We start from the raw sequence: 115,997 nt of genomic DNA on the forward strand, positions 1-115,997 counted from the left end.
ATTGCTTTTCCCTTAGTCGGGAGCAGCGCTGGGCTGTCTAAATCACAGACTAACAGGATCCCACAGTTGTTTATGTTTTTAAACCTATTTTGCACAGAGAGGCATTTTTTGAAAAATGTATTGATAGCAATGTTGAATAATATTACACAGGAAAAAAACAACTACACGTAAAATAATCACACCGTGATGCATTAACTGCCTGTGTATATGTAAGCGTGTAAAAACTGCAGATAGTCAGATTAACAGTAGCTATATTTGCCATTCTACAATTCATCTCATGTAAACAATAACGTGGCGCACAGCGTGACGTGATAAAGGCACATACCTTTGACATTGCCTGACCAACTCTGCATTCCTCATCCACACAAACGCAAAAAAGGAGTTTTAAAAAAATCTCAGTTTTCGGTGATTTGAAACACCGTTTACGTGTGGATGAAACAGCTGCGTTTTCAAAAAATACCCGAGTAGGTGTGGACATAGCGTAAAAGAGTTAGTAGTTTATTTTCTTACTACCTGTAGTTTTATTATTGCAGATTACTTGTATTTGCTTAATTGTTTACTAAAGTTTGGGAACCACTGCTGTAGAGGATGAAGACTAAGATTTCTTGCTCGCAGAAGAGTATAATAATGAATTAAAAGTAAGCATTGACGGAGCATCCATAGAAGAGTGAACTACATTATGCATTATGCTGTTGTATTTGTTGATTCATTTATCGATAAGCAGCATTTAAGCGGATGTTTGCTATAGATTTATTTAATTATTTATATCAGTGAAGTGAATTGTTAACGCAGAAAAAGTAGAAACTCTCTCTCTTATTCTCTCTGTCTCGCTATGTGTGTGTGTGTGTGTGTGTGTGCATTTAATTTCTATATTTCGGAGCTTTTATTTTTCTCTGCGTGATTTTAAAAAAAAAAAAAAAAAAGAAAGGAAAGAAAAAAATTTCCTCTGCGCGATGTTCGACTGACTTCCTGTCATGTCACTTCCTCGAGGTTAGTACAGTCGTCGCTTAGCGGTCCTGCTGAGGAGCGGTGAGTACGCGTTAGTGTCCCTGTTTGCACACCAGTTAGTTATTCAAATCTTGCTTTATACACTCATAAGACTTGTGTTATGATTTTTTTGTTTGTTTGTTTGTAGTGTAAACTGTTTCTGTCGAGTACAGCACTTTATTGTAACATGCTAAAATTAAACTGCATGCATGCTGTCTGCTGTTCTTCTTCATCCTTTAGGTCTCCAAGTACAGTCGCAGTCATGTGTGAAGCTTTATTGAAGCTTTATTTAAACGGGTACGTGAGCTCACTCTTTGTTTTTAAGTGGTGTATATTTTATTTTTTAATTCGTAACTCCTTCGGTACACACACATATATAATATATAATGGCCACTGATGATAGGTTTCCCTGAGGTAGAATAAAATAAAATAAAAATAAATTGTGTCTATGTGATGACAATAAGTTGTCACTATATATGTTTCTCTATATTTCTGTGCGTTTAGGAAGCTTAGTTAGATTTTCTGTGATGGTTCACATTTTGTCCACAGGTTTAAGCAATAACTTACTAAGTTCATCCTTTTTACTTTTAGGTTGCTGTTCCCATACCAGTTGGGAAGTAAAAGAAGAAGGAAAGTACCAGAAACTAAAGCGACACAAGCTGTGCCAACAGGGTAAGATGTTACTTTCACTTTTTAAACCTACTCTTGATATTTGCAGTCTTTGCTCCTTTGCTAATTAAATCTGTGTCATCTTATAGAATCTGTGACATAAGGTAGTCCTAATATGGTTATGTATGTCATTGTTAATAGAGTGATCACTGTTCTTAAAGGTGTTTTCAATTTAAAAATAATAGGCAATCAAAACTGAAAGCACTTAGTGCACTTGGTGCTTTCAGTTTCATCCAACTGGAAATTCCCTGGATGTTGTTTAAACGGCTCATGATAGCTCACACAACACTGTGAGCATGCAGTCGCTTCAGAACCCTTCGTCCTTTTACACATTTTGTAGCAGCTTTGTGTAACAATGAAAACTGACATTTTCTAACATGAGTCAACATTATTCAGCCCGCGATCATAAATGAATACATGTTCGTACATGCACATTCCAGTGCAGAATGCAAGCTCCATAAAGGCGTGGCCGAATGAGTTTGGTGTGGCCTTAAACTCAGCCCCATCATACAGCTTTAACATGAACTAGAAGAGCGATTGTGAGAAAGAAATGTAATGGCTCATAAGTACTTTAAATACATCTTTAATACCTTTTAACGTTTTTATTGTATCGAGTCTGGAAAAGACATGGTTCTTGTGACAGGTGATAATGGCAGATGCGATTTGAAATCCATATACTAGACTAAACTAAACTAACTAAACTAAACATAAGACTAAACCAGACAGTATTCGTAGTGTCAGATTTTCTTTCCGTAGAACCCAAATGAGCGCTCCAGGACCGGAGCAGGTGGAGAAGCGATACGATCCACTAGATTCTACCCTAAAGTTCGTCAACAGGCCAGATGATCTGAATCCACTGTGTAAGATTTTTTTTTCTTTTTCACCACCATGTTGCCCCACAAAAACTGCTACAAACATTTTTTTCTGACAGTCATTACCACACATTATAAAATTTCTCCTATTCCTTTTTTAAATTTTTCATGAGCCATGGAGTTTATTATATTTTGGTGCAATCCAGTATATGTAGTGTAACTGATACATCTGTTATTGTCCACTTCTTCCTCAGGTGATGACTCTCTCAGAGCAGAGATGTCCTGTGGCCACGCTGTCACTCCTGAATCTCTAACACGATGGTGTCGTACCCTGCTGGATCAGGTGTGTCATGTCTTTGTAGCAGATAGTGTATGTGATGGGGTGGAGCCGAACCGGAATACGTATTCGGAAAGGAACAAATATCGTGTTTTTTATGAATACTTATTTCGAACAAATACTTTAAAAAATATTTGTATTCGGGAACAAGAAAAACTTTATATTAAAAAGCTGAGTTTCCTTATGAGACTGCAGTGCATGACCGGATGAGTGAGTGACGTGTGAAAGGTGACTGACACAGGCTGCTCCACACAGCAACAGAGAAGACTCAGCTGAGCGATAAAAGACTGAACTGCATCACTATTTTTGTTGAATAGAATTTTTGTACCCTCGGCTGTTGACAGAGTAACGTTAAAGTTCGGTTTGAAAGGTTAAAACAATGCTTGTGTAGTTGTGTTGAATTGTATGCACTTGTGGGAGTTGGTACATTTAAGTTACTCGTCTTTGGCAGACAGAAAGATGTAGGCTATAGGCCAGTTAACCTTAGCAGAGCTTCCCGTTGTCCTTATTAACGTAGCTGAAACTCCCCACATGGATTTGGTCAACTAAATAGAAAAGAGTGTGGCTGCTGCTGAGCCATCTCTTGGTCCTCCACCAGCCAAAAAACTTGTTCCAGTTCTGTGTGGAAGCATTTTACATTCAGTGCTGCAGATGAAACCAAAGTGATATGTAATGTGTGCAAAAGTCAAATCAGCAGAGGCAGAGATATCAAACATCTGTCAACATCTGCTATGCATAATCACATGCACTTAAAGCATCTTATTCCTGGTACTGTCTGCCAATCCCCACACAAGCACCAATTCATCATCACAGCCATGTTCTGTCCCTGCAAGTCAGTTTCACTGTCTGTTCACCACCACCCGTCCAAGGTGGTGGGGGTTCATGATGTTCACAGTGGTATTTTACTAGTTGTTGGTTTTAACCATGAATGAGGCAATGGATGTTATTTTCTTTTCAATGAGGTTCCTTGTTACATGTTCATTGCTGGATTTATGGAAAACCATCAACTAATATTGCACATCCATAATTATTATAATGGATATAATTAAAGAATAATTACACTCTAACATTAATTAGAAGTGTAATGCAAAAAACTGGATTTTTACACCTATTTGAATTTTACTCAAATACAAATACAGATACAAATACCGGTCTGTTATTATAGTTATTATATAATTCCATCTAAAATTTAGTCTTTGGAGTTTTTGGTAAAATCATTTCAGATTGATTTTAACAGCTTTGTGTTTGTAGCAAAAAGAGGTAAAATTATTGAACTTATAAAATACACTGATTTTGTTTAAGTTATCACATGATTGGGTGCCAATAGGTAATCTGCAGAAATGTTTTGGTTTACTGTTTATATTTGTAGCTAAACATGTTGCGGATTTAACAACTATATAAAAACGTAAAAGAACGAAGGTATAAAGATGCATTAAAAATAAAAGTAGAAGTTTTAAAAACAACAAATTCTAATTAATTATCCATCCATCCATCTTCTTACACTTTATCCGGGGGAAGGGTCGCGGGGGCAGCAGCCTAAGCAGAGAAGCCCAGACCTCCTTCTCCCCAGCCACCTCCTCTAGCTTATCCGGGGGAACACCAAGGCGTTCCCAAGCTAGCCGAGAGATATAATCTCTCCAGCGTGTCCTGGGTCTGTCCCGGGCCCCGGACATGCCCAGAACACCTCACCCAGGAGGCGCTCAAATTAATTAAATTAACTTTTTTTTTTTAAATTGTAATTTTTTAAAAGGGCAATTACAAATTCAGATGTCCGGCTTTAGTGGAGGGAACCAAGCAGTGTAATAAAGAGTGGTCGTACCAGGAGGTGCGCAGACTGGCTGATCTGACTGTGGAGGAAATGCAGCACTTTGAAGAGAACATGGCCCGTCTGGCTCTTGCAGACCACTGTGAGGTTCAGGAAGTAAGTGACCCAGTTATTTATGTTTTAATTTGTTTTTCCTTTTTAATGTTTACAGCTTCTTGATTTCAGTGAAATCCAGTGGACTCAATATTTTTTTAATATTGTGGTTGGGTTTCTCTTAAAAATGTCCCTTCATTTATTTTCACATCAGTGTCCACAGTGCAAAACAAGTGTGGAGAGGATGGATCTGTCTAACCTGTGTGTAAAGTGTGTCGTATGCACAGCTGTTCAAAAGAAGAAATTCTACTTCTGCTGGCAGTGTCTGAAACCATGGAAGGGTTCAGGCCCTCGATCTGACCGCTGCGACAACGACGGCTGTGAGAACAAGGACCTGCAACTTCTGCAGACATGTAAAACCATTGATCTGCCTGACGTAAAGGGCGTCACCAGCTGCCCCGCCATCAGACTCTGTCCTACATGTGGCCTGAGGGTGGAGCATAACAGAAAACACTGCAAAAATATCAAATGTCCTCGCTGCAAAATGGAGTTCTGTTTTGTCTGCCTGAAACTAAAGCGTGAATGTTCCAGTTCACCATATGAAATCTGCCCCAGTGGGGTCGCGCCAAGGCAGACCTCCATCCCTGTGTGGAGGAAAACATGAAAACAAGAATGAAGTGTATGTGTAACTCGGGTTCTTTCGTCTTTTGGTTTCTCTGTCTTCCTTTTTCATTATTGGGCTCTACTGGGCTAGCTTTGGATGAGCTTGCTTAAAAAAGAAAGTTCTAGAGGTCAACTTGTCTTTGAATACAGTTTTTAACCATCAATATTTTTGGTAACCTTTCTTTAACTGAGACAAAAGATGGATTTTCTTGATACTGTGGGGTCTGCAGATATCTGACATTTTCATGGTGATTAAAGTTGCTGTAAGACCAAGAGTCTGACAGACACCATCTCAACATGTGATTGTCACTGCTGCTTCTTCTGATGCCTCATGATATCTGATACTTCTTTTGCTTTAAGGTGTTTACGGTGTCCACAGGAAATGGAATCTCATTACTATACAAATCCTGTAAATCTCACCACTGGCAGCCTCAGATTCTTTGGCATAAAAACATCTAAAGTGCACTTCTACAGTTATCCTTTGTAATGTTCACATTTGAAACATACAGTTTCTGACATTGCATAAAATAAATCTATTACACTAAATGTCTGTGTCTTATGGTTCTTATGGTTGTCTTAAGATTGTTGGGGTAATGTCTGTTTTTTGGTGTTATTATACGGTCTTTACCTTGCAATATAAAGCTTCTTGAAGACAGTTGTTGTGATTTGGCGCTATATAAATAAAACTGGGTTGAACTGAATCTGAATAAATATTAAGATATAAGATGTGCAATAAATATTTTTTTAAAGGTTGGTGATGTGTAGCCTGCTGTAGTCAGGAACCTCCAGGTTAGTGCAACAGCTGATGCCAGCTATTGTTGGGAACAGAAATACTGAGAACAGAACAGTTTGGGAAGAGAAAGAAAGCTGCTGAGTTTGCACCTGTAGAATAGGAAACTGACAGAAATGCGCAACATTTTTAACAATTAACATTTCCGACACGCCTTGAACCCATCACTGATCCGGCAGAAGTGAAAGAGAAAGCGATAGTCGGAGTGTTTTTAACTGCACGGGAGATTGAGATAGCCTAATGCTCCTATAGCGAATGAACTATTTTATTAACAAATATCTGAAGAAATGTCTTAAAACTGTGTTGAAGGCAGGCCTGCATCTTTGGCTTACTTTGATTTCTTTTCAAAATAATCGCGTTTGTTTCTGCCTCCAACAACAATTTCTTTGTAGATCGTCACAGGGGCAGAAAATGCGTTTATTTGGTCGACATGGTTTCAAGTTCATCTCTACCTCTGTGGGTAAGATTTGTAGTGAATTTCGAAGTCCCGAAATTTATTTATTTTTGGTTAATTGTTCTTCTGTGTGTTCTCTATATAAAGTTTTTCCTACGCTCTTCAGACGTCTTTAAATTCAGCCTGGAAACGCTGTTGAAAGAGGAACTGTCCTTTACTCAGAGCATCTTCAATTGAGCTGCTTTATTATTAAGAGTTTACTGACATATGATGAGAATTTATACACCTTGCGCCATTTGTAAGGACGTGCCTTTCTTAACCTGCTAGGTACCTGACAAGGAATGTCAATGTCAATTTGTAAATGTCAGTGTTTTCTATAGCACATTTACAAGCAACAGCAAAGTTAACCAAAATGCATTACAAGTTCATTAATGAACAATAGAAACTAAATACAGTAAAACGAAAAGTGAGAAGACGCAAATACATTATGTAGTGACAACATAAACAACATTTAAAAAAATCTGATGGTACTTAAGCGGAACTCGAATGAAAAGCCAGGGTTAAAAAATGAGTTTCAAGATTTAATTAATTCTATTATTTAAAAATTATTCTTGGTATTAAAGGTTAGCAAATGTAGATCAAATCATTGACTTCAATGGATTGTAGAAAAGACGCAAAAGGGAACGAGCTATTTTCTGACGACCTTCTGCTTGTGTTGGCAGTTTATGGTGCACACTCATGTTCTTATTCTGCAATTTACAGAAGCTAATAATAAATACCATGGGCTGGTAAACCAAGGTGCGACATGTTACCTGAACAGTGTGCTGCAGGTGCTGTTTATGACCGAAGACTTCAGAGAAGCTGTGAAAAGATTTATTATTGTCACATATGTACATTTAATGGGGTCTATGGTTCATTTTTATTACTTATGGGGACTTTGTCTTTGTTTAGGTCCTCCAAACAAAATGTTGGCATTGGGCTTCTTGGTGCCCTTACAGACTTGTTTGATAATTTACAGAAACATACAGCAAACACACACAAAATAATAACCCAGCTGGGCATCAGCAGAGGTACAGTATGATAACACACAGACAACAAAACCTTTGAATAATGTTTTTGATGTTTCATGTTTTTGAGAAACTTGATTAGTTTACACAACATTTTGAGGGTTTATGATTGGCATTTGTTGTGAATAATTATGGGGTTATATATATTTTTTAAATTAATGAATATGTTTGTTAAAGACATGCACATATATTTCTTCACCCAGTGTATGAACAGCGAGATGCTGCTGAATGCATCGAGAAGATTTTAACAATGACCAGTCCCGAGGCATCACAGGTCTTTGTCAATATCAAATGGAATCATTTGGTTTGAAAATAATACTTAATAATATGTTTTTGTTCATTTATGTTTTCAGATCTTCCACGGTCTGTTAGCAAACCAAATCACCTGCTCTAAAGGTCATAAAGAGACTGACAGGGATGCACCATTTTGGCATCTTCCTCTGTCATTGGTGGATTTTTACAATCAAGACTACAGTGTAGTAAGTACATAAACTTCTCAGCATGTTTCTGTTTTCAGGACTCACAGCTGCAACAAGTTCACATAATATTGCCAGTAACACAGTGTCATTCTATCATTTTCCTTAATGAACACTTTTGTTTGATTGGGAACTATGTGGACACATAAAAATCAGATGATGCCTTAGATCCTGCTTGTGTCAAAACATATTAATTAATATTATTTCTGAAAATGTTTCTTTTTTTAAAATATATTTCTTATTACTTTCAATGCATTACAAAACAAACATAACACAGTTGACTTACAGTCTCATGAGTCATGTAAATATCCTAAGTCAGAAAATGCAACAAATGTATCTTTTAGTGCGAAATGATAAGAAAAGGTAAACCTACTCCAATGTTTTGTAGAAAAACAAAATTGAGTTTTTGATGTGATTTTTGTTTGTTTTGTGGAAAATCAGTTAGCGAGTGGTGGCTGAAGGTTTTAATGGCTATCATCCAAACTTGATGACCATGGCAAAATACTAGCAACCAAAGGAATTGCAAGGAGTTTTTTAGTGCAGCATCTTTGTGACCAGTTTCACCCAGTGACTGCCAGCAACCACTCGCTAACTGGGAATACACACTTTCCAACACTTATCAAGTATGTGAGCCTGTGTTACTGAGGTCTTAGAGAGTTCATGTCTGAATTCTACAAAAAAATGTTGAAGCTTAACCAAGATTAGGTGAAATTTTACATACCGGATCTAAATCACACTGAGGTAAACTGCCAATGAAATTGTAGACCTTTCAGTTTGTCTTCAGATCTGTCCAGTACCTTTTTTTCTTTTTCTGACACATCTAATCAACTCTACAGTCCAAGTCCTGAGTTCACTGATATGTGTTCATGGATGTTGGAATTTTGGTTTGTTTTTACTGTTTATATCTCTCTTCAAAAGACAATATTATGTCTTTTAAAGAGGTGATGAATTATTAATGTTAACATGCCCTTCTTGAGAAAATCTTTGTGAACACTGAGCTCTTTGGCACATCTATATCAAAGCTGCTTCTGAATTAGTTTTCATTTTTCAGGTAGACGGCATCGAGGAGTTTTTCAGACCTACATGTCTAAATGGAGAACACCAGATGTACTGTGACCGCTGCGGTCACAAAGTTGATGCTACTATTGTAAATAAGAACATTTTTTGTGATTTCTGAACATTGATATTGATTTAATAAAATTATAACAAAATGACACACATTAATAACCCATATTTTTCACTCAGACAGATGTGATAAAACATCACCCAGATGTTTTGATTCTGCTGCTGAAGAGGTTTGAGTTCAACTACAGTTACATGTCCTACTTCAAAACCAGCTGTTTTGTGGAGGTTCCCTACAGCCTGCAAATACCAGGGGTATTTACAAAGTGTACTTTAATATTTGATCAAAATCATCTTCATTTTTCTTTCTCACTTTGTTATTTTTTGTCCTCTGGGATCAGAATGAGGTGTACGAACTGTATGCAGTTGTGGATCATTTTGGTGGTCTGAGAGGTGGCCATTACAGCGCAACAATCAAAACCCAGGATGAAGACAGATGGTATAAGTTTGATGATACCCAGGTCACACCGGTAAGGCTGATCACGTTTTCTTCAGTGTAATTGAACCACATTCAGAAATTACTGTATTGTATGTTTATGTATAAACATAAAAGAAAAATTCATCATGTTATATTTGTTTTTTTTCCTTCATAGCTTGATTACCAACCATTCCAGGAGAAGTAGGTTTTTGTCTTTCTTCTTGTCCTTGCTATAGATTAATTTGCAAATATATCAATATTTAAAGTTTATTTAAACACAAATATGATATAGATGACTGTACGTATGGAGTATGTTACACCAAACTCTAATCACAAGTGCAGATTGTATTTTTCAAAATTGTTTTAAGGTTTTTTTTAAGTTGTGTTTTGTCTTTTTTTCTATTTCTTCTTCTAGATCCCAGAGTGCATATCTTTTATTTTACAGAAAGGCAAAAAGCAAGAGTCATAATTGTTACCATAGGCATATGTTTCTTTATATTTTTTTATTTTATTTTATTATGTATTTTATTATTCGTGCTGTAGATAGTTAAAACAGGCAGGTTTTCCACCTGCAATCAGTGACAAATATGACCAGTGAGAAGACGCTTATGACAAAGCAAAGTCAGTTATCACACTGCAGAGTGATAATACACACAAAAATGATGGACATGTATAATTACAGTGATAATTAGTGTTGGATCTGAACTCTGCTGTTAATGAGATTACCCAGTAAATGAAGGTTTTTCAGGACACTTGGGGGGAAAATGGACACAAAGAAATTGTCCGGCATCATGAAAATTCAGGAGTGAAGTTAGTGACAGAGATGCAGCTGTGATAATCTAATAGACAGGTTGAGATTAGCGACGGAGAAGACAAACATGCAACAACTAAGGATGAACATCAAAAACAAGCGAATTAAATGTCAGGATTTGCTTGCATGCTGTGATCATTGCCCTGTTGCATACCTGTTGGACAGACGACCTCTTTCTTGTGTGTGTGTTTTATATTTAAAATAAATTCCACAATTTTAAATCTAATTAATTTTTTTAATTATTTCAAATTGATCTGAGGTGTGGGCGCATTACTTCCTCAGCCAATCAGGTGGCCTAAACTTTTGAAGTAATACTATTTTAAATGCAGTATTGAGAGATGATTTGAAAATAATGAAGGAAACATTAACAAATAAACTGTTTAAATGAAGTAAGCAAAAGTGTGGAAAAAGGGCAAAGCACAAGAGAAATAATGAGTGAAACTGTTATTTTACAGGACTGGGAAATGAAATTCTGCTCCCTTCTTTCTCATTTTTTTAAACTGATGCTTCAGCTTTTTTTTATTATAATATTATTTTTGGTTTGAAGAGCAAGAGAATCGATCAGGTTTAATTACACAGATGTTTGTTATAAGTTAAAATGATTTTTTTAATTGCTTGATTCTTTAACAGAAACCCCTGGGCGAACACTCCTTCTACAATTTCTTCTTGGACCAACTGTAACGCACATAATTTCCTTAGTGATTAATAAAGTATTCTGATTATGATTCTGATAGTTTCAGGATACATGATCTGCCATTATCCAATGACACATCTGCTTACCTGTATCTTTTGCTCGTTTCTCCTCCTCTTCTTTTCCCTTTTTTTCTACACTGAGCACCTGAACTTTTTTTGTCCATCTTGCATTGGTTTTAATTTTGGACTTTTGGATCACCACGAGCCCGTTCTCAACATGTTGACGATTTGTCATAAAATGTTACGCTTTGGGAGTGAGAACGTGTTGTTATTAGATGCTGCTCCAGCCAGCCAGAGAGTCCCCTGCCGCCCCGCCCGGTGCTTATTCCATCCCCAAAATGCGCTGGCTGATGTCGGGGCAACATGAGTACGGGCAGCTTTTTTTTTTTTTTTTTTTTGCCGGCGCTGGCAATCCGTGTCACAGCTTGTTCATGACATGTTTGAGGACACTGAGATAGTAGTGATGTGTGTGATAGGAGTGACAGATAGGTTTGAATGTGAGGATGGGATCAAATCAGGGATCAGCTCTGACCACCTTCTTGTGATAGTGATGGTGTAAAGGTTGTTGATGGATGACTCCACTTTGGATTCAAATAAGGCAGCATGCTGCAAAATACTGGATTAGCTTAAAAGAAAAAAAAAACATTTTTGATGACATAAAAGTCTAAAAACCTGACTTTTGTGATTTGTCTTGCAATTCCAGTATGGAGGTCTCAAAATGCACATGCTAAAGAAAAAAAGATTTCACTCTTGGGGACCTCATATATAAAGAATATGTGCAAATTTTTCAGATGAGCCACAACAGGAGTCATTTGACAGGAGTCACTGAGGCTATTCCCAGGAATCCGGTTGGTATACATAAAAAATCTTCTCAGTGTACATGATTTTAGGCAATGTACAATTTTGCTAGCTAGATTAGGAAGAGGAAATGATGGCAGGCAAGCTTTGGTATCTTTTGGGGACAGCTGGTTTTTAGTTTATGCCATGTTGTCAGTCAGTTCACAGTTAATTGGTGGATAAAAGTCAGTGGATAAAAATCGTGTTCATGTGGCATCAGCTCTCACAGGGATTCTGGGGAATCAGAAAGCAGATGCGTTAGCAGGGAAATCTACCAGTAAAGAAAAAACTGGCAAAGACAGAGTAGTGCAGTACATGTGACAGGGGGCGGTAATGCAATGGAGACGGATGCCAGCTGCTTTTAAATCCCAAAGAAGAAGAAGAAGTTGGAAGGAAACGCGGCTGTCCAGCTCTGCGATCACGACCTCATCACCACATCTACTCAGCATGGACTTCTCAATCCGTGCAGCCAACCTGGACGACTGCAAGGACATCGCGCGCATGATCATGGTGAGCGGAAACGTGCGCGCGCAGTCCAGCTGTGTGTGTAAGACATTTAGTGACATGCATCGACCGTCAGGCTGACATCCATCAACCTCTCTGCTGCTGCTGTCATTATTACATGGTTCAGATGCAATGTGCTCGCTTTGCTCTTTAGTTTCAGTGCAAACAGGCTAATAAATGTTAGAGAGCTCGTTATGAACGATGAGCTCATGCTTTGTTTGTTTTTCTCCAGGAGCTGGCAGAATATGAGAAAGTGTCAGACCACGTGAAAGTCACCCAGAAAGGTACTGTATGTAGTCAAGTTCTCTGCCTTGACTTTCAGGGTATTTTTTTTATAATATTTATAAAACGATTAAATCCAAGGTGATATTTTTGGAGGTGCACAGTTTATTCTTTATGTCTGTGAAGGTTCTCAGTCATCCAGGTCATTGTAGTCAGAGGTCTGGGCATTCCTGCAGCGAGGAATGCCCAGACCTCTACATTGGAGAGACCAAACAGCCACTTCACAAGCGCATGGCACAACACAGAAGAGCCACCTCCACAGGACAAGACTCAGCAGTCCATCTGCATCTTAAGGATAAAGGACACTCTTTCGAGGATGCCAATGTTCACATTTTGGACAGAGAGGACAGATGGTTCGAAAGAGGAGTGAAAGAAGCCATCTATGTCCACTGTGAGCGACCATCTTTGAACAGAGGCGGGGGTTTACGACACCAACTCTCTGCCATCTATAATCCAGTTTTGAGATCCCTTCCCAGACGCCTTAACGCCCACTCACACCCTGGGCCATCTGATCTCAGGAATTTGCATGATAAGGTGGGGCCAGGTTTCACAATGAACTCACCCGAAACTCTGGTTGATTGGAGCCCACACCCAGTTTCACACCTTGGCTCAGGCGATTAGAGGATCATCAGGGGTCCTTTGTCCCTCTGTGGGGGGGGGGGGGGGGACTCTCCACCATTTGACCTTAGAACTGAAGAAGCTTCTCGGATGAGAGGTGAAACGTCTTCAAGTAACTTAAAGAAGTCCAGACGCTTTTCTTTGCAAGCTCCTTTGACAGTTTATTCTTGACTTTGGGAAAATGAGATCTTATAAAATCTCGTCAGTGAAACACAGAAACTAAATTTTAATGTCTGCAGCTGTAAAATAAGCTGAGCTAAGACACGTACACATTCAACTGACATTTTTTTAAATGCAGATGCAGCTGCTTCAGTCCATGACTGGCAGTGCTTGATGAAAGATAAAAGACGAAAGTGTTGCTAATCAGAAACTTTCCAGATTGTGTTGAATGGTTGATCAAATTCTGGTGGCACATTTCTGCATTCATAATTTCTTCATTTTGACAGGATATCCAACACCACACTGGCTGAAAGGCAGCTCTGAAACATGACAGAGCCTATACCGTGTTTTACAGATGGCTGTAGACACTTGTACCTCTCTGCTGACCTCCTCTATAGTCATGTGCATCTTGTAGCAATGTGGGCTTCGACCACAGCTGGAGTTTCTGCCAGGAGCTGAAGTGGGAATGCACGTCCAGATAAAACACACTTCTAACCAAAAAGTATCTGGATCAAATATAGTTTGGTGTTTATGGTAAATGGACTGGTTCTTATATAACGCTTTTATACTCTTATGAGCACTCAAAGCGCTTTGTACAAATTGTGCAATCACCCATACACACAAGCACATTTTTATTTAGTGCTTTCTAACTAACATTCACACACATGCATACTCCGATGGATGCATCGGAGAGCAATTTGGGGTTAGTGTCTTGCCCAAGGATTTTTGGCATGCAGACTAGGGAAAGTCAGGGATCGAACCATCAACCTTCCAATGAGTACATGACCTGTTCTACCGCCTGAGCAACAGCTACCCCAAATTTAGTTGTTTAGTTATATTTGTGTAAGCTAAGTAGATTTTATCACACTATAATAAAGTATTTGTCTGTGAGCCATTTGTTTCTACCACCAGGTAACAGCTTTTCCCAGGAAGCTTCATTCTAAAATTAGGAACTATGGACCTTTGAGGAAAAACCATTGCACTGTATTTTCCAACAAAAGGTCAAGAACTGGTTTTAAAGCTCTCTCTTAGCTAAGATTACATTTTGATAAAAAGCCTCAAACTGTTAAATGCAAACTGAATTTCCCCTTGTGAAAACACCGTGTAACAGTATCTATAATTTCTTTTCAGACTTGGAGCAGGATGGCTTTTCCAAGAACCCGTTCTTTCACGGGATCATCGCTGAGGTGCCAGAACAGCACAAAACCAAAGAAGGTGATCATGTTACGCCCAGTTTTCTCACACACTGTTGCGATCTACTGTCTAACAGCTGTAACAAACTTAGAACTGATGGTTGAGTGTTTAAAAAAACATATGAACCCATATGTGACAAAACCCTTAAAGTAAGTGAAAATAACCGACAGAGTGGGCGAGCAGGAGAAACAAAAGAACAGGGCAGATTTTTAACAAAAGGTTAAAAATGTGAGGTTTTATTTATAAAGTTTGCTGCACATTAACTGTAAGCTGCACCAAAATTTGTATCATTTTTTTCACTGATGTAAAGGAAATGATACATATTTATGTGTTTACAGTGTAAAGTAAAGCATTATGCTGTTAATAATCACTCTGATAAATGTTCAGAGTCATTCACTCAGTTGGAAGGAACGGCAAAACAAATATACAAATTTTATGAATACAGACACTGTTTAGCTCCTCCAAATGTCGACTGTTTTTACCAGTAGATATTTTTCTTCTTTCAGGGCACACAAAGATCGGCTATGCACTTTATTTCTATGCTTACAGCTCCTGGTCAGGCAGAGCCATTTATATGGAGGACCTGTATGTGATGCCTGAGTTCAGAGGTACAGTACAGCCTCTGAGAAGATGTCTCATCATCACTGTGTCCTTATATTTGCAGGAAATCTCAAGTAATGCACATGATCTGTCTTTCAGGGAAAGGTGTCGGTAAAGCACTAATGAGCAAGGTGGCACAGGTGAGTGAAACATGTGACTAATGGAGAAGGTAAACCTTGAAGCTTTTTTTATTTTCAATATTTGCATGAAAACATACTAGCCAGTGTCCCAGAGGCAGCATCTCAGCTCAGCAGTCATTTCTGTCTTCCTTCTTGTTTTTGCTCTCCTGTAGCTGGCTCTGGCTGCTGGTTGCCACCAGTTCAACTTCACCGTCCTGAACTGGAACAAACCATCTATGGACTTTTACCTCAGCCAGGGCTGCTTTGATGTTACTGCTACCATGGGCTACCACTGCATGCGCTGCGAGGGGGAGGCGCTGAAGCACCTGGCTCAACTTTAACCCATCCGTTATGACCTTGTGACCCTTGCAGCCATGAGGTCAGCCTGCGCACTGCAGGAATGGAGCACCACTCAGTGGCCTCTTTGCAAAACCTAAGAACTTGAAGCGCCTACCTCAGCGTTACAAGGATAACTGTTACATAGGCTGTCTGAAGGTCTGTGCATATAAGCTAAGAGTGTAGCACGCCTTTTTAAATGAATATAGTTCAGATATGTGTTTATTTTATAAAGGGCATTAAATTGGTTTTCTAATTTAGTTGCAGTTGTATTTTTGCAGCTACATGTAATTTACAAGCAGTGGATGTTCCAGTGTGTAACGTCATAAAATAAAGCGAATTGTATACATTTCTCCTGAGGGTGTTTTTTGTATTAAGTTACCAATAAGACACATAATTCAGATACTGTCTTCCACATTTAGCAGCTGTCAGAAATAAAAAAGAAATGAAGTACAGTTACTTCACTACTCCTTTACTTCTCACTAGTTTTTACTTTTATGCTTTGCATTGTAACACAAAATCTCAACTTTCCACTCTATAGTTTCAAAACAAGCTGTCAAAATGTTCAGATTACAGTTGCCATTTCAAGTCAAACAACTGCCAAGGCTGCTTAATCCTCTACAAAATGCTTAGTTTAGATGAGTTAGTGAAACAACTTGATCAGCTGTCTTATTCTGTCTACAACATTCATCCTCTTTACTGCACAAGTGTGTGACGATTAATATCCCTGCATCTGTCCATTGCCAATAAGGAGAGATCACTTAAACATTATTTATTAAGACAGAGAAATTAATGTATGATGACCCATCATGGCAGACAGAATCTCAGCGGTGATAGGATTTAGGACAGGACCCCTTTGAGTCTACATGGTGGTGGTGATGAAGATGGAGAGTGAGGCTTGGCTCTAACTGAGGTGTCTGTGAGGTGGTTTGTGAGGAAAGTACCAAGGTGGAAAGCAGAATGTACATTAGCGATAAAACAACGCAATTAGGTTTTCAAAACATAAATATATATACCGAAAATATGGAAACAAGCAGAGGTTCGAAGGGTTATAAAGACAGTAAAAATCTTTATTGGAGAAAATACTGTGAATTACTGGGTAAAAATACACCATTAGACAGGGTTCAGTGTACAATTAAACCTAAGTCTGGTAATTCAAAAGATTATTACTTCCCAGCAATAATGGATAATGATAAAAATTAGATAAATAAATCTGAATTATTAGCAAAATCATTTGTAAAGGTGGATAGTACAGACAACTTTTATGACAAAGAAAAAAGAGGATGGGAAACAACATTACAGAGAAATATCAAAATACTTCATGATTAAGAAAATAATGAAGATGTAATTCATATAAATTTTTCTTTTTTGAATTAAACAAGGCATTAAAGAAATCTGGGAAAAAACATCCATGGTACAGATCAAATCAGTTATTGCATGCTTAAATAATCTGAGTGATGCAAGTTAGGAAATATTGATAGAGTCTATTACAAGATGTGGGAAGAAGGAGAACTACCAAAGAAATGGAAAGAATAATTAACAAATGTGCAACAGGTTATTGTGATTATTGCACAGAAATGGAGCACATATTCATATATGTGCTATATTCTTATAGAACAAGAATAATTTAACGATAAGGAAATTATTTCTCAATGTTTATAGTTTTTGTTATTTTTAAACTTGTGAAAGAATATAATAGCGGTACTGTAGTTTCTGATCCATACGCCACTCTAGAAGGTGGCGGTAATACACCTAAAAGTTTAATTAAAAAAAAAAAAACAGAAGAAGAAGAAGCGCGTCAAATTTTGTACACAGGGCCACTCGAACGACAGTTTCCATTATTGGAAACGTAAAGTACAAGGTCTGAAAGAAGCGTCGCGAAAATGCCGCTCACGATTACGGTCAGAACGGAAAAGGGATTGAGATTTGAGCTTGAAGTGGAGTGCGATGATACTGTTGAGAGTTTAAAGCTTCGAATAAAGGAGAAAGACGGAACTCCCCCCGGTAGGCCTGAAATCGCTACTAATACACTGCATGATTGTGATTAAAACGGTCATTCAACAGTTACAGATTACTGCCTTACACATAGAAAAACTGCTATCCACCCACTCCTTCAGGTGTTACATGATATTTTTTTTTATGCAAAAGCGCCCTGCTTTCACACAGTCTGCTCTAATCAGTTTGCACGGTTCAGTGGTTCAGTAGGTTTACGTTGTGCGTTTAGTTGCAAGCTCAGCAATCTACCCCAGTGTTGAAGAAGGACAGGTCGTTGAGATATATTTATATTTCGGATTTTCCTGTATTAAAATAAATAACCTGTTATGAATTTCTTGTTCTTTACAGCACGCAGGTCTATACAGGCGTATTTATATATTTCAGGAATTACATATGCAAGTTGTTATGAACAAACTTCATATTCTTGATCATTCTTGAGCTGAGATATGATACTTAAGTCACATCCATTATATATAACTTTGAATATAATTATCAACAGACCCCACAATATTGTCATTTAACATGTGGCAGTGCTTTAAGGATCATTTGCAGGTTTTTTAGGTGAAATCAGTAGAGACTAAAGTCATTACATTTTCTCTTTCCTTATAAATCCTCAGTATTCATCAGATATCCTGAGCTGAATCAACTCAGGATATCTGATAGAAAAAAAGAGATCTTCCAGGAATGGTGATGGAGTTTTCCAGAGATCTGATTGGTCACCGGGCAGTGATTTCATACCTGCTGATCTAACCATTCACAGCAAGACCCTAGCATGGTAACCATGGTTACCATGGCAATCCGAGAAGCGACTGAGCTTTATAGCATAGAAAGTTACGTGGATAAGATGAAATCCTGCTTCGTAGTACAGGCCTCTGGGCGAACACCAAATACACAGGTCACATAATTGCAAGTAGATGTTTTTTGTTTGGTTTTTTTGATGTTTTTTTACAAATTGTAAATGAAAAAGTATTTTCAGTTTTTAGAAATTATTAGCCTTTCTTGACTTTTGGTGCCTGATTTTAACTTTTAGTTTATGTCTGTTTCAGATCAACAGAGAATTATTTTTCAAGGCAGGGAGCTGACGGATGGTCACTGTCTCAGTGACTATAATATCCAACACAGGTCCATTGTAAATGTAACTCTAAGACTGAGAGGAGGATGGCTACCTGAGAAAGGTGATAAAACCCGGAGCAGGGAAGAGCTGTCTAACTTTTAAGTAATTTTAACAACACAGCAGAACAACATCTCAGTGACACCAAGGCCCAGGTTGCTCAAGCGCCACTGAGGAGTAATTTTAGCATGACAAGGAATCCTCAACCAAAAGCACAGAAGAAGTCCTCCAATGAGTCTGTGAGGAAACATCTGCTCAGTGGTGACGGGAGAAAAGTTTTTAAGACGGAGACCTGAGAGAATGTGTTGTACTCATCCCCCTGCACTGAAGATGACAACACAAAATCCAATTTCTACAGTTTTTGTTTTGATACTATATTATGAATTGTAGTTCCTATAAATAAGCAGTTACCATGCTACTTTTAGACCAGTTCAGCTAGGCGGATAGCACACAGTGTGATGAGCCAGTGACACTTTCAGCATTGGCAGCAGTAAAACTTTAAACTCGTTAAATTCTTGAAACAAGTTCATCCTCCTCACCACGTAAAGAACTGTTTAATTTGCACTCTGATGGTAAATAAAGTAGATGGGTTAAGTCCTTTGGCTACATAAAGTTACAAAAATTGAAAAAAAAATATTTTGCACCTCTAGTCAGGAGATGTCAGCACTTGTTATCATGGTAGAGTGGCTCAATGTTTGGTGGTCAAAGTCCATGTCCATGAAACAAACCCGTTTCACTAAAATCACTGTTAGACTAAAATTTTATTTTATTTTTTCATATAATGATGCTTCTTTATCTAAACTTGTGTGTCAAACTTTGGTTGTTTGTTTTTAAAAAAAGAGGGATCTTTGACTGGTTATTATTTTGACTTTCAAAGCAGAGATAAAAATTCCCACCGTACTGCTGTGTACTGTGTATTTGTATTAACTGATATAACAGGTTATTTGCTTGACCAGTTTCTCTGAATTATAATGACCTCTGGATCACCTGGAACTGTGACAGCGGTCACTACCTTTGGTCTCCAGTTCCTTAGACTGAAAGGAGTTAATAACAAGCTGGACTTTGGGCTGCCAGTCTTGACTGGACTGTCGAATTTTGGATGGATACCAAAGAATCAGCGAAATTTCAAACATTTGTTTGTGGATGAGTTCAACAGATGTGTATTAAGCTAACAAAAACAAGGCAACACATCAGATGAATATTGACCAGCACACGTCAGTGAATTTATTCTGTTTGACTTATATGTGAAGCTACATTTCCTCCTGGATCTTTTGATTTGTTTTTGTATTCAACATATGTCTAACATTTCAAATAAACTTCTTTCTCTTCTGGAGTCAGAGAGGAAACAAATTATATTCATATCAGTAATAAAAAACACTGAAGCCTGGTTAATATAACTCTTCATCACGACCACTTTAGCTTCTGGGATTACAGTTATCTTACTATGGCACATTATTTAGCACTTTATAGTTTGTTTTTTTCAACAGATGCAGAGTGGGACATTCACTCAACAGTTTGTTCTAACGAACCTGCAAATTTACCCTTTTTATTATTTTCAAAAGTCTTCGATCATATGTAAAATGGAAATAAAAAGAAAATGCAGTGTTGAAAAAAATCGATGAAAATATGTAATGTTTAGAAGCTTAATTAGATTTATTAGCTAAAAAACTTTTCAGAAAGAAAACCAGAGGGAAATATAATATTTGATTTTCTGAAAAATTGAGATTGTACAGCTGAATGAACTGACCTTATTTGTGTTCCAGGTTTACTCTCAGCAGTGAGATATTCTTTATTAGGTTCAGTATTTATTCATTTTCCATAACATGACGCCCAAAGTGAATGCCCTTTGTTAAAATATCCCTTTATATTTCTGATCTGCTCTTCCATTCTTTCAGAGTCAGTTTAAAATTCACTCAGGGACACTGCTGAGAGTAGTATGGAAGTAGGTTATATAAAGTGTTCTGATGATGCATTTGCTTTATCAGTCATGACACACTTCTCTCTGTCTGGTCCTGTATTTGCGTGGTGTTGGATCGATATCAGATTTTTCAGTGGCACACACTCCAGCCTACATGAGTGTGTCCAGCTGCAGAGCAGGAGGAGCAGGGTAAAGTGGTTCCAGGACATGTCTGCTGTTTGTTGAAACTGAAGTAACACACTGGACTCAGAGGAGCAAAGCAAACTGAAGTATCAATAATTTCGAGCTTGTCTACTTCTCACAGTCTGTCCTCTAACAGCCTGGAACAAAACCTCATCAAATCCACTTGACATGGCTTTCTCCCTCCGCACGGCAAACCTGGACGACTGCAAAGACATCGCACGGATGATCATGGTGAGCACACATGTGGACGCTCATGCAGTCCAGCTGTGTGTGCGATTCATGCAATTTTTCAAAACCACAATGTTGCTGTTATCATTAGATTAGTGAGATATTATCGGATGAACTGTGCTCGCGGTGCTCTACAGTTTCAGTGCAAACAGGTTAATAAACTTTTTACTGTCAGCTGAGGAACAGTGATGTTAGCATGTCCTGATAAATGATGGCAGCTGATGCTATTTATGATTTTCTCCAGGAACTGGCAGAGTATGAAAACCTGGCAGAGCATGTGAAAGTGACCCAGAAAGGTAGTGTTTGTAGTGATGTCTCAGGTTTTTGCCTTAACTGTAAATGTATTATTTTATACTCTTCATAAACATATTAAATCCAAGGTGATATCCCAAAAGAGGTTCAGAGCCAAGTTACTGTAGTTTTTTTGGTTTTTTAAATTTTATATACAGTATTTCTTTCAATTTTGACTTTTTGTTTTTAGTTCAGTTTAGTTTCCGGGGTGGAGTTTCATATTTCACTTTAGTTTTTACTTTTTGAAAATGTTTAGTTTTTGTTGGTTATTTATTATTTTCAGTCTTAGTTTTATTATTTTTCCAATTGTATCGAGAACATATGCCAAAGGCCAGATGTAGGATAATAATTACAGCAAAGTAGGAAAATAATTATAATAAAAAGACAGCATCATTTTAAGAGCAGTTTGCTCTCGTTCTCATAGACACCCAGAGACTCAAGAAACACTGACATCAAAGCTACATCAGGCTAGTACCAAAGAAGCATATAATAAAACTAAGAACATTACTTCTCTCCTTTTTGAAAATAGTTCATGTATTCTGAACCAACCACATTCCCACTTTTCATCGTCTGCATAGCTGCCCTCGCTTCCTCTTTACACTTATTTCACCACCTGTCCTCCTCTCTCTCATTTTCTTCATTCATCATTTCCTCAAACTGTTCCTTCCATCTTCCCAACACCCATCCTTCTCTTTCAACACTTTCTTGCAATTCTTCATTCCACCACTAAGTGTCATTGGCCTCTTTCTTCTGTTCAAAACACCCGTTTACAAACACTCCGTAATGTGTGACCTTAAAATTAGGGTAAAAAAAAAAAACTTTATTTGTCTATGGTAGCTGGGATAGGCTCCATCCAAGGATAAGTGAAAGAGAATAGATGGATGGATGTTTATGTCTGTAATTTCATTTCAGACTTGGAGCAAGATGGCTTTTCCAATAACCCGTTGTTTCATGGGATCATCGCTGAGGTGCCAGAACAGCACAAAACCAAAGAAGGTGATCATGTTACACTCAGTTTTTACACACTGTTTTCACTACACTGATACTAACTATGCCTGTAGGTCAGAGTGAGCACAAAGTCTTTGTTGCTTGTCGGGGAAAGACAATAAGAAACATAGGAAACAGTCACCTTTCTCTTGTTTTTTTATGCTCATGTTCTTGCAAGCAAATTTATTATTCTGTAAACCTTAATAAACCATTATAAAACCTAAACAGGGTACAAAAGTGTTGTAACCCTCCTTTTTAGTTTTTTGCAAGTAAGTTTTATTGCCAAAGTACTTTCTATTGTACATCAGTCTACCTACATAAACACTTCTTATTTGCTTACTTACTCTCTGCTGCCCAGCTGTGCTTTTTCCTCCCATGACACAGGTGTTTTTCCACACAGTCACTGCTGTCCACTATCTGCTGACTTCAAATATCAGAGTCTATACTGAGATGTAGCTACTTATGTCCTGGACCTCATTAATGTCGTGCTCCGCTCTCATCAGCTGCTAGAAAAACTCAATAAATCCACGAACTGTCCAGAACCAATCAGCAGAGAAGTTAGCAGCTAAATTGTTCTGGACTCAGAATCATCAGATTCATCAAGTCACTAGCAGGGGCGGATCTAGAGGGATGGCATGTGCCAGCCTGAAAATGATCTCTTTCCACCCTTAGTGCCACGCTGGTTTTGCATATGACAGTGTTGTTTATTAAAATAAGACAGCATTAACACTTTGAGCCAGGCTACAGTTAACAATGAATATAACTTCTAAAACTGAATATATTGCATAGTGTCCCTGGGCACCAGCAACATGACTCCTGATGTTCTGCTGCCTCCAAGAAACCAAAACCAAAAAAGTAATAGTGGTTAAAATGACCTAACCAGCCTCACCACTGGGAAATGTGAGGTTTTATTTATAAAGTTTGCTGCACATTAACTGTGAGCAGCACCACAAATCGTATAATTTTTTCACTGATGTAAAGGAATGTGTTTACAGTGTAAAGTAAAGCATTATGCCATTAATAATCATTGTGCTAAATATTCAGAGTCATTAACTCAGTGGGAAGGAACGACAAAACAAATATGTTAACTGTAAGCTAGCTCAGACTGATATTTTTCCTCTTTCAGGGCACACAAAGATTGGCTATGCACTTTACTTCTATTCCTACAGCTCCTGGTCAGGCAGAGCCATTTATATGGAGGACCTGTATGTGATGCCTGAGTTCAGAGGTACAGTACAGCCTCTGAGAAGATGTCTCATCATCACTGTATTTGCAGAAAATCTCAAGTAATGCACATGATCTGCCTTTCAGGGACAGGCGTTGGCAAAGCACTAATAAACAAGGCGGCACAGGTGAGTGAAATATGTGTATAATGGAGAAGATAAACCTAAAGAAGATAAACCTTGATAGGAATATCCTGTTTTCAGTATTTGTGAGCAAAAAGTACTAAACAGTGTCTCAGAGGTAGCAGAAAAAAGAACCCTCCATGCTGTATCTCAACTCAGCAGTCATTTCTTCTTGTTTTTGCTCTCCTGTAGCTGGCTCTGGCTGCTGGTTGCCACCAGCTCAACTTCACCGTCCTGGACTGGAACAAACCATCTATGGACTTTTACCTCAGCCAGGGCTGCTTCGATATCACTGCTTCCATGGGCTACCACTGCATGCGCTGCGAGGGGGAGGCGCTGGAGCACCTGGCTCAACTTTAACCCATCCATCATGACCTTGTGACCTTTGTAGCCATAAGGTCAGCCCACGCACTGCAAGGATGGAGCAACACTCAGTGGCTCATTTCCAAAATCGGACAACATGAAGGCCCTACGACTACACAGGCTTTCTGAAGGTCTGTGCACATAGGCTTATTGTGAAACATACATTTAAAAATGTAAACATAGTTATGATATGATAGATATGTCTGTATACACAAAAATGACATAAAATTAGTTTTCCAATTTATTTACAGTTACATTTTGGCTCTCAGGCAGAGGATGTTCCAGTCCTGAGAGGATTTTTACATTAAAGTGTATAACTAGAATAAAGCTAATTATATAAATTTCTCCTGATCATTTTTTTGTGTTATGATACAAATAAGACACATAATTCAGACAGTATCTTCCAATATTTAGTGGCTGTGAGTGGTGGTAAGTAATCAAGTAGAAATATTTTATTATTGTACCTAAGTAGAATTTTCAGGTGTCTGTACTTGATTATTTTTCTGACAATATTTTACTTTCACTCTAAATATTGTAATACAAATATCTCTATTTTCTACTCTCTATATATTCAAAACAGGCTCGCTGCCTTTTGTTTAACACATTTAGAGGAGTTATTTAATGTCATTGAAAACCTTCCAGACATCAACTCAATGTGAACCTGAATGGTATGAACAACTCAACACAGTCCTGTTTCTGTGTCCATCATCCGTAGTTATTGCACATGATGAGATAAAAGAAATAATCATTAAATAATCAAGTGTTTGCGCACATACAGTGGGGCAAAAAAGTATTTAGTCAGCCACCGATTGTGCAAGTTCCCCCACTTAAAATGATGACAGAGGTCAGTAATTTGCACCAGAGGTACACTTCAACTGTGAGAGACAGAATGTGAAAAAAAAATCCATGAATTCACATGGTAGGATTTGTAAAGAATTTATTGGTAAATCAGGGTGGAAAATAAGTATTTGGTCACCTCAAACAAGGAAAATCTCTGGCTCTCACAGACCTGTAACGTCTTCTGTAAGAAGCTTTTCTGTCCCCCACTCGTTACCTGTATGAATGGCACCAGTTTGAACTCATCATCTGTACAAAAGACACCTGTCCACAGCCTCAAACAGTCAGACTCCAAACTCCGCCATGGCCAAGACCAAAGAGCTTTCGAAGGACACCAGGAAAAGTATTGTAGACCTGTCTTTTTGTGTGTGTGTGTGTGTGTGTGTGTGTGTGTGTGTGTGTGTGTGTGTGTGTGTGTGTGTCAGAGTCAGACCTCCTGCTGACCAAAGGGTCATAAACCCAGGAAGCTTACATCAAATGAAACAGAACTTTCAGATAGGATGTATCTACAATAAAACCTCCCCCAGCACAGAGTGGTTGGAGAGGTGGTCAAAGCCAAAGGAATGGCTTTGATCCTACTGCTTGAACTAAGACTGTACAAATTTAAGAAACACAATGGCAACATTCAACAATTAGACTTAACAGTTTAGGTGCCAGATATTCTTTCCTTGTTTGGACCGAATGTTGCAGGAGCTAGCAGACAGATTTTCAGGGGCAGGACAGAAAATAATGGAGGGCATTCAGGCATGCAATCTATCCTCCCCAACATTCCTTTCCGAAAATGCCTTAAAACCTATTGTGGCACACTACCATGTGATGATAAAGCCTGAAAAACTTGAGAGCGTATTAATGTATCTTTCCTGACTTCAAATGGGCTAAACCATTCATGGCAGACAGAATCCGAGGGGGACAAACTGAGCAAATTTCACTATGCCTGGTGCACGGGGAAAAATTATCAATATGCTTTTTGTGACCTTTCTGTTTGGTGGTGTGCTGTGTGATTTTTTTTTTCTAATGTGAAATATGTGCCGTGGCTCCAAAAGGTTGGAAACATTGTGCTTATTTATAGAAAATACAATTCATAATAAAGCATCAGAACAAAAACTGTAGAGATGGGATTTTGTGTTCTCATCTTCAGTGCTGGGTGACAACACACTCTCTCAGTTCTCTGCCTTCAAAAACTTTTCTCCCATCACCACTGAGCAGAAGTTTGGAGGACTTTTTCTGTGCTGGCTTTGGTTTAGGATTTCTTGTTACACTAAAATCAATACACCTGGCATAAAGAGTAGGGAAAAGTTATATCTGGTGTTTGCCCAGTACTACGAAGCAGGATTTCATCTTATCCACATAATTTCAGTACTATGAAGGTCACTTCTTAGATTGCTATGATAACCATGATTACCATGCCATGGTTATGCTGTGAATGGTTAGATCAGCAGGTATGAAATCACTGTCTACTAATCAATCAGATCTCTGGAAAACTGCATTACCATTCCTGGAAGATCCCTCAGACTGCTGTACACGGGCATTAGGGGAGTGGTAAAATTCTATTTTTACATTTATTCGTTACTGTCAGACTGTTCAACACCACTACAAGGTTCTTTTAAATTTAATGAGAAGCATTAGATTTTCACTTACACATTCTGCATTTTTATCTTTCCTGACTTCAAATGGGCTAAACCTTATAAAGACATTAGGTCTTTTCCAGGCTTACAGACCAAAGCACTTACAGCACATACTTTTAATACTATATTATGCTGCAGTGCTTTTCCTCTTATAGACATTCCTGTGTTGCTTTCAGTCTTTCTGTATTGTGTGTTCAACCTTTTTATTAATCAAAATTAAAATTCAAAGGACAATCCAGAAACATTGAGGCTGGGATACTTTTCCGTTTCTACAGGAAGACTTAATGGAATCATTTCGCAGACTCTTTGCTGTAAAATGATTCAGCGCGCAGTTTGTGCAATTTGTCAACTGAATGTCACCCACACCAGCTCATGGCTTATTAAACACACACAGAAAACACAATAGACTGCTTAGTGAAAAAGCACAGGCACACATTTGCTAATTAGTAATTAAGTGTCAAAGTACAGTAGAGGTCCAAACTGTTTTTAAACCAAGGTGTAAAAATGTGTTTAATATAAAAATCTGTTTAATGAAGCCACATGCATCAATTCTATTTAAATGAACATCTCCCTTCATGACAACTGTATGTGATTTCGTTTTCTAACTCACTAGTTTAAAGTTCAGGGGTGCAGTGACTTTGACCAACAGGAGGGGGATACCTGTATCTGCTAGTATCTGCCTTTTGGAGAATTTATCAGACAAATTACATGTCTTGCTTTATAGGTAATTGCGATTTTATTTATTTTTTTATACATTTTTTATGATTTGGCATGCAAGTATGGCTAGTATGGCTATTTTATTTGATATTCTGAGATGATTTAGCTCAGGATATCAAATCAACACTAATGATTTATTAGGAAAAGGAAAAAGGAATAACTTTAGTATCTATTGATTTTACTTAGAATTTGCAAATGATCCCTAAAGCACTGCAACCTGTTATATAATAATAATGGATTGGATTTATATAGCGCTTTTCAATGCCACTATTCATTGGTAAATGGCCTGCATTTGTATAGCGCTTTTCTAGTCATTAAGGACCCCAAAGCGCTTTACACTACATTCAGTCATTCACCCATTTGCGATAGCAAGCTACAGTGTAGCCACAGCTGCCCTGGGGCGCACTGACAGAGGCGAGGCTGCCGGACACCGGCGCCACCGGGTCCTCTGACCACCACCAGTAGGCAAACATGGGGTTAGTATCTTGGCCAAGGATATTTGGCATGCAGCCTGGGATCGAACCACCGACCTTCAGATTAGTGGCTGACCTGCTCTGCCACCTGAGCTACAGCCCCCATTCGCTCTCACATTCACACACTGGTGGAGGCAAGCTGCCCTGCGGCAGACTGACAGAAGCGAGGCTGCCATATTGCGCCATCGGCCCCTCTGGTAGGGTAAAGTGTCTTGCCCAAGGACACAACAACCAGGACAGAGAGCCCAGGGATCGAAGCGGCGACCTTCCGGTTACAGATGCGCTTCCCAACCCCCTGAGCCACGGTCGCTGAGAATATTATGGGGCCTGTTGATAAAAATTTAATAGATTTCCTTTCATCAAATTATATTCCAAGTCATATATAAGTCATATATATATATCCAAGAAGGTATTGGAACCGGAGAATGAACGTTTTGCGGTGCTGAAAGTGCTTGCATTTGATGCGGTACTTGGATTGTTTTGCCACGAGTTCCCGGCATGCAATGCGCGAAAGTCACGTGGTCTGTCAATCTCTATTAGATTTCTTCTTCGTCTTCTTCTGTTTTACTGGCAGTTGGCGACCCATTTAATTAGAGCAGGTAGCTGTACTGTCCTCTAGTGGAAGAGAATGTAATTGTTCTGCCCATTACTCAAGCTGGTTGCTTAGAGTAGACAGCACACAGTGTGAAGAGCCAGTGACACTTTCTGCTTTGGAAGCAGTAAAACTTTAAACTCTTTGAACTCTCAAAACAAGTTCATGCTCCTCACCACATGAACAACGGTTTAATTTGCAGTGTAGTGATTTTAAAAAAAAAGATGAGTTGTTGGGTTACTAAAAGTTAGAAAAAACCTTTTTGTTTGTTTTTTGTGTTTTGTTTTTATTTAGCACCTGTAGTTAGGAGATGTCAGCACTTGTTATCATGGTAGGGTGGCTCACTGTTTGGTGGATAAAGCCCATCTTCATGAAACAAATCCCTCACTGTTAGACTAAGATTGTATTTTAATTTTTTTCATATGATGATACTACTTTACCTAAACTTGAGTGTCAAATGTTTTGTTTTAGTGTTCAACATAAATCTAACATTTCAAATACTCTTTATAGATAGATCAATCAGGTTTAATCATTCGTTTTCTGTAGTATGAACCCCCAAGTGAATGCCTTTTGTTAAAAGATCCTTTAACAATTCTGATCTGCTCTTCTATTCTTTCAAGTTCAGTTTAAAATTCACTCAAGGACACTGCTGAGAGTAGTATGGAAGTAGGTTGGAGTCTATCCCAGTTGCCATGGGGCGCAAAGCAGGTACGCCACAGACACAAGCATTCACATCTGCATCCAATTTTAGAATCACCATTTAACCTAACTAACTAAATGTCTTTAGACTGTGGGAGGATACCTGGAGATAACCCACACAGTATTAAATCAGTGGTTTGTAGAACCACCTTTACCAGCAATAACTTTAAGTAAGTTTACTCTATGACTCTATTGCGCCCACTCTTCTTTACGACGGTGCTTCAGTTCATTGTGGTTTGCGGACATAAGTGCCTTGAGGCACTTGTTGTGATTTGGCGCTATATGAATAAAATTGAATTGAATTGACATTGTTTATGCACAGCACTTAAGTAAGATTGAGGTCTTTACTTTGCCTGGGCCATTGCAACACAACACGCTTTTCAAGCTACTCTGCTATAAACTCACTAATTGCAAATTGTGGAACCAGGACTGAGAATAAAATCATGAAAAGAAAATGAGCAAACAACAAAACACACACACACACACACACACACACACACACAAAATAACATTAACTCATATGGTTTCAAAATGATGTTTTCAAAAGGAAGTTTTTCATATGTATTTATTATTTTTAGCTACACACCCCAAAATTCAGTATTTAACGAATAAGGCCATTTTAGGAAAAGTCAGAAAATGAAACGATGGGATTTTGTTTAAACGGAGTTGCAGAATGTTTGGATTGCCAAGTGGGTCAAAATCACTCGGTGTTCTTTCATGATTAACAATGGAGAACAAAAACATTCAGTAAGAGCAAACTAAAGTATCCAATATTTGGATTAATCCGCCCACCCACAATGTCCAACCAAGATAAAGAGCTCACCTACTTCTTAAGTAGTCCGTCCTCTAACAGACTGGAGCAAAACCTCATTGCATCCACTTGACATGGACTTCTCCATCCGCACGGCAAACCTGGATGACTGCAAGGACATCATGCGGATGATCATGGTGAGCTGACACATCCTCACTCATGCAGCCCAGCTGTGTGTGTGATCAGAGGTGGGTAGTGATGAGTTAGCTACACTCAAGTAAGTTTTGGAAAAAAAAAAACTTTTAAAAGTACTTTTATTGCACCATACTTTTTACTTGAGTACATTTGTGAAGAAGAAACATTACTTTTACTCCACTATATTTGGCAATATTTGACTCATTACTTTTCTTTTACACATTAGATCAGTCTTTTCCAAACTGTGGTACGCGGGCTCTCTCTGGTAGTACGTGGGTGTAAACATACACGGCAGACCCAGTGGCATTTTGATGCTTTTTATTAAAGCTTTGACGGTTGCTGTCCACAATACTCACAGAGCTGCAGCTCTCCCGCTGCCCGCTCAACATAACACCAACAACCCAACCACAGGACCCAGTACAATATTTAATTCGGCGGGGCGTGATTGCGGATGCCGTGCAGGTGCGTCCGCCTCCTCTGCACGGCACCGCAGGCCACGCCCCGCCACAGTGGGGAATCTACAAATTTTTTTGAGATTAAATAATATACCATTGTGGAGGTTGTTAAAATCCCCCAATTCTTTTGATCTTTGGGCTGAAGGAAGGACAATACTCGGTGTATAAATGCTCAATCAACAATTATTTTATTCCATACAATTCAACACTTTATGAGCATACACCATCCGGATGGGGAGACATGCATGAAGAGGGTCACAGCAAATCTCAAAATGGTGGAGGGTTACTCAAACTCTTATAGCCTCTGGTGGCCCCCACCTAGTCGTAAAAACCTAAACATCCACATTCTTTCTCTCTTACAGCGCCTAAGTGACGGCCTTGGCTCCCTGTTTTATCTTCTCCTTATGAGATGGGGCAGAAAACCTCTCCGGTATGCTCTGTTCTCTTCTAATCAGACAAATAAGGCCATAACTCTCTGTATTTCTTATAACTCAGCAGTATAATGCATCATAAAACAATATCATTCATTCACAATAAATCAGCAGTCTAATGTAATACAAATCAGTTTAATAAATCTAATAGTTATCACCTCTTCAGGAGAATAATGCAAACTAAAACTACATAATAGTCTCACAATCTTTAATTAGGGGTGTAACGTGGCATAAGATAATATAATAATCTCACAAGGTATACAACGACAACACGTGAGTTCCTGAGGCTCTTCTGGGAGCCAGAGTCAACCAGAAAACGTCTCCCCGAGCGTGAGTCCTCTATGAAGAGCAGCCTTTCCTTATTGCCAGCGGTCACGGATAGGGTTGCCAACCGTCCCTTTAAAAACGGAATCGTCCCGTATTGAGCTAATAAGGGACGCACTTTGTCCCGTAATACAGTGAGAATCAAAAGTAGTCTATAAATGTTAATGGAATTAACGCTTTGTTTGAAAACATAATTCCCAGCCCCTCTCCTGCTTTGTGACCAATGAACTGACAGCACACTTATGACAATTCGAGTATGACAATTCAGATTTGTTTCCAACAGGGAAACAAATGCCGACACTGCGGTGCAAGTCTCAGACGACAGTACACCTAAAGCTGGGCAGACACTGCGATTTTTTTCAGTCACATTATTCAGCTCCTGCTCAAACTGCACGATTGACTCGCAGGGGTTAGAAGTTGGTAGGTCACGATGCAGGGTCTCACACTATACCACCCGATGCTCTGATGCGACCTGAGTGCTCACACTGTGCCTCCTTAAAATGAAGGTTATAACAGAAATTCTGTCACTCGCTCGCTCGCTCTCTCTCCCTCTCTGTCTTTCACTCACACAGACACACCACCACCATCAACTTTGCTAAATTGCTAATGAAAAACACTGGTCAGGCAGCTGTTGTAGCGGTAGACTACTGTTCCCATAAGGCTGTGTGTGGGGGGAGCTTCCGGGTTACGAGTAAAGTTGGAACACATCACCCGAACACGCTGCGTCCAGTGTCATCATTTATACGTGGTGTCAGAAGTGCGAACGGCGGTCTCCACAGTTTTTTTTTCTTCTTCTTTTTCGAGTACAGTACTGTGCAGTTAACTGCGACAGAAGTTTTCGCATCGGTAACCCGAACAAGACCGGCATGCAGGTGAAGCGTGGCCGAGGCTGTGACCGGCGCTAGCAACAGGGCGCGTGCGCGCGCGCGGTCGAGCACGAGCTTCACATGTCGGAAGGAGGAGACGAGGTCGGCGCACCGGAAAGCTTGGATTCTGAACGCGAGGAAGCCAGGGATCCACACGTCACGATGGCGACCACGGTACAAATAACACCCCCAGAAACATTTGACTTTTCTCATCCTGCCGAATGGCCAAAGTGGATCAGAAGGTTCGAAAGATTTCGCATTGCAACTGCTCTTGATAACAAATCAGACGAGTATCAAGTTAATGCACTCCTGTACGCTATGGGAGACGCTGCTGATGATGTTTTGGCAGTTTTACCACTGTGCGATGCAGATAAAAAGAAATATGCAACTGTCAAAGAGGCATTTGACAAACATTACGTAGGAAAACATAACGTAATTTTTGAAAGAGCACAGTTTAACTCCAGACGGCAACAGGAAGGGGAAAGTACAGAGTCGTTCATCACTGCTGTGCACAAACTTGCAGAAAATTGTGCATTTGGAGCACTCAAAGACGAACTCATAAGGGACAGAATTGTAGTTGGCATAAAAGACAAAAGACTGTCCGAGCTGCTGCAAATGGACTCAGAGTTGACTCTTGCTAAAGCCATTGAGAAAGTTAGGCAGAGCGAAACGGTAAAGAAACAACAATCAATACTTCACAGCAGCGCAGCAGTGGAGAAAACACTGAACATGGACACAATACGGACAAATACAACACGCGGGAAAACGCAGACGTGGCAAAAGAAAGAACAAAAGCCAATCAAGCAAAGCGGAAAGGAATGTGGCCGCTGTGGTCGCAAGAACAAACACTCATGGAAAGAATGTCCAGCCAAAGAGGTACAGTGTCGAAAATGTCAGAAAAAAGGGCACTTTGATGCGGTCTGTCGCAGTAGTGAAGCTACAGCGCTACGCGAAGTGACAGAAAATCCGAAAGATGCAGACAGCGAGGATTGTGTGTTCTTGAGTGAAGTAGAGACTGGGAGGTCACAGCCCTGGGTGCAAAAGGTCAAGTTAAATGAGGAAAATGTATATTTTAAACTTGACACAGGGGCGGATGTTACATCTATTCCAGAGGGTTTGTAAAGTCCAGACAGGGATGGTAAGCTGCAGAGACCCAGAAAGAAGTTACTAGGGCCGGGCAGTAACCCACTCAATGTTAAAGGCTGCTTCGAGGCACAGCTAGCAGTGAAAGGGCGCAGTGTTTCTCAAGACGTCTACCTTGTGTCAGGTCTAGTACAGCCACTGCTAAGCAGGCCAGCGTGTGAGGCTCTGGGTCTTGTGTACAGAGTAAGCACAGTAACGGAATCGGTGACAAATTTCAGGGCAGCATACCCAGACGTTTTTAAAGGTTTAGGCGTGCTGAGGGAGCCTTATCACATTGAGATAGAGCAAGGAGCTGTACCAATAGCCTTATCTGCCCCACGACGTGTTCCTCTTCCCCTCAGAGATGCAGTGAGAAATGAGCTGCACAGAATGGAAGAAATGGGTGTTGTCTCCAAAGTCACTGAGCCTACAGAGTGGTGTTCTGGCATGGTAGTGGTCCCCAGACCAGCAGGAAAGCCCCCCAGAATATGTGTGGACCTCACACCCCTGAACACAGTAGTCAAAAGAGAAAGACACATCCTCCCAGCAGTAGATCAAACACTAGCGATGATGAAAGATGCTAAAGTGTTCACAAAGCTCGACGCCCGGTCTGGATTCTGGCAAATTCCGCTCACGCCAGAGTCAAGGCCACTCACTACCTTCATCACGCCTTTTGGAAGGTTTCAGTTCAACCGCCTTCCTTTTGGCATTGCATCAGCGCCGGAACATTTCCAAAGGCGAATGTCACAGATGCTGGAAGATTTTGAAGGGGCAATTTGTCACGCCGATGATGTGCTTGTATATGGCAGAGACAGGCAGGAGCACGACCAGAGGTTGCACTGTGTGCGCCAAATGTTTCAGAAGGAGGGTCTCACTCTGAATGAGAAGTGTGAGTTTGCTAAAAGTCAAATAATCTTTGTGGGACACAAAGTGTCAGCAAAAGGCATTGAGGCTGATCCCAACAAGATAACAGCAATCCAGCAGCTGCCGCAGCCTCAGAGCGTGGAAGATGTGCGCCGTCTCATGGGCATGGCCAACTATTTTGCCAAGTTTATGCCACAACTAGCCACAATCACCACACCATTAAAGGAACTGCTAAAAGACAGAAACGAGTGGATATGGGCGGAGCCACAGGAAACAGCATTTAGGAGACTAAAAGGGATATTAAGCTCTCCAGAAGTGCTCGCTCAGTACTCCAACTCAGCAGATACACGAGTCGCTGCAGATGCTTCGTCATACGGTGTCGGGGCTGTTCTCACTCAGAAACAGTCTGACAACTCCTGGCGACCGGTCACATATATCTCAAGAGGTCTCACAGACACAGAGAAACGCTACGCGCAGATAGAAAAGGAGGCGCTCGCTGTAACGTGGGTGTGTGAACGACTGTCATCTTACCTCATGGGCCTACAGTTCACTCTAATCACAGATCACAAACCCCTGGTCCCTCTTCTGAGCACAAGAGGCCTGGACGACCTGCTTCCACGCATCCTGAGATTCCGCCTCAGGCTGCTGCGCTTTACTTTCACCATTGTCCATGTTCCAGGGAAAAACCTTGTCACTGCTGATGCTCTCTCACGAGCACCGCTGGCAGGGCCTCCTTCTGCTGGGGATCTTCAGCTGGAAAAAGAGGTGGAGGTTTTCGTGGACGGTGTAGTTTCCCATCTCCCAGCAACAGATAAAAGGTTGGAGGAGATTAAGTTGGCGCAGGAAATGGATGACCTGTGTAGAAAGGTGGTGTATCAATGTGGGACAGGCTGGCCAGAAAAAGGTAAACTAGATCCAGAGTTAAAGGGGTACTGGCAATACAGAATGGACTTCAATCTAGTCCATGGTCTTCTCATGAAAGGGGAGAGACTTGTGCTGCAGACAGGAAGATACTGCCAGCACCGGAAACGTGCTCGTCATCTCCAAGCATGAAGTAAGGAGAGCCTTCAAAAGAGTGAACACCAGGAAAGCAGCAGGACCAGACGGCATCCCAGGTCGTATCCTAAGAGACTGCGCATACCAGCTAGCTCCTGTGTTCACTGAGATATTCAACATCTCTTTATCTCAGTCGGTGATCCCCACATGCTTCAAAGAGTCCATCATTGTTCCTGTCCCGAAGAAACCCCACCCTGCTTCTCTCAATGACTATCGCCCTGTAGCCCTCACCTCAGTAGTGATGAAGTGCTTTGAACGCCTGGTCAGAGACTTCATCATTTCTTCACTACCAGACACACTGGACCCACTACAGTTCGCTTACCGTCCAAATCGTTCCACAGACGATGCCATCTCTCATCTCCTCCACACATCACTCACTCACTTGGACACTAGAAGGGGGAATTATGTTAAAATGCTCTTCATAGACTACAGCTCTGCATTTAACACCATAATTCCCTCCACACTCACCACCAAGCTGGAGCATCTGGGACTCAGCTCATCTATGTGTCAGTGGATCTCCAACTTCCTAACTGGCAGACCACAGGCAGTAAGGATGGGCGGACATGTCTCAGCCTCCACCACTCTCAGCACTGGAGCCCCCCAGGGGTGTGTTCTGAGCCCCCTGCTGTACTCTTTGTACACATATGACTGTGTGGCCACTACCAGCTCCACCACCATCATCAAGTTTGCTGACGACACCGTCGTGGTGGGCCTGATCTCTGATAACAACGAGACGGCCTACCTGAAGGAGATTAGGAATCTGGAGAACTGGTGCCAGAGGAACAACCTCCTTCTAAACGTCAGCAAGACAAAGGAGCTGATAGTGGACTTCAGCACTAAGCAGGAGAGGAACTACCAGACCCCCGTCATCAACGAGTGCCCAGTGGAGAGAGTGGACAGCTTCAAATACCTCGGAGTTCACATCACGCAGGACCTGTCATGGTCCTGTCACATCAACACCGTGGTGAAAAAGGCCCGACAGCGTCTCTACCACCTCAGACGCTTGAGAGACTTCCAACTGCCCTCCAAGGTGCTCAGGAACTTTTACTCGTGCACCATAGAGAGCATCCTGGCGGGAAACATCTTAACCTGGTTCGGGAACAGCACCATGCAGGACAGACGAGCTCTACAGAGGGTTGTGCGGTCAGCTGAGCGCACCATCCGCTCCGAGCTCCCTGACCTGCACTCAATCTACAGCAGGCGGTGCTGGACCAAGGCCAGGAAGATCGTGAAGGACCTCAGCCATCCCAACAACAGACTGTTCTCTCTGCTGAGGTCAGGAAAGCGATTCCGCTCCCTGAAGACCAACACAGAGAGACTGAGGAGGAGCTTCTTCCCGCAGGCGATACGGTCTCTCAATCACACCACCACACAGTACTGACCCACACATATGGTTCTTACACACACACTGGACTTTCTGGACTTTGGTTTTGCACAACACTGGTCACTATATTCTTCATTTCCGGTTAATACTTGTACAGCTGCTGTTATTGTGTATATATTTATTTATATTTAGATTTCTTCATACATTCTTATATAGTTCTATATTGTGTATTTTGTTGTACAGTTATTTTATTTTCAACTTTAATTTATATATTTTATCTTATTCCTTCCCAGTTAAATTTACCCTTCATTCTAATTTGTGTTGTACAGTTATTTCATTTTAACCTTAATTTATATTTTATTCCTTCCTAGTTAAATTTACCCTTTTTAATTTTTCATATTTATTTCCTATCTTATTCATAGCCTTTTCCTTTTTTGTTTTCTTTAGGTCACGAGCAGTTGTCCAAGCATTTCACTACATATCGTACTGTGTATGACTGTGTACGTGACAAATAAAAATTTGAATTTGAATTTGAATTTGAATTTGATACCACCTCAAATGAGAGCGGAGGTTTTGTCACGTTTGCATGAAGGCCACCAGGGCGTTTCAAAATGCAGGGCCAGAGCAAAAGAGTCTGTGTGGTGGCCGGGCATCTCAACCCAAATACGTCAAATGGTAGACAGGTGCGAAACATGTCAAAAACATAGGTTACAGTGCCGTGAACCAATGCTGGCAACTCCTGTTCCCGACCGCCCATGGCAAAAAGTCGGCATGGATCTGTTCGAGTGGTCAAAGAAACACTTCCTGCTGATTATTCATTTTTTCTCAAGGTACATTGAGATAGCTGAACTGAGACACACAACTGCAGAGGTCACTATTAATGCTGTAAAAGAAGCCTTTGCAAGACATGGTGTTGCCAAGACTGTGGTATCGGATAACGGGCCGCAATTTTCATCAGAACAGTTCAAGCACTTTGCCAAAGAGTACCAGTTCACACATGAAACGAGCAGCCCCAGGTACCCCCAAGCCAACGGGGAGGCAGAACGCGCTGTTCGTACCATTAAAGACTTGTGGAAAAAGGACTGTGACTACACCAGAGCACTGCTAGCGTACAGGGCCACCCCACTGGAACATGGGCTCTCGCCGGCGCAGTTGCTTATGGGGAGACACCTGTGGACCACGCTGCCACAAGCTGTGGCAAAGCTGGTGCCAAAGTGGCCTGACCTACAGGTTTTTCGCAAAAAAGATGAGGAGGGGAGGCGTGAGCAGGCAAAACACTACAACCGCAGACATAGAGTCAGACCGCTTCCGGAACTATCGTCAGGACAGAAAGTGTGGCGCGATATGGCAGCCTCGCTTCTGTCAGTCTGCCGCAGGGCAGCTGTGGCTACAACCGTAGCTTGCCTCCACCAGTGTGTGAATGTGAGAGTGAATGAATAGTGGCATTGTAAAGCGCTTTGGGTGCCTTGAAAAGCGCTATATAAATCCAATCCATTATTATTATTATTACCAGATCTGGTCGAGTGGTGAGACCTCCTGAAAGACTGGATGTGTAATTCTCTGAAGTTATCCATTCATACCCTATTCAAAGCTGGGTTAAGCTGTCAGAGATGTTTACAATAATGTGTTTTGTTTAAATGTAAGTGAACAAATGAGGGATGTGTATAATTTTCACGTTTCATGATGTTCCCCATTTCTGTTCTAGTGAGCTGTTTGAGACGTTATGAAGTATGTCTTTAGCTAAAAGGAGGAGGTGTAGCAGTAGACTACTGTTCCCATAAGGCTGTGTGTGGGGGGAGCTTCCGGGTTACGAGTAAAGTTGGAAAACATCACCCGAACACGCTGCGTCCAGTGTCATCATTTATACGGCTGTGATTGAGCAGCAGTGTAAATCCAACTATTTTCACGGTTGTTGTGGTCGTGATAATTTTGTGATGCCACATCGAAAAGGCTCGGATGAGCTTTCCAAAGTTCTACAAGTTGTGCCTCCATCGCTTGTGTCCAGATCACATGCTGCACTGCCATGCTGCTCCGTCTTTTTCACCGACGTTTACGTGTTTGCGCTTGAGCAGTGTGAGCGCTTCTCGTTACCCCACATATACTAAAATACTCATATACTCATATACTCAAAAATCGTCTCAAAATAGGCCAAAAATAACACAATGTAAGCCCAGCATTAGAGCAGCAATGTTTGTTCACCTCAGAGAAAGAGGGAAAAAAAGGCTGCAAAAGTACAGGGAGGAATGGGAAAAGGGCTCTCTGCACCGGGGCTGTGATCGACCGTGGCTGCTGGGGCTCTGTGGGTCCTCTCAGCCTGGCTGGGGGGCTTCTTTGCCTCCCTCCTGCTGTGTGCCCAGCCTAGAGGCTGCGGTCTGTGACCGTCTCCCGGTGCAGACGGCTCCCCGTGATAGTGTTTCCTCACCTGGCTCATGTTCAAGGTTCAAGGTTCAAGGTTCTTTATTTGTCACATGCATAGTTATACAAGTATAACACACAGTGAAATGTAGCCTGACACGCTCCTCGACATGTGCAAAAATTGGGGGGGTGTAGAGGAAGAACATTACATATATATATATATATATACATATAGTATATACACTGGGTGAATGTGCAGTAGTAGCAGCAAGCAGGTGAATTCTGTACATTAATATGAATAGACATCTGACTATTTTACAGGATAGACAATATAAACATATTTAAAATTAAAGGAATTGAAATGTACATTGTGCCTTGGTTTAGTGTCTGGAAGAGAGTCCTGTCTCAGTCAATTTGAGTCTCTTGAGTCTCTCTGTCCTTGCCCGGAAGATGCGGAACCTTCTACCAGATTGCAGAAGTTGCAACAGTTTGTTGCCAGGATGGGACGGGTCCTTCAGTATCTGCGCTGCTCTAGTCCGGCATCTCCTGGTGTAGGTGTCCTGAAGCAGGGGGAGAGCAATCCTGCAGCAGCGTTCTGCTGTACGGATCACTCTCTGGAGAGCTTTTTGGTCCTTCACACAGCTGTTCCCGAACCACGATGTCATGTTCTGTGTGAGGATGCTCTCCACAGCGCCTGTATAGAAAATCCTGAGGATCTTTGGAGAGACCCTGAACTTCCTCAGTTGTCGTAGGTGATACAGGCGCTGCCTAGCCTTTTTGGTCTGGACCTGAATGTGGGCAGCCCATGTCAGGTCTGAGGAGATGTGGACACCAAGATACTTGAAGGACTGCACCCTCTCCACTGGAGCTCCATTGATGATAATGGGCTTGTAGTCTCTGTGCTGACCCCTTCTGAAGTCCACCACCAGCTCCTTGGTCTTGCTGACGTTCAGCTGGAGGTGGTTGTCCTGGCACTACGATGCCAGATTCTTCACTTCATCCATGTAGGCCGCCTCATCGTTGTTGGAGATGGCACCCAACACCATGTGTGCCCAGCCCAATTTTACTCTTTAAGTGTGTGTGTGTGTGTGTGTGTGCGTGTGTGTGTGCGTGAGGGGGGGGGGTATATGTAACCATGATCGTTCATGTTAATGAGAGTGTGGGGAGTGAGTTGGAGGGCGGGGTGGGGTGGGCTGCTTTTAACCATGTAAAGCACTTTGTGCTACATCTTTGTATGAAAATTGCTTTATAAATAAAGATTGATTGATGTTCATCCTCTTCATCCTGTTCATCCTCTCACTAAAAAGAGCTGGATCTTCGGCTCCCAACCGGCTCTTCAGGTTGTTTTGTTGCTTTAATTAATTTATTATCAACAACAATATAAAATGATGCACAAAATGAATTACCGTAATTGTCGGGCTATAAGCCGCTACTTTTTGCACAAGCTTTGAACCCTGCGGCTTTTAGTCAGGTGCGGCTTTTCTCTGGATTGTCCATGATTTTTGTCATATCGTAAGACGATTTGTTTTGTTTGTTCCGCTGTTGTACGGCACTACGTTGCCTGGCGGAAGGGCATGTGATCAGACACACAGTTCAAGAGTGGTATGTTGGTCACGTGTCCATCCGCCAGGCAACATAGTGCCGTACAAGTAGCGCGAAAAACAAACTTCAAAGTAGCGCTACACGTTCAGCCGGAGGCGTGGATGACAAGCGGCAATAAACTTGCGAAAAGCAAGTTATGCTCAACTCCACCGGTGGAATCTGACAGCGTGGAAAAGTGTGAAAACATCCATGATCACCAACGGATTTCGAAGGGCTGGACTGCTGCATGATGGAGAGGAGGACACCGCCACGGCCCTTCTGAGGGTGTTCGACTCTGACACTGACAACGAAGGAGAGAAGCTGAGAGTGGATGACGAAGCCATCCTGAGCCTGTTCATTTCCGACACTGGAGAAGAGGACTTTGGTGGTTTTAGTGCGCAGGAAGATGGTGGTGAATGACTGACTTTTCTTCTTGTTAAAGCCGTGTCACTGCACCTGAGCCTAAAAGGTAGTCCGAATCTATTTTTCTGGTGTGCTGTAGGTTATTGTTATGTACTACATTTGTTACTCATTTATGAAGCACAGTACATGTTTTCTACTTGTAATTACCGCTACTTGTACATATACCAAAAAAGTTGTGCAAATATGTACCCATAACTTGTTTTTCAAAATATTAATAAAAGGGGTGTGTCTCCAAACAGCCATCTCTTTCCTGACAATTCCCTTTGTGCATATTCTCTTACATATGATAAGTCAACATTGAAACACCTGCGGCTTTTAGTCAGGTGCAGCTACTGTATGTACAAAACAGGATTTTCCCCTGATTTTAGCTTGTGCGGCTAATATTCAGGTGCGCTTTGTAGTCCGGGAAATACGGTACTAATTTAAAAAAAATGTGGTTTTATTTATATATGTTTAATATATAAATGTGCTCTTATTTATTCACTCCACATAAATTTAAAAAATAAATTATAAAATACAAAAAACAACTATTTACAATTCAACTTTTAACTTTTTGACTATTTATATTTTCAGCTTTTTCCTTTTAAACAAATTTAAAGTGAAACAACACAAAACACTGCAAACCATAACACAATAAAATATACATTAAAATATGCAAAACAAAAAGAAGATCCACATTCTCTGTCATATAGGCCTGGGATGGTTTTGTGGGAGAGTTTTTTCCTGCTTGGAATTGCATACATAGGATTCACTGCATGAATAAACTTTCTGAATCCTTTATCATCTGCAACTGAAAATACTTGTGGATGATTACTATACCTTTCTAATGTGACGATGTTGTCTCTTGTTGTTGCCCCTGGCTCTCTCTCTATCTCCTGCTCTGTTCTTGTGCTACTGCCAGTGTAACTACCGCCCCTCCCCTTTCTGCTTGGCAAGCATAAAGCTGTGTCTGCGCCCCTCCCCCCCTCTGCTCAGCACAAACACAAGGCTCACGTGCAGCATGAAGCGAAAAAAAAAGTGAGAGAGAGAGTGTGAGAGAAAGGGGAAAAAAAGAAATACGGCTCCGACTCCCGTCGTTCATGTCAATGATCCGGCTCTCGTTTTCTTCGCGACTGACACATCACTAGCCAGCACAAACAGCGGCCTATTCGACAAAGATGACTTTTTTGGATCCATGGGGTCAGGAAAGCCAGAAGCAGGGGAGCTGGAGAGGTACCATTCATGTCCATTCACTGAAGGTTCGGATCTATTGCATGGCTTTCCTCACATCAAGAAGCTGTCAATCAAAGTCAATACAGCTGTTGCACACTTGGATTAAAATGAATTGAAACCAGTGTGGCTTTGTGAGTTCGCCTTTACTGCATCTTCAAATATATACATGGACATAGCACAACGTTACACACTTTTGCAGTCTCACACAACTCTTATAGGCGCACTGCCTTATGGGTAGTCTTTAAACTCAAATCACTAATATTTCTTACAGTGTAACAATGAAATAAACATAAACAAAAGATAGTGTGATCCACCAGTCTATATCTGCTGTGATTACAGCCCGGTACAGGTATAAATCCACAAAAGTGCCACGAGGTTTCCGCACAAACTAATGAATTAGATCTAGCTGCTAATCGTTAGCATCACGGCTAATTCACATCGCTACCAATAACTTATACACTAATGGCACATAGTGGGGATTAACGGCCAACTTTCCCACATTCTCTGCAACCCCGTGGACTCATCTGTAGATACATTTTAAGTTATTTACCATCTTGTATCTGCTTACCTGCAAATATATACATGGACATAGCACAACGTTACACACCTTTGCAGTCGCACACAACTCTTATAGGCGCACTGCCTTATGGGTAGTGGCTGGGCTTATTTACTCCCGCTAGAGCTGCTCATTTTAGGGGATACTCCCTCTTGTGGTGTAACAGAGGAATAACTACGCTTCCTCCACTATGTCATTTTTGGAGACTGGGGCACACATTATTTTACCACAATCAAAGAAAATACAGATTTGAACAATCAGACCATTTAACTAACTATAATAATGTAACTAAAGATTATGGGGGGTGTCCTGTTTTGTCCACAATGTCTTTCTTGTCCTTACACTCTCCCCTCAAAAAGTTAATGGCGTCCCAACATTCTACCAATATCAGTCCTTATGTGGCAACTATATGTTGCAGCTTTAAGGCAGGGATGACTCCGAGAGTTGCTTTCTCACTGCATATGCTTTATTTCACAATCAGATCATAACAAAAACATACAGCAGCTCCTCTCCAACTCCTAGCCCTTTGCTGCGGTGGAAAAAGAACGACTCCAAAATCCCTTCAAGGAACATATGTACAAAAGAGTTTTCCTGACACACCAATGGGGCGTTCAATGCCATCTTGTAAATATGAGTACTCTGGCAGAATAACAGTTCAAATGAAAAATACACCAGAACAAACAAGCAAACAAAAAAGAAGTGTGGGGTACCTTTGAACCAATGAACAAAGTATAACCATTTATACTTTTTAACATAACCCGACCCCGTCAATACGTGTATCTCTCACATATACATTGGTTGTAGGAGGCTAGATCCCTTTAGGAGTCAGAGTTCAGCATCACTGCTAGCCACAGTGAAACACATGACATGTATCTCCCCTTCATGTCATATGTCGCAGCAGGTGTTATTGTGCACGATAACAGTCCACTGCTTTTCCATCCATATCACGGGTATCTGCATCTTTACTGAGTAAGGTGCTCTCACCTGGACATAACCTCGCTACATAACATGGGTGCCATTCTCATAACAGGTCATTACACTAACTCTTCTTTATGGCTAACAAAACAGAATTAACATTTCTATTCTTCTAATAAAGCATTAATAAAAACCTGAAAATGTAACTGCTTTACTGCAATATGTAACATATGACTGTGTCTGCAAAATGTAACATATGACTGTGTCTGCAATATGTAACATATGACTGTGACTGAGCGGCAGCACGGTGGCACGGTGGTTAGCACTGTTGCCGCACAGCAAGAAGGTCCTGAGTTCAATTCCACCATCAGGCCGGGGTCTTTCTGTGTGGAGTTTGCATGTTCTCCCCGTGTTTGCGTGGGTTCCCTCCAGGTACTCCGGCTTCCTCCCACCATCCAAAGACATGCAGCTTGTGGGGATAGGTTAATTGGATAATCCAAATTGCCACTAGGTGTGAATGTGCGAGTGAATGTGAGTGCGAATGGTTGTCTGTCTCTGTGTGTTAGCCCTGCGACAGACTGGCGACCTGTCCAGGGTGTACCCCGCCTTTCGCCCTATGACAGCTGGGATAGGCTCCAGCGCCCCCCGCGACCCTGAAAAGGATAAGCGGAAGCGAATGGATGGATGGATGGATGACTGCGTCTGAGGTACTTATTCAAGTGCTAATGTTGGCTGTCCTAACTTGTGGTAAGTAAACATTAGCTTTTGTTTTCTCATTCTGAAAGGATACTTTTTCACACTGACAGGTGACTGGTCAGTGTCCTCTTGGTCACTGCACTCCATCTCAAGCTGGTGCATCTGCTCTGTGTCTTTATTGTTCTCTTGTGCCTCTGTATCCTTGTCATGCTGGTCGCATTGGTGTTCTATATCGTTCACGCCCAGATTCTCTTCTTCGCAATCCTCCTGGTGTTCCATGTCATTGTCATCACAGAGATCCTCCCTACTGCCTGCTCCACTTTCTGCATTGAACTCTGATGCTTCTGTCCACCAGGACTGTCTACCACGTTCCCCTTGTTCTGTTGACAGTCCTCTGATTGCTCTCCATTCATCTTCATCCTCCGAACTGTCCTCTTGCTCATGTCGCTCATGTCTGTCCTTGTTGTTTTTCTGTTTTTGCTTTCCCAGTTCTGCATATGAGTTGACTTTTTCGACTGGCAAGAAGTCACACGGCAGCAGGAGGTTCCTGTGGACGACTCTGACACGTCCCTTGCCATTTTCTGGCTTAATTTCATATACTCGGCTCTCCTTATGTTTCCTTTGTGTCACCTGAAACACCTGGTCCTCCCAGAAGGATCTCAGTTTCCCTGGTCCTCCCTTCTCACCAAAATTCCGGACCAGTACTCTGCACCCTGGGTACAGCTCTGCGCCATGTGTTTTTCTGTCATAGAGCACTTTCCCCCGTCGACTCTCCTTACAGGCTGTCGCTGAGGCCAGTTTGTAAGCGTCCTGCATGCGAATCTTCCACTTCTCAGCATAGTCTTGATGAGAAGGGCTTTGGTCATTAGCTGTGAGACCAAAAATCATATCAATGGGGAGTCTGGGGTTTCTCCCAAACAAGAGGAAATAAGGTGCATATCCAGTAGCCTCGCTGCGTGTACAGTTGTACGCATGGACCACCTTTGTCAGGGATGCCTTCCAGTCTGCTTTTGCTCCCTCTGGAAGGTTCCGAAGCATGGCCAGCAGTGTCCTATTGAACCTTTCTACCTGACCATTTCCCTGGGGGTGGTATGGTGTGGTTCTGGATCCCTTGACTCCACTGTATCCCTCCAGCTTGGCAAAGAGTTTGTTTTCGAACTCTCTTCCCTGGTCATGATGGAGCCGTGTGGGAAAACCAAACTTCAACACAAAGTCTCCAAATACTTTTTCTGCCGCTGTTTTGGCACTTTTATCTCTGCAGGGATAAGCCTGAGCAAATCGTGTAAAGTGGTCCATGGCCACGAGGATATACTCATACCCTCCCTTACATTTCTCCAAATGTAGAAAATCAATGGAGACCAGCTCAAACGGGTACGTTGTAGTGATATTGATCAGTGGGGCTCTGGTGGGCTTGTGGGGACGCTTTTTTTTTAGACAGCTACACACCTGTGTTATGTAGTGCTCCACGTCCTTCTGCATGTGAGGCCAGTAAAAGCGATCCCGAATGAGGGCCAAAACTCTCTCCACCCCCAAGTGACCCATGTCTTCATGTAGTTCTTTATAAATGAGCGAATGGAACTTCTTAGGCAGGAGTAGCTGTGTTCGGCTGAGTGTTTTCCTGTACAGTAAACCATCCTTATCAAGGTGCAGTTTCTGTTTTTCCCTTGCCAGGGCAGCGATCTCCTTGTTGCCTGCCTGTTTTCTGCCTTTTGGCCACCGATTAGAGATGACATACTTCAGGACTTCCCCGATCACAGGATCCTCTTTTTGTGCATCTCTTAAGTTTGCCTTAGGGATTTCCAGACCTGACATCCCTACCTCCTCACTTTGCTCTGCTACCACAGTTGAGATGTTTAACGGGCAGAGCCAGGGTTCACTTCCCTGCAGCTGAACAGCCAGAGCCTGAGTCACGCTGTTTAGGACCTCAGGTGTCACTGCTTCTGTACACGTTTGTATGTAGTGTTCCATATCCAAGGGCATTCGTGAGAGACCATCTGCATTCCTGTTAGCTCTACCAGGTCGATACTTGATGGAGAACTGGAAGTCAGCGAGTTCAGCCACCCATCTGTGTGTGGTTGCATTCAGTTTTGCCGTTGTCAGCACATATGTGAGGGGGTTATTGTCAGTGTAGACAATGAAGGGTGGTGAATAGTAGAGATAATCTCTAAACCTCTCACATATGGCCCACTTCAGGGCAAGAAATTCCAGCTTCCCTGAATGGAGGTGGTAGTTCTTCTCTGGGGCAGTAAGGGTCCTAGACCCATATGCAATAACAACTAGCTTCCCATTTTGTCTTTGGTAAAGCACAGCTCCAAGTCCCTCCTGTGATGCATCACAGTGTAAGATGAATGGTTGCTCGAAGTCAGGATAACCTAAAACGGGGGGCTGAATGAGGAAGTTGACGAGCTGACAGACCACCTGATGATGCTCAGCTGACCATGCCACTGGGTGAGAGGATGGTAGCTGACCCCCTTGATTCTTTGTCTTTTTGTTGTGTTTTGACTTCCTGTCTCTCCCTTCCCCTGGCTTTTCTGAGGAGAGCAGGTCATAGAGTGGCTTTGCAATGCGCGAAAAGTTAGGAATATAGTTGCGATTGTATGAGATGAATCCCAACAGCTTCCTCACTTCCCCAATGGTGGTGGGGTTCCTTTGTTTTAAGGCTTGGACAGGCGCAATGTCAGCAGGGTCCATGGTGTGACCATCTTGAGTTACCAACCTCCCCAGGAATCTCATCTGATTTTTGAACAGTTCACATTTTCTGGGTGTTAATTTCACTCCATGGCTCTGATAACGCTGCAGGACCTGCTTTAGATCATTTAAGTGGTCCTCAAATGTTTTTGAATGAACAAGGTTGTCATCCAAGTAAGGCAGACATGTGTCGTCCCGCAGCCCTGCAAGGCATTCTTCCATCGACCTCTGAAACTCTGCCGGTGCAGACGACAGCCCAAAAGGGATTCTTACCCATTCATACAATCCCCAGGGTGTGATGAATGCTGTGAGAGGGCGACTTGACTCTTCCAGGAAGCCCTGGTGATAAGCCTTCCCTTGGTCTAAGACCGAGAACCAGGAGCTTCCTTTCAATGTGTTGAGCATATCCTGTATGCGTGGTATGGGATGGCGGTCAGGGATTGACTTCATATTTAGCTCCCTATAGTCACAGCACAAGCGGAGACTGCCATCTTTTTTTCGCACACATACAATGGGGCTGGAGTAGGAGGATTTTGATTTCTTTATCCACCCTCTATTAGTGATGGGACGTTCTGTATCGAGGCTTCGGAGCGTGTGTCGAGTAATGGAGGGGGCGTTTCCGCGAAGCGCGTATCGAGGCTTGCTTCATTTATGGGAGGAGCTGAAAATGATGACGTCCGAAGCCTCGCTGCCCGGCTGTACCACGTGACTGGTTCATGAAGTGGTTCGAACTTTGCCGCGAGATATGACAGCGATATAAACCCCTCAGACTTCATTCAAAAATGTGGGTGTTTGATGGAGAGTTGCGGTTAGTGAGAGTTTGGAGACCGTATGGAGGTTTATGAGAGTGAGGAAAGTCAGGAGAGAATGGAGCCAGCTAAGAAGAGGAGGATGTCCTCCCCTGTGTGGGAACATTTTGATCTTATTCCTCCCAACAAGGTATTTCTACAGAAGATGTATTTTCATGATACTGATGGTGCAATACAATTTATGTTGAGCTGTCTTGACTTTTGTACAAGGTGAAGTGTTTGCTATGTGCCAGGGAGCTGGGATATAACAGCAACACCTCATCCATGCTTAGGCACTACAGAGCTTTGCATGAGAATAAGGGGGACACCGATCGTGGAGCAAGACCAGGTGAGCCATCAAATGCAATGATAATATAGGATGCAGTAATGTTACTAAATGATATAACAATATTATACAACTGTTATAAGTTACGTGTGTGATATTTATATTTGTGCTTTATCTTTATTGTCTTTCCTCAGGAGAACAATCTCAAATAGATGAAGACCTGGTTAGCATGGTGATTGAAGACTCCCAGCCATTTAGCATTGTGGAGGACAAAGGATTCAAAAGATTTGTTAAATCATTAAATCCTAGCTATGTTCTCCCCACTAAAAAGGTCATAAAAGCAGTGAAAATTTAGTTTTTACAGAATAAAATGTGAACAGGCAGGACTGAGGCTCAAAGCCTCAGTGTGTAGCTGTCCATACCTCAACGTTACAAAAGCACAACCACTGTCCACACCCCAACCACACCTCACCTCACAGTAAATGATCATTTCCATTTCAAGCATTTCCAAATAATCATTTCCCATACTGCCACTATAAATATACACAGTATACTGCCATCACTACAATATACATGTTTTACACACTCCTTTTGTTGTTGACATTTACAGGCTGTGTGCAAAATGCCACACTCTTCAAATTCATGCCAGCTATTATTTTTACGTCCAGTAGGTGTCCTGCTAGAGCAAATGAAGCTTCATGAAGCTTCGCGTTGGGGTGAACCAATTGGATGAAAAGCTTCAGTGCTTCATGGGGCTTCATCTGCCCATCACTACCCTCTATTCAGCAAGTCTTCCAGATATTCTTTTACTTCTTTATGAAGTGGCTTAGGCACTGATGTATATGTTCGGCGAACAGGTGTGGGGTCGCTGAGGTGGATCTTAATTGCAGTGAGGGGATATTGCCAACATCCTGTTCATCACAAGCAAAGGCATTACTCTCCTCCCTTAATAGCTGCCTGATCTTCAGCTGCTGTGCCGGAGAGAGATGGTCGAGGGGAACTGGGGGGTCCCATACACCTTCACTGTTGCTTCTTGTTCTGTTTTCCTTTTCTCCAATTTGGCTAGCTGGAGGTGCAGCTGTTGCTTCTACAGTAGGTCTTGTTGTTCCCAACTGTTCTATTTCCACTGCCACTGTGTTGGCTGGGTAAATAGTTCGGACCCTCTGAGTTTGTCCCAAAACAGTTCTCGGAGGCAGTATGATCTCATAAGATTTGGTATTAGTGACTGGGAGGCTAATACGGGACCAGCTGCCTTGCTGTAAATGGGCAATGCACTCTTGCACCTCCAATCCCTCTGGCATCTGAGGGTAGGGGCTGGGCTCGAACAGGACATCCTGACCTGCTGGGAGTGGGCCTGCTCTCACACTACACTTGACCACTCTTGTCTGACCAGGTGGGATACTCATTAATTCTCTCCCAGTTTTCACTCTGCCCTCACCTAGCCCATCGTCTCCACTCTTCATCACCTTTATAAAGACCTCAGCTTTCTTACAGTCAATGGAGAATGCTGTGCTAACAGCTTCTGTTACAGCACGAGGTGGCTCTATTCCCCTCTCTAGCATGTATTCAATCACGTTGAAGCCAATTATTGGCTCCTCCGCCACCCCATCTTCCTGAGCTACTAATACTGGCACGAGAAGCTCTAACTGCGCAGCCTCTTCTGTGAGCAACCTGAATTTGATTTCAACCCACCCGGAAAATGGGATTGGTGTCTGGTTTACTGCCCTCCCATCTAATATACCAGGCCCAATGATTTCAGTTAAACTCCTAACTTTGAGGTGTGGGATGTTCTGTTGTCTCCATTTTTCATTTATGAGACAAACCTGTGATCCTGTGTCCCACAACGCTGTGGTTTTTACTCCCTCAAGCAGGCAGGTGATCATGTGCTTCCTCCCAATAAGATTGAGGAGCTGGGCTCTTCGTTTTGGGGAGAGGAGGCTGACGGAGACCGCTTCATTCCTCTTATCTTGTGTGGCGGCTGCTACTTTTGTCTCCAAATGTTTTATACTGTCCGTCAAGAGTTTGTGAACATCTTGTTGTTGCTCACCTTGGTTTAGTAGCTGAAAAGAGGGTGACGGGCGTGGGTTCACTGTGCTAGCTGACATACCAATCTGCTCTGCCCTGTCTGGAAGTTTTCTCCGGGAGCGGCATCCCCTTGACAAGTGCCCACTTTGTCCACATTTGAAGCAGTGGTCGCAGTTTTCTCCTCTATTGCTGTCCTGACAATCCCTGCAGCCACGTTTGAGACTTGGGCGGTGTGAGGGAGAAGGTCGGTGCGACTCACGAATAACTCCTTTTATTTCAGCTATTTCCCCTTTTAGTTGATTGATGATATCAAACAGCTCAGTTTCCTTGCGTGTCACTGTTGCTGGTGCTTTAGCAGCTTTACCTTTTGTCGAGGTGGAGAATGGCTGGTCTTGCCCACCCACTGCACCAACTGCTGCCTCCTGCACTGACAGTGCCTCTGCTTTTATCTCTCTTACTTTCATTTCTCGGGTGGTCTTTCTGAATTTTTGTTGCCTCTCCCACTCAAGGCTGGCCGCTTCATTTGTCTTTGCAATCAGCACATCGTCAGTGACTGCTGGATCATCCAGGTAGAGTTTGATCTGGTATTTCACATTGTCGCTAATCAGACCTGTGCCAACGGCTCGCAGAAACTTTTTCTGAATCAGTTCGACACTGTATTGTTCATCTGTTCCTGGCTCCCTTGATGATGCTAGGAGTCTTTCTTTCAGCTCGATCGCCCTAAATAGAAAGTTCTGTGGGGACTCATTACTTCCTTGAGTGATATTTATCAGACAATGATAGAGGTCAGTAGAGCTATCCTCCTTGTAGTGTCCCCTCAGTATGGTACGAAGCTGCATGAGGGTGAGGTCCGTTTTAATCTCCAACATATCACGGAGACTTAAGCCTGGGCTTATGGCCCTAACAACAGCTTCAATAATTTCAGCTTCGCTGTGATTCTTTTTAAGTCCCATTTCGATTTGATGAATCAGGTTGGAGTATGACAGTTTGTCTTTCTGACCCCGTTCCGCAATTTGGCCACTGATTCTAAATTCCCTGCGTATAGTCACTTCAGGGGGCTGTGTTGCTGGTGAAGCAGGTAACGGTGATGGACGAGTAGGTAGCTGTGCAGCCAGACCCTGACTAGTTTCTTGGGAGGCCATTCTGTCTGTCAGTCTTGCCATTTCTTCCTCTAACCTTTTTGTTGAGGTTTGAAAACTTAGTTGCAATGCTGCATATTGTTCTTGTAGACTGGCCCATGCAACCGCATCCCTACTGATACTCTCTTCACGTTCCTGTGCAGGGTCATCTCTTTCCTTTAGTTCTTTAACAGTTTTAATTAATCTGTCCAGGAATGTGTGTGCTACTTCCTCTTCCTCCACTTCAATAATTGTTTCAACTGCTTCACTTATTGTTCTGATCAGCGTGTGCTTCTTTGTCTGTTTTCCGATTGAGATTTTAGCTTGTAAACACACTTCTTGTAGTTGGTCTGACCTTAACTGCAGCAAGCTCTCACTTAGCTGGTCTTGCAGTTGCTCCAACTCCATACTGTGTGTGACGATTCTGTAATCTCACACTGCTTCTCAGTAGCACCGCTGATCCCACCGCTGCCACCAAATTTTGTTGCACACTTGGATTAAAATGAATTGAAACCAGTGTGGCTTTGTGAGTTCGCCTTTACTGCATCTGCAAATATATACATGGACATAGCACAACGTTACACACTTTTGCAGTCTCACACAACTCTTATAGGCGCACTGCCTTATGGGTAGTCTTTAAACTCAAATCACTAATATTTCTTACAGTGTAACAATGAAATAAACATAAACAAAAGATAGTGTGATCCACCAGTTTATATCTGCTGTGATTACAGCCCGGTACAGGTATAAATCCACAAAAGTGCCACGAGGTTTCCGCACAAACTAATGAATTAGATCTAGCTGCTAATCGTTAGCATCACGGCTAATTCACATCGCTACCAATAACTTATACACTAATGGCACATAGTGGGGATTAACGGCCAACTTTCCCACATTCTCTGCAACCCCGTGGACTCATCTGTAGATACATTTTAAGTTATTTACCATCTTGTATCTGCTTACCTGCAAATATATACATGGACATAGCACAACTTTACACACCTTTGCAGTCGCACACAACTCTTATAGGCGCACTGCCTTATGGGTAGTGGCTGGGCTTATTTACTCCCGCTAGAGCTGCTCATTTTAGGGGATACTCCCTCTTGTGGTGTAACGGAGGAATAACTACGCTTCCTGCACTATGTCATTTTTGGAGACTGGGGCACACATTATTTTACCACAATCAAAGAAAATACAGATTTGAACAATCAGACCATTTAACTAACTATAATATTGTAACTAAAGATTATGGGGGGTGTCCTGTTTTGTCCACAATGTCTTTCTTGTCCTTACACAGCTCTTCCTGCATCTGGAGCCTGTGAAGGACTTTTTAGTCAGGCAGCACTCCTGTTCACTGCTAAACAGTTACAGCTTCACAGAAAGAAACATGAGAGCAAACTGCTGCTGAAGCTTAACCATCACTTCACTGAGTGGAGAAATGGCATATTTTTTCTAAATATGCAGAAAAAAAATGCACACCCATACAATTTATGGTAAAGTGAGCAACCTTGTATGTACATATGTTGAAGTTGCCTCGTTTAAATGTTTTCGCTGAGGCTGCTGTGCCATTTGGATCAAAAATGAATACAAAGTTTACAGCATATCTTGTCACTGGAAATGGTTTGCAATGTTCATATATTCCTATGATTTACTGTAGGTATTGGTTAAAAAAGCTTTATGTTGTGAAAAACTGAAAATGGAAATTAGAATTGTTGTGCCTTATTTTGTTGATGTTTTTACATGTTTATCTATTTTTAAATGTTTGAGAGTATTAAAAACACAACGCTGCAGTTATTATTAGATTACTGAGATATTATTGGATGAACTGTGCTTGTCCTGCTTGTTAGTTTTATTGCAAACAGGCTAATAAACTCCCTGTAAATAATGTTTTTATTGTTGGCTGAGGAACAGTGAAGTCCTAATAAATGATGGCAGCTGATCCTATTTATGATTTTCTCCAGGAACTGGCAGAGTATGAGAACCTGGCAGAGCATGTGAAAGTGACCCAGAAAGGTAATGTATGTAGCGATGTCTCAAGTTTCTGTCTTGACTTTAAATATATTGTTTTATTTAAAAAAAAAAAACATGAAATCCAAGGTGATATCTCAATAGAGGTTCAGAGCTGAGTTATTGTAGTTTTTTTCTGTTATTTATTTAATGTTATTTTGACTATTGTTTTTTATTCAGTTTAGTTTACAGAGTTGATTTTCTTATTTCACTTTAGTTTTTATTGTTTGAAAAGGTTTAGTTTTAGTTGATTATTTATTAGTTTCAGTCTTAGTTTTAGTCTTTTTCTAACTGTATTGAGGACATATGTCAGAGGCCAGATTTAGGAAAATTATTACAGGTATGACAATAAAAACACAAACACAATATCACATCATTATGAAAGCAGTTAGCTCACAGTCTCGTAGACACCCAAAGTCTCAAGAAACACATCCGTCAAAGCAGACAAGTTCTAATAACGTTTTGGGTTTGTTTTTTTACCACATTTTTACCAATCAAACTCAGAAGTCTAGTTTTTATTTTAGTGAACTTTTTTTTTCCACATCTCACGTTGTGTTTTATGTTTTTGTTAATTAACTATAAGAACATGGTTCAGAGTTTATTCTTGCCCTTCCAAAAATCTTTTGTAAAACACAGAAAGAAGATTTTTAATATCTTTATCTGCAGCTGTAAAATAAACTGTGAACCAAAAAAGATATTCAGCTGACATTTTGTTAAATGTGTATTTCAGCTGCTTCAGGAAAGGTAAGCTTTGCATGTCAATGGTCATTAAAAGAACAGTACTGAAAATCTTAATCCACCCCTCATTTCTTATTATTTTGCTGGGAAAATGGGAAATGGTTGCAGCAGTTTGTTGAATCATGCAAATACGTCATTTTTCATGTGCCTCAGTAAACAGTAGAAGGATCAACTGAAGAGCACAATTTCTGAAGGCAATGTCTTTCAGGTAATGCTGACTTTGTCACACTTCTCTTTTCTTCTGTTTTTTTTTTTTTTTTTTTTTTGCCTGTCCCGTTTGGCTCTTTTGCGATCAGAATTGTTGTCTAAAGGTAAAGAAAGATGCCCAACGGATTTACTTTACCAAATTGACCATCCCAGCCTTGCCATAATGGTCCATTTGATTCACCTTTTATTGTTTATTTTATTTTCACTTACTGAATATGGGACAGACTTGACTGGGGGAAAGAAGGGGAGAAAGAAAGAGGGAAAGAGAAACAGCTGAGAAGAGGGACGGGGGAGAAGGGCAAAAACCAACAGAATGAGCAGAAAAAGAAAAAAAAGAAGAAAAAAAAAGAAAAAAAAATGCATAATGTATTTTCTTCTGTTTTTAAAGACACCTTGCACAAAATGCTGAGATATGCCAATGTTTGAGGTAATAGCTCTTTAGAAGTCACCTTGTAAAAAGGTGCAAATAGTGCAAAAAGTTCTATTTTCTGTCTGCCAAATTGTGTTACCATTGGTGGGAGCAGCACTTGATGATGATGATGATGATGACAATGATTACAACAGGCTCATAAACTGGCTAAAGTTAGAATTTAAGATAGGTTTGTTGCTAAATTGTCATTCATTCTTAAGTTGCTGGTTCATCCTTTCAGTTACGGGTTTGATCCCTTAAGTTAGGCGCTGTCATGGTCTGGGTGAGCTGTCTGTGTTTTTCTACTACTTCCCTGTGTATTCACCTCTGGGCAGACCACTTGTCAGTCCACCTGCTCAGCTCACCTGATGGAGATTCAGGACAGTCAACAGTATAGTGCAGTATTTAAGAACAGCATCCACATCTCTTCTCTGCCAGTAGCAGGCAGCATTGCTTCATGCTCATTGTTTCTGTGTTGCATATACCTCAGTTTCCTTGTGCCTGTAGTCAACTCATGGGACTCTCACTCGAGTTACCTGCAGCTCCCATTTCCAGGACACTGGTCACCACCACACCAAGACTCTTTGTCACGGATTAACTCCTCACCACCTCCGTGTCCACCTACCTTCACCTCTTCTGGATATCTTGATTAACAAGGTCGGACCCATGCAAACTGGTCACTCTCAGCTCTCTCTGGAGGAGCGGGAACGACATTTTCGCACCCGCGAGTGTTTTTATGTGGTTCTCTCAATCACTACCTCGCGGTCTGCCCAATTGGGCCAAAAGGCTCCACTCACCAGTAATTCTGGGTGTTGTGGCGAATCCACTTAGCCAAAAAAATGGATCGGACATCAATTGGAGAAACGATAGTCTTTATATAAGGCTTCAAAAGGGGGAATGTACAACAAATAAACTGCTCGACATCAGAGCAACATATAATGGCTTCCCAAACTTTCTTTGCTAGCTAAAAAAACCCCAGAGTAACTTTCGTCTACCACAAAGGATTCTGGGAAACGCAGTTTCTAATGAAAATAACTGTTAAATGCTCCCTTTTAGCAGAAAATTAAATCTATAATTAACAGCCCTCACTAAACATGTGACTAACACTTAAATCACTTACAAAATAATCAGAATGCTGTTATCAAACAAAACTGCAATAAAGTTACAACATCGGGGATATGGGCGGGTGGATCTCTAACTCATTTCAAACACCATTTTCTAAAACCTGTGTCTCTCAGTGTGAACCAGACCACTAATTCCCTTCATGCCCTCATCAATTCTGGGGCCAAGCCAAATCTAACAGACACTACGCTGGCCAAGCAGTTGCATTTGCCCCTAATTCTGCTTAATCCCCCCCATACGTACCACGGCGCCGAAGAATCAAGTTTTTGCCCTTATCACCCTCCAAACCAAGCCTGTCTCCCTAGTCACGTCTGGCAACCACCGGGAGATGCTCGCATTCTTCACATTCATGTCCTCTGACAACCCACTAATTCTATTAATCCACATATTGACTGGTCTGGGCAAAACATCACTAGCTGGAATGTCTTCTGTCTTGCTAATTGTTTAGTTGCTAACTGTTTCACCTCAGCATTTCATATTTCAATGTCTTCTGGAAAACCGGTTGTACATTAAAGCAGATAAATGCTTTACGGCATCCTGGTTGAGATTTTTTTTCTCACACAGTACCCCAATTCACCTCACAAATCAAAAACGCTTTCTGCTTAGCTCTCTGGCCCATCCAATCTCAGCTCAGGCTACCACAGCCAGACCGAGAGACTCAACCTGGAGCTAGAGTCCACTCTCTGCTGCATCACAACACATAATCTGCCAAAATGGTCATCACACCTTCCATGGGTTGAGTATGTGCATGATTCCCTCATTTTATCTACAACTGGTTTCCCCTTTTGAAGCTTCTCTAGGCTGCCAGCCGAGGTGGAGCTTGCCATTCCTTCGGTCCAGCATCATATGCAATACTGTCACGTCTGAACACGAACGCAGGGGGCATTGCCCACCTGGAACCATCAGTCAAGTTACATTTAGAGCGTATTTCCAGGATGCTGGTTGCCACAACAAGACTCTTTGTTCTGCTTCTCTGTCACTGATAAACTTCTCGCAACCTGCCTGCCCACCTGCCTTTGTTTCTTCTGGATCTCTGTATTAACAAGGTCAACTCTCTCCACTCATTCACCTTCCAGGATGCTCACCCAGCCATTTCCCCTCCTACCAGAGCCATACTCACTCCACCTGCCAAGTAAGACACAAATCCAATCATTCCCACGATTATCAGTCTTTGCCTCCCTCACTCCCTTCCTAACCACACTTTCCATCTGTCCACACTTCCGCTACTTCAGATCCTCCCATTCCTTCCTTGTAACAATTTTTCACATTTACTGTATGTTCAGCAACAAAGCTAGGGAGAGAACCATTTTGCTGTTTCATGTGTTTGAATCTACACTTGGATCCACATCCACATACTGGCCTCTGAGCCCCCATGACAAGTGCCTTTTTTGTTTTTGCTTGAACGATTCAGTGTTGAAATAAAATCTAAAATTCCTCTGAAAATGCCCAGATATAACTCGACTGAAAATTTATGAAAAAACAGCGAATGTAAAAGATAAATTTTGACTGACCTTCAGAAAGCTTGGAGAACTATTGCTCAAGACCATTTAGAAAAGAAAAATTAAAGAAAATCTTGCTCCTTGGAAGTAAAATACTAAGGAACGAAGGGTGGCTCAACACTTTGGCACAGTACCATAAATAACACCCTTTGCCAAATGAAGTTCAATGACATCACATACCCAGAATTGCATATTAATTTTGTAGTAATGTGAACTTTGTAATATCTGGTTTGTAAGTCTGGTTTAAGCACGGCAGCACGGTGGTTAGCACTGTTGCTGCACAGCAAGAAGGTCCCGAGTTCAGTTCCACCATCAGGCCGGGGTCTTTCTGTGTGGAGTTTGCATGTTCTCCCTGTGTTTGTGTGGGTTCTCCCCGGGTACGCCGGCTTCCTCCCACAGTCAAAAAATATGCAGTTAGTGGGGATAGGTTAATTGGTCAATCTAAATTGTGAATCTGTGAGTGAATGTGAGTGTGAATGGTTGTCTGTGTCTCTATGTGTTAGCCCTGCGACAGACTGGCGACCTGTCCAGGGTGTACCCCGCCTCTCGCCCTATGACAGCTGGGATAGGCTCCAGCGCCCCCCGTGACCCTGGAACGGATAAGCGGAAGACTCCGAAGTCTGGTTAAAAACTCCACTGCTGTCTCCTATATCTCAACAGGTGCACTGTTGATAGGTTTGTAGCTTGAACCTATTCGCTGGAACGTTGAAGGCAATATAATTACACAGCAAAGCAAGACACGAGTAGGCAAAGTTCTTCATGTTTCTCGTGCACGGGAGAGAACCGGACAAACGCCATTCCTTCGCTTGACCCCAGTTGCTCTCGTTCGTTCTCCCGTAACACTGTTCTTTTATTGAGGTTACATGAATATGCATAGGTTCATTAACATATGACGTCTACATACAAACAAAGAGTATCGTGTGTGTGTGTGTGTGTGTGTGTGTGTGTGTATGTGGTGTGATTTGTGTGAGGTCAAGATGTGACCCTGTGAAGACTCCCCAAAGCTGGTGCCAGGCGTCTAGCAGATCTATCTAAACAAAAGGCTCTTATACTTAAAGAGATATACGTGTGTTTGCTATACCATATATCAACAAAGAGAAGATAGGACCTCTCTGATGTTCCTAGACTGTGGGTGTGCATTCTAGTGTGGAATACACACCAAGCCTTTACAGCCTGCTAAAGATCACAGTCCTATCACTACACAATTGATTATACACCTCTAAGCATATATGGTTAAATATTTCTAAGCATAAATGACAATCAACAATACAAAACCTAACAACTGTATTGCCAAAGAATATTAGTTCACTCATCCAAATCATTCAGTTCAGGTGATCAAATCACTTCCATGGTCATGGGTGTATAAAATCAAGCACCTAGACTTCCAGACTGCTTCTACAAACATTTGTGAAAGAACGGGTCATTCTTAGGAGCTCAGTGCAGTATAGTTCCGTGATGGAATGCCACCTGTGCAACAAGTCCAGTCATGACATTTCAACATATTCCCATATTCCACTGTCAGCTGTTTTTGGTATTACAACAAAGTGACTGACTGGGCACCAGCATAAGAACTTGACTGACCTGCAAAGTCCTGAAGTCCTGACCTTAAACCAACAGAACAGCTTTGGGATGAATTAGAGCAGAAATTCTTTTCATACTTTCTCACACTTCCTCATTCCACCACTAAGTGTCTTTGCCCTCTTTATTCTGTCCAAAACACCAGTTTTGGTAGTACCCGTCAGAGCTACAACTGTAAAAGGTTCTCAATGTTAAATATAAATTAAATGTCCCCGTTTTGAAAATATTCTGTAATGTGTAACTTTAATGTCAGTAAAAAAAATTAGATCTATTATGTTTAGTTGTCTGTAATTTCTTTTCAGACTTGGAGCAAGATGGCTTTTCCAAGAACCCGTTCTTTCATGGCATCATCGCTGAGGTGCCAGAGCAGCACAGAACAAAAGAAGGTGAGGAAGATCATCTTACACAGTTTTCACACACACTGTTTCAAGCTACTATCGAACAACTCTAACCCAGTTACTTACTGTTAAGTCAAATTGTTGAATGTGTCATTGTGTTTCTTAAATTTGTGAAGTCTTAGTTCAAGCAGTAGGATCAAAGCCATTCCTTTGATCCTGACCACCTCTCCAGCCACTCTGTGCTGGGGGAGGTTTTATTGCAGATACATCCTATCTGAAAGATCTGTTTCTTGTGTTGTACGCTTCCTGCTTTTATGGTCCTTTTGGTGAGCAGGAGGTCACACAAACGCAGGACAGCTGCTCTTTGAAGGATTTAGGATAGAGACAGGTGATGAGCATTATGCTCCACTGCCTGGTTCTGACCAAACCTTTCCCTTGTTAGCGAGATAAAGACCGGTTGAAGATGATCTGTTATGTCGTGTGTTCTTCATGAGGAATAAGTCTCTAAACTAGCGGGGCATGTGGAAACACAGACCCAACACTTACACAAACTCGAAACTGATGGGTAATTGTTAAATAGAAGAAACTTTAAAATGAACCTATGCTGTCTAAAATCTTAACAAACTCCTAAAACTACCTAGCCAGCACTGATCTAAAACGCTGCGGAGCAAGTATGTTTAGGATAAAACATCAGCATGTAAAAAATCTTGTCCCACTGAGAAATTCAGTTCTCTGTAAAATAGAATTTGTGGTTTTCAGTGCACTGACACTAAGTGTGCCTCTAAGTTTTAGAGGGAACATGAAGTCTTTGTCGCTCATCAGGGAAAGACAATACGAGAGATAGTAAACAGTCACCTTCTTGTGAGGTTACATTTATAAAGGCTGTTGCACATTAAGTTTGAGCAACACGACAAATCCGATCATTTTTTTCACTGATATAAAGGAAATGTTACATAGTTATGTGTTTACAATAAAACATTATGTTATTAATAATCAGTGTTCTGAATATTCACCGACATTAACTCAATCGGAAGGAACAACAAAACAAATATAAAGATTTAAGAATACTGAAGCTGTTAACCGTAAACTGTAAGCTAGCTTACTGATATTTTTCTTCTTTCAGGACACAGGAAGGTCGGCTATACACTTTACTTCTATTCCTACAGCTCGTTTGTAGGCAGAGCCATTTATATGGAGGACTTGTACGTGATGCCTGAGTTCAGAGGTACAGTACAGCCTCTGAGAAGATGTCACATCATCGCTGTGCATCTGTATTTGCACGAAATCTCAAGTAATGCACATGATCTGTCTTTCAGGGAAGGGTGTTGGTAAAGCACTAATGAGCAAGGTGGCACAGGTGAGTAAAACGTGTGAACACTGTAGAAGATAAACCTTGAGGATTTTCCTATTTTCAATATTTGCACAAAAAAATGATGAACAGTGTCTCAGAGGTAGCATACAGATCTCAGCTCAGCAGTCATTCCTGTCTTCCTTCTTGGTTTTGCCCTCCTGTAGCTGGCTCTGGCTGCTGGTTGCCACCAGCTCAACTTCACCATCCTGAACTGGAACAAACCATCGATGGACTTTTACCTCGGCCAGGGCTGCTTCGATGCCACTGCTACCATAGGCTACCACTGCATGCGCTGCGAGGGGGAGGCGCTGAAGCAGCTGGCTCAGCTTTAAAACAACCCTCATGACTTTGTGACCTTTGCAGCCATGAAGTCAGCCCACGCATTGCAGGGATGGAGCACCACTCAGTGGCCTCTTTCCAAAACTTGACAACTTAAGCTGCTACCACTACATAGGTTGTCTAAAGGTCTGTGCTCATAGGCTGACAGTGCAGCACACCTTTTAAAATGAATATAGTTGAAATATGTTTATATCCACATAAATGGCATAAAATTGGTTTTCTAACTTAGTTGCACTTTTACTCTCAGGTAGTTGATGTTCCAGTCATGAGAAAATGATTTTTATAATAATGTGTATAACATCATAGAATAAAGCTGATTTTATACATTTCTCCTGAGTATGTTTTTGCAAATACTTTTTGACATCTAAAATTATTGATTGATTGAAAATGAAGATAACACTGTTTATATTGTTTTTTACCTTTATGCTTTATGTGAACAACTAAGGTGTGTTGCTTATGAAGTGCCACAGAGAAAATTACATTTTATTTATGTAATTAACACATTTTGAACTCTTAAAGAAATATAACAAAAGGAAAGACACCCAGCTGAACTAAAATGATCCATGTAGCAAACAAAAACTGTTGGGAGCCGCCACCCTTATATCGCCTTTGGGCTTTTGGAGCCTTGACCTGACTTTTAAAAAATAATTGGGAAAAAAAGCACTATGCTGCTAAAAAATTAAAAATAGATATTTGCAAAATTCTGCCTAAATGTGTATTTTACCTGGTTAATGTGCGTGGCGGGCGTGGTCTGCAGCGCCGCTCCAGGGGAAAAGGACGCACCTGAGCGGCACCCGCAATCACGCCTCGCCGCCTTAACGTCTGTGCTCTCTATGCTGTTGTTGGTATGTGTCGGGCTGTGAGCTGAAAAGCTACAGCCGGTGTTCCAGATCAACTGGCGTTTAGATCAACTGGCGTTGGTCGAACAGATGTGTGGCAGTCTTGCGTTTCAGGAGCTGCTACCGACAAACCAGCAAAAAAAAAAACGCCAAATGTGTCATCTGTGACACTTGTGAGGTTAACACACTCCGTCAGTCTTGATGCTGTTGAACAATAATGTTTAAAAACGTCGCGAGTTTACCTGGTGATATCCTCATGCGCGACGCGATCGCGAAAACAGCAAACAATTAACACCACGCCGATGTTGTTCACGGGACAGCAAGAGTAAACGATCGGGAGACTCGTCGTTATCGTCCCCCTCGCACGTTTTTATTTCTCTGGTTTCAGCGTTTTTGCTGCACAACTAAAGCGAGCAGTTTACTTTGTGCACTAACATGGACTCGAATCAACCAGCGCCACCTCTGGCCAAGTGCCACAGCCTACAGCCAGATCAACTTGTGACACACATCTGCACCACGTTTGAATTCGTTTCATGCACAACACATTTGTACCTTTCAATTTTGTCTGTTTGTGCGTCATGCAAATAAACCTTTAAAATGAATGAAATGATATCATGTATCTATTTTGGACCACATTTGTAAAAAATTCCAAATTACATACACAAAGTCATAGGAATCACCACCCCTGTTCATCATGATCTTAATATTTTGGCCCATAAGAAAAACGTCTTGAACAAAAATGACACATCAATATTTCATTAGTGTTGTCACATCACATCCTGTAAGCATCGTCTGTCTGTGTCTTTTCTCTGCAAACAAACATTTTAGAGGTGGTAGTTATATACAGTCTGTATAAGTGTGGTTAATCCAATAAACATTTGTAAGGAGATGGCAGTTACTGTGAATTTACAGGAGTTACACAGTGATTAGTAATAAACAGTGTCCAAAACTTTCATATGATCTTCAATTTGGAATCCATCTACTGACTATCACATAGCAGCTGGAGCAGTCTCCAATGGAGGTGAGTCCACTGCTGCCACCTGTGGCCAAGAACCATAGCCTACTACTAGATTAACTTGTGACACACATCTGCACCTGCTGCTATGATCACATTGAGTAGAGGCTGAGTGGCTGCACTTACCCCTGGTGCATCCAAATCTACCCACAAACCTGTTGAAAGACGCAATGCCAGCAATGTGCAGCCTGACTCATCCTGATTCTAGATGTTCAGCACACACACAGACACAGAGGTACTGTTTAAGGTTTAGTTTTAACCCGAGTCACTGATCATTTACAGTATTACAGAGTCTGGCAGTCTTTGCAAGATGTACACATTACTGTAAGTTTGTAGCTGACTCTCAGGTGTGACAGGTGTGCCAGCAGGAAAGAGGCTCAATAAACCTGCATCCTGCGGTTTGTCATGCAGGATTAAAAGAGCCAGGCTTTGTTCACACAGTTAGGATTGTATTTTACACTGACCCTGGGTCAGTATAAGTGTCATACAGTTTAAATGAAGCACTGAAACTGATGCATTGATGCAATGAAGCTAATTAGGATATTTACTGTCAATCTGTGGCAGCGATAAATCACTTTATTAACTAGTAACTTCATTAGTCCATAACAGAAGCTAATATTTCTGTCCTAACGTGGTTTAAAAAGTAACAGCTTTACTACAATATAATCTAATGCTCACACCATAAACGTTACCACATTAACATTTTTGACACTCACTGACTTTTAATAGTCATTCTATAAATGCTGTCCATTTAAATGGTCTTACCTGTAAACACTGCTGTATTCACCGGATTCCAGCCAGAGTGGATTCTGGAGTCTTTCCACGTTCCTTTTAGTGATCCTCCATCTGGATGGATGATAACAACCTTCTGAACAAATTAGCAGGTGGAGATGGCCCATATCTATGGGACAGATTTGTGCTAATAACGCACATTGTATGGACTGATAACATCCAAAGCGGGTATGAATAAAGTGAATAAAGTCACCCAGTCACTAGCTGTGCCATTACCCAGCATACATCACTCCCTCCATCAATGCAATAATTGATACAAAAGTAAATGCCTGTAATTAATTTATCTGCTTTTTCTCAGGTAGTTGTTTACATTATATCATTTATTGTGTTCAGTATACGTCACTACAATGTGTTTTCGGAAATATCTAAATATTTCAATTAAATTCAATTTTATTTAAATTTAAATTTAAAATTTAAATCCCAATGATCAGGCGACAGCTCAGTTCTTGTCCAAGCAGTTCATCTTTACCAACTAAAAGCTGTCAAACCTAAAATGAGGACGTGGGCTCAGCTTTCAGAAATTGTTCTGAAAGCGAATTTAAAACTGTGGCTTTAAAATGTTCATGAACTGTTACTCTGAGCTGTTGTTTGTATGTCCTTACCAAAATGGTTACTGCAAAGGACTGACCTGAAATCTGGGATATAATGCTTTTGGGGTTTTTCTTTTTAGGCTTTCATTAAGTCCTCTAGTCTATAGTTAATATGAATGACTACATGGAAGTTAATTTGAACACAGTTAAAGTTATTTAACTCTTGCAACCAAGCTGATTCTTTTCAACATCAACATATTAAAACTACAATAAAGCACCACCAGCAGTTTTATCAACTAAAGCTTATTTAATTACATTTAAAAGTCTTGATGGGTTTATCAGTGTCAGTTAGCATTCCACATATCACATTAGTACCTGAATCAGTCTTTTTTCTAATAAAAGGACCATTAATCACAGATACCGGATATACTGCAGTTCATATAGTTCACGGAGTACCTAAAAAGTACTTTTCCTACTGCCACAAGGTGGGGCTGTGCACCAAATGACATGTGAACTTCTTTTAAGAAAGACATGCACTAACCAGATATCATTCAGCTTTTGATGAAAGAACATATTGTACTTTTGTTCTTTAGAGGGAAAATACAGAGGTTGTTTTACAGCCAGGAAAGTTAAACAGTGAGAAACCAAATAATGACCTGAACCAGACATTAGGCTTCAATATAAACTACAAAAAAAAGAACATCTTGATGCATGCTCAACCATCCAGGTAAGTAAATCTCCAAAAGTTGATTCTGCTGCACACATGAAATGTTTGTTTTCATGGCAAAACCACAAACACAGACAGTCATATCTCTGTGTTAAGTCTCCCTTCTTTTTCCTCTGATTGCTGCCAATCGGTTATCCTTTCACCTGTTTGAATGAACAGTAAACACTGAACCTGTCAGGGTCCTGGGATCCCTGAGCAGTTATGGACTAATATTATAATATATATTTTGTATTGCTGTCCCTCGTTATCCCTGCTTGTGTGTGTGTGTGTGTGTGTGTGTGTGTGTGTGTGTGTGTGTTTCTGCGGGCGCCTTCAGGCCTGGTGGGTATGGCCCTGCTGGCGGACTGGCCACACCCGAAGCCACACACCTGCTGCTGATCAGGCCTCGTCGGGGGAGCTACTTAAGAGAGTCTTGGAGCTCCCACTGGCGTGGGATCATTTTGTGAGACTTCCCGTCAGTTCTCCAGCTGGTCTGTTTGTGAGTGTGAGCTTACCAAGTGAACTGAGGGTACTAACTACTGCCTCTATTTTCCCAGGAAGGATTGCTGGATGAGAGGGCAGCAGACACAGAGTGCACTGGCACGAGGGAGCAGACACATGGGCACAAACACTGGGAGAAGACACGGAGTGGAAGTCGGGAGCACACGGGGATGTATTATTGTTGTGTATCAGTTCCATCACTGTAAATAAACGCACTGCTTGTACATAGAGCACCGTGCCTGGGTCCTCCTTCCCCACACCCCCCACGGTTTGCCATGCCCTCTGCACACACCAGGCAATGCTGCTAAAATTCTTTATTTATTTAATCTTTATTACTTTCGGTTTCTCTCCAGCAGTAATCGGAAGGCATGTGACTGCAGATTAACGATCATGATTATTTTATACATATTTTACTTAAGCCCTCATAGTGCTCCTGAGAGTCCAGGTTTATTTTATGATTTAGGGGTTTTATTGCACTACTTTTGGAACATTGTACCATGTAGTCATCTTACTCTGAGAGTTTGTGGGCTTATTGTGTTGCTTTTGCCACTGTTGTGTTCTGAATTTACATGAAACTAGATGTTAAAAAGTTGTATTATTTATATGGTTATACAACACAGCTAATGCATTCTCTCATAGCCATCATTTGGCACAACAAGACGGATGTGAAGCAGACAAAAACCCAGAAAAATACCAAACATTGTTGTGGTTACATATGAGACTGATGAGGGTGTGTTAGGTAATTTCCAGTTCTCATCTGAATGACAACATTTGATTTAATAAGGAGATTTTTTTCTACAATGATTTTCCAGGCATTGTGATCAACATTACTGCCATGGGGCAACTTCAAGCTGGTGCTCTGCAAAACCAAGCTGCAGCATTATTTGGAGCGAGCCCCAGTACCATCTCCAAATGCAAGGCCAAGTATAACAGGGGAATGTCAGAGACAAACCCCAAAGTGAACAAGTTTGCTCTCAGTGTCAGCACTGAGGAGAACTGTAGGCTGTAGCTACAGATTTATGGTCATGGTTTGCAGGATGATCTGGCAGACGGCTCTCTACACAGTCAGTCACTGCCCTGCACTCAGACCTGTCTGTATTGTTATTCCCAAAATGATTCACTGGAACCAGAAGATGTGGTGGAACATTATATTCTGCAATGAGTCCAGATTCTGCCTATAGCAGCTGGATCGAAAGGTCAAAGTTTGGAGTTGTTTAGCATTGGCTCAGAAGATTTGATACTCACTCTGCTGCTCAACCCACAAATTAGTTTTCCTTTATTGCCAAGAAGCACAAAAAAGAAATAATTAACCAGACCCAAACACAAATTTCCTAAATCTTTTGCTGCGTTTAGCCCGAATCACGCAGTACAAATGATAAACACAGAATAGAAATGGTCACCCCGAATTCCCTAAACCTTCGTGTTACTTGTATTTTTAATTTCAGGGATACTTTGTTTTGTAATTTGAAATTAAATTATGTAAATGAACTGCATGTTTTATTTACTAAATTTTGATTAAGCATTGATGCCAACTTAAAATGAAACTGACAAGATATTGAAACTGAAAAAAAATTATTGTAACTGAAATAAATGTACTGAAAAATCTTGTATTGAAACTGAAAAAAATAAAACAATTGAAACTATAATTTTTTTGTTTTGCTTAAAATTCTCTTTGTTCAGTTTCAATCTGCTGGTTCTGTTTGTCTTCTGGGGGCGCGCTTGATTCCAACCCACATGTATTTGCATACATTATAGAGGCCACTAATGCTGACCAAGCTGCCATCTTTCTCTCTTCACCTCTTTCATTAGCTGCTTCATTTTCAGGTGGGACCCTCTAAAACAGGTAAGTAATCATTTTTTGTCATCTTTCTTTGGTATTCCACTGGACTGGAGTTTAGTTTAGTTTTTTAGCTACATGCTTTTCCCCTCTCCAAAGCAGTTACTTGTTCTTTTCATTTAAGAATACAGCCCACATTATTATTGAATTTTTCCTGACTGCCTTCAGTTGTGAAGTCTTCCTGTTCTCCTCTGTGTGGCATAGGCTCTAATTTTTGTTAGTAAAGTGTAAAATTTCCTGAGTTGTCTTTCTTTTCCTTTAGTGAGTTGGGCCTGCTGATCCTTGTTTACAAGATAGGGGAGGGTAGAAGTGTTTTCACTTCCTGCAGAGTCTGGCTAATTTGGCCCGGAGGGCATCAACTGTGAAATGGACCTGTCTTATCCTTTCACTTAGAAGTTGTTTTGTGCTCTCCCTAGAATCAACACAGCTCTGTGTCCCCTGACCATGAATCCAAGGCACAAACTCTTGGGAACGACTCTAGTTTGTCTGTATCTTAGGTTGATGCGGAGATTGTTCCTATAATCCGCTAGTTTCCTTGAGTCCTTTTTATACTTCCACACCAATTGAAGGGTGTTCCTCCCAAAGTTTAGGGCAATATGTCTGTGAAGGTTCTCAGTCATTGTTTGCTAAGTTACTGTTTTACAAAAAGTAAGAAAAAATAGTAAAACACTATTATTATTTATAAGACCCCAAATTATAGTTGCTTGCCTGAACTGCTAAACTGAATGTTTTCAGTGGTTGAATTTTGTGTTTGATTAATTTCTGGCTTTTCAGAGTAGTCCAATGTGCTGCATCATATTTTGGTATAAAACTATGAAGTGAGTGTAAGTTCCTCACTCCAGTTCAAAATGGTTGCACATCGAGGACATACCGAGAAGCAGAGACAAGTTTGCATTTTCTTTTTTATAGCACGTGGCATGATAAGCACTGTTTGTTAAGCACTGTTTAAACAACTGAAAATGTATTTCTTATTACTCATGTCTTTTTCATTTACTAAGAAATTATTTGTGTGGGGAAACAACAGAAAAAATGCACAAAAATGCTTTCACTTTGAATTTTAAAGGTGTGTCGATAATACCCACAGTAGAGTCAGATGAATGATAATAATTTAATTTGTGCAATGTTATTTCCCTTTGAAGATGAAACAACGAACAGGCAACACCCACCCGCGAGTCTATAAATAATATAAACACGCCGTCGACTCACATAACCTTCAGACGGAGAACCTGAAAGGATCGCAGCCTCACTTTCTAAACAAAGCAATGGCGCCAGTCGATGTTATGAACCCCCACTATGGGTGGGGGTTGAAGAAAAATCCCCACCTGCTGAAAGGTAAGTAATATAAAAACTGAAATAAATGTGTAATTATTAGTAATTTAATGAGTCTATATTCAAATGTCTTAAAACATGTTTGTTTGCTATTTACAAAAAAATCTGTGAAATTTTGTGAAGCGAAAGCACGTTCACATATTTGTTTTTTGTAATGTTGTACCTAGAGATACACTTAGGTATCAGATAATATGAATAAAATTGCTGACCTGCTAACTGCTACGGTCACCTTTATTTTCTTTTTTTTAATTTTTAAAATATTCTCTGTTGTGGTTCACTCTAATGTATGGTATAATTATTTAAAACGTATTTGTAGCTATATTTAGTCTAAAAACTGCAAAGTAAAATTCTCTCTGTTCTGTGCTATGTGTGTTTAGAATACACTGAGAAATATGTAGGAAAGTCACTGGACCACGACTCTGCACCACTGTCCACTGCCGAGCCTGGCTCAGCTGAGCAGGTGGTGAGGAAGGTAAATAGAGGCTGAAGGAGTCCATCATTAATTTGAGCTTTCTTCACATTTTAAGGCTCCTGTCACACCTATACTCAGCACTGATTTAATACTACATGGAAACAAAGATACTAACTGTCACCTCTCATAACCTTCAGGTGCTCCTAAACAAGGCAATGTGTGAAATCTTCGTTATCTTGGCTAATGGTCAAAGGTGTTCGATGCTCCTAAGCGCCATGCAGCTGCAAGAAATGATTGTGAGCATTTTCAAAGAGGAAGTGCAGAAAATGCTCATCAAGAAAGGTAAGTAACATAAAACAGAAAATAAATACATTAAAATTATAGTTATCAGCACTTAAAAACTCTATATTCAAATTTCTTAATAATTTCTTAATCTCTTCATATATTATATTATATTATATTATATTATATTATAGTTACTAATAAAACGGCTCAACTGCTAACTGCTAAGGATCACCTTTATTTACAATCAAACTCTCACGCAGTTCATTCTAATGCAGGGAACATAATATAATTATTTATGACACATTTGTAGCTATATTTAGTTTAAAGGCTGCGAAGTAAAATCCTCCCTGTCCGGTGTTATGTGTGTTTAGGATACAATAAGGATAATATCAGGCTGCTGGCTGATGACAAGCCACTGGATGATGACTCTGCACCAGTGAAAAAATACGGGATCAAAGCCGGCTCAACTGTACAGATGGTGAGGAAGGTTAACAGAGGGTGAAGGAGTCCATCATTAATTCATCTGACTACATCAAATTCATGAATCATAAATACACGTAAAGAAAAAGATGCACGATTCTGATTGAAGTGTAGCACCTTTTGCTTTTGCTCCCCTTTGCACTTTTGTCACATTTTACGGTTCCTGTCATACTTATGCTAATTCTGTATTAAACTGAATAGATAATGATTCATTGAAGTGAACATTTTTATCTGACATCTTTATTTTAATATCATATTTTTTTTTAAAAACATGAACTAAGTCTGAAGTTCCTCACTACAGTTCAAAATAGCTGGACGTCGAGGGCTCACTGAAAAGCGGTGACATGTCTCTAAAATATTTGCGTTTTCTTTTGTCTCCATGATATGTGGTATAAAAAATGTTAAGCGCTGTTTAGCAAAGGTACTAACTGTTACCTCTCATTACCTTCAGACAGACAACCTGGAAAGATCACAAGTTCCCCGCCTAAACAAGGAAAATTGTAAACTCGGCATTATCTTGCCTGATGGTCGGAGGTTGTCGATGATGCTGTGCCCCGGACAGCTGCAGAGTATGACTGTAAGCCAGTTCAAAGAGGACATACTGAGAGTGTGGGCCATCCATGGTAAATAACCTAAGAACTGAAAACTGATACATTAAAAAATAAATTATGACCTACAGTCCTCAATGAGGATAGGATCAACTGTCCGTAAAACCTGTTTTATTTTTGTTTTTTGTTGTTGTTTATTTTACAAAAAAAACTATTAAATGTTGTGAATGGGAGTGCAAACACCTTCAAAGATTTTTTAAAATTTTTTAATTGTTGCACATACAGTTACTCAAACCTGTTTAATACTGTGTGTGTAGGATACACTGAGAAACATGTCACTCTGCGCGTTGAAGGCAAGACACTGGACAACCCCTCTGCATTGCTGGCTGATTGCGGAATCAAAGCCGGCTCAACTGTGCAGGTGATTAAGGTTCAGGGACGTGGAAGGGGTCCATCATTAATTTGAGCTTTCTTCTCATTTTAAGGCTCCTGTCACACCTATGCCCAGCACAAATTTAATATCACAGGGAATAAATTATAATTCATTTCTGTGTAAATGTTTAGTTTACATTTTTATTTTAACTTAATATTTTGGTATAAAAACATGAACCGAGTTTCATCACTTCATTGCAAAATGGTTGCACTTAGAGGACTCACTGAAAAGAGAAGACAGGTTTCTAAACTATTTGTGTTTTCCTTTTTTTATGATATGTGATCTAATAAATGTGTTAAGCGCTGCTAAACAAAGGTAGTAACCGTCTCCTCTCATAACTTTCAGATGCTTTTAGAAGTCTTCATTATCTTGCCTGATGGTCGGAGGGTGTCGATGATGCTGTGCCCCGGACAGCTGCAAAGTATGACTGTAAGCCAGTTCAAAGAGGACATACTGAGAGTGTGGGCCATCCATGGTAAATAACCTAAGAACTGAAAACTGGTACATTAAATAAATAATGATCTAACCTACAGTCTTTAATGAGGATATAATCAACTGTCCGTAAAACCTGTTTTCTTTTTGTTTTTTGTTGTTGTTTATTTTACCAAAAAAAAAAAAAACCTATCAAATGTTGTGAATAGGAGTGCAAACACCTTCAAAGATTTTTTTTAAATTTTTTAATTGTTGCACATACAGTTACTCACACCTGTTTAATACTGTGTGTGTAGGATACACTGAGAAACATGTCACTCTGCGCGTTGAAGGCAAGACACTGGACAACCCCTCTGCATTGCTGGCTGATTGTGAAATCAAAGCCGGCTCAACTGTGCAGGTGATTAAGGTTCAGGGAGGCGGAAGGGGTCCATCATTAATTTGAGCTTTCTTCTAAATTTTAAGGCTCCTGTCACACCTATGCCCAACACAAATTTAATATCACAGGGAATAAATTATAATTCATTTCTGTGTAAATGTTTAGTTTACATTTTTATTTTAACTTAATATTTTGGGATAAAAACATGAACCGAGTTTCCTCACTCCATTTCAAAGCAGTTACACATAGAGCATTCACTGAAAAGAGAAGACAGGTTTCTAAAGTATTTGTGTTTTCCTTTTTTTATGATATGTGATCTAATAAATGTGTTAAACAAAGGTAGTAACCGTCTCCTCTCATAACTTTCAGATGCTTTTAGAAGTCTTCATTATCTTGCCTGATGGTCGGAGGCACGTGATGCCTCTGAGCGCTAAACAGCTGCAAGAAATGACTGTGAGCCTTCTCAAAGAGGAAGTGCTAAAAATGCTCATGATGAAAAGTAAGTAACCTAAAAATTGTTAACAAATAAATAAAAATTATAATGATAAGTGCTTAATGACTCTACATTCATTTTTTTTTTTTTTTTAAAAGAATCAATAAAATTTTATGAAGTGCAAATGCCTTGGAAGATTTTTTCTTGAAATTATTTTTTATTATTATTCATAATAAAAATATATTATTATATTATTAATTAACCGCTACGGATCACCTTTACTGACAATCACTCTGATGTGGCTCACTTTAATGCAGGGAACATGGTATAATTATTGATGACATATTTGTAGCTATGTTTATTTTAAAGACTGTAAAGTAAAATCCTCTCTGTCCTCTGTTAAGCTGTTGTAGGATACACTAAGGATGTTTTGAAGCTGCACATTGATGGCATGCCACTGGACAACGGCTTTGTACTAAAAATCAAAGCCGGCAAAAAAGTGCAGGCGGTGATTATGGTTCACGGAGGATGAAGGAGTCCATCATGAATTCATGTGACTACATCAAATTTACAGGATATACCGAACCATAAATACATGTAAAGAACAAAACACAAAATTCTGATTGAAGTATTGCATCTATGGCTTTCCTTCTTCTTTGTACTTTCTTCACATTTTACGCCTCCTATCATACCTATAGTCAGCACTAATTCAGTATTACATATTAATAATGATTAATTGAGGTGCAAAAGTTTTGTTTTATTTTATTACCAAGTTTCTGGGGCTTCTGTTTTCGCAGTCAGAGGTGTGTGCCTGAGATGACAATATTAGGATTATTTAGTCTCACTGACATCACATAGATCCACTGTCTGAAACAGAGGATACAAACAATCAGTAAGGAAGCTCGTATTATTATTGTTACAGGAAGAAATTAGAATAAATGTAACAATACACAGACGAACCTCCACAAAGTAAATACTGAAACAAACGAACACATTGATTGTCAATTTCCTATGTGATACATTATCTTTTTACAATGTACATGAATAAATGCCCATCACCAAATGTTATTGGTTGGCTCACTGATGTCTGTATGTAAACATTGTGATTCACAAATGATCCTAGATTATATTTTAAAACGTAATTGTTCATTTTCTGTGACATGTTTTGTTCAGTTAACAATCACAACAATTAAGTAAATCTTTTTCAGAATATATTTAATGACTCAAAGCTAAATGTGGAAGAAATAAATAGGAATCTGGCTTCCTCGTGGTTTGCATCATTTAACTTTGATAAAATAGAAGACTGTCTCAGAGAAATCAGACTGTCAATGAAAAAATTAAATGCAAAATGTTCCATTATGTAACCTCAAAGAAACGTTCTCTGAGGAAATTTCCACCTTATCCTGATTATTATACTAGTTTAGCTGTTTCTGTAAATACTTTAAAATCAACATTGGGACAACTAAACCACATTTTCCAATAACAAATTTAAAAAAGAGATCATATTTTACATGATGATTTTTACTTATCTGCATGGGCTCTAAGTAACGTCATGGCAGGAAGAAAGAAAAATCTACAAGCTTATATCAAATGAGGTGTTGCTAACTTGTTCAAATCCTGGCGTTGGAGCTTGGACAATTCAGGCCAATATTTTACTCAAATACATCAGGCCACATTTAAGTATTTTGTTATGATCTTTAATTTGAGTTTCTAGTTATAATCTTAATTATTTTTACCCTTTGCTCTTTTCACCACACCAAACCAATAAAGGACCAAACTGCCTGTCCATTTCTTGCTCCACTCTCCCATCACTTATTATACATGCCCTCAAAATACTTGATATCTTCCAATCAGGGCAGCAGTTCATCCCCGAAAAGTGGTGCTGATGGGCGCTCCACCCATTCAGCTGGAACCATGGCCAGACTTTAGGTGCTGATTCTCATCCCAGTTTCTTCACACTCAGCTTCATTAGCTGAAAATGAGTGAGCGATGAAAAAAGCTTGTTTTGTTACACCAAAAGAAGAAGCTTAAGCTTTTGATACCTCACAGTCCCTGAAGTGAAGCGAAAATGTGTGGAAGAATCTTTAAAAAAAAGTTAACTTCTTTAACTGGTCAAACGGTGTAATTGGTGCATGACTCACATCACAGTGAAGCCGTTCATTACCTGCACAAACGTCGAGAGAAAAATTGTGAATTTAGAAGATCTTGCCCTGCAAGCAACAACATGCTAAACTGTAGAAGTCAAGCTTTTATTGCTTTCAAAGTGAAACCACATCATCTTCAGACAAATTTAAAGCTTCGGTTTTCATAGAATTATCTGCACTCTGTTCATTTGGATCCCACCTGTTATCCTTCTCAAATTTGATCAGTAAACACAGACACGGACCTCTGCACACACCAGGGAACGTCCCCAAGACTGTTTTACTTTGTTTTTGTCATTTTCATTTTCTTTCCAAGAGTTACAAGAAGTCATACGACTGCACTTCTATGGTTTTACTTTATATAATGAGAGTCTTAGTGCTGCTGCGAGTGGAGATTTATTTATGTGATGATTTATGGGTTTTATCACTTTATATTTAGTAAACTACCACCATGAAGTCAAAGTTGATCTGACCGGTGACGCTGTGTTTCTAGCATTATGACCTGGATTCATTATTTTATTTGGAGAGTTTTGGGGATTATTGTGTTACTTCTACAGTGTTCTGAATATGCATGTTAGAATTATTTAATATGAATGTTTGTAAAATAGGACTGATGAATCCACTCAGGGCCACCATTTGGCACAACAACCAGGATGTAAAGAAGCAAAAACCAAACCAAGCATTGTTCTGGTTACATAACAAACACTGATACAAACAGTTCTCGTTAGTAGGTAGTTTCCAATTTGCAGCTCAATGACCGTGTTTGAAAGCATGTTGTAAAACCAGATTTACTTCTACACTTAGCTACGAGGCATTATGATGAGCATCACTTACATGTTTCAGCTGTAGTTGAACTCTATCATTTACAGATCATCTTGGGTTCCATATTTAAATCTTAGTGCGTATTTTCTGTAATACACTATTTTCTGTGGCACAACGACCAGGTGCTGAAGGCAGTGGTTGAGAGTTTAGCTTCATATCACTATCTAAGACCTGCTTTTCTGAGATGTGTGTTATATATCATAAATCATAATGTGGATTTGAGGAAACAGAAGTTCTTCTGTAAAATATTTACCTCAGTGCAATTCTTGCTGTGATTTACATGTGAATATGTTAACAATGATTTTAAATGATTTAAACAGAGTAAAAATCATACAATAATAATGGATTGGATTTATATAGCGCTTTTCAAGGCACCCAAAGCGCTTTACAATACCACTATTCATTCACTCTCGCATTCACACACTGGTGGAGGTAGCTACAGTTGTAGCCACAGCTGCCCTGGGGCAGACTGACAGAAGCGAGGCTGCCATATCGCGCCATCGGCCCCTCTGGCCAACACCAGTAGGCAAGTAGGGTAAAGTGTCTTGCCCAGGGACACAACGACCAGGACAGAGAGCCCAGGGATCGAACCGGCGACCTTCTGGTTACAGATGCGATTCCCAACCCCCTGAGCCACGGTCGCCACAATCATTCTGAAACTAGAAATTTAGGTTAACCTTCAAACAGCTAAACATTAATCAAGTTAAATAATTTTATTTAGTCCATTATCAAATTTTTTGGTACAAATGAAAAACAAAAAATTGTTTTCCCTGCATTTCCCAACTCAACAGCATAAAGTGCTGAAGCTTTCTCCTGCTGAGACTGTATGAGTAACCTAACCTAACAATAATGAAAATATCTGTATTTTAACTCAGATACTGAATTATTTTAGCAGTAAAGTCAATATTTCATTTGTACCACATTTTATATAATGTATAATGAAGGATCTTATTTTTAGATGACAGTGTTCACTTGCAAGAACTAAGGAATAAATAAAAATCCACAGGAGTTTTCTGGCTTTTCTTTACCACAAATAAATCTTTATTTACATTTTAGTAGTGTTTAAGTAGTGACATTGATTAAACATAACTAAATTTTTCTAAAAGAAACCTTTTCTCTAAACAATTTATCGCCATGTAGCTTGAAATACAAACAACATGTGTGATAAGGAGACAATATATGTTATACATGTAACTAACCAGAGGACAGCATGTGCACACACAGAATGTTTAACCTTATTCTAAAGTTTTTTTAATGAATGACATTAGATTTATGCAGATTTATCATTGGACTTCAGACATGAGAGCTGTAAAGAACACATTTGATATTAAATGTCTCACTAATAAAACACAATTTTTATTCATAAAGTGATGTTATTAAAGGAGAGAATTTAGAACACAGCATAGTGCCATTTACATTTAGAAAAGACGCTCTCAATACAAAGAAAGTGAAACATATCAGCCTTGTGTCTTTCCCATTATTTCTTCTTCCAAACAGGTATAGAGGTCTGTCTGGGGGCAGGAGTGCACCTGATCCCCCAACATGTACTAGAGTGCTTCAGACATACAAAACAAAATGTCCCATTACATCGAGGGCAAAAAACTGATGGGCAACCCTTCTTGCTGTGCTGCAACAGCAAACCACAGGTTGGACAGGCACGGACAGAGGGAAACACACGGATTCCATACTCATACTCATCTCCATACACATACCGATTTAATGTGATATCTCGGCATTTTTTTAGTGTTTCTAGTGACTCGTTACAGCAGTCATCATTTTCACAGCGGTCCTTCCGAGGCCGTGCACCCTTCCATTCCCTCAAACACTGCCAGCAGAATTCAAACGGCCGTCCTTTTACTGCTGTGCACACTTTACAGAGGACATTCAAATCTGATTCATTTGCTCTCGTCACAGCGGATCTGCAGCCAGGACACTACATGGAGACAGAGGTGGGACAATATTTGATATATAACAAAATGTCTATCAAGTCTATATTCACAGTATATATAATATATTGATGAAACACTTACCAACTTAGTAGTAAGTGTCTGCCTGGCAATGTTAAATTCCATGTTTTTTCTGAAATACGTCTTTTCTTGAGGGTCCAGAAGAGCCATTTTAGAAACCTCTGCAAAAGTCCACTCAGCACTACAACCAGACCCACCACACACAAACCTGGCTTCACCCTTTATTAAATATGGAGAGGTGAGAATTAATAGACTCGCATGTTGGAAACAAAACACCAAACAATTCGATGAGTTTTTTTCAGTAGGTTATTAACCCTTTCATGCATGAATTATGACAACCTGAATCTGGATTTTTTTTTCTTAAGTATTTTTATTCATCTTCAGGCATGAAAAAAAGATTTTTGACCTTCATTTTTTTCAAACATTTTCTTTTTCGAAAGAGTTTTTTAAACTCAATACACGTATTGACTTATGAATTGAGTATGAAGTGACACATCAGGGTCCAATGTAGTGGTATATGTGCAAGTATACCATCAACACTGACACAAATACAAAAAAACAGCCTTTGAATAACTGGCCACTATGCATGAAAGGGTTAAAACTACAAATACTCAAATATTTCATCATACATCACAACTGTATTGCTATATGTACAAATTATGTACAAATTTGATGAAACAGAGTTGTGTTGCTATATTTTGTCTGAAAGCTATTTATGTTCTTTACTCTATAGAAACACTGAAATGATCACAGCTGTAACAGTACAGGTGTAATTCAAAGCTACACTGAGGCCTCACAGAGGGCAGATCAGTCAGCCAACATGCACAAGTACAAGTTACAATAGAAAAGACGGAAGCTGAACATTTCTGACTGTTTTATTTATTTCCTTGAGAGCACAGCAGGTTTCTGCTGAGAGAAGTTCATGAATTTACAGAGCAGTGTGTCGCTCTGTGTTGATTTAAGTCAGCGTAGCTTCTTTCTCATCTACATGACAGTAAACATTACAATCCAATTCACAACCACAAAAAAACATGACATATTGGGCACTGTTTTCATTTTTCTTTATTTATTCACGTTGACATAACATAAAAATCCTGTTAAAAATCAACACAACCCTGCATGACGCTGTTATTTATTCATATATGTCTGCTTGTTTATTTTAGCAAAGCCAAACTTTAGTGGCCTACCTGGTCCAACAACTTGCGACACCAGTTGGTGAGAGAGGTCGGGGTCACAGCGTGACCACAGGACATCTGAGCTCTGCGAGATTTGAAGTCTTCACACGAGACTGAGAACAATCACACACAAGCAAAAAAATCAGTGTCAAACATAAATGAATGCTAATGAGTTTTGTTTAACTTTAGTGTCAACGCAGGTAAAATATTTTAATATAATGTATATATATATAATATGTATGTATATGTATGTCTGTTCGATGTCACTTTAAAAAGTGCTCAGGTAACAGGCCTACTTACAGTCCAAATCATCTTCTCCATCGACAAACTTAAGTGTCTTGTCGCGAGGGTCGTAACACTTCTCCTGTTTTGTTGGCACGCTTGAGGGCGTGAAAAACAAAACAAAACAAAAAAACAGATTAAAATGAACACTTTCGGTTTCACTTCAAAGAGACATAATTTCGCTGGAGGCAGATAGTTGCACACAGATTCATTTAAAATCCTCTGAATGAGGGAATTCTGTATTACTCTTCTCAGTTTCCTTTGTTTATGATTCAAACAGTTGAACTCTGATGCCACTTTTTGCAGTGAACTTTCATTTTTATCTTATTGACTTATTCAGCCTTCAGTCTTTAGACTGGATAAATCACTTGGATGAATGATAAAACATTTCTCCCACTAAAAACATTACATACACATGAACAGAATCAACCTTTTGTTTAGTTAACGGAGTACCAAAAAAAAAGTTATTTTCCTACTTCCACAAGGTGGGGCTTGTACACCAATGTGTGAGCTGAGCTCTTAAGAAAGACACATACACTCACCAGACATTTCATTAGGTACATCTTGCTAGTACAGGATTAAACCCCCTTTTACCCTCAGAACTTCAGAAAGGGGTGATTTGAATGCAGTGAACTCATCGTTCAGCTTTTGATGAAAGAACACTTTTTACTCTTTGTTCTTCAGGGTGAAAATACTGAGGTTCTTTTAATTTGTAAATTTGAAAACTGAGAATGTGATGACTCCTAGAACCAAATAATGAACCAAGGCAGACATTAGACTTCAATAAAAACTACACAAAAAATAATGAATAATGAAGGTACAGCCCCCCGTGACATGGGCCAGCATGTAATGTATTTGTCTGTGTGTGTACAAAAGAGTTCAGGGTGGCAGCCATGGGCAGAGATGATCCTAGTGTTTTGGCTGGGATGTTTCTCTCCACATTGCAGTGTGTTTATTAAATCCACTTTGAATCACGCTCACTGGGTGTTTTGCAGGTTACTGTTAAAATTGCCATAACATTAGCAAAACCACATAATCTTCAGACAAATTTGAAGGCTTATCTCTCTGTTGAATCTTCTCATCTTGCCATTGTGCTGTGATCTTTATTGGGTTTTCCATTGACAGTTTTCTGTGTGCTGGCATTGGTGTTATGGTGCTAATGCTTCACCAGGCTGTGTCAACCTGCCAAATTCTTTCCTCACTGCACACCCCCATCTGCCTCACCTCATTTCTCTTTCTGTCAGCAGATTCCCAGTCCCTCCTTTTTCCCTCTCCTTCCCCTGTCCTTTCAGTTTTCCTGGGATTGTTGACAATCAGTTCATTTGGATTTCATCAGTTAATCTTTCACCTGTTTGAACAGTAAACACCCTCTGCACACACCTGGGAATGCCCCTAAGATTTTTTCTATTTATTCTTTGTTACTTTTGATTCCAACCCAGCAGTTATGAGAAGTCATGTGACTACAGATTAGAAGTCGTCATTATTTTATACACTTTTATTTTAGTTAATCCCTGTTAGTGCTGCAGAGAGTCAAGGTTTATTTATTTATTTTATGACTTTATTGGTTTTATCACACTACTTTTGGAACCTTGCACCACATAGTCAAGTTGAGGAAAGTACCTGATCTACAGATCAGAGACTCTGAGTGATTTACTTGGAGATTTTCTGGGCTTGTTGTGTTGCTTTCACCATTGTGGTTTTCTGAATGTGAATCAAACTGGATGTTAAAATGTCTTATTTTTTATATGGTTATATAACAGCACTGATGAATTCACTCATAGCCATCATTTGGCACAAGCCGGATGTGAAGCAGCAAAAAAAATAAACTAAACAAACATTGTTCTGCTACATATCAAACTGATGAGGGTGTGTTAGGTAGTTTCCAGTATTCATCTGAACAACATTTGAAATCATGCTTTTAATAAGGAGATTCATTTCTACACCGAATAATGGGCATTGTGGTGAACTTCATTTACATGCTTAGCCGTTATTTGAACTTTTAGGTTTACAGATTAAACCCGACTCAATTTAGCATGATAGTTCCCCATCTTAAACGTCCTATTTTTGCACCCATGCTGACCTGTCTGTGATCCAGGCTCCTTTAGACAAGGATGCTTAGTGACAAGAGCTTCAGCTACCACTGATACATCCCGATCACTGGGGTATGCATTGAAACTATGCATTTTAGCTGCAAGAATTTCAAGAATGTCATGCTTTTGTTCCCTAAACAACTTGAGAGCCTTTCCTTTTCTCTCATAAGCAACATCACCCTCACCAAGTACGAGTTCTATCTCATAGGAAAATGTAGGAATTGGGAAATCCTGAGGCCATCTTTCAACCCTGTCTGGAGTCATGGCATTGGGTAGACCAGATAGTGGTGATAGTTCCACTATCTGGTCTACCAACTTTTACAACAGCTTTCTGAAGAAGCTCCTCAATATCTAGAAGTGAACAAAGCTGCCTGTCAAAGTCTGGGTCTTCATATGATAAGCTAAAGTCATAGTCAAGTTTTAACTTTTCTTTTATAATGTCTTTTAGCTCATCCACAGATTCTGGGTGTGAGAATAAAGCCAGTTTTCTCACGATTTCTTTGGAGACATGAACATGAAGTAATAGGAATTCAGAGAACATTCCCTATAGTTAGAAAAGAAAAGAGAAAAGTCGTTACTTTTTGGGGTTTTTTCACCCTGATCTTATTCCATAACAGGAGGACAGAAGCTGCAGAGAGGCGTGTAAGACTTCAACTCTGCTTCCTGGTCCCAACTCTGGATAGTGATATTTTGGGGAGGTTTAATAAATTAGGCCAGATTTCTAGAAATGAGAGCTGCTCCATCCAAAGTGGGATGGATGCTGTCTGTCCTAACAAGACCAGGTTTCCTCCAGAAAGTTTCCCAATTACCTATAAAGCCCACATCATTTTTTGGACACCACTCAGACAGCCAGCAATTTAAGGAGAACATGCAGCTAAACATATCACTGTTAGTATGTGTCAGGTTTCTCAGTAGGCAGGGCAGAGCAAAATGAAGAAATTGCTATGCCAAAGCAACCCACTCAGCTACCCAGTGACTGAAATAGCAATACACCATCCCAGCGAATACTGGATAATTACCCCAAATGTGTATTTGGTGGTACAACATTAAGATCACTCAATCCTGCATGGTACTGCACTCGACCGTGGCTGGAGTACTCAGTTGTATAGGATACATGCTTCTGTTTCCCCTGTCGGAAATATTGCAGCACTGTCAAAAGCAGCACTTGATCAAGACAAGGGGCTACAAAGTGCAATCCAATTACATAAACAAACAGAGGGCGCCCTTACTCCTCGCAAATGGGCGATAGAAAACCGATCGGTGCTCATGCAATCCCAAAAATGCGCTGGCATGATGTCGTTGCAGCATGGGTGCAATCAACTATTTTTTGATGGCGCCCCCCACCACGATGCCGCCCTGGGCAACGACCAGGGCGCCCATATCAAAAACCACTACTGTTCAGGTGAACTACTTTGGGATGAGATTGATCATAGAGTTAAGGGACAAGAGCCAACAAGTTCCCAGCATTTCTGGGAACTCCTTCAAGACTGTTGGAAAACTATTTTAGGTGACTACCTTGTGAAGCTCAAAGGGCCGATACTTTGAAGAATCTAAAATATAAAACATATTTTGAGTTATTTCACATTTTTTGGTTACCACATAATTCCATATGTGTTCATCTACAATGTAAATACTCATGGAAATAAAGAAAAAACATGAAATAAGAAGGCGTGTCGAAACGTTTGGTAGCGTACACTGAATTTGATAAGGAGTGATTAAACAACTGAAACTATCTTCCCTACTTACCCATGTCTTTATACTTACCGTGTACATTTTTGACTGCGAAACAATACAAAAGAAGACAGGAATGCTTTCACTTCGTTTTTTAAAAAGATGTTAATAATGGCTTGAATATCATCATAACCGAAAAATCCCAATGATGACACGTTAGCGTTTTGTTTCCCTGTTAAAACGTAACAACGAACTTACAACAGCCTGCCTCCAACCCCGAGTGGGAGGTATAAGTAGCGTAAACAAACCGTCACCTCGCGTAATCTTTGGACGGAGAAGCTGGAAGGAAAGCACATTCGCCTCCTGAACAAAATAATGGCAGGAGTCGCCGTTGTCACGCCTGCAGGTCAGGTGCATCTGATGCCGCTGCACACCGAAATGCTTAATATGGCTGTGAGTTCTTTCATAGTGGAAGTGCTGGAGACGATCGTCATCCTAGGTAAACAACCAAAAATGTGAAAATAAATACATTTAAAAAATGTAATTATCAGTGCTTAGTTAATCTATATGCAAACTTTATAAAGCATATTCTGTTGCTTTTTTTTGGGAGGGGGGGGGGGGGGGGGGATTACTAAAAATGTGGAAGAATCGCACAAATATCTTAAAAAGATTTCTTTTGCTTGAAAAGTTACACACACAGTTAGCCTAAATCTGTATAATACTGATAAAATCCCTAAACTGCTAACTCGCAACAACGATCACCATTATTTTAAACAATAACCTCTAATGCCACTCACTCTAATGGAGGGAACATGTTATAATTATTTAGGACATATTTGTAGCTATGTTTAGTCTGAAGGCTGCAATGTAAAATCCTCTTTGTCCTGTCTTAAGGCGTTTTAGGATGCACTGAGGAAAATGTCAAGCTGCACGTTAATGGCAAGCCACTGGACAGGCCCACTGCATCACTGGCCGATTGTGGAATCAAAGCCGGCTCGACTGTGCAGGTGGTGAGGAAGGTTCACGGAGGGTGAAGGAGTCCATCATTAATTCATGTGACCACGTCAAATGAACAGGATGGACTGAATTATAAATACACGAAGAAGAGAAAACGCATCATTTTGATTTAAGTCTGGCATCTCCGACTTTCCTTCTCTCATCATTTCTTCATTTTACGGCTTTTACATGGAGCTCGCTCACTTGCACGCATAAATGAATAGTCCGGTTCTCAGCTCGGAATATATAATGATTAATGGCCCTGTAAGTTTTTATTTTATTTTATTTTATTTTATTTTATTTTATTTTATTTACGTTGGTGGGGCTTCTGTTCCAGGGATGACAAATTAGGATTATCTCCTCTCACTGACATCACACAGATCCGCAGTCTGAAACAGAGCCTTTTTAGATTTCTGATCTTTTAGCTCACATTAATCACTTAAACAATAAGTATAGAGAATATCACCTTTATATCCAATATAAATTTTAAACGTGTGTGTGTGTGTGTGTGTGCGTGTGTGTGTGTGTAACCTCATATTATTATAATTATGTAGCAGTACAAAGAGCAACATCCACAAGATAAAAGCTGAAAAAAGCAATTTGTTTTCAATTTCCTATTTTACACAACATTATCCTTTTATGATGCACATAAATAGAAAAAGGATTCCTGTAGCCTGTGTTCAGTAGTTTCTGGTTTTTATGTCAATGGCAACATTTGAAATAATTTTCAAATCATGTTTAATAAATTATTTCTAAACTGATCTGCCATGCATCGTGATGAGTATTATTTCTGTGTTTCAGATTAATTTGAACATTTTGGTTCACAAATGATCTTGGATTATAATTTTAAATCTAATTGTTTATTATTTTGTGACATGTTATGTTCCACTACAACGACACAGGAAATCTTTTTCAGATGTGAAATGCCTCAGGTGTAAACGTTGAAGAAATAGGATTATAAAGAATCAAACTTTACATGATCATTATACGATGAATAACGAGGCAGGAAGGGAGAAAAATCCACAGGTTTATATCAATAATAATAATAAAATGTTTTACAGTTACGCGCAAGTCTTTCATATTCAGTAAAATATTAAAAGGTGCAACATTGGCTACACGAACTGAATAATGACATAAACTGACCATGTAATGCTCAGCTTTTACGAATTATTTAACAGTAACTCATGTGATGTATTATAAATGTCTGAAGAGAAAGTGATAGTGAAAGTACTTTAAACACAGGATTTCCCCTGAGACTCTAAAAACCTCTGTCATGTTTATTTCCCCATCTACAAAACAAATGGAATTCCCCACATTTATTATTGCATGATTGTAATAAAATGACAATAACAACAACAATGATACCACTCTATCTCTAAGGCTGAGCCCTCACCCTTCAGACGAAACTATGTTCCTTGTATCCACAGTCTAACTCTCACAGTCAGTACCCACAGCTCATGACCATGGGTGAGGGGAAGAACATAGATTAACATGTAAATCACCAGCTTCACTCTTATACTCAGCTCACTTCACCACACTTAACCAGTAAAGCACTAAAGTGCCTCTCAGTCTCTCGCTCCACTCCCCCATCACTCATGAACAAGTCCTCGAGATACTTGAAGTTCTCCACTCGGGGCAGTAGCTCATCCCTGACCACATGTGCTGATGTGCACTCCACCCATTTCCAGCTGAGAACCATGGCCTCAGACTTGGAGGTGCTGATTCTCATCCCAGCTTCTTCCCACACAGCTTCATTACCTGGAAAATGACTGAGCTATGAAAAAGCTTGTTTTGAAAATTCCTTCTCCAAAAGAAGAAGCTGAAGCTTTTGTGGCCTTACAGTCCCTGATGTAAAGTGAAAATATGTGAAAGGATCTTTAAAATATTGTTACTTCTTTAACTGATCAAACTCTGTGATTGGTGCATCGCTCACAACACAGTAAAGCTGTTCATTACGTGCACAAAAAAAGAGGAAAAATGAATTTAGATGTTGCCCTGCAAGCAACAACATGCTAAACTGTAGAAGTCAAACTTCTATTGCTTTCATAGTGAAACCACATCATCTTGGGACAAATTAAAAATTTCAGTTTTCCCAGAATTATCCGCACTCTGTTCATTTGGATCCCAGCTGTGATCGTTCTCAGGTTTGAGCAGTAAACACAGAAACTGACCTCTGCACACACCAGGGAACATCCCCCTGTATGCACCATACAGTCAAAGTTGATATGACCAGTGGCGCTGTGTTTCTACCACTATGACCTGGAGTTATTACTTTATTTGGAGAGTTTGGAGGATTATTGTGTTAATTCTGCCACTGCAGTGTTCTGAATGTGCATCAAACTGGGTGTTGAAATTACTTAATATGAATGTTTGTACAACAGGACTTATGAATCCACTCCTAGCCTTCATTTGGCACAAAAACCAGAATGTAAAGAAGCAAAAAACCAAACCAAACATTGTTCTGGTTACATAACAAACACTGATACAAACAGTTCTAGTTAATAGGTAGTTTCCAGTGGACATCTGAGACTAAAGGCCCAGGTGAGCAACCTGGTGATGGGGCAAAGAGGTAGACTTGTATTCAAGACCGCCTAAACCAAGACAAAGACAATACCAAGACCAGAGGGTATCGAGACCAAGACAAGACCAAGACAGACCGAGTCAAGACCAAGACAAAGTTGAGATGAGACCGAGACCGAGACAAAAATGTCTTTAAACTGCAGCCAGATGCTGCTTCGTTTACAGGTGTCAGGCATATTTATGTGTTTTTGCGATGCACTCCTCTTCACCGCTGTCTACTGTCTCACTCACTTACTGAGAGGACAGGCTCACGCTCCACTTGACTGTCGCGTCTCTCACCCTCTCTGTTTTTCACACAATGATATTATCCCATATCCTCGCATGCGGTTGGCCACAATATGGAGGGATTGGAGCATAGCTGAGCCACTGTGTGAGAGCTGAGCAGCCAAAGGAAATTAAGTGAGGAGCCGGCTCTCGCTCAATGGGAGTCGATTCTTCTGATTCACTACAAAGCACTCTCTAAGCACGGCTCTTAGAGCTGATGTTTTTGCGCACGACACATTATCGAACGTTACGTTGTGTGTCGTGGATACTGTTGACTCTAAATCTCCCGACCACTAAGACCGAGACAGCGAGACCAAGACAAGACCAAGACCATGTAAAAGTGGTCTCAAGACCAAGACCGGTCTTGGTCTTGAGACATCCAACTCTACAAAGAAGAACACCACCTACGTCAGGAAGAGGTCAAAGCAGGTGTGGCCAAGCAGGAAATGAGCAGAGCAGTGGGACTTTAGGACCAAGGAGAACAGATGTTTTGGCTAACCTGGTAAACTTCAATTGTCTTGAGAAAGAGACACCTTTCTGCCCCTTTGCTCTGGAAGCTGCTCCTTGGAATATCACATATCATAACTTGGACTGGGGGAAATAGAAGTTCTTCTACAAAATGTTTACCTCAGCACAATCCATGTGAATAAGTTAACAATGCTTTTAAATAACTTAAACAGAGTAAAATACTGATCCACTGGAATCACACTGAAACTAAAAAAATAATTAACTTTCAAACTGCTAAACTTTAATCAGATTAAGAGTTAAATATATTTATATTGTCTTTATCATTTTTTTTTTGTACAAATGAAGAATAAAGAAAACTGATTTTCCTGCATTTCCCAACTCAGCAGAACAAAGTGACGAAGCGTTCTCCTGCTGATACTGTATAAGCAACCTAACAATAATGACAATATCTGCATTTTAACTCAGTTACTGTATTAATTTAACTGTTAAGTCAATATTTCATTTGGACCATTTTTATATAATCTATAATGAAGGATCACATTTTACATGACAGTGTTCACTTGTAGGACCTAAGGAATAAATAAAAATCCACAGGATTTTATTGAAGTTGGTTTTGCTGGCTTTTCTTCCCAAGAGATACGTTTTTATTTACATTGATACTGATTAAACATGACTAAATTTTACTAAAAGAAACATTTTCTCTAAACAGTTTATCAATGTGTAGCTAGGAATACAATCAAAATGTGTGATTAGGAGACAACAACCTGTGTTACATATGTAACTAACCAGAGGACAAAATGTGCAGACAGAATGTTTAATCTTATTCTAAGTTTATAAATGAACAACATTTTTCAGATTTATCATTAGACTTCAGACATGACACAACTGTAAAGATCACATCTGGTAGTAAATTTCTCAGTAATAAAACACAACAATTTTTATTTATTATGTGATGTTATTCAAAGCAGAGAATTTAAAACACGGCATAGTGAATTCATTTAGAAAAGGCACTCTCAATAAATGAAAGAAAAACTTATCAGCCTTGTTTCTTTCCCATTATTTCTTCTTCCACACAGGTATAGAGGTCTGTCTGGGGGCAGCAATGCAACTGGTCAAACATTCGCCAGAGTTTTTCAGACACACAAAACAAAATGTCACATTACATCGAGGGCAATCAACTGATGGGCAAGCCATCGTGCTGTGCTCCAACAGCAAACCACAGGTAGGACAGGCACGGACAGAGGGACAAACAAGGACTCCAGAATCAAACTCATCGTCATCCTCATACTCGGACTCAAACTCATCGTCATACCCATGAAATGTGATATCTGGGCATTTCTTTAGTGTTTCTAGTGATGGGTTGCAGCAGCCACGATTTCCACAGCGGTCCTTCCGAGGCCGCGCACCCTTCCACTCCCTCAAACACTGCCAGCAGAATTCAAACAGCCGTCCTTTTACTGCTGTGCACACTTTACAGAGGACATTCAAATCTGACCCATTCTCTCTCGTCACAGCGAATCCACATCCAGGACACTACATGGAGACAGAGGTGGGGCAACATTTTATAAATAGCAAAATGTCAATTAAGTCTAAATTCACAGTATATAATAACATGTTGATGAAACACTTACCAACTTAGTAGTAAGTGTCTGCCTGGCAGCATTGAATTCCATGGTTTTTTGGAAGTACTCCATTTCTTCAGGGGTCAGAAGAGCCATTTTACAAACCTCTGCAAAAGTCCACTCAGCACTACAACCAGACCCACCACACACAAACCTGCTTCTACCCTTTATTAAAATATGGAGAGGTGAGAGAATGATTAGACTCACATGTCGGAAACAAAACACCAAACAAGTTGATGAGTTTTTTCAAGAAGTTACATTATTAAGAAATATTTCATCATACATCAGAAATGTCCATCTATATGTACAAATATTTGATGAAACACAGAGTTTTGTTTCTATATGTTGTCTGAAAGTCATTTATGCTCTTTACGTTAGAGAAACACTGAAATTATCGCAGCTGTAACAGAACAGGTGGAATTCAAAGCTACACTGAAGCCTCACTGGTGTATTACAGGTTTCAGTGCAGAGGCAATTTAACTTAAATCATTTAAATGCTACAAGTTACAATAGAGAAGATGGAAGCTGAACATTTCTGACTGTTTTATTTATTTCCTTGCGAGCACAGCAGGTTTCTGCTGAGAGAAGTTCATGAATTTACAGCACTTCAACGCTCTGTGTGTTGATTTCAGTCAGCGTAGCTTCTTTCTGTCTCCGCTACATGGCAGTAAGCGTTACAGTCACACCAATAAAAAACAATGATGTATTGGCCACTGTTTTCATTATTCTTTATTTATTCACGTAGATGTAACATAGTCCTGTTAAGAATCAACGCAACTCTGCCAGATGCTGTTTTTATTTGTTTGCTTGTGTATTTTAACAAAGCCAACCTTTAGTGGCCTACCTGGTCCAACAACCTGCGACACCAGTTGGTGAGAGAGGTCGGGGTCACAGCGTGACCACAGGACATCTTAGCTCTGCGAGATATGAAGCCTTCATACAAAACTGAGAACAATCACACAGAAGTAAAAAAATCAATGTCACACGCGAATAAATGCGCATGCATTCTTTTTTACTCTGGTTAGTGTGAAAACACATAAAACTATTTTTTTAAATTCTTTTCATTATTTATATTTTAGATTTGAATTGGTTCGATGTCACTTTGAAAAGTGCCCACATGATACTTACAGTCCAAATCATCCTCTCCATCTACAAATGTAAGTGTGGGGTCGTGAGGGTTGTAACACTTCTCCTGTTTTGTTGGCGCGCTTGAAGGCGTCACACTGAGAAACAACAACAAACAAATCAGAATGAACACTTCCAGTTGGACTTCAAAGTAGAATACTTTTCCTAGAGGCAGATACTTCTTTTTAACATGACGTTTGTGATCAGCGGCTTTGTGTTTCCCAATTGCCAGTCTTGGCAGCCGGGGATCACTCCGCTCCTGGCCGACGCCCGGCACACAATGCACCCGACCCCTATGGCGCCTCCTGCAGGTGGTGGGCCTGCGGGAGGATGGGCCCATGTCACCTTTTCGGGCTGTGCCCGGCCAGGCCCCATGGACTAAGGCCCGGCCACCAGACGCTCGCCCTCGGGCACCCTCCCCGGGCCTGGCTCCAGGGCGGGGCCCCGGTAACCCTATCCCGGGCAGGGTAAACTGTTCCCTTGATGTTTTGTTCATGAGGGTCTTCTAAATCGCTCTTTGTCTGGTCCCTCACCCAGGACCAATTTGCCATGGGAGACCCTACCAGGGGGCAAAAGCTACATGTGTTTTGTGGACTTGGAGAAGGCATTCGACCGAGTCCCTCAGGGTGTCCTGTGGGAGGTGCTGCGGGAGTATGGGGTGTCTGGCCCATTGCTACGGGCCATTCGATCCCTATACAACCGTTGCAAGAGCTTGGTTCGCACTGCCGGCAATAAGTCGGACTCGTTCCTGGTGGGTGATGGGCTCCGCCAGGGCTGCCCTTTGTCACCAGTTCTGTTCATAATTTTTATGGACAGGATTTCTAGGCGCAGCCAAGTGGCGGAGGGCTTTCACTTCGGTGGCCTCAGAAGCTCATCTCTGCTTTTCGCGGATGATGTGGTTCTATTGGCTTCATCAGGTGAAGGCCTCCAACTTGCACTGGAACGGTTCGCAGCCGAGTGTGAAGCAGCAGGAATGAGGATCAGCACCTCCAAATCTGAGGCCATGGTTCTCAGCCGGAAAAGGGTGGAGTGCCGACTCCGGGTCGGGGATGAGTTCCTGCCCCAGGTGGAGGAATTCAAGTATCTCGGGGTCTTGTTCGCGAGTGATGGGAGAAGGGAGCTGGAGATCGACAGACGGATTTGTGCTGTGGCTGCAGTGATGCGGACGCTGCACCGGTCCGTCGTTGTGAAGAGGGAGCTGAGTGTAAAAGCGAAGCTCTCAATTTACCGGTCGATCTACGTCCGGATACAAGTGGCGGAAATGAGAGATGGAGTGAGAAGTTCAGCCATCCGGGAGGGGCTCAGAGTAGAGCCGCTGCTCCTCCACATCGAAAGGAGCCAGCTGAGGTGGTTCGGCCATCTGACAAGGATGCCTCCTGGGTGAGGTCTTCCGGGCATGTCCCACCGGGAGGAGGCCCCAGGGCAGCCTTACCTTACTCAGGTAATTGTTATTTTATATATTATGCTGTATGTTGTTCAATACATTTCTATGCAAAACAAGAGAAATTTCAATACACAGCAGTATATTCACAATTGAAACCAGATATTTACATACACTTTAGGGAAGTGTTTTTACTGTTAAACATCAATTTAGAGTAAACAGAATAAAGAGAGAGATGTCTATTTTTGTATCACTGTCATCAAATTTAGGAGTACATATACACTAAGTTTATTTTTAATTAATAAGAAAACTGCAGACGATTCCATTCTGAGCTTAAGAAGCTTCTGATTTAGGAGTAAAGTCCACGTGAGTAAATTGGTGGCACACCTGTGGACGCATATAAGGCAAAACACAGAGCCCGTTTCTTTGACATGGGAAAATCAAGAGATAACAAGAGATAACAACCAAAACTGATTTGATTTTTTACAATTAAAAAAGTGTTTGTGTTTTTATCTGGAGAGTATGTAAAAATCTGGTTTATGATAAGTTGATGATAAGCCCAACAAGGCTAAATAGTTAAATAAACTTTTCTGAATCCAAATAGTGGACTTTGGTAGAATTAAAAAAATAACTGTAGTACAGGTCTATAATGATTTTCAGTGCGACTATTATCTAGTTTTTATTCTAGTTCTTTCTTGGTTAAGTCCTAAGTAGTCCTGATTTTGAACTGTTGTAGTCCTGTTTTAATTCCAGATCAGTTCTGGGTCTGGTTGAATTGGGGTTTAGTCCTCGTGCCTTGATACAGCCCTGATTTTGTTCTGCCTTGCTGCCTAATTAAAAAAGATATATGGTGAAAAGGTAGAAAAAGTAGATATATAAGTACACATATGTCATGCATGTGTGATATTCTTTTTCTTATATGAAGTTATTCTATTTCGAACAAAACTCAAAACACAGCCTAATAAATCTTCAACTTCACAGCATGTTTATCAGTAGTTTCTACCGCCCCCCTCCCCCATGCTTTGAGTCTCTGGCTCCGCTGTGACACTGAACGATCACATCGCGCAGTTTACAACAATAACAAAAAAAGCCCGTGGAATCAGAGCAACAGGTGCACGCAGTGTTACCTGTGCTGCGGAACCGGGTATGGGGCCATCGTCGCTCTGTACGCGGGAAACTCTGGATACAGGCGATAGACATGTGGCACGCTGATGAACGGAGCAACACCTAAATCTGGGTAAGGCACACCTGTGGTCCGGTTGAACATCTGGCTTGGATTTTACTGTCACTGCGTTCTGTCTCTGGTTACGGAAGAATATCCTGCGATGGACTGAGAGTTGCTTTTGTCTACGCTGAATGTAGGCAGCGATGCTCCTCCCTCTCTCTATTCGCGCGTGCGCGCCTATGTGTGTTTCAGGCTCTCACCTCTGAGAAGAGCGAAGAAAAAGTCCTTACCAAACTGGTAAATGCAAGGCAAAAAGTAAAAACAATTACCTAAAGTCTGGGATATAAAACTTTTTGAGACTTTCATTAAGATTTTAAATCCTCCAGCCAGCATTAAAAGGTGTGATGTGGTAGAACCTTTGTGAACGATTATATGAAAGTGAATTTAAAGACAGTAAATAGATGACACACTTTATTTAACTCTTGAAAAATCAAGATGGTGAATTCCCAGTTCTTCCCTTTCCCCCCTCCTTCCCCTGTCCTCTCAGTTTTCCTGGGAAAACTGATTTCACCAGTTATCCTTTCAACTGTTTGAAGAAACATTAAACACTAAACCTACCCTCTGCACACACCAGGGAATGCCCCTAAGATTTTTTGTGTTGATATTTTTTCCTTTCGATTTCAACCCAGCGGTTATGAGAAGTCACGTGACTACAGATTAGAATTCTTTTTTATTTTATACACTTTTATTTCACATAATCCGTGTTAGTGCTACTAACTGTAATATTTGAGGTGTATTTATTTATTTTATAAATAAATCTGTTTGGGTTTGATTGCACTACTTTTGGGACCTTGCATCATGTAGCCAAAGTTGAGGAAAGTACCCGATCTACAGATCAGAGACTGGTTGGATTATCTGAGTTTGTGCATGGGCTTCATGTGTTGTTTTTGTCATTGTGGTGTTCTGAATATGCATCAAACTGGATGTTAAAATGTTTTAATTTTTATATGGTTATACAAAATGACTAATGAACACCAGATCAGATCAATACCATGTTTATATGTTTACAATGTTATTTCCTGGTTGAAACGAATGGACAACCCCGCCCCTCAGGCGAAGTTAAACAAATTGGTAACACACCTTGCACAACTTGTTGCCTTCAGACTGATAACCTGAAAGGATCGCATCCTGACTTCCTAACAAAGTGATGTGTGCCGCCGCTGTATTGCCTGTGAGTCCGATGAGGGGGGTGAAACGGCGCATGAACCAGCTGCCAGACGTGACCCTGAGCGACGTCAAGAGGGTGCTGAAAATCTGCGCAAACGAAGGTAAAAATATTAATTAATTAATTAATTAACTTAAAAAATGAAATTATCGGTTCTCAGTGAGCTTACATTCAATGTTTTAAAACATGTTTTGCATTTGCGTTTTTCTCTAGCGCATGAAATTTACACATACAGTTACTTGGACCTGTATAATATCAATACAACTGCTAACTGCTGCCGTCCACCTTTACTTTCAACAATAACTTCTGCTACTGTTCACTCTAAAGCGTGGAAGATAATATAGTTTTTTATAATGTCATTGTAGCTATATTTAGTCTAAAGGCTGCAAAGTAAAATCCGCTCTGACCCGTCTTATGTGTGTTTAGGATACACAAAGAATGATCAAGGAAAGTCACATGACCACGCCTCTGCACGACTGTCCAAATGTGGAATCAAGCCCAGTTCAGCTGTGCAGACGGTGAGGAAGGTTCATGGCGGGTGAAGGAGTCTATCATTAATTTGAGCTTTCTTCACATGTCACGTCTCCTTTCACTCTCAACACTAATTTAATACTACGTGGAAAAATGATTAATTTTGTGTAAATTTTTATCTTACATTTTTATCGTAACTTTATATTTGGGTATAAAAACATGAACTGACTCTGAAGTTACTCATTGCATTTCAAAAATTGTTGCACTTAGAAAACCGGTGACATGTTTCTAAAAAATGTGTTTTTGTTCTGTTGTTATGATATGTAATCTAAGAAATGTGTTAAGCGCTGTTTAACAAAGGTACTAACTGTCACCTCTCATAACCTTAAGATGGAGAACCTGGAAGGATTAAGGCTTCATCTCCTAGGAATGATTGAAATCATCATTATCTGTCCTGATGGTCAGAGGCATTCGATTTGGCTGCACAAGATACAGCTGGAAGCAATGATTGTGGGCTGTTTTAAAGGGGAAGTGCTGAAAAAGCTCTTCATCCTTGGTAGGTTACTTAAAAACTGAAAACAAATACATTAAAAAATGTATTTATCACTACTAAGTGATTCTACATTCAAAAACTTGGTTTTGTATGTACCTTATTTTTTATTTTTTTTTATTTTTTATTTTATGTTATACGTATGGTCACTTAGACTAAAATTGCTTAGCTGCTAACTGCTACCAGTCACCTTTATTTTCAATCAAACTCCAATGCAGGGAAGATAATATGATTATTTATAACATATGTGCAGTTATGTTTAGTCTAAAGCTGCAACTGCAAAGTAAAACCCTCCCTATCTGTGTTAAGTTTTTCTAGATTACACTTTGGAAAATATCAAACTGCACTTTAATGGCAAGCCACTGGATGACGACTCTGCATCACTGGCCGATTGTGGAATCAAAGACGGCTCAGCTGTGCAGATGACGAGGAAAGTTGATGGAGGCTGAAGGAGTCAACAATAAATTCATCTGAATGCATCAAAGTTACAGGAAACACTGAACTATAAATACACATAAGTAACAAAATGCATGATTCTCATTGGTGTGACATCTGTGGTTTTCATTCTCCTTTGCACTTTCTTTACATTTTACGGTTTGTGTCATATCTATGCTTGACACTAATTAAATATTAATTGGAATAATTAATGATGAATTATTGCGTACATTTTTCATGTAAATTTCTATTTTTTATAACAACAAGTTGGTGGACCTTCTGTGCTCACAGTCAGAGGGGTGTGTGTGTGTGTGTGTGTGTGTGTGTGTGTGTGTGTGTGTGTGTGTGTGTGTGTGTGTGTGTGTGTGACCTTAGATTATTACGTTTTTTGAAAGAAATCAAAATAAATCTAATGGTACTTAGAGCAAGATCCACAAAACAAATGCTGAAATAACAAGTGTATTTTCAGGTTCCCATTTTACACATTATCCTTTTCTGATGTAGATAAATAAAGCATATCAGCAAATGTTAATGTTCTGATCACTGATGCCTGAATGTTTGGTAGTTTCCACTTTTTCTGTCAGTGACAGCTTTTGAAATCATGTTTAATAAATTCTTTCTAAGCTGAGCTGAAAGGCATCATGATGATCATTGTTTATGTGTTTCAGTTATAATTAAACTTGTTGATGCACAAATGATTCTGGATTAAGTTTTTAAATTGATGTGTTTATTTTCTGCAGCATGTTTTGTTCTATTAGCAACCAAGCAATTAAGGTAATCCTCAGAATATGTTAAACGACTAAAATGTAAATATAGAAAAAAAGAAATAGAAATCTCGCTTTCTCCTGGTTTGCATTTTTTAACGTTGATAACAGAGAAGACTGTCTCAGAGGAGTCAGACAGTCATAGAGAAAATTAAATATAAAGGCTTCCAGTTTTCAACTTGAATTTTGAGAAAAATTTGTACTAGATTTTCTCTTCCTGTAAATACTTCTAAATCAACATTGGCACATTTGGACCGCATTTTTTGATAAAGTATTATGAAGGATCACATTTTATAAGATCATTTATCTATATGAGCTCCAATCAATAAGCAGGCAGGAAGAAAATAGGCCAAAGGTTTACATCAAATGAGGTGTTGCTAACTTGTTCACATGTATGCATCAAATTTGGCGATAAATGCTGTGTTTTATAATTACACACATACTAGTCTTTAATAGTCAGCAAAAGAAGATGCAACATTGGTTGCACATAACTCGAATTGTAAGATGTGCTGAGCATGTAATTTAGGTTTATATTGTTGGATTGTCATTTGTGCTTAGAAACACATACTCATATATGCTTAGAGGTATATAATCAATTGTATGTTGATAGAAGGTCTGATCCTTAGTAGTCTGCAAGCACTGCATTCTGGCATGGACACACATTCTTAGGTCATGAGAGAGGTCGTACCTTCTCTTTCTGATTTATAGTATGGGAGGACACCTACTCTGTATCTGTTTAAGTATATGAGCCTTTTGTTTAGGTGGTCCGCTGTGTTCCTAGCACCGGAACCCTAGCTTTGGGGAGTCATTCGCAGAGTCATATTTTGACACACGCACACGCGTACTTACAAATACACAGAGGCAGGTACTCTTTGTTCACATGTATGCTTGTGTAAGATGTCATATGTTAATGAACCTATGCATATTCATGTACCACAGTAAAGAGCAGTGCCCCGGGGGAGCTAAATGAGAGGGACTGGGGTTCAAGCGGCAGGAGCAGCGCTCGTCTCGCTCTCTCTCTCCTGCACGAGATCACACACAGAGCTCTGGTGCGTCTTGCTTTTGCCATTGTAGCAGAATTGTCTCTGATTGTTCCAGGGATGGTGTTGTGCCCTAGACGACCCTATCAGTAATGACGATACCATGTAACAATAAGTCATTTTACTTGTTCTAAATGTGTGAAGAGAAAATGAGAAAATGATAGCAAAACTGCTTAAAACTTCTGGCACTCTACAACCCCCTGCCATGCTTATTTAATAGCCTTCATTCCAGGCCTACAAAATGGTTTCCTATGTTTATTATTGCAAAATAAATAAAGAAACCAGAAAAGCACCAAAGTGCCTGTCAATCTCTCGTTCCACTCCCCCATCATTAATGAACAAGTCCTTGAGATACTTGAAATCTTCCACTCAGGGCAGCAGCTCAATCCAGACCAGTGGTGCTGATGTGCACTCCACCCATTTCCAGCTGAGAACTGTGGTCTCACACTCGGAGGTGCTGATTCTCAGTCCAGCTTCTTCATGCTCAGCTCAAATACCTAAAAATAACTGAGATATGAAAAAGCTTGTTTTGAAAATTGAAGCTTTTGAGACCTCACAGTCCATGAAGTGAAGTGAAAATGAGTGGAAGGATCTTAAAAATACTGCAAATTCTTTAACTGATCAAACTGTGTAATCGGTTCATGACTCACATTGCAGTAAAGCCACGTTTGGCCGTTCATTACCTGCACAAACACTGAGAAGGAAAAAATGAATTTAGAAGATCTTGCCCTGCAACCAACAAACTGTAGAAATCAAACTTTTATTGATTTCATAGTGAAACAACATTATCTGTAGACAAATTTAAAGGTTCAGTTTTCCCAGAATTATCCACACTCTGTTCATTTGGATCCCAGCTGTTATCCTTCTCAGTTTTGAGCAGTAAACACAGATGCTGACATCTGCACACACCAGGGAACGTCCCCAAGATCGTTTTGTTTATTTTGTTTTTGCTACTTTCAGTTTCTCTCCAGCAGTTACAAGAAGTCATACGACTGCAGATCAGCACTTATAAATAAAAGTGTTAGTGCTGCTGAGAGTCCAGGTTTATTTATTTATGTAATGATTAATGGGGTTTATCCATTTATCTTTTGTAAACTTGCATGGTGTAGTCAAAGTTGATCTGACTAGTGGTGCTGTGTTTTTAGTGTTATGACCTGGATTTATTATTTTATTTGAAGCGTTTGGGGGATTGTTGTGATATTGTGCCACTGCAATGTTCTGAATGTGCATCAAACTGGATGTTAAAATTATTTAATCTGAATGTTTGTACAACAGGACTTTTGAATCCACTCACAGCAACCATTTGGCACAACAACCAGGATGTAAAGAAACAAATAAACCAAATGAAACATTGTTCTGGTTACATAACAAACACTGGTGTGGGCAGTTTTTAGTTGTTGGGTGGTTTCCAGTGTTCATCTTAATTGAATTATGTTGTACAACAAGATTTACTTCTATACTCAGCTATGAGGCATTATGATGAGCATTGTTTACTTGTTTTACTTTTAGTTGAACTTTTTGGTTTACACATCATCTTGGGTTCCATGTTTAAAACTTAATGTGTATTTTCTACAACTTTTGTTCTGCCGGAAACCATAGCAATGCAGGCACCATCTCAGCAGCTGCCCGCACACTACCTGTGCACCACGATCAGTTGCTGAAGGCAGTGGCTGAGAGCTCACCCTTATCTCACAGTCTCAGGCCCGCTTTTCTGAGGTGTGCATATATCATAAGCTGGATTTGGGGAAATAGAAGTTCTTCTTTAAAATGTTTACCTCGGTGCAATTAATGCTGTGATTTACATGTGAAGAAGTTAACAATGTTTCAAAATAATTTAAACAGAGTAAAAAATACCCTTGAATCACACTGAAACTAGAAATTTAAGTGGCTATTTTCCAAAGATCAAGATTAGCAAAACATGGTGCAAAGAGGAACACAACCGATTTTAGGGAGAGGTTGAAGCAGACATGGACAAACACTAAATGAGTAGAGCAGTGTGGCTGTGAAAGCATGGACGTTTTGCCTTGCCTGATAAAGCTTTATGTCTGGGAAAAGGGCAAGACACCTTTCTGTTCCTTTGCTCTGGATGCAGTTTGGAATATCACATATCAGAACTTGGATTTGAGGAAATAGAAGATCTTCTGTGAAATGTTTTTAAATCATTTCAATAGAGTAAAACATATACTGATCCCCTGGAATTACACTGAAACTAGAAATTTAAGTTAACCTTCAAACAGCTAAACTTTACTCAGATTAAGAGTTAAAAACGTATATGTTGTCTATTATCAGATTTTTGTGGTACAAATAAAAAAACAGAATAAAAACAGGTTTTCCTCCATTCTCCTACTCAAACAGCACAAAGTGATGACGCCTTCTCCTGCTGACACTGTATGAGTAACCTAACAATAATGAAAATATCAGCATTTTAACTCAGTTACTGTATTTTCATTTCATTTGTACCACTAAAAAAATAATGTACCATAAAGGATCACATTTTACATGACAGTGTTACACTTACAGGACCTAAGGAATAAAATGGCAGAAAGAAAGAAAAATACACAGGATTTAATATGGTTTTGCAGTGTTTTCTTCCCAGAGATGCGTTTTTATTTACATTTCTATATTAACTTTTATTAAAAATAGCAAGGTTTTATTAAAAGAGAAGTTTGCTCGGAACAGTTTAGAGGAAACAAGAGCAGTCCTCACGTACTTAGGAATACAAACAAAAATGTGTGTTAAGGAGATGACACAGGTTATATATGTAACTAACCAGAGGACAGCATGTGCTTACACACAATGTTTAAGTTTCTTTCCCATTATTTCTTGTGCCAAACAGGTATAGAGGTCTGTCTGGGGGCAAGAATGCACCCGGTTTTTGTACATTCAACAGGCTTCTTCAGACACACAAAGCAAAACCTCAAATTGCATCGAGGGCAAACAACCGATTTACAAAGTATCTTGCTGTGCTCCAACAGTAACCCACAAGTGGGACAGGCACGGACCGAGGGACACACACAGACACCATGATATGAATTTAATGTCATATCTGGGCATTTTTCTAATGTGTCTAGTGACGGGTTGCAGCAGCCATTGTTTTCACAGCGGTCTTTTCGAAGCCGTGCACCCTTCCATTCCTTCAAACACTGCCAGCAGAATTCAAACGGCCGTCCTTTTACTGCTGTGCACACTTTACAGAGGACATTCAAATCTGATCCATTCTCTCTCGTCACAGAAGATCCACATCCAGGACACTACATCGAGACAGATGTGAGACATTTAATACCTGATGAAATGTCTAATTACAATTCTACATTTACAGTAAACATAATATTAAAATGAAACTCTTACCAACTTAGTAGCAATTGTTTGCCTGGCAACGTTGAATTCCATTGTTTTTTGAAAGTACTCCCTTTCTTGAGGGTCCAGCAGAGCCATTTTACAAACCTCTGCAAAAGTCCACTCAGCACTACAACCAGAACCACCACACACAAACCTGCTTTCACCCTTTATTAAATAAGGAGAGGTGAGAGAATGATTAGACTCACATGTTGGAAACAAAACACCAAACAATTTGATGAGTTGTTTGTTTTCCCCTGTAAGTTAGATTAAAAATCATAAATAGTGAAATATTTCATAAAACATCAGAACTGTATTGCTATATGTGGTAATTATTTGATGAAACACACACATGATTATCACAGCTGTAACAGAAAAGCTGTAATTCAAAGCTTCACGGAAGCCTCGCAGAGGGCAGATCAGTCAGCCAGCATGCACAATCAACCATGTTGAAAAAGAAATGTGTGATCTATTAAAGGTTTAATTGCAGAGGCAATTTAACTTTAAAGGATTTAAATTCAACAACTTAAAACAGAGAAGACAGGAGCTGAAAAATTCTGTCCTTTTTATTTATTTCCATGATCACGCAGTAGGATTCTGAGATGCTGAGATAATCTAATTAATTTACAGTTAATTACAATTTGCTCTGTGTGTTGATTTAGGTCAGCGTAGCTTCTTTCTCTCTTTCTCTTTACATGACAGTAAAAGTCACAATCCAGTTCATTACAAAAAATAACGATGATATAATTACCACTGTTTTCAAATTTCTTTATTTATTCACGTAGATGTAACAATGTCCTGTTAAAAATCAATGCAACCCTGCCAACCCTTGTTATTTATTTATATATGTCTGCTTGTTTATTTTAACAAAGCCAACCTTCAGTGGCCTACCTGGTCCAACAACCTGCGACACCAGTTGGTGAGAGAGGTCGGGGTCACAGCGTGACCACAGGACATCTGAGCTCTGAGAGATTTGAAGCCTTCATACAAAACTGAGAACAATCACACACAAGCAAAAAAAAAAATCAATATCACAGGAATAAATGCCGATGCGTTTTGTTTGACCTTGGTTCATGTGAATGCAGGTAAAATTATTTTTATTTTATTACTATCATTATTTTAATATAAGAGTTGAATCTGTTCGATGCCACTTTGAAAAGTGCCCACATGATACTTACAGTCCAAATCATCCTCTCCATCGACAAATTTAAGTGTTTTGTCATGAGGGTTGTAACACCTCTCCTGTGTTGTTGGCACGCTTGGTGGCGCCACACTGCCAAACAACAACAAACAGATCAGAATGAACACTTAACGGTTTCACTTCGAAAAAGAAAATCCACCTGAAGATAAAATAGTGTGTTCGCGGCAGTGTTGCGCAAATTTCGGATACTTGCACACGTTTCGTGTTTCTTCTTAATATAAACTTTTTGATCCGCGGCTTCGTGTTTCAGTATCACTTCGATGTCAGACTGTGACACTGAATGATCACATCGCGCAATTTGCAACAATAGAAGTCCAAACATATGAATCGTTAGCAGTGAAATCAGACCACACATCAGTCAGTAAACCACGCAGAGTGTTACCTGTGGGCCGGGGCCATCGTCGCTCTGTCTGGATACAGCCGAGACACATCTGTCGCGGTGACGAACACCGGAGCAACACCTGACACTGGGTAACGTTTGGCGTATAAGGTGTCGAGCGTCTGACCCATGGTCGCTCTCTTAAAAATAATAGCAAAAAAATAAATAAAAAATCCGTAAAAATTCAGGTTGGTTGTTGTTAGGTTCGTTCTTGCACCGCAGTGCAACATATCATGACTCAAAGCTACAGATCCTTGAATCTGTCACTTCCTAAATACATCTCTCCACCCCTTAGTTTCACACTCCTCCGTCTCTTCCTCTCTCTTGTTGCTGGTGCTGCCGTAGATGGTGCAGAAGCTGCAGCCCTGCAGTTAACATGTCGGATCATTTAACAAAGTTTTGGTGCATCTATTTTTTAAAATATTTTATTTAGCAGTTTTAGTACAGAATATAAATAAAGAACTAATTAAAAAAATATTCCACACAAAAAACAGACAACCATGTTGAGACATTAGAGACTCAAAAAAGAAGAGAAGGTACAGAAACAAAGGATATCCTTCCCAATAGTAGTCATAGTTAATGTAGGAACCCTCAGGTAAACAAATGAATTGGCAAATAACTTTACAGAAAAAGTTGTCATAAAATGTGTTGACATAAAATGTTCTTATAAATGCAGATCGATGTTACACTGGGCCAAAAAAGGCTCCCACATCGTCCCAAATTAGTTTCGAGTGCCAAGTTTATTTAGTCTGAGCTTTTCCAGTTGTAGAACAGACGGCATCTTGTTGAGCCAGTACTCCAAACCTGGTTGGGTAGTTGACTTCCAAGTCAGTAGGATGAGTTTCTTTGCCACCGCCATCCCAGGGTCCACAGCCATCTGGAGATAGAGGGGCAGCTGACGTGACTCTGAGGACCATCCAAATATTGCCAGGTTTTAATTTGGAGAAATGTAACAAGAATATTATTTGAATATTATTTGTGAGCTTCAGCATATATAAATATAAATATAAAATATATATATATATATATATATATATATATATATATATATATATATATATACATCCAGCAGCTCGTCCCTGACTAGTGGTGCTGATGGGAGCTCCACACATTTCCAGCTGCGAACCATTGCCTCAGACTTGGAGGTGCTGATTCTCATGCTATGTAATGAGCTATGTAAAAGCTTGTTTTGAAAATTGTGACTTCAAAAAAAGAAGCTGAAGCTTTTGAGACCTCACACTCCCTGACCTTAAGTGAAAATGTGTGGAAGGATCTTAAAAATACTGCAACTTCTTTAACTGCTCAAACTATGTAATCAGTGACTCACATCACAGTAAAGGTGTTCATTACCTGCACAAACATCGAGAAAATATGTAAATTTAGAAGATCTTAACCTGTAGACAACAACATACTAAGCCGTAGAGATCAAACTTTAATTGCTTTCATAGTGAAACCACATCATCTTTAGACAAATTTAAAGGTTCAGTTTTCCTGGAAATATCTGAACTCTGTTCATTTGGATCCCACCTGTTATCCTTCTCAGGTTTGAGCAGTAAACACAGACACTGACCTCTGCACACACCAGGGAACGTCCCCAAGATTGTTTCGTTTATTTTTCTTTTGTCACTTTCACTTTCTCTCCAGCAGTTACCAGAAGTCATACGACTGCAGATCAGCACTTATATGGTTTTGCTATATGTAATAAAAGGGTTAGTGCTGCTGAGAGTCCAGCTTTATTTATTTTTTTATCACTCTTTTATGAACGTACACCAGGTAGTCAAAGCTGATCCGACTAGTGACGCTGTGTTTCTTGGATTATGACCTGGATTTATTATTTTATTTAGAGAGTTTGGGGGATTATTGTGTTCCTTTTGCCACTGCAATGTTCTGAATGTGCATCAAACTGGATGTTGAAATTACTTAATATGAATGTTTGTACAACAGAACTTATGAATCCACTCAGGGCCACCATTTGGCACATCAACCAGGATGTAAAGAAGCAAAAACCAAACCAAACATTGTTCTGGTTACATATCAAACACATATACAGACAGTTCTAGTTAATAGGTAGTTTCCAGTGTTCAGCTGAATGACGGTGTTTGAAATCATGTTGAAAACCAGATTTGCTTCTACACTCAGAAGCATTATGATGAGCATCGTTTACATGTTTCATCTTTAGTTAAACTTTTTCGTTTACACGTCGACTTCAGTTCCATATTTAAATCTTAGTGTGTATTTTCTGTAATACATTTTCTGCAACCAAACCAATGCAGGCAATGTTCTTCATAATGTATCACTTAACCAGCACTAAGGGGGAGAGCAGAACATTCATGCTTGGAATACAAGCACCTAAGTTTACAATGGTTAACTGATTATCATTGAATCATAGGCCTTCATCATGGTCATCTGAGACAAAAGGCCCAGGTGAGCAACCTGGTGATAGGTCTAGAGGCCTGGGGCAAAAAGTAACACCACCTACATCAGGAAGAGATTGAAGGAGGTGTGGACAAACGGGGAATGAGCAGAGCAGTAGGACTGTGGGAGCATGGAAAAACAGATGTTTTGGCTAAACTGGTAAACCATTATCATCTTGAGAAAGAGTGAGACCCCTTTCTTCCCCTCTAGAAGAGGTTCCTTGGATCATCTTCTCAGCAGCTGCCCACAGCCTCTCCACGATGGCTGCTATCTGTGGCACCATGACCAGGTGCTGAATGCAGTGGGAAAGAGCTTAGCCTCATCTCACAGTCTCAGACTGGCTTTTCTGAGACAAGTATTATATATCATATATCGTAAGTTGGATTTGGGGAAACAGAAATTACTAAAATATTTGCCTCAGCGCAATTCATGCTGTGATTTACATGTAAATAAGTTAACTATGATTTTAAATGATTTAAACAGAGTGAAAAATATACTGATATCCTGGAATCACACCAACAACTAGAAGTTAAAGTTAACCTCTAAACAGCTAAACTTTAATCAGATTAAGAGTTAAATATTTTTATATTGTCTGTTATAAAATGTTTCACTAGAAATGAAAAACAAAGAATGAAAACAGGTTTACCTGCACTCCCCAACCCAACACCACAAAGTGGTGAAGCCTTCTCCTACTGAGACTGTATGAGTAACCTAACAATAATGAAAATATCTGTATTTTAACTCAGTTACTGTATTAATTTAGCTGTCCATTTCTACCATTTTTAAATAATGTATAATGAAATATCACATTTTACATGACAGTGTTCACTTACAGGATCTAAGGAATAAATAAAAATCCACAGGATTTCATTGAACAGTGTTTTGCTGGCTTTCCTTCCCCACAGATACATTTTTATTTACATTTACACATTGACGTTGATTAAACATAACTACTTTGAAAAAAACATATTCTCTAAACAACTTATTATCATGTAGCTAGGACTACAAACAAAATGTGTGGAAATGAGACGTCACAGGTTAATTAAATCTGTAAGCAACCAGAGGACAGCATGTGCACACAGAATGTTTAACCTTATTCTGAATTTATAAATGAATGACATTTTTCAGATTTATCATTACAGTTCAGCATAACACATCTGAAAAGATCATATTTGGTAGTAAATTTCTCACTAATATAACACAATAATTTTTGTTTATAGCCTGATGTTTTTCAAAGCAGAGAATTTAAAACACAACATAGTGAATGTATTTAGAAAAGACACGCTCAGTAAAAATAAAGTGAAACTTAACAGCAGTGTTTCTTTCCCATTATTTCTTTTGCCACACAGGTATAGAGGTCTGTCTGGGGGCAGGAATGCACCGGGTCATCTGACATTTGCCAGAGTGCTTCAGACACACAAAACAAAACGTCCCATTACATCGAGGGCAAACAACTGATGGGCAATACTTCTTGCTGTGCTCCAACAGCAAACCACAGGTGGGACAGGCACGGACAGAGGGACAAACAAGGACTGCAGAATCACACTCATCGTCATCGCCATCGTCATCCTCATCGTCATCGTCATCCTCATCGCCATCCTCATCCTCATCGCCATCCTCATCGTCATCGCCATCCTCATCGTCATCCTCATCGCCATCCTCATCGTCATCCTCATCGTCATCGCCATTGTCATCCTCATCGTCATCCTCATCGTCATCGCCATCCTCATCCTCATCGTCATCCTCATCGCCATCCTCATCCTCATCGTCATCCTCATCCTCATCGCCATCCTCATCCTCATTGCCATCCTCATCGTCATCGCCATCCTCATCGTCATCCTCATCGCCATCCTCATCCTCATCCTCATACTCATACTCATACTGACACAATGTGATATCTGGGCATTTCTTTAGTGTTTCTAGTGATGGGTTGCAGCAGCCACCATTTTCACAGCGGTCCTTTCGAGGCCGTGCACCCTTCCACTCCCTCAAACACTGCCAGCAGAATTCAAACGGCCGTCCTGCTACTGCTGTGCACACTTTACAGAGGACATTCAAATCTGACCCATTCTCTCTCGTCACAGCGAATCCACATCCAGGACACTACATGGAGACAGAGGTGGGACAACATTTTATAAATAGCAAAATGTCTATCAAGTCTAAATTCACAGTATATAATAACATGTTGATGAAACACTTACCAACTTAGTAGTAAGTGTCTGCCTGGCAGCGTTGAATTCCATGGTTTTTTGAAAGTACTCCATTTCTTGAGGGTCCAGAAGAGCCATTTTACAAACCTCTGCAAAAGTCCACTCAGCACTACAACCAGACCCACCACACACAAACCTGCTTTCACCCTTTATTAAATATGGAGAGGTGAGAATTAATAGACTCGCATGTTGGAAACAAAACACTAAACAATTTAAAGATTTTTTTCAGCACGTTATTAACCCTTTCAATCATGAATTATGACAACCTCAATCTGGATTTGTTTCTAAAGTATTTTATTCACTTTTAGTCATGAAAAAAAGATTTTTGAACTTCATTTTTTTAAAACCTGTTCTTTTTCAAATTGTTTTCTTTACATGTCCACTTAGGTGGACAACATACATTTTTACTTATGAATTGGGTATGGAGTGACACATCAGTCCAATGTAGTGATTTATGTGCAAGTATACCATCAACATAAATCCAAGAAAACAGCCTCTGAATTGCTGTCCACTGAAGTGACCACTACGCATGAAAGCGTTAAAACTACAAACACTGAAATATTTCATCATACATCACAACTGTATTGCTAGATGTACAAATAATGTAAATATTTGATTAAACAGAGTTATGATGCTATATTTTGTCTGAAAGCTATTTATGTTCTTTACTCTATAGAAATACTGAAATGATCACAGCTGTAACAGTACAGGTGTAATTCAAAGCTACACTGAGGCCTCACAGAGGGCAGATCAGTCAGCCAACATGCACAGTCACAAAGTTGGAAAAGAAATGTGATGTATTACAGGTTGAATTGCAGAGGCAATTCAACCTAATTGATTTAAACGCTACAAGTTACAATAGAGAAGACAGAAGCTGAACATTTCTGACTGTTTTATATCCCTGAGAGCACAGCAGGTTTCTGCTTAGAGAAGTTCATGAATTTACAGAGCAGTGAGCTGCTCTGTGTTGATTTCAGTCAGCGTAGCTTCTTTCTCATCTACATGAAAGCAAACATTACAATCCAATTCACGACAACAAAAAATGATGACATATTGGACCCTGTTTTCATTATTGTTTATTTATTCGAGCTCATAACATTGTCCTGTTACAAATCAACACAATCCTGCATGACACTGTTATTTATTTACTTGTTTGCTTGTTTATTTTAACAAAGACAACCTTTAGTGGCCTACCTGGTCCAACAACCTGCGACACCAGTTGGTGAGAGAGGTCGGGGTCACAGCGTGACCACAGGACATCTGAGCTCTGCGAGATTTGAAGTCTTCACACAAAACTGAGAACAATCACACAGAAGCAAACAATCAGTGTTACACGTGAATAAATGCTGATGAGTTTTATTTAACATTAGTTAGTGTGAATATGGGTAAAACTGTTTTCTTTTATTTTTATCATTATTTATATTTTGGATTTGAATTTGTTGGGCATCACTTTGAAAAGTGCCCACATGATACTTACAGTCCAAATCATCTTCTCCATCAACAAATTTAAGTGTTTGGTCACAAAAGTCGTAACACTTCTCCTGTTTTGGTGGCACGCTTGGGGGCGTCACACTGCGAAACAAAAAAAACGAGATCAAAATGAACACTTCTGATTTCACACAGTTTCTTCTTAACATAAAGTTTGTGATCAGCGGTTTTGTGTTTCAGTATCACCAGTGGCGGTCCTAGCCTGTCTGGCGCCCTGGGCGAACACTCCAATTTCCTTAGGGATTAATAAAGTATTCTGATTCTGATTGTTTCAGGATGACCTGCCATTATCCAATGACACATCTGCTTACCTGTATCTTTTGCTCATTTCTCCTCCTCTTCTTTTCTCTTTTTTCTAAACTGAGGACCTGATGGCTTTGAACTTTCCTTGTCCATCTTGGTTTTAACTTTGCACTCCAGTATGAACACCCATCCCCCATCCTGAGAATCATCACAACATAACCTAACAGACCTACACCTTAGTTCACAAATTCACTTTGGTTTATTTCTGGGATTTCACACAACCCAGGATTCAAATCATGAACACATAATGGGCTTGGATTTACAGCATTATGAATGAAATGTGCTCTAATTGGAAGCAGCCGGGGATCCTCCCATTTCGACAGGTTGTGTGTGAGACATTAAATCACCAAAGTATAAAATATACATTTTGAATTGTTATTGATCCCTTCACCCCGAGTCCTAAAGTGTGTATTTATTTTCTTACTCTTCTTATATTTATTGTTTGTTTACTTGCCCTGTTGTAACTGGAGCCTCGTCCTCTTGTCTCTCTCGTCTGGACTGTATGTAGCGGAGATGACAATAAAGTTTACTTTGACTTCAGCAGCAAGCAGGCGCACCGAGGGCTCTCGTGCTCACTTTTCGCGTATAGAATTTCGAAAAAACATCGGTGCAAATTATAAGTCTGTATCATGATGTCTGCTGTTTTTGTGTTTGTTGGTTTGTTTTTATTTTGTTTTATTTTGTGAGATGGTTATTAGACGCTTCTCCAGCCAGCGAGAGAATCTCCCGCCGCCCCGCCCTCTCCTCCCTGTGCCGCAAGCAGCACGCCTATGCCATTTCCAAACTGCGCTGGCATGGCGTCGGGGCAGCATGAGTACGAGCAATTTTATTTATTTATTTATTTTTATTATTATTTTTTGCCGATGCCCGTGATGCCGCCCCCCACGATGCCGCCCCGGGCAACCGCCCGTGTCGCCCGTATCAAAAACCGTGAGTATCACTGTGATGTCAGACTGTGACACTGAACGATCACATCGCGAAGTGTACAACAATAGAATAAGTCAGTGAAATCAGAGCAGCAGATGTAACACACACAACAGTGAGTGAACCACGTGTTACCCGTGCTGCAGAGGCGGGAATACTGGGTCCATCGTCGCTCTGTCCACGGGGAACTCTGGATATAGGCGACAGACATCTGGCACGTTGATGAACGAAGCAAAACTTGAATCTGGGTAAGGTGAAGGCACACGTGCGGTCCGGTTGAACATCTGGCTTGGATATACAGCGATGGACTGAGAGTAGCTTTGGTCTGCGCTGAATGTACGCAGCGATGCTCCTCCCTCTCTCTCTATTCGCCCCGTGTGTGTGTGTTTCAGGGCCGTACCTCTGAATGACTAAAAGAAACTTCGGCTTTTAGATTCTTAGAGATTCTTGAATATGTCACTTTCTGATTACGTCTCCCCACCCCTTTATTTTCACCCTCTTCTTCTCTCTTGTTGCTGATGCTGCTGTGGACGGTGAAGAAGAAGCAGCCCTACATTGTGGGTCCATTTGACACATTTGTCACAGCTATTTTTAGTTTATTTTCTTTTTAGGTGTCAGCTTTTCAGCTCCACCTTTTCGCCACTTGTTTCCACACTAAACTCTGTTCTACAAGGTGCACCAGCGCACAGAGAAGAGGAGGTTGTGTTTGCATAAAGAGATCTTATCGGACAATACACTGTCGATAATGAAAATGAACGAATCAGCACACAGAGCAAATTCCCGGTATGCCGGATTACCACTCCAGCCCTGGGTCCACATTAAATAATACATTAAATTTGTAATTATTATTGTTCAGGTTTAGAATCAAGTCAAAATTTCGAGATTAAACTCGAAATGCTTTTCAAGGAAAATAGTAAAAAAAAATTGTTTCAAGTCAAACCACTGCCCCACGCTTCTATATACTCTACAAAATGCCTGGTGTAGATGGGTTAGTTAACTCAGTTACTAACTCAGTTACTTTTTAGAAGTACTTTTTAAGTATCTTGCCCAACACTGCTCCTGAGGTGGATGGGGCTTTCTCTCCCTTGGCCGATGGTAGGGAGATGACTGTGGAGGGCAACCAGTCTGTAGGAACAGACTAGCAGGGCAGCAAATATGACATTGTGTGTCTAATTCCTGCTGCTTTAACAAGGGCAGTCTTTCTTGCCGGGATGCATTAGAAGTAAATCAGTCCAAAGTTTCCCATAGACCTTGACTGTGCTCCTTCCTCCAGTCAGGGTTGCTTCATTTCCTTGGCTACTGCTGCTGCTGTGTGAATGTGTACAAGTTTCTCAACATATCTGCAGCCTAGTCTCAGGTCATAGTCCTGAAGATATGCAGATGAGTGTATTTGACCTAACTGCTTCAGGCTGGAAGGAAAATGGTTGCATGTTCAAAGGTTTCTCTCATTCTAGGAAATTATACCACATCTTGTTTGAATCACCAATATTGAATACTACTTGCAGGTAGCGGTATATGTAAGTGGATCTCTGAAAGGATGACTTCCTGGCCTATCGGTTAGAATACACTGCAGTGTGTCAAAATACAGTGTGAGAATTTATTCATGATCCAGCATTTGCTCTAGCACAATATCAGCAGTAGGAATGACTGTGAGAGAAGCAATTCGGCAGACTCCCCACACAAGATTTCTCTGATACAGTCTACTTCAGCATGCATCCTCACTACTAATCTTCCAGTGGATGCCTGAAGCATGCTCAGAAGATCGGTCTTTCCAACATTCTTCTTTGTGGAATTATTTTAGAGGTTAGGTTATATGTGCGATAGGACACATTATTTAAGGTTTAGTATTCTTGAACTGGTTGAAATTGACCTTTGGTAATAGAAACTAGGTTTCTAAAATTAGCTCCCCAGGTATGCTGCTGTTTTGGAAATGATGTCATGGGTAGTCAGAGCCACTCACTTGTCACATGACTGCATCAGGATGCTCATTAGATGTCACTTGAATGGACCTTGATCACAACTCTGATTGTAAAAGCTGCCAGTCAGGAAAGGATGTCAGAAAAAAAAAGAATCTTTTCAAAAAAGTAGGTCAAATATTTACTTATATTGTTAAAATCTGTAGATTTAGTTTGTTTTTCATTGTTTTTGTTGTCAGCTTCAGTTTGTTTTGTGCTGAAGTATGTGCTCAGGCAGGCTGTGGTAAAGAGCCATAGAAAACTCAAATTGTATCCCACTGCTTCCACCAGTATAATGCCAGCACCTTTGTTAAACTGGTCTGCATTATGATACCAAAAATAAGTATTATTCAAACAGTGAAATGCTGAAGCACTTGAAATTTATTTATTTATTATTATTTATTTAGAATTTCCAAAACATCCTTGTTAAAATTTTACTCTCTCCAATAACCACTCTGCAGTTTACAGGGGTTCCCCTTCCTCGAAGAACCTAAGCACTACAAGTGATTACACCACAGCACACTGAAAAAACACACTACACAGACATGAAAGATCAACCGTGGAAATCACAGCAAATAAAGAGGCCACATCCTGGCCAATAACATTAATTGAGAGAAGGCCCCTAAAAACTTAACGGTTAATGAGCCTGTATTGCCAGATCAATGTCACTGAAACAAAACAGAATAGGCAATTAGACACTAAACAAGATGGATAACTTAACTCACCTGATCTTCGACAAGGCCCCACCCCCGGGTCTGGATACTGGCACCCGTACAGCAACACGGGAAACGCTCACCTACCTGGCTCTCTTCACTGTCGATAATGCTAAAGGTTGTAAAATTTATTTAAAATCCTCTGAGTTTGATCAAAGTTTTGAACAGCTGTAAAACAGGATGTTTCAGTTTAAGAGTTGTTTTCAATAAATTGCATTCTCAAAAAAATGTTTTGTCTCACTCCCATTTCTTTCTGTTGCATGTTGAAGCTCTTCTTGGAAAGATAGAACAAAATTAGATTTTTTTCCATCTTCAAGTGGTCTTAAACTTTTGATCAGGGCTGTTTAAATTTATAGTTCACGAAGTATGTAAAAAAATACTTTTGCTACTTCCACATGGTGGGGCTGTGCACCAAATGATACGTGAACTGCTTTAAAAAAAAAACGGATACCCTCACCCGACATTTTATTAGCTACACCTTGCTAATAAGGATTGAACCCTCTTTTGTCTGCAGAACTTCAGACGTCATTTGAGTGCAGTGAACTCATCGTTCAGCATTTGATGAAAGAACACTTTGCACTTGTTGTTCTTCAGGGTGAAAATACTGAGGCTCTTTTACAGCCAGTAAAGTTGAACGCTGAGAAAGCGATGAACTCCTAGAACCAAACAATGACCCAAAGCAGCCATTAGACTTCAATATAAACTACACCAAATGAAAACATTTGCTAAAGCTCACAGTACTTTTCAATATCAGTGAAAACCTGTGGGAAGATCTTAAAAATACTGTTATTCCTTTAACGCAGGGGTGGGCAACTCCAGGCCTCAAGGCCCAGTGTCCTGCAGATTTCAGATATCACCCTGGGTCAGCACACCTGAATCAAAAGATGAGTTCATTGCCAGGCCTCTGGAGGAATTCAAGACATGTTGAGGAGGTACTCGCTGGTCTCTCTGTCAGCAGATTCTCCGTCCCTCTCCTTTCCCCCTCCTTCCCCTGTCCTTTCAGTTTTCCCAGGATTGATTCCAATTGTTTCGTTTGGATTTCATCTGTTATACATTCACCTGTCTGAATGAACAGTAAACACCGAACCTGCCCTCTGCACACACCAGGGAATGCCCCTAAGATTTTTTTTATTCACTCTTTATTACTTTCGATTTCTCTCCATCACTTATTAGAAGTCATGTGACTTCAGATTTGCAGTCGTGATGATTTTAAACACTTTTGTTTTACTTAATCTGTGTTAGCAATACTGAGAGTTGAGGTTTGTTTATTTACTTTATAATGTATGGGTTATATTGCACCACGGAGTCAAAGTTGAGGAAAGTACCCGATCTTTGGATCAGTGACTCTGTGTTGGATTATCTTGGACAGTTTGTGGGCTTCATGTGTTGCTTTTGCCATTGTGGTGTTCTGAATGTGCATCAAACTGGATGTCAAAATGTTTTACTTTTTATATGGTTTTACAAAAGGTTTGATTAATTCACTCATAGCCGTCATTTGGTACAACAAATCGGTGAAGCAGCAAAAAGAACAAAACAAACATTGTTGTGGTTGCATACGAGACTGTTGAGGGTGTGTTAGGTAGTTTCCAGTTTTCATCTGAATGACAATATTTAAATTTAATAAGGAGAGTTATTTCTACAATGAATTACCAGGCATTGTGATCATTACTGCTATAGGGCAACTTCAAGCTGGTGCTGTGCAAAACCAAGCTGCAGCAGTATTTGGTGTAAGCACTAGTACCATCTCCAAACTGAAGGCCAAGTATAACAGGGAATGTCAGAGACCAACCTCCAAGTGGGCACATTTCCTCTCCCTGTCAGCATTTACCATCTTTAGGCAGTCTGCTACAGATTCGCAGTCAAGGTTTTCAAGAGGCTCTGGCAGATGGCTCGCTACACATTCAGTCACTGCCCTGCACTGTTTGTATTGTTATCAGCAAGATGCACTGGAACCAGAACATGCTGGAACGTTATGTTCTGCAATGAATCCAGATTCTGCCTATAGCAGCTGGATCATAGGGTCAAAGTGTGGAGTTTGGCATTGGCTCAGGAGATCTGATGCTGAACTCTGCTGCTCAACCCACAAATCTATTTTCCTTTCTTTTCAAGAAGTATTGTTACAAACATATATTAAACGTGCTGTTTGCTTGCATGTTTAACTTCAGGGATGTTTTTTTTATTTTAAATTAAAATAGTTATTTAAATGAACTGCATGTCTTATATATTTAATTTTGATTAAACATGTTGAAATTAATTTTGTTTTTTCATACTCCGATGGATGCAACGGAGAGCAACTTAGGGTTAACATCTTGCCCAAGGATATTTGGCATGCAGCCAGGTATCAAACCAACAACCTTCTGATCAAGGGATGACTTGCTCTACCTTCTGAGCTACATCCACCCCAATAATAAATATTTATTTGCATAAATTGTAATAAATGAGGAAGATACTTAAAAATGGTATTAAGGGTCTCCCTGGCAGCATTGAACACCATGGTTTTTTGAAAGTACTCCATTTCTTCAGGGGTCAGAGGAGCCATTTTACCAAACTCTGCAAAAGGCCACTCAATGTTACAACCAGACCTGCCACATACAAATCTGCTTTGCACACCCCTGTGAAACAATACCCCAGACCAGTGGTCCCCAACCTTTTTTGCACCACGGACCAGTTTATGTCCGATAATATTTTCACAGACTGGCCTTTAAGGTGTCGCGTATAAATACAACAAAATAAAACCAGTACCAGTACCATAAAAAAGAAGATTTATTCCTAACACATGAGAATAGACCCAGGGAAACCGAGTTAACGATAAAAACAATTTAAAAAATAACAATAAAAACCCTGAAAACCATAAATTTCACACCCGAGCCTCAACTCTCACAGCCGGTAGCCCAGGGGTTGGGGACCACTGCCCCAGACCCAGGACATGCTAGATAGATGATGTCTATCAGCTGCCTTGGAACAACTTAGTGTATTCCAGAAGACCTGGAGCAGGAGGCCAAGGAGATGGAGGTGTGGACATCATCACACTGATTACTGCTCCCAGCATTCCAGAGAACTGATACATGGATGGTGTCATGTCATTTAAAACGGGATACCAGCATGTGCAAGCCCAGTGCTTGAAACAAAAGGTAAATAATCTGAAAAACAAACAAAAACAACAACACAAAAAATTCCTCTACTAATTGTGGAAAAATTTCTGAATAATTCACCAGTGTAAAACTGTGACGACTGAATATCTCATCGTGTGCAGTATCATCAACACATCCAAGTGATCTGGAGAAATCTTGGTATTCAAGGGACAAGGTCCAAAATCAAAACTGGATGCTTGTCATCTTTGGACTGTCAGACAGCACTGCGTTAAGAACAGAAAAGATTCTGCCATAGAAATCATTGCATGGGATCAGGAACGCATCCAGAGATTCACCGCACCATCCACAGATACAAGTTAAAGCTCTGTCATACAGATATGACTCCTTACGTGAACATGATTCAGAAATGCTGCCGTTTTCTTGGCAAGACAATGCTAAACTGCAACAGCGTGGCTTCATAGTAGAAGAGTCTGGACACTGCTTGCGTTGTTTTAAAAGTCATTACTTTTCTCATTTATAAAGTGCTTTTCGTGTCTTACTAACTGAAAGTATTTTAAATTTTAGCAATTTATCTCCTTCACATCCATGGCCAATTTATAATCCCACGTTAACTTAACATGAATGTGTTTGTACTAGATGAGGAGCGAGAAGATATTGGTTATAAAAATGTAATTAACAGTTAAAAATTGCTACTATATCACAATATGTTCATCTAATCATTTAATGTGTGCTGACCAACACTTCTTCCTGCTCTAAAATATGCACTACACTATGATATGTACTATGAACTATCAAGCAACTTAAAGAAGTCCAGACGCTTTTCTTTGCAAGCTCCTTTGACTGCGATGACCTGGATGACTGAGAACCTTCACAGACACTATGAGATAAACAAGTTTATTTTCCTCTCACAGTGGTAAAGCTTTTCTCATCCACTGTCTCGACATTCTCAAACAAATCTGCAAATTAGGGAAAAAGCATTTAAATGTCACCATGGAGGTAGCTTTAACTGTTTTTGTTGTTGTTATAACTATTCTCACGCCTGTCAGCCTTTTACTTTAGCCGCAACAGCAAGACAGTTTGAAGTTTACTGACAATTTACACAAGACACTAATTTTAAACAATCTAATCTGAGCAGGAATGATCAAAATATACAGTTGATCAAAAGATTCACTTTCTTAACTAGAAGTCAGTGATTTTGCTAAAAACTCTTAGTGCTTCTTCACACAGCTTCCCAGTTTCACATATAAGGCCATGGAGAATGTTTTCATACATACAACTGATTACATGGCTCTTAGGATATCCCTTCTTATTGAAAGTGATGCTGTTACAACCACCCCTGTCTCCACTACACCTGGGCATGTGTTCCTTTCTGATGTGTCTGTTAAAAGTGTGCTGTTACTTTCAATGATGAAGTCAACCTTTAGTGGCCAACCTGGTCTAACAACAACATCGTGACGACAGGACATCTGAGCTCTGAGAGATTTGAAGCCTCAGTCAAAACTGAGAACAATCACACACAAGAAAAAAAATCTGTGTCACACATGAACTTATGACATGCACCAAATTGTTTTAAATAGTTCCACGAGATTGCTGCTACTGTTCACTTCTGGAAGTAGTAACAGCAACATTGTGAGCTGAGTCTTTCGGGACTTTTTGTGAGATACACTTTCATTTTCAGTCTGAAGCAATAGTGTGTGCGTGTGTGTTGGATGAGAGAGAGAGACTAAAAAACCTAAAATCTAAGTCAGTGAGCCCTCTGCCTCATACGACACACACAGCACTGACTGACCCTCGCTGTTTCGCCTTGGCAGCAGACCCGTGAGTGACCTTGTGTGCACACCGTTGTGCTTTACAAATGAATTAGACCGCCAGTGTCAGGTTTATACCACAGCTGATATATACTATATTTGAAAGTTTTTATATTTCAATTTAAACTTTATTAGTAATTACCATAATCCTTTTTTCATTTCTATGTAGAATGGTTAATCCACCAATGCGCAAAGTATTTGATAAAAATGATTATTTTACTAATGATTTCTTTTCTTTTTTTTTTACAAAAAAGCAGA

General features: G+C 40.2%; 11 protein-coding genes across 12 annotated transcripts in view; 7 read left to right on the forward strand and 4 right to left on the reverse strand.

The window, feature by feature from the left end:
• The first annotated feature begins 1,001 nt into the window (after positions 1–1,001).
• Positions 1,002–5,351, forward strand: LOC146636466 (E3 ubiquitin-protein ligase RNF19B-like). Its single transcript, XM_085349528.1, has 7 exons — positions 1,002–1,029; positions 1,228–1,284; positions 1,579–1,659; positions 2,413–2,516; positions 2,723–2,811; positions 4,556–4,726; positions 4,878–5,351. The coding sequence occupies exons 2-7, from the start codon at positions 1,250–1,252 to the stop codon at positions 5,325–5,327; spliced, it is 930 nt and encodes a 309-aa protein (XP_085205654.1). The 5' UTR covers positions 1,002–1,029; positions 1,228–1,249; the 3' UTR covers positions 5,328–5,351.
• Positions 5,352–6,527: 1,176 nt separating this feature from the next.
• On the forward strand, positions 6,528–12,255 carry LOC146636467 (ubiquitin carboxyl-terminal hydrolase 12-like). The gene is made up of 11 exons (XM_085350340.1): positions 6,528–6,576; positions 7,273–7,385; positions 7,463–7,580; positions 7,781–7,851; positions 7,931–8,056; positions 9,105–9,200; positions 9,299–9,430; positions 9,517–9,645; positions 9,769–9,794; positions 10,009–10,049; positions 12,155–12,255. Exons 1-11 carry the CDS (start codon positions 6,528–6,530, stop codon positions 12,253–12,255), a joined length of 1,002 nt encoding a protein of 333 aa, XP_085206466.1.
• A 77-nt stretch (positions 12,256–12,332) lies between these two features.
• LOC146636468 (thialysine N-epsilon-acetyltransferase-like) lies at positions 12,333–16,042 on the forward strand. The gene is made up of 6 exons (XM_085349533.1): positions 12,333–12,444; positions 12,671–12,722; positions 14,629–14,712; positions 15,198–15,299; positions 15,391–15,431; positions 15,584–16,042. Exons 1-6 carry the CDS (start codon positions 12,382–12,384, stop codon positions 15,749–15,751), a joined length of 510 nt encoding a protein of 169 aa, XP_085205659.1. The 5' UTR covers positions 12,333–12,381; the 3' UTR covers positions 15,752–16,042.
• A 4,807-nt stretch (positions 16,043–20,849) lies between these two features.
• On the forward strand, positions 20,850–24,432 carry LOC146636469 (thialysine N-epsilon-acetyltransferase-like). The gene is made up of 6 exons (XM_085349531.1): positions 20,850–21,184; positions 21,426–21,477; positions 22,385–22,468; positions 23,586–23,687; positions 23,771–23,811; positions 23,998–24,432. The coding sequence occupies exons 1-6, from the start codon at positions 21,122–21,124 to the stop codon at positions 24,163–24,165; spliced, it is 510 nt and encodes a 169-aa protein (XP_085205657.1). The 5' UTR covers positions 20,850–21,121; the 3' UTR covers positions 24,166–24,432.
• Positions 24,433–29,933: 5,501 nt separating this feature from the next.
• Positions 29,934–60,987, forward strand: LOC146636470 (thialysine N-epsilon-acetyltransferase-like). The gene is made up of 6 exons (XM_085349532.1): positions 29,934–30,059; positions 53,104–53,155; positions 59,005–59,088; positions 60,164–60,265; positions 60,357–60,397; positions 60,556–60,987. Exons 1-6 carry the CDS (start codon positions 29,997–29,999, stop codon positions 60,721–60,723), a joined length of 510 nt encoding a protein of 169 aa, XP_085205658.1. The 5' UTR covers positions 29,934–29,996; the 3' UTR covers positions 60,724–60,987.
• A 6,933-nt stretch (positions 60,988–67,920) lies between these two features.
• LOC146636471 (uncharacterized) lies at positions 67,921–72,304 on the forward strand. Its single transcript, XM_085349537.1, has 8 exons — positions 67,921–68,282; positions 68,657–68,751; positions 68,889–69,033; positions 69,348–69,454; positions 69,908–70,079; positions 70,322–70,425; positions 71,618–71,747; positions 72,086–72,304. Exons 1-8 carry the CDS (start codon positions 68,213–68,215, stop codon positions 72,211–72,213), a joined length of 951 nt encoding a protein of 316 aa, XP_085205663.1. The 5' UTR covers positions 67,921–68,212; the 3' UTR covers positions 72,214–72,304.
• A 3,817-nt stretch (positions 72,305–76,121) lies between these two features.
• Positions 76,122–84,554, reverse strand: LOC146636472 (uncharacterized). The gene is made up of 5 exons (XM_085350341.1): positions 84,388–84,554; positions 78,087–78,229; positions 77,799–77,899; positions 76,675–76,830; positions 76,122–76,577 (listed from the first exon to the last, which is right to left on the reverse strand). The coding sequence occupies exons 1-5, from the start codon at positions 84,552–84,554 to the stop codon at positions 76,122–76,124; spliced, it is 1,023 nt and encodes a 340-aa protein (XP_085206467.1).
• A 2,639-nt stretch (positions 84,555–87,193) lies between these two features.
• LOC146636473 (uncharacterized) lies at positions 87,194–91,532 on the reverse strand. Of its 2 annotated transcripts, none has more exons than XM_085350829.1 (5): positions 91,393–91,532; positions 88,888–88,982; positions 88,604–88,704; positions 87,769–87,924; positions 87,194–87,670 (listed from the first exon to the last, which is right to left on the reverse strand). In XM_085350829.1, the coding sequence occupies exons 1-5, from the start codon at positions 91,530–91,532 to the stop codon at positions 87,194–87,196; spliced, it is 969 nt and encodes a 322-aa protein (XP_085206955.1). The 2 variants fall into 2 exon arrangements, with proteins under 2 accessions (XP_085206955.1, XP_085206956.1); XM_085350830.1 differs by having other exon boundaries at positions 88,888–88,967; positions 91,393–91,421.
• Positions 91,533–98,731: 7,199 nt separating this feature from the next.
• Positions 98,732–101,061, reverse strand: LOC146636474 (uncharacterized). Its single transcript, XM_085350831.1, has 5 exons — positions 100,835–101,061; positions 100,430–100,524; positions 100,143–100,243; positions 99,264–99,419; positions 98,732–99,166 (listed from the first exon to the last, which is right to left on the reverse strand). The coding sequence occupies exons 1-5, from the start codon at positions 101,059–101,061 to the stop codon at positions 98,732–98,734; spliced, it is 1,014 nt and encodes a 337-aa protein (XP_085206957.1).
• A 3,514-nt stretch (positions 101,062–104,575) lies between these two features.
• On the reverse strand, positions 104,576–108,470 carry LOC146636475 (uncharacterized). Its single transcript, XM_085350832.1, has 6 exons — positions 108,307–108,470; positions 106,934–107,028; positions 106,651–106,751; positions 105,448–105,603; positions 104,942–105,349; positions 104,576–104,809 (listed from the first exon to the last, which is right to left on the reverse strand). The coding sequence occupies exons 1-6, from the start codon at positions 108,453–108,455 to the stop codon at positions 104,576–104,578; spliced, it is 1,143 nt and encodes a 380-aa protein (XP_085206958.1). The 5' UTR covers positions 108,456–108,470.
• Positions 108,471–115,695: 7,225 nt separating this feature from the next.
• LOC146636476 (uncharacterized) overlaps positions 115,696–115,997 on the forward strand; it is a 2,067-nt gene continuing 1,765 nt past the window's right edge. Inside the window, exon 1 of the mRNA XM_085350833.1 lies at positions 115,696–115,749. The gene's annotated coding sequence lies outside the window, so the exon portion shown is untranslated. The remainder of the gene's footprint in view (positions 115,750–115,997) is intronic.

The sequence above is a fragment of the Diplotaxodon limnothrissa genome, linkage group LG3 (genome assembly GCF_057381915.1).
Source record: "Diplotaxodon limnothrissa isolate DT_005_m linkage group LG3, D_limnothrissa_male_GT1.1, whole genome shotgun sequence".
Classification (NCBI taxonomy): domain Eukaryota; kingdom Metazoa; phylum Chordata; class Actinopteri; order Cichliformes; family Cichlidae; genus Diplotaxodon; species Diplotaxodon limnothrissa.

Excerpts from the sequence above, each read along its gene's own strand:
- LOC146636466 (XM_085349528.1), top strand. The coding sequence starts at position 1,250 with ATGTGTGAAGCTTTATTGAAGCTTTATTTAAACGG. Across the intron at positions 1,660-2,412 it reads ACACAAGCTGTGCCAACAGG|AACCCAAATGAGCGCTCCAG; the intron begins GTAAGATGTTAC and ends TTCTTTCCGTAG. Across the intron at positions 2,517-2,722 it reads AGATGATCTGAATCCACTGT|GTGATGACTCTCTCAGAGCA; the intron begins GTAAGATTTTTT and ends CTTCTTCCTCAG.
- LOC146636467 (XM_085350340.1), top strand. The coding sequence starts at position 6,528 with ATGCGTTTATTTGGTCGACATGGTTTCAAGTTCATCTCTACCTCTGTG. Across the intron at positions 7,581-7,780 it reads CCAGCTGGGCATCAGCAGAG|TGTATGAACAGCGAGATGCT; the intron begins GTACAGTATGAT and ends TTCTTCACCCAG. Across the intron at positions 10,050-12,154 it reads ATTTTACAGAAAGGCAAAAA|CTCTCACAGGGATTCTGGGG; the intron begins GCAAGAGTCATA and ends ATGTGGCATCAG.
- LOC146636468 (XM_085349533.1), top strand. The coding sequence starts at position 12,382 with ATGGACTTCTCAATCCGTGCAGCCAACCTGGACGACTGCAAGGACATC. Across the intron at positions 12,445-12,670 it reads ACATCGCGCGCATGATCATG|GAGCTGGCAGAATATGAGAA; the intron begins GTGAGCGGAAAC and ends GTTTTTCTCCAG. Across the intron at positions 14,713-15,197 it reads ACAGCACAAAACCAAAGAAG|GGCACACAAAGATCGGCTAT; the intron begins GTGATCATGTTA and ends TTCTTCTTTCAG.
- LOC146636469 (XM_085349531.1), top strand. The coding sequence starts at position 21,122 with ATGGCTTTCTCCCTCCGCACGGCAAACCTGGACGACTGCAAAGACATC. Across the intron at positions 21,478-22,384 it reads TGTGAAAGTGACCCAGAAAG|ACTTGGAGCAAGATGGCTTT; the intron begins GTAGTGTTTGTA and ends ATTTCATTTCAG. Across the intron at positions 22,469-23,585 it reads ACAGCACAAAACCAAAGAAG|GGCACACAAAGATTGGCTAT; the intron begins GTGATCATGTTA and ends TTCCTCTTTCAG.
- LOC146636470 (XM_085349532.1), top strand. The coding sequence starts at position 29,997 with ATGGACTTCTCCATCCGCACGGCAAACCTGGATGACTGCAAGGACATC. Across the intron at positions 59,089-60,163 it reads GCAGCACAGAACAAAAGAAG|GACACAGGAAGGTCGGCTAT; the intron begins GTGAGGAAGATC and ends TTCTTCTTTCAG. Across the intron at positions 60,266-60,356 it reads CGTGATGCCTGAGTTCAGAG|GGAAGGGTGTTGGTAAAGCA; the intron begins GTACAGTACAGC and ends TCTGTCTTTCAG.
- LOC146636471 (XM_085349537.1), top strand. The coding sequence starts at position 68,213 with ATGGCGCCAGTCGATGTTATGAACCCCCACTATGGGTGGGGGTTGAAG. Across the intron at positions 68,283-68,656 it reads AAATCCCCACCTGCTGAAAG|AATACACTGAGAAATATGTA; the intron begins GTAAGTAATATA and ends ATGTGTGTTTAG. Across the intron at positions 69,455-69,907 it reads CCGGCTCAACTGTACAGATG|ACAGACAACCTGGAAAGATC; the intron begins GTGAGGAAGGTT and ends CATTACCTTCAG.
- LOC146636472 (XM_085350341.1), bottom strand. The coding sequence starts at position 84,554 with ATGAGAATCAGCACCTCCAAGTCTGAGGCCATGGTTCTCAGCTGGAAA. Across the intron at positions 77,900-78,086 it reads TGGAGAAGATGATTTGGACT|TCTCGTGTGAAGACTTCAAA; the intron begins GTAAGTAGGCCT and ends GATTGTTCTCAG. Across the intron at positions 76,831-77,798 it reads GTCGCAAGTTGTTGGACCAG|GGTGAAGCCAGGTTTGTGTG; the intron begins GTAGGCCACTAA and ends TATTTAATAAAG.
- LOC146636473 (XM_085350829.1), bottom strand. The coding sequence starts at position 91,532 with ATGTTCAACCGGACCACAGGTGTGCCTTACCCAGATTTAGGTGTTGCT. Across the intron at positions 88,983-91,392 it reads TACCCGGTTCCGCAGCACAG|TGTGACGCCTTCAAGCGCGC; the intron begins GTAACACTGCGT and ends GTTGTTTCTCAG. Across the intron at positions 87,925-88,603 it reads GTCGCAGGTTGTTGGACCAG|GGTAGAAGCAGGTTTGTGTG; the intron begins GTAGGCCACTAA and ends ATTTTAATAAAG.
- LOC146636474 (XM_085350831.1), bottom strand. The coding sequence starts at position 101,061 with ATGTTGCACTGCGGTGCAAGAACGAACCTAACAACAACCAACCTGAAT. Across the intron at positions 100,244-100,429 it reads TGGAGAGGATGATTTGGACT|TTTTGTATGAAGGCTTCAAA; the intron begins GTAAGTATCATG and ends GATTGTTCTCAG. Across the intron at positions 99,167-99,263 it reads AAACAATTGCTACTAAGTTG|TGTCCTGGATGTGGATCTTC; the intron begins GTAAGAGTTTCA and ends GTCTCGATGTAG.
- LOC146636475 (XM_085350832.1), bottom strand. The coding sequence starts at position 108,455 with ATGTTCAACCGGACCGCACGTGTGCCTTCACCTTACCCAGATTCAAGT. Across the intron at positions 107,029-108,306 it reads TTCCCGCCTCTGCAGCACGG|TGTGACGCCCCCAAGCGTGC; the intron begins GTAACACGTGGT and ends TTTGTTTCGCAG. Across the intron at positions 105,350-105,447 it reads AGACACTTACTACTAAGTTG|TGTCCTGGATGTGGATTCGC; the intron begins GTAAGTGTTTCA and ends GTCTCCATGTAG.